The sequence below is a fragment of the Cajanus cajan genome, chromosome 10 (genome assembly GCF_000230855.2).
Source record: "Cajanus cajan strain Asha chromosome 10, NIPB_CcT2T_4, whole genome shotgun sequence".
Lineage (NCBI taxonomy): Eukaryota > Viridiplantae > Streptophyta > Magnoliopsida > Fabales > Fabaceae > Cajanus > Cajanus cajan.
In genome coordinates, this window is record NC_138526.1 from 47,559,868 (window position 1) to 47,704,046 (window position 144,179).

Consider the following 144,179-nt stretch of genomic DNA (forward strand, 5'->3'; position numbering starts at 1 on the left):
CTAACTTGGTAGCATTGAGCCCCAATTGGGTGGCTCCAAGCATGATCAAGGCAGATGCTCCCTACTTGGACGATGTTAGGCGTCACCGAGATGATGTTGGACATGAGTCAGGTAGAGGTTCTTTTCTTGATATGAGGTTGGGCAAGAGATCCTAGGGAGTCTCCACCTTGATTACATCAGGCACAATTTGGATGGCGTTGGGCATGAACGAGTCAGAGAATTCCCTGTCTCGATGGCTCCAAGTGTAAGGTGTGTTGCGCTAAACACGAAATGCTTGGATGATGGGTATGTTTCAGAATATTGTATGAAGAACATGAGTAGGTGTATGAGTTCTATTGAATGTTAGATGATGTATGAAGACTATAGTTCTATGTATGTTGATTGGATATGACATATGTAGATGTTTGTATGGTGTTGGATGATGATGAACATATATATGCTATGTATATGTATGATGTTGTTGATCTTTATATATATTGACTAGATGTGTGATGTATATAGATGATATATGGTGAGATGTGGATGTTGAGAATGCAGTATGATAAATAAGACATGTTGACTAACTTAGGACTTGAGGGGAGGAAATTATTTTTAAGAACTGAAGATCCCACATAGGAAATCTTAGAGTGGCACTTAGGTAGGCCACTATTGGGAAAATCCTCCTTGAGTAGGTGTGCCTCTTAAAGTGGATTTTGATGTGTGTTGATCTCTTCTTTAAGTCCTTAGTTAGTGATTGAGTAAGGTAGGAGGTTGAAGACTATAACCCTTAACCAAGTACCTAGAAAGGTTGTGTGGTTGAGGATAATTAGTGGGCGAATTCTATATGTGACTTGGTTATGCATACGAAGGTCATGGTAAACCTATACATAAAGCTGTCAAAGTGGATTTCAGTCCACCTTGAAAATGGGTCAGGCCAAGCCAAAAGGATGAAAAAATTCATAATGGATCAAAAAATGTAACCCAATCCACTTTCAACTCGGCCCACCCGGGCTGAACCCGTGGTGGATCGAGTGCCTACCTAACCTACTTATACCCCCATCAACCCAACTCACTAACAACTCACTTAACCATTTATTATTATATATGTATTATTTTAACAAGATGTCATTATTTTTTGTAGATAAAGATAAAGTCAATGTTAAACAACATAAAATTGCTATAAATTTATCTACTCAAGCCTATAATGAAATTTAATATTGATGAATAAATCCCTTTCATGAAAGGATTTTTATTTTTTATTTTTTGATTATTTAAAGTTGTACACCTTTTAATTTAAGTTTAATGTCGTATGCATGATACTTAGTTTGACAATTTTTACTTTAGATTAAAGATTATTTTAGATTGAGATTTATTTTAAATTCTTTTGAAAAAAAAATATTAAGTAGGTTGGTGGGTCTATTTAGCCCACCAACTCGTGGTGGGTCAGGCTAGGTAAGAAAATTTTGGACTTAAAGATTGGTGGGTCGAGTCGAGTCAACCAACTTAAAAAGTGGGTTGAGGTGGACCAGGCCAAATGGGTCGGACTAACTCGTTTTGACAGCTCTACCTATACATAGTTGTACTATTCTTAATAGTGAAACTGAACTTTCTTAGTATAAGTAACAAAACTCAAAAAATCAGAGAAGGGATTGATATCTCATTTTGTTGTGATTGAGCTGACACATTGAGTGTGAAAACGATTGGATTGGTTCAATAGGATGGAGTCACTTACACTACTCATGTTGTTAGGAGATTTCTGTAGGTGAATGGGCGACGACACATTATTTGAGGTGTATGCATATGATGTATGTTGTGGTGTGTTCATATGTATTGTTGGATGTCTTATTTGACATGGTTTGGTTGAGATATATGTTAGCTTTGGAATGTTTAGCTTTCATATATGTTTTTGGTATGATGTATGTTATTGAATTATTTTTTATACTTACATGTTTTTCAAACTCTAACTCACCATTTTGTTTCTATATTGGTTTGCACTATGATGATTACACTTTATATGAGAACATATCAGGACTAGACTTGAGGAGTTGTTACTGACAGATGGTGTGACCTTTTATTGGTGTCAATGCTACTTGATGTAATTGCTATAATTGTGCTCGATTGACACTAGGACATAAAATTATTTTGGGATTATTGTATATATGTATATAACTTATCTATATTAGTATGTGTTTTATTTTATATTCGCGTTCTATATATATATATATATATATATATATATATATATGACACATTCTCCCTTTAATCTTGTACGATTTAGTAATCTAGTTTCAACCACTAATAGTGATTTTACATAGTGTTTAATTGGAGGGGAAAGCAAAAAAAAAGGGGGAGGGAGAGAGATTTAAAAAAAAAAATCTTGTTTAGTTCGATTTTTAAGAGGAAAGCAGAGGGAAACAAAACCCCCTCCTAACCCAATTTTAACTCCTCTCCAAACAGATTTAAAGCACAAATACATCATATGTATGAGTACTAAACTACTTGTTTCATTTCATTAATAAACTATTTTTTTTTGGCAAATGAAGGGAAATAAAAGAAAAATTACACATGAAAAAATTGTACTACAATAATATTAGCCAAGAGAAGTGGTTCAAATCCAAGGGAGGGAAATTCAAGTCTAGATACATAGAACTAGAGTTCAAGTCCAACCTAACTAGAAAATTTGTACACTTATTACCTTCTCTCAATATATGCTAAAGTTGCACTTATCAATTCATAACTATCAATTCTTGAATATGTCGAATGATAGTGCGAAAGCGATATTATATATCATAATTATTTTTTACAAGCTTTTATACATACGATTACAATTAAAAATAAAAATAAACTAGGTCAAACTATATTATATTACAATTTAGTAGGTTTAAATCTAACTTTCTTTAAAAATACATATGTTAAGTATGACTTATTTATCTGTTACAAACATTTTTAAAATATTTTGTTAGAATTAAAATCTTAAATACCTACTTTATAATAATTTAATACTAATAAAAATATAAAAATAATATGTTAAATTTTATAAAAATCAAGTTTAATTTATTTATGATACAAACATGTTTTTAATATCTAATATAAAATTTTTAGATGATAATTTATTTCAAAATATATTTTATAATAAAAATTCTAAATAACATGTAAATCTTCTGATATTTTCTATTTTGAATTTTTTAATCAATATATACAATCTTATTATTTTAATTTTTTTAATCAACGTATATAAAAATAAAAAGTTCAAATAGTAAACATGCATCCTACAAATGTTATTTTATCAAAAATTAATTTTTTAATATATTATATTATATATGTGAACAGTAATATGTATATATATATATATATATTGTAATTAAACTTTTTAAAAATTAATTTATTATTAAAGAATATTCTTTATCGCATATAAAAATAATTTATTTCAAAAGTTTTATAGATATAAAATAAATGAATATCTCCACAAAGTTTATATTTTATATATAATAATATAAACATATATATCTATTTTATTATAATATAATTTTTATTTTTCAAGATATATATTTTTTTTTTGATAAAAAATATATGTATGTCTCAAATGGTAGTGGGGTACTATGATCCAAGTAGATCCGTCCATATATATATATATATATCAATTGATATATGTTAATTATAATCTTGTTTCATGTATTATTGAATTTGATAGTGAGTTCAAATTCATATAAATGACACCATGAAACTTGTCCTATCTTATTTCACACTCACTCCTAATGCATGGAAGAATCAAAGAATCAAAGGTGTTTTTATTTTTTTAATCCAAATTATCAGTCTCGCACCCCCTTTCACCCAACATAATATTTGAACGTGAGATGCACTAAAATAATCAATCTTTCGTCTTACTAGAGAACCAAATATGGGAAAGGTGCTTCTTGTGTCTTTTTTCTTTTCCTTTACATTTTTTCTATTTTCATTCATACCAATTACAATGTAATATGGTCCTGTATAGGCAGGCAAAATGCATTTTCTTGATTTAAATGCTGTATTCCATTAAAGATGAAACTCGTTTCCTCAATAATCATCCAACTATAGCAGCTGTCATTTTCCTTCTTTAATTTCGCCTTTCTAAATCTTATTTTAGTAATGTCAATGTTTCTTAAAGAATTGATAGTGAGCATCTTTAATTAGCTGGCTTTGTATTGCAACAGTGCCTTGGGTTGCGTTTGATGCACGTTCTATTTACGGTACAAAAGATCCAAATCTGAAACATTATTTTGTGTTTAATGGAGCACCCAAATCTTTGTTAGCAATAAAATGACCGCTGCAAACTCAATTGAGTTTCACTTGATTTTTTCTTTTTCTTGGAAATATCTCAGAATAATACAAGATATAATTAATAGATAACTTCTTAAACATTAGATCAACGTTTGAAAAATATATTTGTTACAAAAACATGATTCCTTAAATAAATTTTAGTATTTCAAGAGTTAATCTTAAGTTTGCCTTATGGTATAGTATTGAAAAAATTTCAGAACATTTCAATTTTCTTTTTTTGTCTGGGACCCATATTTTTGTCCTGCATTTGAAGTTGATGGCATGCTTTCTTTCTTTTATTTTTTTAAGTAATTCGTGGTGAGTAAGCATTAAGCAAGTGAACCAGGCATATCACATGACAAATCTGATTTATTTATTTTTTAAATTTTAGGTTCTTCGGTTTGTAAATATATATCCATATTGCTTGATTTAAAAAAATGTTGCTAGGAACTTACATTGCAATGGCCGCCGCATTCTTATTGCGGTAGCTGCAGCAACTGTATTGGTGATTATACATTGCATTTGATGCAGTTAGCCCCAAACGTGAACCACAATTTGAAACCTTGATTGCCCTTGTACATGCCTAGATCCTTAAGAAACCATATCCATGTACAAAACTGAAGGATTATATTGTTGGGAGCCACTATAATGCACATTCTAAAGAGCCATAAATGATTACCCATGTACACACAAGAAGAAGCTTGTGACACAATTTCATTTCTAATTAAAATGGAGTGCACGTGAAGTGTGAACCCTCTTTTTCATGACTAGAAAAGTGGGTTTGAGATCATTTCCTGTTCCTAAATAATGGGATATGATTCCTTTCCACAGAGATACATTTTTTTAACTAATATATCCAATAATGATGTGTGGTTAGATTACATGATATAATTTATCATTCTTCTCTACAATAGTCTCGTTTTACTATTTAAGAACAAAAGAAGATACCAATCGCTAAATTGTCAACTTAGATCTAGCATATTAATCAATAATTATAGCTCGTTAATATCTAACCAAGGTGAAAAACTTCTCTAGAGACCTTGGTCCTGTAAGCAAAATGTTAAATGTCAAAGTGATAGTAATCTCTATCCCTTCCTCATTCCCAAAGCAACCATAACTTGAGCTGAACCTTTCGGATGAATTATATATCCACGAATGAATTTCCATAATATATTGATTAGTCAAGATCAAGTCAAAATGAGTATTTGTTGTGTTAGTTTTAGGTATCAATGTAAATATCGACGTATAAGTTACGTTGTTCAACCTTTGGAACCATGTTAACCTCGGTCCCATTGGTTCATGGGCTGATTGCTCATAAATATCAAAGTATCTATACTTGATCACATGATGCAGTTAAAGAGGAACTTCGAGCGAACATGCAAAGAAAAAAGGTTAATTAAAGAGGCATTTGACAAATTAGACAGTACTTCCTTCTTTGTACATACAGCACAATGAGAAAATTTTCTCAACTAAAGCAAAAGACACAATCATATAAATGACCCACAGGCATTGAACACCGAGCAAGTAGCAATGCATCGTAGGTTAAAAGTTACCATCCAATATTCATGGGGGATTTGATCAAGGAACGTAACCCAACTCACCCAACTCAAATTAATTATCATAAAACTTGCTCAAACTGGCAAAGCAAAAATAAATAAAATAAGGGACTTGTTCCTTAAGATATCAGCAAGCACTTGATTCTCTTACCAATTTCAGAACAATTTCAACTTAGAAGCGAACGTTAAGCAATCATGCTCATCTTTTTTTGCCCCCACACCCCCACACTGTTGTTCCTGCCTTCCCAAGCAAAACCCAAGTGGCTACTAGCCTACTACAGTACTACTGCTACCTCTCCATTGACACACACACACCACCTTTCAATGTCCAATCCCATACACTAACAGCTAAGTGTTGTTTTTTATTTTATTTTCTTATATATATATATATATATATATATAATAAATCACAGTTATACTTCACAAAAAATAATCATATTTAAATCGGATACAATTGATATGAGCAAACTTTTCTTTCGAAATATTTAACATAAATATATATCCAAAATTCAAATTCGAGATAAAACTTTTCTTCTGAGATATTTAACCCAGATATATTCATAATTCAAATTAGAGACTACTAATAAAGGGAAAACAACCTCTTTCCCATTAATCCGCATGGTCATCAATTCCAAAAGCTAAGCTTTGCTAATTGCTAACTAAACATTCATTCCATTCCACCTAATTTCAACTTGATCGCTATGAATCCTCAATAAATTCCACTCCTTCCCTCACTCTCCCACACCAAGGACCACTCTTCCATTCACATTCTATACACTAATTCACAAAACACAGAAGATGGTAATGATGAAGAACCACCCTCTCTTCTCTCTCTCACTTCTAATGCTTTTTGTTCTTTTCTATTCCACCACCACTTCAGCTCAATCCCCAGCACCATCACCCTCCTCAGCCCCCACAGACATCATCAGAATCCTCAAAAAAGCAGGAGGATTCACCACCCTAATCCGTCTCCTCACCACAACACAAGTCTCAACCCAAATCAACGCCCAACTCCTCAACTCAAACAACGGGTTAACAGTGTTTGCACCAAACGACAACGCCTTCCAAAGCCTCAAATCCGGTTTCCTCAACTCCCTCAATGACCAACAAAAAAACGAGCTCATCCAATTCCACGTGCTTCCCACGTTTGTTTCCATTTCAAACTTCGACACTCTTAGCAACCCCGTGAGAACACAAGCTGGTGATGACCCTGATAGGTTGGCACTGAACATAACAAGTTCGGGAAACCAAGTGAACATGACAACGGGTGTTGTTAACGCCACTGTTGGTGGCAGTGTTTACTCTGATCACCAGCTTGCGATTTATCAAGTGGATAAGGTTCTTCTTCCAAGGGATTTCTTTGTTCCTAAGCCTCCACCACCTGCTCCTGCTCCTGCAAAGGCTAAGGCTTCTTCTGCCAAGAAATCTTCCGACGGTCCTGCTTCTGCTGCGGATAATGACTCTTCTGCTATCAGTTTGAACCTGAAGAATGCGATGTGGGTGTCAGTGTCACTTGCAGTGGCTATTGGGACAGTGTTTTCGTTGGGACAGTGACGGCTTCAACGACTTATTACGAACTTGATCAGTGCATGAAGTATGTATGATACGTACTTGGGGTCCAATGTTGTGTTGCTTTGTTAATTTCTACCTGGTTTGTTGGGATTGGTTGGATCAAAGGGGGATCGTGAACTTTTTGTAGCGCTTTTCAATGATTTTTTTTTCTCTCTCTTTCTTTTCATTAATTAATTCGGTCTGTGGTGAAACTGTATGTGATGTGTATTCGATTTTGAAGGATTCTCTCTTTCTTTACTCGTTGCATTGATCTTATGTTATATTGAGAATCTATCTATAGGGAACATTTATGCTCCAAGTGAATGGGGTTCAAGATCTCCAGAATTTAATTAATTAATCTTTCTCATAAGGCTGAGACAAAGTGAAAATGGATAAGTACTCGCACAACACACTTCGATGCTCAAGTTAATATAAAAATTTATTAGAATAATAATGCATATTAAATGCTTACTTGATATTCAATGACATTGATTTATTTATAGGGTCAGAAATGCGTTGGATTCTTTGATAAGAAGTTGAAGATCTCTACAGATAAAAAAATAAAATAAAATAAAATAAACTGAAGGCCTTTTGAGTGCAAAATAAAATAAACTGAAGGCCTTTTGAGTGCAATGATAGGCCTTGTTATGGTAATAAAATAAGTTTACTCCAAGTCAAAGGTGTGGTATACTATTAATAAGTATATATTGTGCATCAAGCATTAACTTCAATCAACACCTATAATTTGAAGCTAAGGAATTTTGGAGGGACATAACCTGTTATGTCAGTTGAATCGTAATTAGGCCCAATCAAGAACATATCTAATTAAGTTAACATCTACTAAAGTCAAAATTTAATCCAATCAAAATCTAATAATATATGAAATAAAATTGAAGTGATCTTATTATTAACATAAATAATATATAAATCAACTAAGCTTTTTTCTCAATAATTGTAAAACCTATCTTAGGACATAGGATTAAGACAGTATTTCTAGGATTGATTTTTGATGTGTTAAAATAATATTTGACTAACATAAGTCACACTTTATTAGAGTAAAAATGAGAATATAGATGAAGAAGATGGTCGATCGGACTACTCACCCTAAGATGAGAATAAAACTAGAGCACCAAGCTTGATTAGCCTTCAAGGAACATAACTAGTGACATAAGATAATAATATTTATGCTAACTAGGAGTGACAAAAGAATCTATTTATTCATCATTTATCATATCCATCCATAAGTAAATCTATGCGATCTATTTATTAAAATAAAAATAAAAATAGATTAGATTCAATCTATCTATTTAATTTTATGGATGGTTAACGATCCATTCACTAATTTTTTAAAGCTCATTGGATTATAATATAAAATATTACTGGATCGAGATTTTAAAAAATTATTTTGACATAAAAATAGTCTTTTAAATTTTAAAAGACTATATAATAATGTAATAATTTATGAAGAAAAAAAAGAAATAAAATATTTTAAGAATAATTTATTTGTTTTTTAAAACATTATTTTCATGAATGGATATATCCATTCATCAAAAAATTATTAATAAATAAATTAGATGATTTTTTTTACTTAATTTAAATGATTTAGGTGGGTTGAACTTTTATATAAAATTTTAATAAATTTAAATAAATTAATAAATTATTTTTATCTAATTTATTATGATTTATTTAAAAATTTATTTGATCATCCATTTCCCACTCTAATCTCAGCACAACACCCATAATCTCTTTCTTGGTTGAGTTGGACGTGGGAGTTTGGACATTTGGAAGGTTTCAAGCTTAGAGCGGCTGAAGTCCAATATAAGGCTCATGATATATACATCTTCTTTTTTTAAGTACATCTCTTTTATATTTTTTTAAAAATTATAAAATATTGTAATTTTTTTTTAAATCTTCTATTTTTACACTTTTAATTTTTAATTTGCTACTTTCTTTTTCTTTTCTATACATTTTTTTTTTAGTTTTTACATGCTACCAGAATAGGTAGAATGAAAGAAAGATAAAGGGGTGTATATAAAAATTGAAAAGAAGAGGGAAAATGTGTGGAAAAAAAATATTAAATTAAATATTGTGGATGTAAAATTAAAAAATTTAAAATTTAAAATTTAAAATTTAAAAATTAAAAATATTTTAAAATTTTAATTTTTTTTAAAAAAAAGGTGTATTTATAAAAAAAAAAAAAAGAAGTGTATATATCATGCACCCCAATATATAGTTCAAGAGACTATTGAAGTTGTGTGAAGCGAGTGAATTCCAATATAGAGGCCCACTTTTGTTGTTGGAATAATCATGCCTAATTTTAGTCTTATGACATATGCACCCCCTTTATTTATAAGCACCACTCTTTTTATTTTATTTTTTAAAATCTGAATTTTTTTAAATATTTTTAATTTTTTATTCTCTATATATATATATTTTTTTTTTTAATTTTACGTGTCTAATATTCAATTTAACTATCATGCCTAGTTTTAGTCTTATAATATATGCACCTCTTTTATTTATAAGCACCACTTTTTTTATTTTTTTAAAATAAATTTATAAAATATCTTTAATTTTTTAATTTTATATCCCTAATGTTGAATTTAACACTTTTTTTTTACACACCTCTTAATATCATTTTAGTTTTCAAATGCACTCTTTCCTTTCTCTACTCCTCACTTATTTCAATAGGTAACTTTAATTCTTTTGATTTTTATATAACTCTTTTTTTGTTCCTTCCCCTTTCAGTTTTTACACTATTATCTTCTTTCTCTTCTCTTTCAATTTTCACATGCATTCAGGACAAAGAACTGATGCGTTATAATATTGTAGGTGTGTATGAATTTCTCGATAGTGTTGAACTAAACATGCACCTTTTTCTTTGAGTATTTCCCCCTCACCTTTCACACTTCCAAAAATTACAATTATATTTAGTGGTCTAGAAAATACTTTTCAAAAACATTAGTTTTAATATTACAGAAAATACATTTAAGAATAGTGAAATTGATATTTTGAAAAATATTTTTTGTAATTACATTTTTTATATATTTCTAAAAAATACTTTTTAAAACACTAAAATTATTATTTCAAAATTATTTTTTAAAATTATATAGATAATACATTTTTATTAAGTATTTGTTAAAATATTAAAATTAGCATTTCACAAAATACTTTTTATAAATATTTATTTTATATAATTCCAACAAATTCTTTCCTGAATAATAAATTTAACATTCTGAAAAGTAGTTTTCCACTGTAACATTTCAGAAACGAGATAAATCTGCAAGGGTCAATAGAGTATCACATAAGTCAATTAAAAAAATCATGTGAAATGGGTTGAAAAGGACCTAATAATGGTCATCATGCTTTTTTCTTTTTTTTCCCCTTCAGAATATACCACAACTATGTTCAATTCTCTTACAAGATTTACAAGGTTATATAGTACGATTTTTTTTATATAGGAAAATTAGTAAAATCCATTTGTTTAAAAATCATTGGATAAATATGAAACTTTAAAAAATAAAAAACTGGAGTTTGGACAGATGTCCGGAGGATTTGTCTTTTGTTAAATCCCACTACCAAGCATTTTGTTAAATCAAAATAACTTAATAAATTCATGGATTTATTTTAATTAAAGAATTTAGAAAGGGTACAATTAGAATGCTTGATAACTAGAATGCAAAAAAAGTTCTAAGGTGAGTAATAATATAGACAAAAAAAAAAAATAGAAGCATGCATGATGCATCTAACTCATGCAATTATTCGCCAAGATCAAATTGAGCTCTCACTCGTTTTTCCCCTCCTCCCAAAGCAAAACTAAAGAAATAAAAAAATGGTTCATAGTTTCAATCTCAGTGACTTGTCACCTGAATCCCCTTCCCACATAAAGCACATGCACCTCACAACACAGTCACGTATCCAACTCTGCTCATATCTCATATATAAACCCAGCCTCTCACTCTCAATCACATTCACATATCCATCCCAAATGATACACCACCTCAATATCCCAAACCAAACAACACTACGCACACAATATATAAAACCCCTCCTTTCATCTCTCCAACACTCATTGCAACAAAAAACAACTCCTATCATTAATTAATTAACCCAAAATGACAACAAAACAATCTCTCTTAGTCCTACCCATCTCACTAACCCTACTACTTTCCCTCTTGCACTCCACCACAGTACTAGCAGCCCCATCTCCGGCCACCGCACCGGCTCACTCCGCCGCCCCAACAAAACCCTTGGTCCCCACACAACCCCATCCATCCCCCGACAACACTCCCGACATAGAGAGAATCCTTAAACAAGCGAACACGTTCGACATGTTCCTCCGCCTCATGAAAAGCACACAACTAATCAACCAACTAAACTCCCAACTCATAACCATCAAGTCTGGCGGCTTAACCCTCCTCGCACCCGACGACGGCGCCTTCTCGGAACTCCCACCGGGCTTCCTCAACACCCTCTCCGACGCCAAGAAACTCGAACTCCTTCAGTTCCACGTGCTCCCCGACTTCGTCTCCGCCTCCAACTTCGACACGCTCACCAACCCCGTCAGAACCCTCGCCGGGAACAAGCCCGGGAAAGTGGAACTCAACGTCGTCAGTTACGGGGGCGTCGTCAACGTCTCCACCGGACCAGTTAACACCAGCATCAATGGGGTCGTATACACGGATAAGCATCTTGCCATCTATAAGGTGGGAAAGGTGCTTCTTCCTCAACACTTTTTCCCTACCAAGAAGATGATACCTGCAACGCCGGCACCGGCGCCGTCGATCGAAGCGGCGAAGGCGCCTACGTCTGATAAGGAGAAGCCGTTGCAGTCGGAGGATTCCTCGGAGTCGTCGCAGGTTGTTCCTGTTCAGACCTCAGGCGCTGTGAGATTCAGCGTGTCGTCGCTTGTTCTTGGAGTTGTCTTTGTGGGAGTCATAAACTTAATTGTATAGGACGATTGATGTGTCTGAATATATATACCAATGAATTCAACGTTAACTAACTATTGTGCTATGTTGAAAGTCCGGTGTTGTGTTATCATGGGGTATGGATTGTTAGAGCATTCCGCATTAATTGTATCCGTTCTTTGGACCTCTTTATGATCAATTTATTATTATTGACATAAGCGAGTTTATGTTACGTTTTTACTTGCATGCTTGCGTAGTCTTATTCTTCTTATTTTAATGCATGGGAAAAAAGGGTTAACAACAAAAAAACTAATTACGTGGAATAAATCGAATCCCTTGAAGCTTGGATCTTTTGACTTTGAACAAGAAACAATTGTGTCCCTAACAATTAAAAACTTGAATTTGTTGGGTGTCATGCTTCGAAATTCATAATTATGAAGTTTGATGCGTGTTGATTAGTTATTGAATACGTTACTCCAAAATGTTTAGAAAACAGAAAAAAAAAGCATATTCATTAGTGTTCTTGATCCATGAGGCATATATCAGCATCGCGTGAGTTCACTGTATTCCAAGTTCATTCTTTTTGGACCTCATTTGTATAACTTTTCCCTTGGCCTAATATAAAATGATTGGGCAGTGTGAATTAAAGCCCATCTTCACACCACTTCTTTTAGTTGAAAGTCTGACATATATAGTTTTTCAACCGAAAAATGAATATAGCATATCAATGTCACTTTAAAGAAGTAATTTATGCTAAGAACGGTCCAAGCCAATAGCCAACTACGGGCATTTGACACGTAGGATGTGATGGAGGTACCGTATTGGTACATATTACGGATGGGATAGGGTTTGGTTCAAGAAATTAGTCTTTACATGACAAATCAATGTTTAAAATTTTACTTATAAAGATATTTAGGATTATTGTTCGAAAAAGTAAGCAGGATTATCTTCCAATGAGAATATTCTAAAAAGAAAAAGAATATATTATTGGTACATTTTACGGTAGATATGATAGAATTCTTGTCAAAGGTATTGTTAAATTTTATATATACTAGATCGACATGAAATAGGATATTTGCCATGTGGGATATATTATATCAAAGTTAATTTTCTTATGCATTAATTAATATTAAATATAATAATTGATTGGTTAGACGAGTTAGACTAATTCAACCAATTATAATCTTGTTTAACCTATATCGTAGATTACACGTGTGCTTCGAAATTAATTAACGACACAAGTTGACCTTTTTCTCTTCACCTCAGTTAAAAGTAACAAAAGATTGATGTCATTTACGGTGCTTGATGTGATTTTTGTAAAATACGCACGTAATATATGTAAGTCCAAACACGCACTAATTCAATATCATGTTATTTAAATTTGATTTTAATTAATTTTTTTAAGTTATTAAATTTCTTTTGCGTCTAAGTTCATGTTCGAATACATGGAATTGATTTGAGAAAAAAATATAGAACTAAATAAAATATAACTTGTCTTATTATCTCTTTTTGCGAATACCCTCATTTCATCGCATGCATCCAACCAATAAAAGGAGCTAGCCCGGGGAGGGTAAATCAATCTCTGTTGCTTTGACTTAACAAGAAATGAATGACATATAGCGATAAACAAAGTATTAATTGCTTATCGTCAAATAATAACAAAGAGAGAAAGAACATACCAATTTGAAGCCGTTTATTTTAGATATAACAGAAAATTAATAAACGACAAAATGTGAGCATATGTCGGGCATCACTGTCTCCAAGAGCTAGGAATAGGATTCAAATTAATGATTTCCTCAACCCAAACTAAACTTGTGTTACACAATTTGATAACATCATTTCCTCCTTATTGATGCAATTACTCAACCTATATACATACATACACCACCTTTCAAATTTCATTTCATATATACATGCATCTTACTGATGCCAACTCGCGATGTAACACTGCGAAAGCAAAATATATAGCTCCGTATCCTATGTCACTTCTCGGCTTCTCCATCTCCCCACCTTCAAATAATTTCTGTGACCTCTAAACCATCAATTATAATACACCACCTTCCTCTCTAACTGTAGCTGAACTGCCACCTATAATCATCAATTATGATTCCCTCCCAAGTAGGATATAAAAAGAAAACCCCTTAAACCATTTTCCTCACTCTCAAGTCTCAAGTAGGCGCGTATATATTTCTTTATCTCCATTCTCAACACTACAATGATGGCTAAAGAATCCATCTTATTACTAGTCATCACCTTGTTCTCTATCACAGCTTCAGCTCAAAAGGTGTCCCCCGTTCAGTCTCCACTATCACCACCGCAAGGAATGAACACGGCTCCCCTCGTACCCGCATCACCCGCGGGTGCTCCTATCGCCGCCACCACCACCATTGACATTCTCCAAATCCTCACCAAAGCAAAGAGATTCTCCATCCTCATCCGTTTGCTAAAGACCACACAACTCATCAACCAACTCAACTCACAACTCTTCACTTCATCTTCCTCAGGACTAACCCTTTTCGCTCCCGAAGACAACGCCTTCTCAAACCTAAAACCGGGATTCCTCAACTCTCTCGACGATAGACAAAAGGTGGAGCTTTTGCAGTTCCACACTCTCTCTTCATTCATCTCCATCTCCAACTTCGACACCCTCACCAACCCCGTTCAGACCCAAGCAGGCGATGACTCCCTAAGGCTTCAACTCAACGTCACCACTTACGGAGGCAACAGGGTCAGCATGGCCACCGGCGCCGTTAACGCCACCGTCACCGGAACCGTGTACACGGACAACAAACTTGCCGTTTATGAGGTGAGTAAAGTGCTTGTTCCGCTTGACTTTGTACTTCCCAAGGCTAAGGCTCCGTCGCCGGCCAAAGGAATCTCGCCGGGGTCTTCCGCCGGCGAGAGCGGGAAGAGCGGAAGCGGTGATGACGTGATTCCGGTGGACTCGGGTTGTGTGAGTTTGAAGGTGGAGAAAGTGATGTGGATGCCTATTGTTCTTGTTCTTGTTGTTGGAGTCATGATGTGAGGTTGAGTTTCTATATATATTCAACGGTCACGATGGAGTTTGTGATTGTTTTTTTGTGCATACTTTTGGGTTTTGACTTGTTTACTTGCAGCATTCGGTGTAATGCATGTGTGCTTTTCTTTTTTTATTAAACTGTAATGTAATTTTGTTTCTTAATTCAAAGACAGGAATAATTATCCTTGTTTTTTCGCTAAAATTTGTTGCTTGGATTCATTCGTCAAGTTTCGAGCAGGTTTATCAAAATTTATAAAAATGAATATTTCGCCCTATTTAGTAGGGGTGAGCAACGGGGGTGGGTTTGGTCGGGTTCAGGTGAAAAATATCCAACCCATTGTAAACCGACTTTGAAAAAATGTGACCCATATCCGACCGACTGAGCTTTCGATTTGAGGCGGTTCGGATTCGGATTTAAGCGGGTGGGTATAATCGGGTTTGAATTTTTTTGTAAACCAATTTATCTTAAGAAAGATGAAGCTTAAAACAATAAAAAATATTTTTAAAATAGTGTATAAAAATAGAATGAAGGTGACAATAGATGGTGTAAGTAGATTCGTAGTTGAAACATTTACAAACTAAAGAAGCAAAAATAAAAGATAACAAAATTCATAGTTGTTACATGGAAAAGAAATATAAAGTAAGATTACAAAATCATAAGAAATCACAGTCACACAAAATGTACTCAAAATGGAGATAAGAAGATGGAAAAGAAAGACAAAGAAAGAAGCAAAAAGATAACTCTAAAAATGGACTAGTGTGTTGAGAAGTTGAATGAAGAAGGAGAAGACAAAATAAATATCTAAGTTATGAGAAAAAGGAAAAAAATAAGTTACAAATTGATGGCTATATTATACTTGAAATAAAGACTTTTAAGTTTAGACCATTGTTGTTTAGTTATACAAAAGTAATAAAAATTTAAACTTATCTCATTTTCGGTTGGGTTCGGTTTTTGGCGGGTTTAAAAATTCAAAACCGAACCCGCCCAATATAACCCGTATAAAATCAAAATTTTAACCCGATTTACCCATAAGACCCGCCCGAACCCACCCAAAAACAATATTTTTTATCGGGTTTTTCGGGTTCGGTTTGGGTGTCGGTTTAATGCTCACCCCTACTATTTAGCAATAAAAAAAAACTTAAATATGTTTTTGTCCCTTAAATTTAATGTAAATTTAGTTTTGATCCCTCAAATTTAAAACTGTTATTTTTAGTCCTGTAATTTTCAAAAATATTATTTTAGTCCTTTAGATCACCAATAACATATTTGAAAGTAACTAATTACAACAGCTATGCGATATTAACCAGATTTAATGAGATATTTTTACTAATAAGAATATCGATAGATAGATTTTATGTAATAATGTTTGATAAATTTTTTAACAAAATTTGAATATAAGGACTAAAATAAGATTTTTTGAAACTATAAGGACTAAAAATAATAATTTTAAATTTGAGGGACCAAAAATAAATTTATCTTAAATTTGAAGGACTAAAAACATATTTAAGCTTAAAAAAAATTATATAGTTTTTATTTTTGAATTAATTTTAATGAATAAGAAAGTGTATCAAGGAAAATGCATAGAAGCGATTGCAGTACGGTTTTATTTTTTTGCCATAAAAATATCCTAATCAAATTATAAAAATAAAAATAAAAAGTACCGTACAATATGAATGAATTATAAAATTTGAACTAAATCAATCTTTTATGATTTGTTTATATATTTTTTAAAAATATATAATATTATATTATTTGTTTAAAATTATATTTATTAAAACAAAATTAAAAATATGTAAATATTAAAATATTTTAATCATTTAATATATTTAGTATTAATTTTTATTTTATTATTTTAATAAATATATTTTTTAATATAATTTTAATTATGATATTAAATATTTCTTTTTCTCAATTATCCCTTAAAAAAGTTATTTTTAAATATTATAAATAAATCATAATTTTTTATTTTAAAATTTAGTTTAATAGGTTACAATTTAACAAAATACATTTTAAATATTATAATATATATTTAAAGAGAATTTTTTTTTTAATAATTTAAAATTTTATAAAATACTATGTTAATTTTGTATTCATTTGATTTGGTTTGAAACGATTTCAAATTCTAATCCAAATATCAAACAAAACTATATGATTTTAAAATTTTAAAAATTAAACCAAATCGTGAGTTTCTGATTTTCTATCGATTTTAAATTTTTTTTAATCAGTTTATAATTTTTTTATTCGAATTGGTTAGATTTTAAACATTTCTAACTAACAATGTCTCAAGAATACTAGTAAAAGAATGAATACGTATAATATTTTTTATTAAACACTGCATTGAAATTACAGGTACACGGTTGTTAATTAGACTTTTCGACCGTAAGTTCTTAACACTAGCATTTTCGATTTTCCACAGCAGTACTACTACTAGACCTACACCAGAACCGTTTGGGTATTATTTTTTTAATGTTGTTAGAATAGTGGATTAAGCCTAACTCAACCCTACAAAACCGGCTTGTAAGGTAAGGGTTGCTTTCCACTTATATATTATTCAATTGCCTAATCTCTAGTCGATGTGGGACTTGGGTTTTTCCCAATACACCCCCTCACGTCCAGCACTATTGGGCTTGGTACGTGGATAAATGGTGGGTGGCCCTTTTTAATGATCTAGGATTGGCGGGACTTGGGTTTTTCCCAATACACCCCCTCATGCCTATGAGACATGCATCAATGGTGGGTGGCCCATTTTTAAAGTGGATCTAAACGGCTCTGATACCATGTTAGAATAGTGGATTAAGCCTAACTCAACCCTACAAAACCGGCTTGTAAGGTAAGGGTTGCTTTCCACTTATATATTATTCAATTGCCTAATCTCTAGTCGATGTGGGACTTGGGTTTTTCCCAATAAATGTGGTTTTAAAAAAGTTATCAAAATTTAATGGAATACTCAGAAATGTGGTTTTAAAATTTGACAAATAAAATTTCACTTCACAAATTTAACAATCGGTTGTCATTTATTAATATCTGTTTTATTATAAATATAATATATAATAATGTGATATATATTTCTTGAACTTTAATAAATATTGAAAAACACATGCAAAGTAGTGTTTTTAAGTACCGATGGCCGTCAATTTATCATCTTCCATGGGCTAGTAGCAAAGAATTTCTCCTCGCCAAGAATAAAGACAGCTGTATTAAAACTTAGAAAAAGACATCTCACAACTGGTAGCAACTTGTGAAAACCACTAACTATTTACAAAGATTATTATTTTTGGTTTAACTTTACATTTAGTTAACTAAGACTTCAATCTATGTGTGGTTTTAATCTTTTTATTCTAATTGTTCATATTTAGTTCTCTTAATTTCTCCTTATTAAATCAACCTCTTATTCCAAATTCATTTAAAATTATAGGGAACATAAAATGACATTGATTTATATAAATCGACAGTGGAATATATAAAATGATTAAATATAAATTATGAAAAAACGAAATGCTTGTTATATTTCATACGTTATATTTTTTTATTTATATTCACACATGCATTTTACCCATTTTTTCTTTCTTTTTACTAACCTATATGAAGCAATGTTTTGTCAGACTTTTGTTATATAAGGTTTTTTTTTTTTTTTCCTCAGAGAATGACCCTGAGGCCAAATTTTGTTACAAGTTTAATTAATGAGAGCATGTAAGTGTAAAAAAGTTTACGTGAACTAGCTCCTTGTGAATGTTATTTAGTTGGCCCTTTTTGTGAGCTATATATAAATTAATTAGAGCTATAGCAATGGTGTATATTTGAACATAACAACAAAAAAGAGACTTTAAATGTGTCTCCGCGAGATGATAAGGAAAAATCCTTGTTGGCAGGAACTTCTTGGGTTGATCCTATTTTACAGGTTCACGAGAGGAAAGTGTTCAATTATATTGTTGCTATTTATATTTTTTGTGGATAATAGGGATGACCGAATGATGATGCAAAATGTGGTATGTTTGATGGACTCTAATCCTTCAACCAGAAGATGATATCTCTGAGTGGATTGTAGGCAACTCAACATTTTAAATCCAAACTTAAGAGTTAAGTTTGTTAGTTTGTACTCCCTAACAAGGATGACTACATCTGAGGCTTTTAGTCCTCCACTAGTAAAATAAAATAAAATAAAAAGTTAATTTTTTTCACATGAGTTGTTTTCAACCCTCTAGATCAATTCTGCGTAGAACCAATTGATACAGAAAAATGATATACTTTCTAAATTGATTTTAGAGACTAATGTATAAAATGATATTCTATTCGGTTGTGAGACGATAACAAATATCATCAAAAGCCAACTTTCTACACATTGGTTGATGTGAGAATCGATATAGAATTTTTCTTTTTAAGAAAAACAATACAACTACATTGCATTTACAATATAAAATATTTCAATTCTAAAACTATAAATACAGAAGTAGAAACAAAATAAATATGAAAAATACTAGAATTATTATTGATGTTTTAGACTTTACTATTTGAGCTGACTTAGACAATTATTATTACATAAATAGTTAAGACTAGCTATCCAATTTAATTTTATGCTTTACTTTTCTTTTCTATTTATAAATTAAAACAGAAATTATAATAAAGAGAAATGTTGTGTGATTTTTAGTTGAAATATAGTGCTTGAAAGTGGACTGCGGGTTAAAAGTTGAAAATGAACAAAATTAACAAGTATCTATTTAGTCTACTCAATAAATATATATCAATATTAGGCGCATATTTAAATAATTATAAAAGAAGAAGAAAAATCCTGCCCCATTCTAATAGATTCTAGATTTGTCCCTGACTATACAATATTTAAAAAATAGATTTGATTAATTATTACTTTAAGTTTGTTCTTAAAATATTAAAGACAAAATTGGGAAGTAAAAATGAATTAATTAACAGACATATTAAAGTATGGATAAGCTGATGATTTCCAAGTATAAATTGGTTAGTATAAATAAGAAAACAGTTGTACACATTTCTTCGTTTAGTTTTTGAATCACTGGTGATGGTTTTATACATCCGATAATAATAATAATTAAGTGAGTGCGAAAAACAACAAAATTGAAATAGCTGGAAAGAAAGCATTTTGGCTCTCTATATAGTATTTTATTTTAGGGGGAAAGCAGTTCACGGCCTCCCAAAGGTTACTCAAAACAAATCATAATAGGTCATAGCCAAGGCGCTGTAGCTACCCAGTAAACTTGTATTTATCAACTTTAGAGCATCACCTAACTTAAAGAAAATAATTATTAGAATACTGCTCTTAAGTCTTAAACTTACTTTGGATTCACGTGTTCTTGATTTTTTACATTAAATGAAAAAAAAAAAAAAAAAAGTGTGCAAACTATTCTCTTATAGTAGCTTTTAAATAATTTGACGCGCATCCAATGCTTCAAAAATTGAACTAAACACGCACCCACACTAACACTATCCCTTAACCAAGCTGTACTCCAATCAATAGATTATGTAAGTAGAAGAAGAATACTACTTAGTTGGTCTTGGTTATATATTCTTTAAAAAAAATATTTTTAATAATAATTATATATTAATAATAAAAAATAATTTATTAAACAAAATAATATGAATAAATGTAACTATATATATATATATATATATATTATGATTATTCCCTTAATTAAAATGAATATATAGGTGAAGAAAGCGGGTGACTAATTAAGATAATCAAGTGAGGCACTGAATGAACGCAATCAACGGACGTAAGCGGTACTGTTTCTACAACATTCATGGAGAAAATTAAAGCACTTTGTTTACGTGTTTCTACTTCCTTGTTTGCCCTATAATACATTACATTATAATGAACTAGGAGAAGCTATAACTTAAAGAGAAAAGCAATGAGATTGTAACTTAACAATATACAATAGAACAAGCAAATATAGAATAAAATGCAGAGAATATATATTGTCTCTTCCAAAACGCAATGGCCCCCACGTCCCTCACGGGATGTCTTTATGATATCGATATTTTTGGTCACGTGATTTCTCCCTGTTCACTCTGCATGCCTCCCAATCCGAGTCCACTCGCTCTAACTCGGTATCATTTTAGCTACATATCTTCCACTTCTAAATGCTTCTATTACCTATGTATTGTAATGTATCGTACAATACAACTTAATCCACCCCATTTCATCAATAATGTCCACGGAACTTGCTTTGCAGGTTCACCATTGGTCCCATCATCGATCCATCTCCAACACCCATGAAGTCTTTGGTTAAGTGCTGATCTTCAGTATTGGAAGAACTTGAATAGGGTAGCTGCTTCTCCATTATTTCTTCAATCCGCGGCATCACCATGTTCATGTTGTTGCTTGCGAGGGAATTCACCATGTGGTTTAAGTTCACACCCTCGTGTGCTTGCTTGAACAACATTTTCTGAATGTCAACCACATTATTACCTCGGTTGTTGTTCGGGTCCAACAAGCCAAAAACAGTGTTGGAGTTGTCGAACGCTGAACTACCATTACCACTCATCCTTGTAGATTCCATGTGACTGAATGGGAACAAAGAGCTCACGCTATGCGACAATTCCCCCTTGTTTTCTTCTTGCTCGAGCTTCATTACTCCTTGAGGTTGAGCCACAGAAACATTATTCGCACCATTAAAGGATGCTTCTGGGTATCGGTAATTCAACCACTGTGGTGTACCAAACATGTTATTTGTTTCAGGGAAGGTTGTTGTTGTTCCCGGTGAGAACACAGTACTCGAGTTGCTTCCAACGCTAAGAGCGTGAGGGTTGGCCTGGTCTAGCCATAGTGGAAGCTTCAGCTTATGCTCATGATGATGGGCCGCATCCGCCAAATTCCCCATGAATGCTTCTGGGCCTGGCCCACCAAATTCAGAATACTGCAATCCCTGAGCGTTCATCAAAATCTCGTTTGATAAAACCGCCGGAAGTGATGTCACTCTCGCCGCTTGTTCCGCCATGGCGTCACAAAACGCTCTATGCGTTACGAAACTGTCCTTCCTGCTTCATTAATCAATTCCTCAACATTGATTGTGTTGTGTTTAATTAATTCATGTCCCCGCATGCATAATTAAGTTCATATTAATTAACACAAACAATTAATTAAAGCATGGAAGTAGTATATAGTATATAGTATATAGTATTGTTACCTGGAGAATATTGTGCCACAGTCACATTTGTACTGTCTAGTACCGCAAATCTTGTTATGTGCCTTCCAGTCAGATTGAACAGCGTATTTCTTGGAGCACTTTTCGCAGCGCCACTTCTTCTCACCGTGCTTTCTGCTGAAGTGCTTTTTTATACCAGTGAGGTCTCCGAGGGCTCTGCAAGGGTCGTGGTGCACGCAACTCTTCTCCGGACACACGTACACCTTCTTCCTCACCTCTTCCTCCTTCGCTCTCTGCCGCAGCTTCCACGGCAAGTTGTGCCCTCGCCGATGCAGCTGCAGGTTCTGGTCTCTCTGAAAACCCTTGTTGCACACTTCGCAGATGAATCTGTTCGTCGCCATCAGTGACTTTGGCGACAGAGCAATCACTTCTGCATTCGGATCTGCCAAATAATACCCTCATCCTCATCGTTTCTTAATTCATTCAAATCAATTATATGTATATTTTGCGAATTAATAACGATAATATGAAGAAGAAGCTAGTTTGACTTGCCTGGTGTTCCGGGAAGGCTTCTTTTTCTCTTAGCTGATGAAGCTGAACTAGGGTTAGGATTAGGGTTTGAGTTTGGTTGGTGAAGTTGAACCGAGGAGGGTCTAAGGTTGGAAGGAACCGAAGCTGCTTGTTGAGACATCATGTTTGGGAGATTAATGGAGTGTCCTAAGACCTAACTAAACAAACTAGGTACCTAGCGAATTCCGAAAGTACTAATAAGTATGGAAGAGTGAAGAGAGGCACTGCGAAAACAAATTAAGTATGGAAGAAATTATTAAATAAATTTAGCGAATTGAGAGAAGAAAAAGTACATGGTGCATATATAGTATATATTACAGGAGAATTGAGATTGAGAATGGTTTCACGTACATGTGAATCGCGGTGACAGGAGAAATGGTTGAGTTTGGGTTGAATTGATGAAAGAGAGGAGAGAATGGTGTTTGTGGATCTCCTTATCAAGACGGCTGCTGTGGGTGTCAGTCAGCCATAGACTAAGGTGGACCACTTTCTCTGTCTCTCGCTTTCTTCATTCATACATACCAATAGGCAATACCTAGCGACTAATCAAACGTAACACTTTAATTCTACCAACTCAAATTTAATCACCTTCCCAAGCACTTCCTAGTTACTACTTTGACCCACCACGTCTATTCATTTCCACTTAAATTCATACTTTGTTTTTATAGATTAAAGGAATAATCTCAAGCACTTTCCAGTTAATCATCTCGCTTAAAAAAATTATATAACGAAACATATATTATTTATCATTAAAAATTATTTTTATCTATATTTTAAAAATAAATTATATTAACATTTTTTATATGTTATTTTTATTTTTATCAACTGTGTTTACTCAAACACTGATACCAACACGCGGAGTTTTAATTAAGGTTTTTTTTACAGTTACATGCAATTAAATTAAAAAAAATACATATATAGATGTGATTATTTTTTCCAAAGTTTAGGTTTAGTTAATCTAATTAATATATTAATATATATTATTAAAGTGAAAGTCTTAATCTGAAGACTAAAGTATAGTTTAAGATTTGGGCATAAAAGGATAATTATGGCATAATTGCATTATATTATTATAATGATAGTAGTAAGTATATAGTAATATATGAAATGTGAGGAGAGAGAGAAAGAGGGTGGCGGTGGTGATGGTGTCCGTGAGGCATAACATATACAACTGGTTAGGATTAGGAGTAAGATGGGAGCCCACAAAACAAAAGGATTGGATTGTGAGAGAGAGAAAGTTTGATGCTACACTAGATGACGGGTATCGGTTCTAGTGTCCAATACAATCACGATTACACCAGATTCCACAATTAATATTCCTTTTTATATTTCTCTCTTTCAAAAATTACTATTTCTTTTTTCCTTTATATTTCTACCTTAGATATTTTTACTTTTTACTTTTCATTTTCTTTATTGTATTTGCATCTCAATATTCGTACCTGTTACTTGAAAGTTGAAACGAGGTGGCCTAGCAACAGACGACAGTAATTGGCATAGTAACAATGACGAGAATATTTTAATTTCATCACAATGATAAAGGATAAAAGACTTTCAATTTTAATTTAACATTAGAAGATTAATGTTGTGTTTAGTTGAATGGTAAGAAATGAAGAGAAAAACAATAAAAAAATTAAAATTTTACCTATTTAGTAAGAGAGAAGTAAGAGAAAATAACTTATAATTAATTTATATTAATTAAATAAAAAATTAAATTAATAAAATTTACATATTAAATATTTTTATCAGTATAATTACATTTTCCATTTTTATGTTCAAAATATTTATTTTAAAAGTTAATAAATATTATTTAAGTATATACAATTATGTTATATATATATATATATATATATATATATATATATATATATATATATATATATATATATATATATATATATATATATATATATATATAAAAGAATGAACTCACTTACTTTAGATTTGTCATGTGAAATATTTTTACTTTTCTAAAAATCTTAAATTTGAAATTAACCCTGATTTTTCATGTTTGGTAGCTATTTAAAAAATAGGAATATAATTTTCTAGAAACTATTTTTACCTCACTTTCCCACAAAAAAATCTTATGAGGAGTGAGAATCGAACTTTTTCAAGTTAGAAATAAAGTTTTATATACATAAACAGATTTTTAAAACAAAAAATATCTCTCTTTAAAAATAAAAAAAGGTCAAACCTTAAACAAAAATCTATAATAGTCTAATATGTTTAATATTTGACCTAGCGAATTTAATAAAAATATATTTATTTAAAAAAGATTGGGCTTAGGCTAATTTAAAAACTTGTTAGATCTAACAAGTTAGTCTATTTATTTAGCCTACACAAGAGAGTATGTGAATGTATATAAGTTGTTACTTTAATAGAAATTAACTTCATCTATTCTCTCTTTGTGACATTGTATATGTACGTGGTATCCTTAAGATCACTTCATGTACAATAAATATTTTTAGTTTGTAAATTATTATCATAATTATTTTGGTTTATTAAAACAAGAGTTGATTATTTAGAATATATCAAATTAGATTTATAAAATATTAAAATAAATTTTTATATGATATTCCTTTTTCATTATATATTTATAGGCTTACGACCTATATGTAAGTATATGTCGATATACATGATTGTGCATGAATTATCACTCTAACATAAAATGATTCATTTTTTCCTCTTTATGACACTGTATGTATTTCAAAATTTAAATTTAAATAATATTGAGTAAACTATATTTTATCATGCAAATTAAAAAATAACTCTCAGTGACGTATTTAAAACTAAATTTGATAATTTGAAAAAAAAATTAAGTTTATTATCCTAAATAACATTATTAATATAAAATAGAATTTTAAACAAGCTAATAGATTAAATCAGACTTTTAAAAGGTTGAGATAAACCTATAAAGAAATCTATGATAGGTAATATATCATATTTAAGCTTTAATTTTGTATAACAGGTCTAACCTAAATATTTAAAGTATAACCTAACTTATTCTCATCTTCATTTCTCTCTCTTTCTCTCCTTTTATTTTTCTTTCTCCATCTCTTTATGTCTCTCTCCCTCTCCCTCCCCCTTTCTCTCTCTCTCTCTCTCTCTCTCTCTCTCTTTGTCTCTTTCACTTTCACTCTCCCTCTCTTCCTTTCTCTCTCCCTCTCCCTCTTTCTATCCCCTTGTCTCTTTCCTTTTATCTTTCTCTCTCTCTCTCTGATCTTTGTCACTCTCACTCTCACTTTCATTCCCCTTCTCTTCCTCTCCCTCCTTCCCATATCTCTATTTCTCTCTCTTTTTTGTATCTCAGTATTTTTTGATCTTGTCAATTTTAATAATATTATTAAAGTACGTTTTGTTTCAATGATATTTGTTAACACTTATTTATTTATTTTTATTTGAATTAAATTAAACAATATATTTTGATCGTTCTTATTTATTATGTAACATTTTTATTTATTTATTTCTTTTGTTGAATGTTGTATTTAAATAATTTCAACTATAAGTTTTCAACTTTTTAAAATAGTTTAATGTCATACTTGTAATAAGATTTGAGTAAATAAATATATTTAATAAGATTATTTTACTAAAAAAAAAGTATTTATATACTAAAGAATATACTATTAAAACAAAACATGAAAATCTTTAATTCTCAAGAATCTCATATGAGTATTCAAAAGAAACTTTATGAATAATCAAACAAATTTTAGCTATTTACAGGAATTATGATTATAAAGATTTGTAAATTTCAAGAATCACGAGTTTTAAGTATAAAAAAACTTCTTTCCTACCAAATGTCCCCTAAAAACAAGTCTATTTATACTTACTCTACTTAATAAGTAATGTTTTATATTAAACTTTAACGATCTAACCATTAAAATAAAATTTTTTAATACATAAATCAAGTTTGCAAATTTTTACAAATATTTAAAAATTATTTGATACCTCGTTTTATTAATTTAAATTAACGAATAATCATAAAAATATTTTATATATTAATTTGAATTAATGAAATAAAGGATCAAATAATCTTAATTTTTTTAAATAAAATCCAGTTTGGATCTATATATTAAGAACTTTTGATCACTTACTTCAAGAGTAAGTATACTTAAACTTACTTCACTCAATAATTCATGTTTTATATAGAGTAAGTCTAAAAAATTTACAAATATTTGAAAACTATTTGATACTTTATTTTATTAATTCAAATTGACGGATAATCATAAAAATATTTTATACATCGATTTGAATTAATGAAACAAAATATCAAATAATTTTTAAAGTTTTTAAAACTTTATAAACTCAATATATGCATTAAGAACTTTTAATTTAACAATTAGATTATTAAAATTTAATATAAAATATGAGTTATTAGGTGAAGTAAGTCTAAGTAGACTTACTTTTAGAGTATATATATACATACACACACAAACATAATCAATTATATTTATATATCAATGTTTTTGAAAATTGAATTGGACTAAGTACTAATTCAAGATTCAATAATTCAATCATGATTAAATCATAATCAAATCAATATTAATAAAATAATAATAATTATTATAATCAATAAAAATTTAATATAATATTAGAATTTTATAACACTAAAAATTAATATAAGATATTATTTATAGATTTTTAACGTTTTATATATATGTACTAAACTATATATAATATAATATTTAATTATGAATTTTAATAAAATATAATAATATTTATTAATAAGAACAAATTTACATCTAAAATAATAAATATTAAATTAATATAATATACATTTTAAAAAATCGATTATGTCCCATGAATGCAAATGGAGTGCAGGAACAATTTTGTTATGGTCCACAATTTTCTTACTACCATTTTTTTATTACATCAAACACAACTCTTTTATCTTTCCTTTTATTCTTCCGCATATCCTTCCTGTTCTTTCTCTTTTCACCCAAAACAGTCCCACCAACCCGATCCTAAGAATTAGGGTGACAAATAAATCATATTTATGTGTAATACTTGAACTTATTTCGATTTAAATGAAAAATATTTAATTTAGTTGAATACAAACATATATATAAATAATATTTTTTATTAAATTAGGGACATAAATAAGAATTAATATACACTTATTTGTCATGTACCCGTATATTTATACTCGTTTTAAATTTTTAAAAACTTAATTGTTTTTTAAAAAAATTATTATTTTCAATTTTATTTTTTATTTAATTATTATTAAGGTGGAAAGTTCAAGATCTAAGGTCCATTTTGGAAATATTGATGTTTAGAATCTATCATTCTTATGTTACTCTTAATGAAACTTATCTTTACTTCCATATTCATTATTTTTAAAATCTTAATTACGAAATACTAAAACTTTTATGAAAGTCGTAAATGTATTTTTTTTTATGAAGTTTACATGATAATGAAAATTTTCATCTATGTTTAATTAGTTACTTACAAAGTACATTCAATATTTATATACTTTAAATTGTATTTCAAGGTATTTAACACTTTACCTTGCATCATATTTTAAATTATTTTCTACCGCTGAACCACACACTTGAGGTTAGAATCTTATGTTTTAAACATATATATATACTAGTGGTTATGAATATCAAAAATTACTTTTCGGAATGATATATAAATTATGGAAAGAACGTTTCCACAAGAAGGGTAGAATAGCAATCACAAAAAAAAAATGTCTAGAAGAAGAAAGAGAAATCGATTAACAGAAAGAAACGTTTTGAAATAACAGAAAAAAAAAATGGATCACCCAAAAAAAATAAACATTAGCAAAAGAGACATGATAACTTTTACACTCCCTGTAGAGGATTATTTGAAGAAAAAGAATGTTTCAGAAAATGTATTAAAAAACATAGGAATGACCTTAGTAAACCGGGGTGTAAATAGCAAAAGCCAATGTTTAGTATTTTTATTTATCTATGTTGTTATTTGACGTCATCATTCACCAAAACCATCTTTCCAGCAACACTGGCAATGGGGGCTCCCAAATAATGTTCAACCAGCTATCTCTGTGTTGCTAATTAATTAATTCTTAAAATGCTCCTTATGGTTTGTCACGAGTTTGAAATCCAAATTTTCAAATCTAGGGTGAATATTCACATGTATGCATTGTAAACCCTGTTCAAATTAAAATATTCAAATTCATATATACGTGTGTGTCAGAACAAAAGTTACAAAGATATATATCTTTTAAAAAATTGAAGCCAGTTAGATATAAGAAACTTAATAAGAAAAGTCCCACACATAATCAGTTATTTTATAAACTGTGCAACTAGCTGGATTTCATGGTGAGAGGTAGACAAAGTATTATGTCTAAATTCTGTTGTTTGTTTGAATGTAATTTTGATGAATAAAAGATAAATAAAGTTAAGCAACTAATTTCATGGGTTCACCGAATTAATTATTAGAAACAAATAGATTTTGAATTGCCCTTTTTATGCAATGGATGAGCCTGTTTTTATCTATGGTCTGGCCTCTACAACACGCAATAATACAGCAAAAATATCTTATCTCTTTCTTAGTTAATTATGATTATTGTCTAATAATGCAATAAATATTACTTTTTAAATTATTCATCTTCCTTGCTGGGTAATTAAACAACAGACGGCAAAACAATAGACAAATTATAATCCCAATTTCCAATCAATGTTTTTCTTTTATAACTTTCTTCGAAACAGACAAAAAAGTGTGTGAATATGAGAAAAAGAAAAAAAAAACAAAATATTTGTTGCAAATAAGTATCTCAAAAAGATATCTACGTAACATTGTCAATTTTTGGATAATCGAAAATATAAAAGACACGGATAATAACTTTTTTCTACAACAAATTAAAAGAGTGATAGAAACAAAAGGCGAAAGTGTGGAATAAGATAGATGATATATAAGCATAAAAAGAAGATAGATAATATTATAAAGAGAGATCAAGAAAAAGAAAAAAAGAAAAAATGTTGAATAAACTTTAAAAACAATATAACTCAAAAAAAAAAAAAACTTGTAACAATAGAAAAAACAATAAGGTATTTCCGTTCTCCGAATAAAATGTGTTCGCTCTCGAAGATTCAAACCCTAATTAAAAGTAGAAGAGTGGAGCACTAAAATAGTAGAACTCTTTTCTTAGTGCAGAAGTATACGACTAACAATAAAATAAAATAAAATAAAGTTGTTGATCCAGTGGGTCTAACAAAATTGGGCCTTCCGAGCCATCATTTATCTTGGATTCGGCAATTGAGTTAAGCAGAGGCCCAAAAAGATTAAGGACAAACACTAAAGTACATTTTGCTACATGATATTATGTATTATTTTGTTTGATGATGTTTAAAATCTAACGGTAATCATAACCTCGCGTAATTTGATGATTGCCATGAAAAATTATAACATAATGGAAGCACCAATAATATTACAAAATACTATACAAAAAAAGGATGCTAGATCTTATAAGCATAATACGAATAAAATGATTACATACATATACCATAAAGACTACACAACTTTAATAAAATAATTTAATATCATTATTGCTTACAGTGAGCACAAATCAATAGTGAGGCCGTGAGGGGCTTGAATAAATTTCGGAACAATACAAGTTCGTGTGTGTATGTGAGTAATTAAATTATGTAATGTGTAATCAATTATTATACTATTAATAAATTTATATAAAAGGTTAAATTTATGTAGTTTTTTCTATAAAAAAATAAAAAATAAAAGGTGGAGTTCATGGCTGTTGGATCGAGCGTTTACCACTAGGCCAAAAATGATAGTCAGGGCGCAACTCTTTTTATTTAAGAGCGAAACAGCCCAAGCGCCATGATTCGACAGTGACTTGGTCCACTCCGCCACGGGACAATTGATGCAACCCGCAACAATCAAAAATGATAGTCAGGGCGCAACTCTTTTTACTTAAGAGCGAAACAGCCCAAGCGCCATGATTCGACAGTGACTTGGCCCACTCCGCCACGGGACAATTGATGCAACCCGCAACAATCTCCTCCTAAGCAATTATCCCGCTGGGTATCGAACTCGTGACCTTGGCTCTAATACTAATTGTTGGATCGAGCGCTTACCACTAAGCCAAAAGTTATAGCTGATAGTCAGGGCACAACTCTTTTTACTTGAGAGCGCAACAGTCCAAGCGCCATGATTCGACAGTGACTTGACCCACCTAGCCTCCGCCACAGGACAATTAATTCAACCTGCAACAATGACCTAATCATTAAATTATAACTATATATTATCTTATAATTTGCATCAAAATTTAGCAAAATTGAATAACAATAACTCAGTTTTATTTATATTATTAATAAAAAAATATCACTTTTAAAATATACAAATTTTAGACTAATTTACTCCTATAACAATCTCTAAACCACTTTTAACTTTATTATCTTTTATTTATTTATTTATCTTTTTTTACCTTCAACTATATTCAATTTTTAAATATCTCTTTTTAAATAATCACTCGTCATTTTAATATTTTATTTTTAAATAGAAAGACACGAAATGTCCCCTTTTCTCCTAATATACATAATGTCAATTTCGATTTATATAAATAAAGTATTAAATGAATTTAGATTTCTATATATAAAAAAAGGTATAAACATTTATATCACATGATGACGGAAATTAAGTTGATTGAAAAAGCTAACGAATTTGTCCATCGCTTATGTACTAAAAAAAACCATTCTTGCCTCTTAGAAAAGAAAATATTAAGATTTGGACGCAAAGACATGGGTCCCGAGTAAAGGAAAAAAAGTGATAAAAAGTTGGGAATCTTTTTCCTTTGGCCATATATGATAAATAATGAATTGAGAGAAAAGTGTTGGAAATTGGAAATAGATAGATTCGGGTGCAACCTATAATTTCGTCCAATCATGACTTATGCTTTGGCACAAAGCTCAAACTAGATGTTTTCCAAATTAAAATTGCTAATAAAATTCATATTTGATCATTGTTAATATGTTTTGGATTACGCATCAAGGATCTAACCCAAACACAATCGGGTCTGAATTGATAAGTGCTCAACTGAAAATAAGTCACTCCATCGCAAACTTTTATTAACTTGTATGCAAGTGCATGTAACTTCCTCTATTGCTAAGATTTCCTTGTTGACCAACAAATTCCAGTTTTCTGCATAATATTGTGTCATGAGCTTTACTCGCATCTTCAACTTGAGGCCTGTAATGGACCCTACCATCAAAATACTATAAAATACATGCACAATATCATCTTTTTTACAAAACCTAGCTAGCTATATACAACATGTAATATTATTATAAACATTTTTAAGTTATAAAATATTTTAAAAGATCATTTCTTTGTTTTATAAATGAATTAATTAGCTCACAAAGCATAATTCCTATGCCATTAGAGTAGATACTTTTAATTGTCATAATTAAACTTATCAAACACCAAGTAATTAAACCCGAGTGCAGATTAAATGAATTATCCTCGTGATGGACGCATGATAAAAGGTCCTACGCTTCGGGTCTTAATTGGCGAAAGATGACAAACAAAAATCGATTGGAACTAAGTTTACTATTCTGTCAACGTGAACATTTTTGTATGGATTATTTACGAGTTTTGTCAGGTACGTTCCAAATCAAAAGCTGCTTTCACTCGTCACCAACAAACTCAAAACCTGGGTTTCATCACCAAATGAAAATGTAAGGCGTGGTGTAGTCCCCACGTAACTTGGTTTATAGTTTAGTACTATTTGGAAGGTGCACAGTGATGATATCTGAGGATAAAAAAAGGACAAGAAATGAAGACAAGGTCTAATGTTCAAATTCGAGGAAGTTTCAAGGCATGAGAACACTTAACATTTGAAGAAGCAGAAGAAGTTTTATTATGTCTTTGTAATAAGACAACTCGTCAAGTTCTCCAAGGCCACAAGCTTAGCGCAGAAACCTAGGCCATCAGAGTCACGAAGCTCTCAAGAGAATCTTTAATTCTTGTCAAACTATAGTGTTAAATAGAGGGAAAAAAATATTGAAAAAAAATTTAATTACTACTCTCTCTCAACTCTCAAGCCTCAACCTTTACATATATATAAAAAAATCAATTTCACATCTATTAAAAAAATTTAAATATATTTAATTTTTACTATTTTACATAAAATATATATTATATTTATTAAAATATCGTGAACTACATATCTATTACTGATTATTGTCTTAAGAGTATTTTTTTATTAGGAACATTAAATTATTAAAGTTGTTTTTGTTGAAATTTACTTATATATACATTAAAAAAATATAAGAATTTTTAGCATATATATATATATATATATATATTTAAAAAGAGTATTGAAAAGACAGTTTTTAATAAATTAAAAAATAAAAATAATATTGAGAATTGTAACATTTAGTGTGTGTTTAATAGCTTTTATAAGTCATAATTTTCAATAAAAACATTGTATTTATTAATTCTTTAATAACGTCAGTAAAAAAACATTTTAATAACAGGACTAGAAAAAAAATTAAAAGTACTCGACAAAAATATAATATTTATTATATTAAAAAATTAATTATTTTAATTTTTAAACAAGTATCATAAAGGTATTGTTAATATTTATTATTAAAAGAAATTATTGATGCTTTCCATTTATTAATTTAGGAATAATTACACTAAACTTTATAAGATAAATGGCAATTACATCTAAACTATGCTTGTTTGAAAATGACATGCGATTCTTTGCATGTCCATTATTTTTTTATTCTTATGTAATACACAAGAATAATATAAACAATAAAATAGTTAAATGCAATTTTTAATTTAAAATAAGAATTTAAATACCAATTAATGTTAAATAAACATTTTAATACTAGATAACAATATACAAATAGAAATATGTATCCAACATGTGAAGTATGAAATCCAATAAACAAATATTGCATAACATAGCTTAACTACTACGAAAAAGAAATTTTTATGTTCTTGACAAAAGTTCTACATTTTTAAAAAATGAATATATAAATAATAAAGACCAATAAAATTTCCATCATCAATTTAAAAAAAATAAAATTCACTAGTCATTCATGTTGAGTTTGTAAATTTTGGACTTGATTTATTTAAATAATTATATGTTAGCTCAATAGCTTGTTTATTTTATCAAACAAACAATATTAATAGAATATTTAACTAGTTAAACTCAAATAGTTTTTGAACAATTCAACTCATTTACACCCCCAACTTACAGGCCTTATGTTAAATGAAATTCTTTCCAATTCTATAAATACTTTTTTATAATTTTTATTTATAAAAAATTGCTTGTCAAAGGAAATCAGAAAATGTGGGAAAAATAAAGGAGTTCAAATTTAACTACTACTACTACCTACTTGATTTTTGAAAAATAAAAAATAAAATCTTAATACCAGTGAATTTGAAAGACTCTAGAGGGATTGAATATTGATAATACCAACAGTAATACAATATTAATTAGCATGAATGAACTTGTTGAGACTTGAGAAGAGGGTTGTGTAACTTAGCCAAACAAACAATAAGAAAAACAAAAGCACTAGGTACCCTTGCGAATTTTAATTTTTTATTCATTTATGGGGCGAGGGGGGTTATTAGCTATGATTAATAGAGAGTCAGTATCAGAGGCTATTTAAATTGCTCGTATGCATTGTGTAATCCAATCAAACAAGTAACTTATCTGCTTCATTTTGGATACATTTTTCCTTTTGCACAAGAGTACCATCTACAATACGGTTGAGAAAGTGACACTAACTTATTATGTCATAATATCAATTTTAAATCCTAATTTTAATTTTCTGCATAGCTCAATTTATAGCAGAAGTACTATGCATTGTGCCGATTAGGTGTTAAGCAGATAATAATAATAATATTATCAACGTCTCTCATGCGCAAGTTGCTATCTAGTACGTAGGTGAAGGTCAATTCAATGAGTAAAGCCAAATTGATGGGTTTCTCTGTATTCTTCTCTCAAACTTTACATGCAACTAATTGGTTCCTGTCCCTAATATCTTCTCCACAATGTTAGCATCTGCATGGGACTAGAGCCATATAAATGATATAAAATATATAATGTAGATAACACTTTACTCTCTTATTTAAAGCCACCCTAATTGGTATTATCGGCACTTATTGATTCCCTTTGTCAAGAGCAAAGTATTCATTGATGGAGGGAGATCAACAAGGCTCTCATTACTCTTTTCCACCTGGCTTCAGATTCCACCCTTCTGATGAAGAACTCATAGTTCATTACTTGCAAAACAAAATCAGTTCACGTCCACTTCCAGCATCTATCATAGCTGAAATAGATCTCTATAAGTATAACCCGTGGGAGCTACCTAGTTTGTCCCTTGCCATGCACTCCTTCTGTTTACTAAGGGCCTGTCTGGTTAAACTTTTCTAGAAGGTCTTCTATAAGAGAAAAAATGAAATAAAACTTTACTATAAGCTAAAATAAATTTGCTTATTTAAAAGCTAGTTTGGAGAAACTCTTTCATTAACTTCTCCAAAATCTTATTTTTAACTAATGCATAAGATTTTCTTTCCTATTTTTTTTCTCTCTATAAGTACTTCTGGAATTTATCCAAACAGATCTGAGTTATGTTTATGATTATAGTTGAGAAAAATGAAAATAGTTTTGTATTTGTTGTAAATGTGCAGATAAGTCTTTGTTTGGGGAGGAAGAGTGGTATTTCTTTAGCCCGAGAGACAGAAAGTACCCAAATGGGTTGAGGCCAAACAGGGCAGCAGCCTCAGGATACTGGAAAGCAACTGGAACTGACAAGCCAATTCTTTCTTCAAGTGGATCAAAGCGCATAGGAGTGAAGAAAGCTCTGGTGTTTTATTCAGGTCGACCTCCTAAGGGATCTAAGACGGATTGGATAATGAATGAATATAGATTGATTGACACAGCCACTTCATCCTCCAGGCTAAAAGGCTCCATGCGGGTAAGTGTGCTTGTAAATAAACATTTTGGTTCCTTGGGGGAGAAAATGACTAGTTTAAGAATTAAGATTGATAAGATAACATGATATTTATAGCAGAATTACTTTCATCAGTGACTAAAATCTCACCATTCTACCAAGTATAATATAGATTTCACTCATGAACAGCATGGACCAGGCAACTTCCATGAATTTAGAATTCAGGATTACGCACTTAAATGAGATTCGTGGTTATTAAAATCCTATATATTAATGGTAGACACACCAATCATTTTATACCAAGAAAAAAAAATTCTAGGATTATTTTTCTTTTTCTGTTTTTATTTTTTTGGTTCTAGGGAGGGAGGATTATTTTTCTACTTGGCAACGTGCGAGGTATATTCAATTATTCACACTATTTTTCTGAAACTGTGATCCCTTATTCATAGTACATAAACTCAATGCAATGGTAAGAATGTATTTTGCTGTCACAGTTGGATGACTGGGTATTATGCCGGGTTCGACATAAAGGCTACTCTTTGAAGAATTCATGTGAAAATCAAGAGAATCCTAGTGAACTAAACTTGCCGGCAAAACTAGCAAGCAGTGAAGAGTACCCAACAAACATGAACGGTCGGGTTGACATGATCACTGATTATCAATTCAAAGACTATCAGATCATAGCCTCTATTCTTGTTGGTGGACCAATACCTCCCACTGAAAACATGCCAAATCTGAGCCTTAAGGGCTGCAAAAGCAACAATCTATTTTCAGTTTATGAAGATGGTTCCTCTAAAGTGAATTCTCAAACGACAATTCCTTCTTTCGACAGTTATTTCAACCCTCTCACAAGAAAATCTAATGAAGATGAACAGTATGGAAATCTCATTTCTTTTAAGGACGCATCTCCTAGCAAGGTGTTGAACCGTAGAGAATTGAACTGCTACAACCAAAGCCAGTCTCAAGATGACATTTTCAATGGGAACGCACCAGATCCTAGCATCAATTTTCAAGAGCTAAACGAATTAGCCTTCACAGGCAGGTACCCTCAGTGATGAAGGTACTTATCATAAGGCAGTCAACGTTCCTTTACTTCACATGTAGATTTTCATGGATTAACAACTTGAGACGTAGAAGTAACCGGAAAGGTGATAGGCCCGCAATATTCAGGCAACTTATTGCTCTATTTCATTATGTATGGTTAACATGGGGGCAGTAACTAGACATAGCAGGTTCCATGTATTTATGAAATTCCTTTAAAACAATGTAAATAATGCCCCGGCCAGTGAAAACAATGTAAACCTCGAGCGTGCACTGTGTCAGTTCAACTAGAACTTTATCCTACCTAGTAATGATAAACTGTAGATACCATTTGTATATCTCCAACCTACAGGAGTTGTGTGTTATTTCAAAATAATATTGAGCCTATTTGCCATTGTTATTTACCCCTTCCAATGCAAACACTTCAGCGTTAAATCATCATGAACTTAGTCACATAAACGTATGGGCACATGCACATCAAACTTTTACATTGCACTTGCACCATGTGTTTCACTTTCAGCCATTGATTTAACAAAAATGGTAGATTGAGCTAATATTTAATAATAAAACGTTGTTTGTGAGAGGTTAGGGATCAATGGTGTTAAAGATGATAGATGTGCCCCAAATATCAATCTTCTAACTAGTATACGAAGACTCCATGCAAAGAGAAATAGTAGGCAAGAAAACGTATTTTATAGAAAAGAATGATACATATCCAATTGGCCATTAATACATGAAAGAGTTACAGAGTACAGTGGTATAAAATATTTTTCCATCCTCCAGCAGCTGAACCATGACGTGATATTGGAAAATTATACTGAAAGCCCTCGGATAGCCCAAGGATGTAATACCATATTACAACCGGACACCGGTACAACAAGGGAAAGAATTGAATATCAAGTCACTTCAGAGCACTGAAATAAAGAGAAGTGATGTTAGAAATCGAGTGAATCAATTAACTGTTAGCAGAGTTCAATAGTGAAAGCTAATTAACAATGGAGCAAGCAAACTTTTTGACAACAAAAACAATTTTTTCTTGTCACCCACCAATTGTCGAATTAGAAGGTTTGGACATTGGAGATAGGTCAAAGGACTTACTTGTATAAATACATAACGATTCCAAGAAGAACACATAGCAGAATGATGTCAATGCAGAAATTTCGACTAGACCTTATCTGGAGAGGAAACAAAAATTGCTAGTTTGTGATTCAATTGAAATTTCAAATTTCCACAAAATGGAGAGTGCAATTAAACATGTCAAATACCTCGGTGAGTGTTTTCTTCAGCCTTACGTTAGTGTTTCTTACATCGGCCGCTGCCCTATCCACCTGTTAAATTAAGCCACGTACGAGTCACCTTTATATGCATTCATGACAATCTTTTTTGTGAAAACTATCAATCTGAACATAGAAAAGAAAAATTGAATTAATAAATAACTCGTTTACCTTTGCATCAATTTCATCCATTAAAGGAACTTGCCGATCCAATTCCTGAACATAGTGAAGGAAAAAATGAGAAAATGGTTATCTCTTAAAATCCAACATCTTTCAATGGAATTCCCAAACAGAGCTAGATGCACGACACAACAAACCTCATTCATATCACTCGCCAAATTCTTCAAAGTATCCAATCCCTCTGATATGATATCAAGCCCTTCATCCTATTCAAATAAAAATTTAACAATTAATATATAAACCTTGGGTATTGCCTAATTTAGCAATCAAAATAGAAAAGGTAATTGAAATACAACAGGAATATTGCATACATACCTGTTTCATCCTGCGCATCTCATATTCTTGTCTAAACTGACTGGATTCTTCACTTTGTTGAAAATAGTCACTGTCAAGCTGTCCCTCTGAGATTGAGAATGAAAAAGACAATATTCTTAAAAAAATAATCCAAATGCTGCTATAAATGTATTTAATAATTAATATGAACAACACTGATCACCTGAATCAAACTTGATTTGCGGCTGAGACGAGTTAGAGCTCCATCCTGCAGTTTGAATACCAGTAATCCCATCCGGTATCGCTTCAATTCTCTCGGGCAATGCCAAAACAAGATCCTGACGAACGGCGATATCCTCTTTTGTGAGACCTTTAACCTGTTCATGATAGTATTAGATTTTATCATTTTGAAATGCCACCAAAATCTTGCTCCCGTTATTGCTAGTCAAAGATAACATAGAGCCAAGACACAAATCAAAGTGAAGCATACCAAAACCTTCCCTCTTATGAACATGTATATATAACAGAATGAGAGGACTAATCTCTCGATGTATGAGATCCATCTAAAGAGTTAACCTCTTTTAACAAATGTTTTTTTCATACACAGATCACAGATAGAATACCTTGACAAAGTTATCTACTAATCATGTGTTTCAATTTGCAGTCTTTTATGAAAATATATTTAAATAGCACTGATTTTCATTTACAACCTTGTATTAGCATTCTTAATATGATAAAAAGTAAAGAAACATGGCAGTCAAAGTGAAACGTTAGAGATGATGATTGTGAAAGAAGGTTGACCTTCTTATTGGCCAATTTGCGGAGTTTAGGAATTTCATCCATGAGTCTACCCTTGGTTCGACGAACCTCGGCATTCAAAGCCGCAGCAGCCGCTCTGTTATTCTCTGTTAAAGCCGCCTCCGATTTCTGCATTGAAATAAAGACGTGAATGTGAAGAAGAAGAAGAAGAAAAGCAACGGAAACTGAAGAGAAGAGGGGAAAGAAGGGAACATTGAGAGCGGTTTGAATGGCGTTTTCGACGGCGGCATAGAGGCGAGCGAAGATGTCGTCGCCATAGGCATTGAGCTCGCGCTGCTTGTCGATGTCGTACTTTTCATATTTGTGGCATATGGTGTCGACGCGGAAGAGAATATCGACGACGGACATTGTTTTTGATTCTCTTCAGGTTGTTGTTTTGAGGAGTGCAAAATAAGGAGTGAGTGGGGAGGGAGAAAGTTAAGGTGCTTCATTTTGTGTGTGTGGTTCTCTTTATGTTTCTGTTTCTGCACACTTCCTATGCACTCTTCCATCTCAAACGCAAACCACGCATTCAACGCACAAAACGCTACGCCACGCCCTTTGCACACGCTTTCGCATTTCCTTTCCCTTCTTTCAATTTCAAATATATAACCAATGCTCCTACGTTAATTCTACTAAATCAAATTTATATAAATCTCATCAAATAAAAATTAAATTCGTTGAATATAAACTGAAATTCACATTGTATTTCTTTAGGTTTCACATTGAATTCAGTTCAACATTTCTCAAACTAACTATAATTGGACGCGGGGATTGAAAAATAGTAAGTTACAAAGTCAGAAATGTCAACTTTTATTAGCCATTTTCTTCTTCTCGCAACCCAAAATAAAGCAGATCCTAGAATGAAGGTCGAAAACATGAAAGTGGAGCTTTTACTCTTTGATAAGTTTAATTAACCAAACGTAGCTGATTAATACACATGATTAAGGGCAAACCAAATCCAGAGTGAGAGAAGATAATTCCACACAGCAAGTGTTAACTAAAATTACGGAATTAAAAACTACAAATCCAAGAGGATCTTAAAATCAAACGCCGGATTTGGAGCGGTAGAGTTTTCCGAACACGTGGAGGGCGGTGACGAAGGCGATGAAGCAGAGGCTCATCACCAGCACCACCGTCGGCGAAATCTTCAGTCCCGGCGCGTCGTCCGTGTAGAACCTCAGCATGTTGCCGCCGCCCACGCTGGCGCTGCTGTTCCCTCCGCCCAGACGACGGCGGCGCATGCCGGCGGTGGCGGCGGCGGAACCGCGGGGAGCAGCCATGCCTCCTCCTCCTCCTCCCGGTCGCGCGGTTGCTGAAGTGGAGGACTGAGACTGAGAGGAACCTCGGGCCATGTCGCTGAGATGAAGAGGAGAAAAACGAAATTGAGCGAGAGAAGAGAGAAACAAGGGTTACAGAAATATATTGGTGTCACCAAAATTCTACTATTTATTATTTGGATTTAATAATATAAGTTTAGATTAATTTGGATTCTACTTCCTCAAATGTCAAATTGTTATTTTAAAATTTAAATAATTTTTTTCTTCTTCTTTGGTTTAATTCAAGTTGGGTGAGTCATAAATTGATCTGAATTTGTGTCCACATCTAATAAAAAGAGTTGTATTAGATTGGATATTTGGCAGCGGTTCTCACTGGAGTGTGCATATATAAACACAAAGAACAACTTGATATACAATCTAGAAACAACTCTTCACAATTCACACAGTTATTCCATTTTATAAATTTTAAAAATTAAATTATTGAATAATTTAATATTATTTATAAAATATTTAAATAAATTCAATATTTTTATATTTTATCTTTTATTTAAATAAAATATATAAAAATATAAAGTATCTCAACTTTACTAATAAGTATAATTATATTAGTTCTTAGAGAAAAAGCTTAATGTTCTATTGAAGTCTTGTCTAATTTAAATAAGAGTTATTAATCAAGATAACTCTATCAAATTTTTTATAATTAAGAAAATAAGTTTTATAAATGAGTCAAGATACATTAATACCAAGTATATCAATAATTGTTTGTATAATGTAAATTCTTATACTTTTAATAATTTTTTATACAATATATTATTTTAACATATACTTTTATATTGAAAGTTTGTAAATATTCATTTTGGATAATATATGTAAGAAAAGTTCAAATCATGTGAAATTTGATATACATGATTTTAAAAATATCATATGATTCTATAATTAGATCGATCAAATTTGTATTGTACAAAAAGTTATTAAAGATATAAGATTTGATGTCAGTTTTTATGTTTACACTTAATGTCAAGGAAACTTAACTGTTTATAAATTATATAAGATGATAAGAACATAGAGTGTGTTTGAAAAATTGTAAAAATTAGATTATGTATATAATTTGTAACATTATACATTTTGTTAATTATGGTTGATTTTATCAATAAGTATATAAATTTTATTTTAAGACTCGAGTTTCATAAGTTCATTTATTAATTTAAATTATATAATATTAAATTAAATAATTATTTTATAATTATTTTATTTAAAAATATGAATATTTTAAGGCTTAAATATGTTTTAAATCCATCAAATTTAGGATAAATCTGTTTTTGGTCCCTCAAATTTAAAATTGTTGTTTTTAGTTCTTGTAATTTCAAAAAATCTTATTTTAGTCCTTATATTCAAATTTTATTAAGAAATTTATTAAATATTATTGTATAAAATCTACATATTGATATTTTTATTAGTTAAAATATCACATTAAATTTGATTAATATTGTATAACTGTCTTAATTAATCACTTTCAAATATGTTATTAGTGATCTAAAAGACTAAAATAAAATTTTTAAAAATTATAAGACTAAAAATAATAATTTTAAATTTAAAAAATAAAAATAAATTTATTGTAAATTTAAAGAACTAAAAATATATTTAAACCATATTTTAAATATTCGATGGATGTTTCGGCAACTTTTTCGCACTGTATAGCAGCTCTCTATTAATTTTGACTTATCCTCCTACTCCTATATTTATCTTTCTAGGCGGAGATTTGAAATATAGCGTGGTTCAATGAATGATTGGGGTAGATCCAAACGATAATTTAGGGTTGATTTTTATTATTCTATATTAAACAAATACAACCTCTACCACAAATATCACCCAAAGGTAACGTCGGGAACATAAACACCAATAAAAAAATAAACTAGATTTAGGCTATGTTTAATAAAAGAGAAAGAATATAAAAGATAAAAGAGAAATGGGTACAAGTTTAAAAAATGAGTGTTTTTTTTACTATTATTGCGGGAAGTGTGAGGATTGGATTGTGGGCTTCATACATTTATTTTTAAAATTTTGAAATAAAGAAAGATAAGTTAAAATTGACTAACTTATCTACTACTAGATTCGTTTCACATGATATACGAGATCAAAATAATTCCCAATCAGTGAAATTAAAATATGTAATGCTCTACACCAGCCAAATATATGGGTGATATCAAGTGCAATCCTCTCTCAACAAGACACCAAAGTAGCCAAATTAGATTCCACCATAAAATTTCTAAATTGTTTGTTCTAAGCAATTGTTATATTAATATGAATTGCTCATGACTTAGTATGTAATCCTTTTGATAATATTCTGAAATGGAAGCAATGAAAAACGAAAGTGGATAATTAGAAATAAAGATTGAAAGATGTATAGAATATATGAATAGCTTGGTCTTGGTGTAGTTAGTTAGAACCTGCAAGGCACTTTTGTGTAGTGTGTAGGTGCCTTTTTAAAGGGAAAGAACCAACTAATAAACCCAATATGCACTTCTAATTTCTGTTACGACTTTCAAGACTCATATTTACTTGCCTAAAGAATGTGTCACAAAGTTCGGTCTTCTGTTTACGTCAAAGTCATAACTTTTTCTCGTATCTAAGTGAACAAAATTCCACCATACTTTATTCCTTTCTTGACATATTCAAATTACATCGTTATCCTACTACTATCTATACATAACACTTTTGCTTCCTATGTTACTACAATCATGTAATTTTCACATTTTATAAAATTAAATTTGTAATCTTTTATCAAATGAAAATTCCCTCTCGTGTTGAGTCGGGTCTGAGCCCTCAAGGGCAGAGCTGGGTTCTTTCACATTTTGTGGTGGATCATGGGCCAGGTGACCCATTTCAATTGAGATAGAAGCAGCATTAACCTTGGACCTGTGATGATGTGAGTTAAAGTATGAGAGTGAATCAATGTCGTTGGGCTGATGGGCCAAAGACTCGGATCTTATTGGAGATGAGAGGAAGGTGTCTATTTCACTGCGGTAGTGGCGAAGGGGATGGGCCGGGCTTGTGGGCCTGCTTGAGAAAGGGGTCTGTGACTGTGAGGCCAGCCCATGGTTATTTTTTATCTGCTTCTTCGCCGTGTGGTGCCACTTCCTTATAGCCTCCGCCACTCTTTCACTGAATATGGTTGCCTTCATACTCGATCCCATCTGTTCTCACCCATAATCAATCAAATTTTGTTCATTGTTAAATCTTCTTTCACAAGCTCTATATTAAAAAAAAAAACGTTTATTTTTAACAATTATTAGCTTGGATTTATTGAGAATCCTATAAAATTGTTAAGGTAGTCAATATATATGTTCACAAGCTACATTAAAAGAAAACAAGAAGATGAAAAATAAAATAAAATTAAAGAACATGAACTGTCATGCCATGCGTTGTCTTTATCAATACCTAGTACATGCGATCTGAATATAAAAAAATGTAGTTGTACCCCTCTCTACCTGCGATCGCTCGGCCGCAACCTAGACCGACCCCCTTAAGCCCTATCGCCTTAAAGGCTCAGGGCTGGAAGGCAAGTGTACCGTCACGGTCGGATTCCGACAGGACCTCTCTACCTGCGATAGCTCAGCCGCAACCTCGACCGACCCCCTGAGGGCCACTCGGTATATATCCGAATTGACATGTCTGTGTGCCCTTTATCGGTTTATTCCGACCCCTCCTACCTATAGGAGTCAGCTCGGTCGATATCCGATTGCATTTTCGGTATGGATCCAGTCGGTCAAAACCCGATTTAACCTCCCCACGTTCGCCGCGTATCTTCCGGATAAAAACGGTTAAGGAAATCTCCGCGTTTACGGGGCCCATGAGGCCCATGAATAAGAAAAGTATAAAACTTAAAACCCTATAGTTAAGACGGTAGATTACATTTTTGAATGCTCTGACTTTGAGGCTTGACCTAGGAAAAAACTCTAGTCCACCTTTGGCCGGAACAGTAATATATGTGATGATTTTATAATAAAAAAAAGGATACTTTATGAAAAAAAAAAACGAAAGAAAAAGTAAGTTATTTGTTGAAGAGTTGATATTAATTAAACTACCTGTGTCACGAGAGCATAGAGAGGAAGAGTCACGTAGCTGCAAAGGAATTGAACAAAGAGCCTGCCATATCATCCATGTTCATTATATTGTTAACTTGAGATGACTTAAATATAGGTATAGATCTAGAAAATGAAACTCACCCCATTGAGATTCTGATCAGCAAATCCTCTGTATGGGAGTGGAAACAAGATTTCACGCCAAATTGAAGCTAAACAAGGGAAGAAGAAAAAAGAAGCAAGTTCCATTATATATTCATATAAAAATTGCGAATAGAAATATAGCAATAGCATTTGTTCATATAAAATTGCATTCACAAGTCTTGATCATGTGGAAATGTAGCAATAGCATTAATGCATTTTACTGTGGAAAATTTCGTTTTATTGAAGATATTATTAGCATAACCAAAATTTATTTTGAATGACTTACCGCGGTCCATGAAAAGTAGGCAAGCTGAAAAGCATTCTGGTCCAATGAGATATGGATTAGTCGCTAACCGCGATGAGAGGAAATTAAAAATTTTCATTCTAACAAATAAATAAATATATTGATGTTATTGCTTTGAAAAAAATGGTATATACATGCATGCATACCTGAAAGAGCACAAAATTAATGAGGTAGAGAATAAGTCGAGGTTTTTTAAACCAAAATAGATCATCCCCTGGTTGCACTAGTGGCATGCCCTTTATGACCTCTCCTCTTTGTTCAATTCTTTGACCCATCTTTGTTATGATCACTTGTAATTTGGTTCCAACTAAAAGAATGATCTGAATTTCGAAACATTATAATTACACAAAATATCATCAACTATCACAGCAGAACAAACTAGTTCATTAAATTTAATACTTAATTAAGCCAAAGCCATTCCATGTGCTTACAATCAAAGGAGCAAATGGTAGCCATATATAAGAGTACCAACCTGTTCATATACAAATGATGTACAAAAAATGTAAGTATGCATACATATAATAATCAATAAAATGATTTAGCTTTGGGAGTTAATTATCAAAAGATGTATTCACTAACCATGAGTATTAAGCAGGAGAAAAAGCACTGCGATGAACCATATTGGAGGACTAAAATTTTAGAAAGAGAGCAGTTAATTTATATCGCTACATTGCAAATCAATTTATGACATAGGTTATTTTCATAAATATTTGCTATTTAGGGTAGTTTAAAATTCCAAGAACAAACAAAAACAAAATGACATAGAGAGCAGAAATTAAGGGGGAAAAAACCTGATTTCAACAACCACTTTAAAATCCTCTTCCAAAGATCTTTTGATATATTGCCGAAAGTCGAATTTCTGGTGACTTTGAGACCCCAAATGTGCCTAAATCAATTAGAGTTATACTTCAGTAAAAGAACATTTCAAAGAGTTTATACAAAACTTATTTGAATATGAATATGAATTAATAGAGAAACTAGGTGAAAATGGTAAGTTAGGTTGTAATGTATTCACCATCATAAACCGTGCCTTAAGGTCAAATAATCTACTTTAGGAACTGATCGTACAAACTGTCTGAAGAAACAAACCTGCATATATATTGCAATAAGGTTTAAAGCAAAAAGAAAACAGCTGAATAAGTGTAATAATTAAGAGGCTATTGAATAAACAAAAAAGTAAAAGTAAATATTGTTTAATACATGTACAAATTCTTAATCTTCTTATTGTAAAAATGGTGGCGGTGAGGATATCCCATTTGTAAAAACGTGACGTTTATTAGCGAAATCCGCTGCACGGCTGCAGTATAATGCTTTAGTTTAATATTAAGATTAAAATAAAAAGAAAAAAAATAAGAAAGATAGAAATATAAGAGAAATTAATAAAATAGAAAAATTGTGTTATTGTATAGATGAAAATAAGAAGAAAAATAATAGAAAATAATTATATCTTTTTCTTTGAATGAATGAGTGAAAAGAGAGTATATAAATAAATTATATAAATAATATTTTTATAGTAATTAAAAAAATATATATATATATATATATATATATATATATATATATATTACTTCATCTTTTATACTTTCATCTACTCCATTTTTATATGAGAGTAACTACGATTCGAGGGGTTTCAATACATTTTTATATGTAAATTTATAAAAGATTTTAAAAAAATTAATTTAATTATAAAATAAATAATCTAAATTATACTTATAAAATAAAAAATAAGATAAAATTATAGACTTTAAAATTATAAGATTTTAATAATATTATAAAATATTAAAAAAGAAAAAAATTAATAAATAGTATACATAAAAAATATTAAAATTACAATATAGAAATTCAAAAATTTAAGACAAAAAGACAAAAAATATACTTAAAAAATTATTAAAATTAAAATATAGAAATTCCAAAATTTTAAGTGAAAAGATAAAAATATACTTAAAAAATTATTAAAATTAAACTATTTAAATATATAATATATAATATTATTACAAATAAATTAGAATATATAAAATAAAAATAAAATAACTAAATAATTTAAAAATTAAAAGAATAAAATATCATAAATATTATTTAAATAAATTATTAAAAATATAAAATATAAAAAATTGTACCGGTACCCTCTCAAATAACATGAGTACCATATAATTTCTCTTTTTATATTTTAAATAAGAATGGTCCAGCCGAAATAAAATAGACTAGGAGCAGTCAGAGGCAACAACGTCACTATACTCAAAAAGCATACCGTTATTTCTTCCTCTCTTCTAGGAACTGCAATGCATTTCATTTTTTTCATTTTTCTCCTTTATTATGTTTTTTACTTACAAATAAAAGAGTCCCTCAATCATTTTTTATTTATTTTTTTAATAAGACCATTTTTTCTTTCTAATAAAAACTTCCATTCAATAACTATATATTACATTTCTATTACAAATGAAAATTTTCATTAAGTAACAATTACAATTGTTTTCAAAGTTATTATTTTTTAATGAAAAATAAATAGAGACATTCCTCACTCACCAGTTAGTATAACATGATATGATTAATTTATATGATTTTATGAGCACTTGAGCTATATAATGAGCTTCCAGCTAGGATTAATTAATATATATGCCCTAGCTAGCTACAGAGCTTTAATTATTTATTTATTTATTAAACTATACTATTCTTTGTAACTCTAGTCTACTGATTGATATATATATATATATATATATATATATATATATATATATATATATATATATATATTTATGGATATATGCTCTCTGAAAATAAGAAAGAAACATAGGAATAGGCATGGCTTACAATCCAAACAAGGACAGGATTTTGGGTCCAAAATTTCAAGTGTCTTCTCCCAAACGATGTCTCTCTTGCAAATCTGAACCGTTCAGGATCTGCATGTCATAAACAACACACATGAATATATATTGCACCTATAAATGTGAGTTTTCAAACATTATACGAGTACCCCTCTTCTTCCAAATTATTACAAATGAAAATATATTTAATTAATATAAAAATATTGTTGTACTTTAATTAAATTATCTTTATTAATAATTAATGATAGTTAAGTAGGGGAGAGAAAGAAAAGTATTACTAATAAACGAGGAATGATACGTGAAAAGAGTGGTGATAAGAGACATATAGTTATTAAGTGAGGAAATAATTCTTTTTATAAAAAAAGTCTTAATTAGGGAAGTCTGAGACATGAATAATTTTGAAATAGAAGGAGTATATTTATATTTATATATTGATATATGCATGACGACAAACCGTGTGAAAATTGGTACTCTGCTGTCTTGGTTTCCTCTTCCCATCGTTTCCACCTTCTCATCTATTGTTGCAATTAATTCAACAAAATAAGTAACTGGATCAGATGTATCCAAAGATGTATATATATATATATATATATATATATATATATATATTATATACACACACAACTTCTACTATATTAATATTATTATACCTTTGCTTTACCTAAAGCCAGAGTGAGTATGCAGTAAAGGACATGAAAAACAGCGAGCACGAAGATAAATATATGTAGTTGGTGAATACCCTCCGATGAGACAAACGGGACTTTACCCTATATATAGCATGCATTTTAACAATAAAAACTTAGTTAGGTTTCTAGACATAAATAAATAAAACTAAAGTAGTAATTAATGTGCATTTATCTTGCCCAGCTTTTGATAAATTTAATTAGCTAGCTAGATTTGAAAAAAAAATAAATTAAAATATTTAACACCGAATAAAAAAGGTTGTATATATAGTTAGAATAAAGTTAAAAATAACTACCTTTAAATGAAAGGAGTAAAAATTAAGTCACTCTCAAATACAGTACAATATTATTATTTTTTTCAACCTGTCGCGCTGTTTTTTTGATTAAGATAAGGTTATACAATGTTTACTGATTTCTAGAACACATTTCATTTTCATTTTTTTTTCTTCTTCTCATGGGTTCCTTACTGCTGGAAGTTTCTAACCTTGAATTCACGGCAAAGAAAAATGCTCATTGGTTTGTCTAGTTACTTGAAAAATGACCGTGAATGCATTTCTTATTACGAAATTAAATAAAAGAAATGAATTGTTTTTTTTTTATTAATGAAGCACATGAGCTGATATTGGTTTTGTAGCTGGAGAGCATGCAAATGCAAAAAGAAAGTGAAGAGAAGGTTGTGGAAGTGTCTGACGAAAGCAATCATATAAGCGACGTACGTGGGGACACTTGTCGGTTCCTCCGGCCGCCAAAATACGACGGTGATTTTGGTTATCGGAAAGTAATCTCCGGCGACTACTGGTTTGATGATGATCCTTTGGGCAGGGGTGAAATGTGTCGGCAACCTTTTCTGTTATACAAATCCTCGATATTACACCTTGTCCTACTGTTAGTAGCAACGATATGAACCCCAATAACATAAGCTCTGCAATTAATCCAACATATTCATCAAGTTATTTAATATTCGTACGTACCAAGGTATATATATTATAATATATGGTTCAGACTCGCACCTGATTTGATTTTTTCGAGTGACTCAAATAGAGCTTTTTTGTGCTTCTTTTGCAACCACTGATCTCTCATATATGCATGGTTAATTAGTATAATTAAAATTATATGTATAGTTAAAGTTACAGATGCAGTTAATTAATATTACCTTTGCAATGAGATGGAAGATGTGGTCGATGAAGATAGATATGGAGAGCAAAACGAAGCAAACAACGGCCACAGCCCAAGTGGGCGTTTCCTCTAGGCTTCTTCCTGCCATGCTTGATACTATTTAATTTTGTTATTCCTATGAATGAATTAATGTAAGACTAGATGTATAAATAGATAGAAAAGTGATGGGTATGTGGGGGGGACCAAGTTCTAGAAAGCTCATGCTAGCTCCCCCAAATTGAACGGAGAAATCTTTATCTTAGTTGGGGGGGACTCATGCCTCATGACTGGTGGGGTTGGGGTGAGGTTCGCAGCAACAACACCATTTACTTGTTTGCATTATATATATATATATATATATAAACACAACTCACTATTTTTGTGTATATAAAAATTTTAAGATATTTATTATTTTTTTATGATAACTATACACTTTTCTTATAATAATAAAGGATAATTTAATTATTATTACTTATTTAAATAACATATTAAATTATATTTTTAATCTTTTATTTTATTTTTTAGATTCATTTTAATTCTTTATCTTTTAAAATGATCATATTTTGGACTTTCTCCTATATTTAAGTCAATTTAATCATTTTAAAATAATTTTTTACATATTCAAGATTTGAAATTTGTCTCATAAGATTCATTTATATAAAAAAAACTATTAAATGTAATTGAAATTCAAACCAAATGTATTATAAACTACAAAAAATGTTACATATAGTGACATACAAAAAAGTGTCATTATAATTAAATACAATATATGCACGTATAAATTTATTTGACAAAAAAATTGTTGCATCAAAGGAAGTTTATGGATTAGGGATCTAACTGTTTTCAATTTGGCATTATTGGGAAAATGGAAATAGAGGATGTCAGTGGAGAATAATAGTTTGTGGGTAAAGGTAATTAATTCCTTGTATGGAGACCATTTGTTCATTTCAAGTGGGTTAAGGGTGAAGGATTTCTAGATGGTGGGTTGACCCGTGTAACATTGAAAATGATAATATGGTTACCATAAATTAGATGACAAATAGGTGTAGAAAGGTGGTTAGGAATGAGAAAACATATTTCTAGGAGGAAGATTGGTTGCAAGGAGGTATGTTGTCACAAAGGTATAATAGATTGTATCACATTAATGAAAATAAGAAAGCTGAAATCTCAGATTTGGTAGTTTGGAGGAATAGAGGCCCTGAGTGGTATTGGAGATGGCGTAGAGAGTTATTTCAGTGGGAAGAAGATCTATTGAATTCTGTTACAACAGAAATTAGTGAGTTAAATCTGAAGGTTGATGTATAAGACTGTTGGAGTTGGATTGCTGATTCCAGTGACATTTACTATATCAAGTTTGCATATAAGGAGATTAGAAATGATAGAATTTTTGCATCCAATAAATTTTTTTCAAAAGTATGGTCACAGGTAGTTCCAGCAAAGGTTACGACTTTCGCTTGGAAGGTAATTCTTAATCGAGTTGCTACTAAACACAATTTGTTTATTAGAGGTATTTTGGATAGTTCACAAGTTGAGTGCCCTCGCTACATGGGTCACACGGAGACTAGATCACATATGTTTTTTGAGTGTTATGTATCTTATCGAGTTTGGATGTAATGTTTTAATTGGTTAGGTGTTAGCACAATTATGCATAATAATTGTGCAATACACTTGGAACAATTTTCTGGTCTTTCTTTTTGTAACTCTCAGAAAAAGGATTGTTGGATATCTATTTGGTTAGTCATCATATGGACAGTGTGGTTGGCTAAGAATGAACTGATTTTTCTTTCACTCGAATATCTATATTGGAGATGGTAGATTTAGTTAAAATTAGAATCTAGAACTAAGGACAAGGCATAAAGATTTTAGGTATGACTTTGCTTCTTGGTCCATGAATATTCCAGCAGCTTGCCTAACTTAGATAAACGTATTCAGGTGGTAAATGAGATTATTGGAGAAATCTGATTCTGTAATTTCTATTTGAAAGTTGTGGGTTGGATGTGATGGACTAACTTAGGTTCCTAGTTTGGAACAATATTTTTAGTGGTGCATAGTACACATATCACATATGGTATTTTTGTAATGAGTTGGAGTACCCCTTGTACTTCCTTTAATTTTAATTATTTGGATTATAAAAAAAATTGACATATAATTACATACAATTTTACTGTTGATTTTGAATGAGATTAAATAATATATATTAATTGTCACTATAGTTATACCTACACCTTTAAGAATATATCAATATATTATATTTATAATGTAGGTAAGAGTAATTTTTAGTGATAAATATTGCGTTACTATAGAATGTTTCACTAAATGATAATTTTCTTGTAGTAACACGATAAAAATAAAAAATTTCAAAAATTAGAATTTCACATTATTTTTTAGCTAATTATTTATGAGATTTTTTTTTACATATTTTTCACTATGTTTATATCCTTTTGAATTTAAAAGTCAATTGCATTTTATATTTTTCATATAAATTAATCTAATGTTACAAATCTCATGTCTTAAATTAATTAAAAACTGATTCAAAATTATATTAAAAATATAAAAATTATTATTTTAAAATAATCAAATTGATTCAAATAAAAAGATAAAAGATTAAAATGATTAGTTTAATAGATAAATGATAAAAAAAGATTAAAAAAATATATAAGAAGAATCAAGTCTCTAATAAATTATTTTGTAAGTTGGAGCATTTTGCGCAACATTCACGATATTAACTGGTCCTCGTAAAAAGAATAAAGTCCTTCCTAGGACAATTTTTGCTTTTTGGCTATTTTATCAACCAAACATCAATATTGGTTGACTTGACGCGTATATGAACGGAAGAAAAAGATAACATGTTTTATGCAACGTAAGTTTTTGTTTGGCTTTGACGCATACATGATGATGAGAAAAGAAAGATAATGATGTATTCAAACATTCGTTGCCAACCCACTAAAATCAATTGCCCGCTGCATGCCAACAATTATGTCTGAATACCCATTTTCTCGGAAACAAATACAATATACATGTTCAAAATTCAGACTCATTCTTAAAGATAATACCAGCAGTAATCAAAATCACGTTAAATTAATACAAAGTATTTAAAATTTCTAATCAAAACCAAATTATTGAAACATATAGAAATAATGCCAGCAGGTACGTAAATCAATAATTACGTTAAATATTCGAATTATACAAGAATTTCATTGTATCCATAATTTTACCTGCCTCAAGAAGAATCCGAGCTAATAAAGAATACTTGTGGCTTCGTCTCTACAAAATACAAAAATAACATAAAATATATTTGTCATTCTAATAATGTTATCGTGTTTCTTTTGTTTAGTATCATCACCAAGTGTTTTTATGATCTCTATCAATTAACTAACTTTTTCATATGTATTTAAAATTTTTATTTTATGTGAAACATTATTAATAGTTAATTATATGTTATATAAAAATTAATTAAAAATTTAATGATTTCTTCTAAAAATTCATATACACAAATTTTCACTTCAATTGATATTATTCACTTTTGAGTGCAAGACTTTATGTTATAATCCAAAAAGTCTCTTATTAATAAAGGTTTTATATGTGTTTATAATTTTATGTTGATATTTTTGTTCTAATTGTAAGAAAATACATTGTTTATAACACATACACGTAGAATAATAGGATCTATTTTACATATAAATTATATTAAGTTTGTAATAAAAACTTTTAAACATACTTGTTACTGAATTGTTGAATCATAAAATTTCTCCTTATCAATGAGAATAACATTTTAAGTGTGTTCTCTATCAAACTATTAGTTTCTCTTCAAATCTTACATGAATCCACATTTTATTTTTCAAATTCTTTGAAAAGTGAAATCAAAATAAATTAATGCTTAAGAATTATATGTGAAAAAGGAGATAGAAGAGATAGTAATAGAAATCATTTTTTCCCTATGCAATAGAAAGTCATACTTACAGCACAATAAAGTTCTTCTTTCCTAAAATTAGGAAACTAGTAACATATTTTATTTTGTTTTTTCAAATAAAAACAATATCAAATATGTATTTTTAAGAGTTTGCATCCTTTTTATAAAGATTCATATTTTTATTTTATTTTTCGAATAAAAATAATATCAAATATGTATCTTTAAGAGATTACATCCATTTTATAAAGATTAATATTTTATTTTATTTTTCAAATAAAAATAATATCAAATATATATCTTTAAATATTTTCATCCCCTCTTATTTATCAGTATAAACAACACTGATCAAGTCTAATACTTTAATCATATATTCTGTATCAACTACTTTCTCCAATTTAAAATTCAAAAAATTTATATTATGTATACTCTAAGTGCTAGCAAAGAATATAATAATATTTCACTTTAAATTATTTAATTCGATCAAATTAAATACTTTTTTAATCATCAAAAGTTAAAATAATTCCTTTAACAGAGATTAAAACACTCGTTTGTGTGTGACCTTGTAAGTTCAATACTAAGCTAGTAATAAATTAATCAAATTAATATATTAATCAAGGTAGACATCATTCAATACTTTTTAACGTCAAGAGAGTATGAAGTAATATTTTATTTTCAAGAACTTAGAAGAACATAAAATATTTTGTCTATCATTACAGTTCTTAGTTAACTATAGAATATGGTATTATTGTCAAACTTCATTAAGTTAACCTATCACGATTGACTTAGAAAATTCATTTCTTCTTTCAATCAATTTTTTTGTCAAGATATTATTTTAATAATAGAGCTCAAACTCATTATCAAGAATTGATGGATTCTTTCTTGATTTATCATTAACTTTATAAGCATTTGATCATATCCAATAGAACAATGATATACGTTCCAAAATCGTACTTGGAATCACATTCCGAACATTAAAATATTAATATTTTTTAATAAATTTATTATAAAATAATTATTTAATTTAATATTTTATGAATTAAATTATTATTTTAATCATTCAGAATGATTTTCGACACATACATCCAGAGGTTCAATTATTTTTTTATTCAATATTCATTCAACTTGTATCCTAAGGCCTTAGGTGTTTGAAATTAAAATATAATAAATTACTTGTTAGTCACTTATAATCTCATGTAAATAAAAAAACATTTAGTTTTTTTTAGAAATTTTTATTGACAAATTAAGATAATTTAAATTATTAAAAATTCTCAGTTGAGTTAGTTTAAATAATCATACTCACATATGCATCATCTATATATATAATTAATAAATAAAATTATTAATATTTATCCTATAAAAACATTCATATATATATATATATATTAATCTATCCAAATTTATTGAAATCTCATATACAATAATCTTATGATAAAAAATAATTTAAATTAAAATAATAAAAGACTTTTATTTTTTATTATCATAATTTTTATTATGAAAACAAATTTAATTTTATTCAAGAATTTTATCTATTTAATAAAATTAAAAAAATAATACTTTATCAATTTAGATATAATTACATGATGAATTAGATCTTAAACATATTTAATTAATTATTCTCCAACAATAATAACATTAAATTTTGATTATTTCAAATAGCTTAAACACTTCATTAATTTCATCACTGCTAATGTTACAGGGCATTCAGGGCCCCAACCCATTTGTCCAATCACATTGTTACTCATGTGATAGAGTTCACTCAAGTTTCAGGTTAATTTAGCGTACAATTTTTTGCTCCTTTTTTTTTTTTTCTTCTTCTTCTGATAATTAAGAAACGTACGGTTTCTTCTTGAAGGCTTAGTTATTTTTTTGCCAAACTCTCACCGTACATTACGTGAAAAAACACTGTAATTTAAACATTTATATATTTATTAATTTTTTCCATAAATTAAAAATCATATCTGAATATCGAATAATTTAACGTGTAGGAGCTTTCATGCACGACATAAACTGTAGTTAATGATAGATAGTGCAATGAAGAAGGAGTGAGTGACAGAGTGACAGGCAGTGCAATTAAGATGATAACTGGTTGTACAAATAAAAAAGGGCATAGAGCTGATCAACACTCAATTCCAGGCGTAGGATAAGTAATTAGCTGCCACTGCCCTTAAACATTACTATTCAACTTTTGTTATTCCTCAAATTTTAGCTTTTGCTTTTCATACTTAAGATTTCGTTGCTTTTATCTTTACCATGATTTAACAATTATCATTCTTTTATTTTTTTCTTTTAAGTAGTTAGATATGTATATACTTTTTAATTATTTTATTTTTAGTTGGTATGAGATTTTAATTTTTTAATAAAATGAATTAAAATTTACCTTAATTTTTTCATCGGTCATTTTTAATAATTATTTTTATAAATATATTTTTATGATTATTATTTATTAATTATTAATATTTTTTAGATAATAAAATAAAAGTAATGAATTTATTATTATTATTAATAGTAAATTTCGGTGGAGTAGAAGTGCCTTAGAAATGTTTTTATAGGTTTTCTAATGAAAATAAAAAATATTTTTTAGTAAAAAAATTCTCAAAAATACTTTTAAGTTTGTATTCAATCGAGTTCTAAATATTGACTTATAAATTGAGATCCAAAGGTCATAAAATTAAAGGATTTATTCAAAAGGCATTTTTATTGGATCATATTTTTTTATGATTATTTTTTAAATTAAACATAAAATAGAAGGTTAAACATGTTTTAAATGTTTACAATATATACAAGTTTGATTTTAGTTTTACAATTATTTTTTTTCATCTTCTAAAATTTAGAATTATTGTACTTAGTGATCCCTTACTATTATGTGTTCTTTTTAACTAACATGTTTATTAATGTTAAGTGATTATCTTATATAATACTTATAATTGTCTTTGATAACATGTCAATGTGTGACACTTTTAATTTTTTTATAAATATTATTTATTTATATTAAAATAATTATTAAAGATAAAAAACAACGACATTAGATTAGAAAGATAATAAGAATCAAACAGAAACATTTTATTTTATCAAAACTAAAAAATGGTTCGTTTTTTATTGAGAAATTTAAGAAAATCAAATGAGAAATAGCTAGTATATAAATTGATTTTTAATTTATAGAATAATCTTGATCTATTTTACCTTATTTTTGTAATATAACTATTTATTGAGAAATTTATGGAAACAAACAATATAAATATATTGACCTCCTTTTTTCTCTTCCTCCGTAATTATCCAATACCTCGAAACCCTTTTATAAAATTTGTAGTCATCTTTTATAAAATGTAAATTATTTGGTATGTTCAATATGAATCTCGTGGTGACTCAGACCTAAACCCTCAAGGGTAGAGCTGGGCTCATTGTCCCTCTGTGGTTGATCATGGGCCAGGTGGCCCATTTCCATTTCATGGAGCTGAATTGAATTAGAATCAGCAACAGCCTTGGATTTGTGATGATGCTCGTCGGAGAATGAGGTTGAATCGATCTCGTAGTGGTATTGGGCCTCCGAATCGGATCTTGTCGGAGATGAGGGATAGGTGTCCATTTGACTGTGGCAGTGGCGAAGGAGTTGGGCCGGGGACGTAGGGGGCTTGGGGGTTGTGGGCTTGCATGGCAAAGAGTTATGTGATTGCAATCCACGGTTCTGCTTTACGTGCTCCTTCGCTGTGTGGTGCCACTTCCTTAAAGCCTTCGCTACTCTTCCGCTGAATATGGTTGGCTTCATCGTTGAACCCATCTGTTCTCACCCATAATCCATCAATTCTTATTCATTCTTGAATATAATCACTTTGCTTGTATTTAGGATAAAAATAATAATAATTTGTTGCTTATAATTAAGATCAAAGTAGAATATATGTTCTCTTTAAGTTAATTATTATTTTTTTTTTTTTTATAATTAAACTAGGTAGTTACCTGTGTGACGAGAGCATAGGAAGGAAGGGTCACATAGCTGCAAAGGAATTGAACGAAGACCCTGCCACATCATCCATGTTAATATAGTACTGTTAAGTTGAGACTAGTATAGTCCTACAAGTTAAATAAGCATGGATTTAGAAAATGGGACACACCCCATTGAGATTCTGATTGCCATATCCTTTGTTTCGGAATGAAAACAAGATGTCATCCTAAACTGAAGCTAAATAATAAATTAAAACAATAAGTTCCATAAGTAATTAATTAAACGCTATAAAAAAACAAATAGTATCATTCATCAAGGATAAATGTTGCGAGCATTTATTCAGGTAAAATTGCACTCATAGCAATAGCATTTATGTATTCTAATGTGGAAAGTTACATATTTTCATTTACCATAGTAGTAGCATTACGAAATTTATTTTGCACGACTTACCGCAGTCCATGAAAAGAAGGCCATTTGAAAAGCATTCTGTTACAATGAGAAGGAAATTAAGAAATTTCATTTTAATAAATAAATACAATTGATATTATTAATTGCTTTGGAAAAAAGTGTTATGCACGTACTTGAAAGAGCACAAAATTAATGAGGTAGAGAATAAGTCGAGGTTTTTTAAACCAGAATAGGTCATCTCCAGGTTGCACTAGTGGCACGCCCTTTACTACCTCTCCTCTTTGTTCAATTCTTTGACCCATCTTTGTTATGATCACTTGCAACTTGGTTCCAACTAATAGAATGATCTGAATTTTGAAACATTATAATCATAACACAAAATGTTATTAACAATCACAGCGAAAGAAACTAATTTAACTTATTAAATATCTATGTTACTTAATTAAGATGAGGCATTGCATGTGCTTACAATCAAAGGAACAAATGGCAGCCATAGATAAGAATACCAGCCTGTCCATATTCAAATGATGTAGGGAAAATGTAAGTATATAAATCCATAATATTCAATAAAATGATTCAGCTTAGTGAGTTATAATATAAGATGTATTCACCTACCATGAGTGTTAAACAGGAGAAAAAATACCGTGATGAACCATATTGGAGGACTAAAAACAATTAGAAAGAGAACAGTTAATTATTCTATAAATTTGTAAATCAAATTCTGCCACGTGTTATTTCAAAAAACGGTTGCTATTTATGGCAGTATAAAATTTCAAAGTGAAATAAAATGAAAATAAGAAATAGATGGCACAAATTAATTAAGCACAAAACCTGATTTCGACGACAACTTTGAAGTCCTCTTCCAAAGATCTTTTGATATATTGTCGAAAGTCGAATTTCATGTGACTTTGAGGCCCCAAATGAGCCTAATCCAATTAAAGTTGTATTTCATTAATTAAGAGGACACATCAAAGAGTTTATGCCAAATTCATTTAGCTTGTTGAAATTAATTTAATTATAACCTTTCTCATTTTGTTTTAATTTTATTTGAATAAATTTCATAAAAGAATTAAAATAAGTTTCATGTTAAGTTTATAATATAAATTTTTATGCAACAAATATATAAAATAAGGTATGTTTGGATAATTTTTTAAAAAAATCTTTATAGAAGAGAAAAATATGAAAGATTTTTTTTTATATTACAAAATTAGATTATGTATAAGTAAATTTGTAAAAGTTTTCGCACATCAACTTCTTTAAAAAAAAATATTAACTTATGGATATGTTAATTTTAATTTATGAAAAAAAATATTATTTTTTTCTCTAAGTATTTTTCAAAAAAAAAAATGTAAACAAACTCTAATAAAAACTTGATTGAAATATTTGCTCAAATGACAAACAGACATTAATCAAACACTAATTAATTTCTTATTATATTGAATGTATTGTGTTAAAGATCGAAATTGGTTGCTAAGCATTACTTTACAATATTAACAACTGATTTTTTGTTGTTAAATACAATGTATTGTTATCCACCATTGTAGATAGAATAGTTTATCGTTAAGTTACTTCTCAACAAAAAGTTCAAACAATTTCTAACTTAGTCGCATTTGACGATTAATGTTTTGTGACATATTTTGGTTGTTAAAAACCATGTTTCTTGTTGTGATATATATCTTTTCTTGTTTTGACAGTATAAAAACCCATCAACTAACAAATAAGGAGATTTATGTTACAAGTTAGAGAAGATAACTATTAAAAACGATGTACACTACATCTATTGTTACATAAATCAAACAAGGTCGTGTAAGGTGAAAGAAAAAAGTATCAAACATAATTCAACTTTTTTTTTTTTGTTGGGATAAAAATCATATTATCATTATCCGTAAAAGAGAATTTTGCAGAAATTGGATAGAGCTATTAAGAATTAAAAACTTTTTTTCAAAAACATTATTGGACTTAAATTCTAAAGCTGTAAATATAATTTTGAAATTTATTTGGGCATGAGGTGAAATAATTCTGTAAAAAATGAAGTTAAGTTATAGAGAGACGGTAGGTAAAAATGGCTAGGTAGGTTGTAATGTGATTACCATCATAAATCCATGCCTCAAGGTCAAATAATCTACTTTAGGGACTGAACGTACGAACTGCCTGAAGAAACAAACCTGTATATATATTTGTATATTACAATAAGTTAAAGCAATGAAAGCTATACTATACTTTCTAGTTATAGTTTTTTGAAATGGATATATTTTTTATGGATACACACTCAGAAAATAAAAAAACGAGCATGGCTTACAATCCAAACAAGGACAAGATTTTGGGTCCAGAATTTCAAGTGCCTTCTCCCAAACGAGGTCTCCCTCGCAAATCTGAACCGTTCAGGATCTGTCATAAACAACACGCAATGTTGCACCTATAAATGTGAGTTTCCAAATGTTATGTAAATAAATACCCACCCCTCTTTCAAATTATTACAAATGTCGAAGCTAGATTTAATTAATATAAAAATATTGTTGTACTTTAATTAAAAGATCTTTATTAAGTACTAATAAATGATAGTAGTTGATACGGGAAGAGAAAGAAAAAATATTACTGATAAAAGAGGAAGATTATACGTGAAAAGAGAGTTGACAAGAGACCCGTATATATTATTAAGTGAGGACATGAATAGTAACTTTTTGAAAACAACATATAATGAATGTTTTTGAAACAAAAAAGGTAGTCTAGGACATGAATATTTTTTAAATAGGAGTATATTGGCATATGCAGAGAGAGGACAAACCGTGTGAAAATTGGTACTCTGCTGTCTTGGTTTCCTCTTCCCATCGTTTCCACCTTCTCATCTATATATTGAGTTGCAATTAAATAAGTAATATATAGTATGAGTCGTACAAGTTCTTAAAACTTAAAAGAATTAATACATTCTTACCTTTGCCCTACCCAAAGCCAGAGTAAGTATGCAGTAAAGGACGTGAAAAACAGCGAGCACAAAGATAAATATATGGAGTTGATGAATGCCCTCCGATGACACAAACGGGACTTTACCCTACACATGCATTTTTACGATGAAATAAGAATTATGTACAATTTGATTGAAAGAATTCAAATTTAAAACAAAGTTAAAATCACTACCTTTAAATGAAACGAGTGAAAATTAAGTCCAGCATACATTTTAATTTTATTTTTTTTATTTCCCTCCCTCCCTCTCTCTCTCTCTCTTCATGAGTACCTTTAAGCTTTGATGAGGATTCACATGTGGATTCTCTTCAAACCAAAAATAAGCATATATAAAACTTAACCCTGTATTTACGGCAAAGAACAATGACCCTCACCTTTGTCTTGTTGAAAGTTTTTCATGAGTGCATTCCTACTTAATAAGAAATTAACTCATACATGTGGAGAAGTCAATATCGTAGTAAATTATGTTGGCTAATATATTTTTTCAATATATTTTTTTATTAATACATGCAAGGAGAAGTCAATATTCGGCCCCATTAACAAAGGATGGGATGGGGTTCATATTAAAAGTTACCTTAGAGTGCAAGAATATTTTATTTTATTGTACTTTATTTTAGAAAATAAAAGGCAATAATTACCACAAAAATATCTAAGAATGAGTCGGAAATCAACCAAATAAATAATCTTAATATCTCATATCTAACTTGAGCCTTGAATCACATGTATATGAATCATTTTCACTATTACTTAAAATTTTTATTTTTATCTAACTTGAAACTTTTTATCCCCACATACTCATCTCCAACTCTTAACAAAATTTATATAAAGATATTGTTTTTAATTAATGTTTATATTTCAATTTCTAAATTAGTATATATTACTCTTTAATTCCTCTCTAAAGTATCCTATAAAGTCAAGTTATTCTTTTATTTGTTTAGGATGAATTTGGTATTTAAAAATTACAATTTTAAACTCTCATTATTTTGAATCGAGTATAATATTTTAACAAATTTTTTTAACAATATTATTATTTGTGATATTAATATGAATTATTTATTAAGTTGATGACTAATCTACAATAAATCTGATTGATCATAGATCTCCTTTTTTAATCTCTCTCTCACACACACATATATATATATATATATATATATAATATATATATATATATATATATATATATATATATATATATATATAATTCAAAATTAAAACTTTACTTAAAAGGAATGAATATTAAAACCGACAACTTGTTACATGTCAAAAGCAATTGGAAAATAAAGCAATTGGATTATAGCGCACACACACATAATGAATAATTTTTGGAATATGCAATGATAAGCGACACACCAAATAATAAAACATACCGGAGGACACTTGTCACTTCCTCCGGCCGCCAAAATACGACGGTGATTTTGGTTATCGGAAAGTAATCTCCGGGCACTAGTGTTTTGATGATGATCCTTTGGGCAGGGGTGAAATGTGTCGGCAACCTTTTCTGTTATACAAATCCTCGATATTACACCTTGTCCTACTGTTAGTAGCAACGATATGAACCCCAATAACATAAGCTCTGCAATTAATCCAACATATTCATCAAGTTATTTCACTAAGCTTTAATATCGTCCCTTAAATGGTTCGGACGTACTCACCTGATTTGATCTTTTCAAGTGACTCGTATAGATCACTTTTCTGCTTTTGCTTCAACCACTGATCTCGCATGCATATACACACATATATGGTGTGTTAATAATTAAAAATTATAAATATATATGTTTGCATGCATATTTATATTTATATATACGTACCTTTCCTATGAGATGGAGGATGTGCTCAATGAAGATAGATATGGAGAGCAAAACAAAACAAACAACAGCCACAGCCCAAGTAGGTGTTTCCGCTAAGCTTCTTCCTTCCATGTTGCACCTTCTTAATTAAGTTGCTAGTTGCTACCAATATACGATACGTTTATTCTTCTTTTTTTTTTTTGTTCTTTTGAATTAAGGTGTATATATAAATAGATAACAGATGATGGTTGGGAGGTGCGAGGGACCATGTAGAAGCTTATAGCCATAGCTATTAGCTAGCTAGCTAGCTCCCCGATATTGAACGGAGAAAAATCTATGTTCTAATATATTAGGGGACTTCCAGTGAGGTTCAGACAAACTAGCTACCATTTCATTTTTATTCAACCAATGTATAAAGGAAGAAAGGCAACTTCTTCCACTTTATTAAACTAACATAAAACTATTGACTTTATATATATATAGAGAGAGAGATTAGGACTAATATCTCCAAAGGTCAATTTTTTAAAAGATATTCTTATTTATAGATAAATGGAGTAGATACGTTCATAGATCGATTTGATGAAACCAAAATCTTAATTACATGTTTAAATAATATGATTGTGTCAACCATATATCGATCACTGATCACTAATTTGTATTGATATAAAGCTATTGACTTGATGCATGATGAAAATGAGAAGATATATATTTTGTTTTGGAATAAAGATTGGTTGACAACGTAAAGAAAGAAAGAAAATGCTTCTTGTGTGTCTAGCTGCGTGCTTGATTTTGCAAATTGTATCATGCATCAAAAGATTTAGCCATGAGATATAAGTATACTTTTTTTAATAAGCAATGAGATATGAGTATTTATATGATAACCATGAGCTGCTGCATCCTCATCCACGGTGCATTCTCATCCACGGTGCATTCTCATCCACGGTGCATTCATGAGGTTGATTCTAAAAAAAAGAAAAAAGAAAAAAAAAAAAGTTAGTACCAATCTATGTCGAAGCTGTCTATGTATTAAATTAGCAGAATGACGTGGAGGACTTGGGTTAATGCTGCACAATCTTGAAATGAGAGGTATTGCCGTATACTGCGTGTACTTCCATAATTGGTTCAATGCAGCCTTGGAAATGCTTAAAAACGTGCTTATTTGATATAGCAAAGAGCAAAACCCTTCACATTATCAGGAATTAAAAGCCCTAGCTAGCTATTCCACATTAAGGATTGGAGGTCAGAAAACATCAAATGTAAGTGTTTAATTAATTTTGACCATCAAAATGTATGTTCTTGGCCATTAATTCTCGATCTGAAAAGAGCAAAATACGTAGATGGAAAAATTTAGAAGAAAACAAGGAGCTGACTCCACAATAGAGCCTTTGAAGTTTGAAGAGAACATCAAATTAATATATATAGTTTATTTATTTTTTATCTACCCAAGTCATTATACAGAACATCCAAAGTCCATTGACATGACTAAAGCCAGCCCACCTCGCAGGACCACTCTCAGCCGGAATATATATGAACGGTTGGAATTGAAAAAATGATGGTGCAATTTTAATCTCTTGTTTTTCTGCTAAAATAATTAACAAACTCTTCCTTGTTGAAGACTTTGAATCAGGTTGCCCATTCTGACTCTGAGTCTCTGACCATCCACTAATTAAGCCATTATCCACTCCGGTAAAAGTTATTAATTTCAAGTAATATAGTAAGAGCCTTCTTTTTTTATAAACAATAATGGTGATTATATACGACAAAATCATTCTTCTAAATATATTTAACAACACAATTGTATATCTAAAATTTAAATTTGAGATTATTGTTTAAACTAAAATATTCTTGTACCGATTAATTTATGTGTTTGTTGGTATATAGTAAGAGCTAGTGAGAGGTATACAATATATTTTTACCCTTAATTTGTAAAATGGTAGTTGATTAGATTATATTAATTACTTTTTTACTTTTCCAATTGTGATTGCATATTTTATCCTCATTATCATGTCATCCAGGAGCTTGCACGACACTATGATTTAGTCTAAAATTAGAGAAATAATTGTCGGATTTGGGTTCATTCATGATTTTGAATCAATCTTCATATAACATATAATTATTATTTTTTATTTTATACAAAAAATAAAAATAATACTTGGAGATTCATCCGAACCATGTGATTTCAGATTATACGATAATTTTTTCTGAAACTTATGGCAGTTAGGCTGTTGGGCAATTAACGACTTAAATTTGCCACAATGTCAAAAGTGACTAAGGTTGTAATAGGTATTCTACTTTTACCATAACTTGAATAGTTGAATTCTCAATTAATCCAAGTATATTTCTTACCTTATCCGATCTCCAACATTATTAGGATAAATTTTTAACTTGGATTCTTTTAATTTAGTGAACAATTTAACCCTCCATAACAATTTCCCAGATACTTCACTTGCTAAACACGTATATGAACTTTATAAGTCCTATCGCAAGCTTTACTAGTGAACTAAAAGGGAAACAGATAAGAAATTCCATTTTTTGTTTAATATAATTAAATATAGTAGTGGTTATATGTTTTAAAGCATTTTGATTAATTAGGAATTAACAAGGAAACTTGGAATATAGGCTTTCTCCATTTTTAGTTTTTCTTCCCATTAAAGTAGGGTGTTATTTATTTATTTGTTTTTATCAATAGAATGTTAGGTTTTAACTTTTCAATTTTACTTTTTCCCTAAAAAATAGTTTTACTTTTACCGCGTAAAAGGGATATACATGACAAATTAATAAGATGTGAAATATGAGTAATAGCCTTGCGATGATATAATTGATTAAATATCTTTACTCTTATTATTAAGGATTTGAGATTAAATTTAATTTAATTTTATATTATATATATTTTTATGTAAATTTGTATTAAGACTTGCTTCATATTTTATATCCTTAAATATTGGAGATGAAATAGATGATTTGTAATTCCACTGAAAATCTTGCATACATTATTATAATCTAAATATTTTGTATAAAAATAAAAATAAAAAAAAGACATGATGCATACATAGTCTTGTGATTCATAAATGGATCTAAAATCTTTAAAATCTCTTACCCTTACTATGTTTCTCATACTAAGCATAATATTTTTATGGGTTCACAGTATGAAAAAATTTACACAAATCATTTATTCATTTATACCTTTAAACTCATAATATTAAGCATATATATAGTCGACGAAAATGAGTTTGGCTTCCAAAAACAAACACAAATGATAAATAGTATTATTATCATTTATCAGAGAGCCCATCCATAAGATAATTAATTGATGGGGTGTAGTGGGATCGACCAAATTGTGGAGTCAACATTTGGGGACCATCATAATTCATAGCAAAAACTTGGGGCATTCCGAGAATTGAACTCGGGACCTCTCGCACCCTAAGCGAGAATCATACCACTAGACCAAATGCCCACTTGTTTGAAGTGGCCATACATTAAATTTAAATACCATTTAATAACAAACAAATTATAAAGAAAAAATAAATAAATATTTTAGGCTTAAATATGTTTTTAGTCCCTCAAATTTAAGATAAATTTATTTTTGGTCCCTTAAATTTAAAATTGTTTTTAGTCTCTGTAATTTTTAAAAATTTTATTTTAGTCTCTTAGGTCACCAATAACATATTTGAAAGTGATAATTAAGACAATTATACAATATCAACCAGATTTAACGTAATATTTTCACTAATAAGGACACCAATAGGCAGATTTTATGTAATAATGTTTGATAAATTTCTTAACAAAATTTGAATATAAAGATTAAAATAAGATTTTTTGAAATTATAGGGACTAAAAACAACAATTTTAAATTTGAGGGGCCAAAAACAGATTTACCTTAAATTTGAGGGACTAAAAACATATTTAAGCCATTTTTTCTTTATTTTTCATCTCCTAAATTTTATAAATATAATTTTTATTCTTTTGTAAAATATTTTTGTCCTTATCGAAATCAAAACTTGTTTATTTTGAAAAGACTAAAAATATATTTAAGTTTAAAATATTTTTTAAATTTTTTCTTAATTTTCAATATACATTATATTTAAATAAAATTTATTTATTTTATGTTTTGAAATATCTAAAACATAAAAATTGAAAAGACTAAAAATATATTTAAGTTTAAAATATTTTTTAAATTTTTTCTTAATTTTCAATAAACATTATATTTAAATAAAATTTATTTATTTTATGTTTTGAAATATCTAAAACATAAAAATTTTAAATATGTAAAAACTTATATTGATACTGAACTTATTTTTAATGTTCAATTTTTAATAATTATTAAATAATTTAATGATGATAAACATGTAAAATAATTAAGAATCAAATCCACATAGGAATATTTACCGTAAAAAGCAGTTCATATAAGAATATAATTAAAAATAAAAATCAATATTCCTTTAAACTATAAAACTACAAATAAATAAAATGAAGAAAAAAAAAAGTTATTACTTATATCACACCATTGAAATTGGACTCATATCAATCAATTTTTTATTATATTAATTATGTACAAAATTAATATTTTACCCTTACAATAAGAATAGAATGACTAAAATAATACAAAACATAATTCGTTAAATTATATTAAGAGTATTTCTAATGGGGTTGTTTACTGTACCACATCACTGTCAAATTAGTTCTAGCTTACTTTATAATTTGCTTAAATTTTAGCAGAGTTACTTATAAAGTGAGCCAGAACTGATGTAGTAATGATGTGGCATAGGAGATTGCTTATAAACAATCTTCATTGCAAATACTCTAATTGAGTAATAATAGAGACTTGAATGCTTAAAGTCAATGCAAGAATCTGGAACTGAAAAGTAGTGATGTTCCTACAACCACGTTGGAATTTTAAATGTGGTTCTTCGTCTTCCATTCGTTATGCGGACCATATACTAGTGATCCTAAAACCATATTATATGTAAGAATTTAACTCAGATTCTTAATCTTTTAATAGCATGTTTCTTTGCAAAATTTATTGACTATATGTGTCATATGTGTATTTTTTATTAGAGAGACCGAGTCCTACAAGATATTTATTAATTTTTATTTTAATAATAAAACCTAGTTTAAGTTATTAAATCATTTTATAATATATCTTATATTATATCTCTACTCACTGAATAATTTTTATTTTAACTGGGAAAAATGTTATTTGAAGAATAAAGTAAATATTTCTTCCGCAAAAATGAAAGTACTGCATTATCTTTCTCCCCTTCGTTAAAATGTACATTTTTCTCTTCTAACAATTTCTAGTATATAACGCTTTAATCCAGGTATAGTGGTTCTGTTAAGTTTTGTTAACAATATTATTACCAAAATATATTTTACATTATCATTATCTAAAAGATACAAATATTATAACATCATCCTTGTATTAAGATACACTTCTCTGCTTTTAACAAATATAAATATGTTATACTTAAATTTAATTTTTGTAATTAAAAATAATTTTATGACTAAAAGATACTTTACATTCCCTTATCACACATATTTAAATAATTTAATATTTTAATAGATGAAAATACATCACTCTTTTTTCTTCTTTTTTTATTTATTTACCATTTTCATATTTTATATAAAAATATAATACTTTTTCATTAAAAATTTGATCACAAAATCATTTGCTAATATATTTAACATTTGATTTATATATATATATATATATATATATATATATATATATGTTACTAAATTATTTTATTTTTATAACATGTGTTTAGTCAAAAAAATTTATTAAGCATCCTTTTTAGCCTTTTAGATATTACTAATTAAAAAACAAATTTATTTTAATTTTTAAAGATTATTAAAGTTGTTAAGTACAGAAAATAAACTATATATATATATATCAACTAAACTAAATATTTTAATATAAGAGATAATGATGGTATAATACTCACTTCCCTGAGAAGAAGATAATGAATTTTATTTTGTTAGTGTTAAATTAAATTGACCAAACTATATATACTTTAACAAAAAATATAATACTTGTATTTCTCATTGAAGAACTATAATATACTCTTACTTTAATAGTTAACCAATCCTACTATAGTTACTTATGTAAACAAATTTTTTAAAAATTCCTTTACCCTAATAATATTTTTAAATATATTGTTTAATATTAAGAACGACATAAATAATGTCGGAGAGTTAACAATGGGAACCGGAGAAGAAATCACATATTTTCTGCAACCCAACCCATTGGGTTGTGGCCACTGTTTGTTTCCTTATTAACATTTTTTAAAATTACATTTCAAGTAATTATCTATAATTAATTTTGAATAGTTGTTTTTTTTTACTGATTGAATGGTTTTTCTTATTATCTATTAATCCATATTTACAAAAAAAAATCATAAATTTAATAGCATCCGTACAATTCTTTGATAATTATGTACAAGTAAACGATGAGTCAACAATATGTGATCTTACTACTTTCTTGCTTATTATGCCATAATTGCTTGATTTGATTTTATTGGGAAACCTGTGTGTTCTTAGTGAGCTTGGTTTTACAAAAAAATATAAATAAATAAATAAATAAAATCCATCAATGGTGGCGAATGGCAGACTATGATTAATATTTGGTAATTGCCATTAGACATAAATCCTATTGTGTTGATGAGATGTATAAAGTTGATGTTCCAACAACCATCCAACTATTGCACAGAATTATTTTCAAGAGAACTGTATCACATTTCACTGTCTTTCATTATGAAAGGGTCATCCTTCCATGTTCTCGATTCAAGGAAATTCATGGTAGAATCTTGTTCTGGAGGAAAAACAGTTGATGTTAAAAGTCTCAAATAAATTAAAATTTTCAACATCTTATTTAAGTTATATAACTCTCTCATATATAATGAACTAGTCTTTAGAACTAATATTTAATTTTATATTCAAATATTAGCTATTAGCATTTTTCTAAAGTTGAATTAAAAAAAACTCTTTTATGTTAAATTAAGTTTTAATAATTCTGTAAAATGAGTAAAGTTGTTAAACAAAAAAAAAATCAGTGATATTGATAAACTTTTAAAAGGAAATTTTTTTGTTTTATTTTAAAGCACATCTCATATATTAATAAAACTAAAGAAATAGATTATACAAAAGTTTTACACAAAGTAGAATAGGGATCTCCCATAAGCAAAACTGCTTAAACTTAAAAAATATATACTAGTAACCCACTAATTAACTCCTCAAAATACAAAGTCATGAGTCAATACACCAAGATGCAAAAGAAAGTTACAATATTAAAAATTTTATATTGGATAAAATAAGAAAGTTGATGTAATATTTAATTGGTCAAACTCTCTATCTAATAGACTAGTAATTTTTTTAGGTTAAACTTTTTTTCCTTTTGCAAGTCCTAAACGATGCTATGATCAACTATCAGCCATATTTTCTTATTTTTACAAATTTTTAACTATATTGAGTATAACATCGTCAACAAAATAATATTTCCTATAAATAAAATCTTGAATTGGATTTATTCCTCACTTTTTTTCTTATATATTTTGGTCCAAAAAATATTGTTCAGAATATTGTAGTTGTCCTTCCCACGGATATTTTTTGAGAGGGAACTGAAATTAACCTATGATTAGTTGACACTTGATAGGGTTCTTATGGGTCCCCATGATTTGTGCTTTTTAGTGGACTTTTCAGAATGCTCTTGAAGATGCAGCCCGAAATTGTGCTAGCATGCACAAGTTGGGCCGGGAGCACTTAGTGCCAATAAAATCATGTAATTTCATAGAAATTTTACTTTCATGTGCTTCTGGGGTTTCTATTCTAAAGATCTCACTTTAGTCTTTAATTTTAAAATATGTTTAACATTTATATAAAAATAAATAAAAATCAAACGCCTTCACAGTTTACTTCTACACTATGACCAACCATTGTTGTTACATAAATCTTAGCAACTATTATTTTAACATGTGTAATATACAAGTTAAATGCTTTTCATGTGTAATTTAAATTTATAATAAATTATATATATAAATAATTATTAAGCTTGTATATATAAATTATAATTAAAATTTATATAAATATATATTTTTAAACATAAATTATATTTTATATTTATAATAAATAATTTATATTGTAACACAAATTACTTTTATTTATTTAGAATTTATTTTAAAAATACTAAAAGTTAGTTTATAAATAATTTATAATAAATAAAAATTAAATTAAATACGAAAAATTTAAAAAACCTTTCGTTCAATAAAATTTTCTAAAAATGCTCTCAAAATATAAAATATATAGAAGTTGATTTATTATTTTCTCAAAATGTGTTGTTTTCAATCTCTATCAGTAAAATAGGAATGGGCAACAGGCTATCACATCTTTTGAAGCCCCAGAAGGAACTGTTCATGTTAGGAAAATGATTATGATAATCTCATAGATTATACACAATAATATATATATATATATATATATATATATATATAATAAATATAAATTTATTTATTTTGAGTAAATTTTAATACATTTATCCAATTTAATAATATTTAATTTAATATATAAGTTTTTTTTATAATTATTTATCAATTTAAATTAATGAAATAAAATATCAAATAATTTTAAATTTTTTTAAAAATTATAATCTTAATCTATATATTAAAATTTTTAAAATTAATAACTAAATAATTAAAATTTAATATAAAATATAAGTTATTAAGTAAATTAAATCTATCAAAACTTATTGTGAGAGTAAATAAACTCTTCTCTTTCTCTCTCATATAACTTAAATTTCTCTGAAATTATTGATCTAGGTAGATAGCTACCTAATTGACTCAAACTAATATAAGGATTTATAGTCTTTTAAGTGAAAAGAAGGAGATGAGTAGGTCCGGTTTGATTAAGATAAGCTTATCACGATTTAGTGGCAATGAAAGCTCTTGAAACATATCTAAACCTGAATCCAATTAAATCTTTGATCTATAATTATGCTTGGTGAAAAATAGTATAATATCCAAAAGAGAGATAATGACTATAAGCACCTCTTTTCTTTTTCTTTCTTGATGTTTCGTCCAAACTCAACTTTGATAAAAGCAGGTGTGCTATGGGTGTGATACCCCAATTGCAGGTCAGTAATCATGGGGATACCCTTTGTCTCCTGTGATGGACCCACCAGCTCTTTGTTTTTTGGAACTAAGCTAAGCATGGGATGGGACACCTTTACACTCATTATATATTAATCTAGGGTTTATACGGAATTAATACAGGACGACATACATAATTAATTAGCCAACCTTGAAGTTTTACAAAAACAAAAGTATAATTGATTAATAAGAGCTAGCTAGCTATAAATATAAGATATTCCGCCTTAATAAAATATTACTGGATTCGTATGCCTTCAACCATATGTGGTTTTTCAATATGTTTAAATTCTATTTTTATAATAATTAGCATAGAAAAGTACTCTATGAATGTATATTTTGTTAAAAAAAATTAAAATTTAAAAATATATATTTAAAATTGAGTAATAGTGAACATATAATAAATGAAGGGTTTGAGTGATTTTTATAAGAATATTTATCTGTTTGTGTAATCAAATAAATTCAACCATTTAAATCAAATTAATTAATTTGATCCAAACTAAAGAAATCTGACTTTCATTTATTCGGATAATGGATTTGTGCTTTGTAAATTTGTTAATCCAATAATCGAATTAAGCATCTATTAAATTATAACATAAATATAAGAGGCAGCAATATCTTTCTGTATTTTTTCAGTTATCCTCCCAAATACTTATAAAAGAAAGGTGAAATGAATTTAAAAACACATAGGACGTAGTTTGATTTGATAACGAAGAGAAATAGTAAAAGAAAATATTAGAAGGAAATATAGTATTAAAATGAAACATAGAGCAAGAGTATTGGAAAGGAGACAAAGACGTATGATGAAGGGTACGATGAATGCGGGCGATTAATAAGACTGAAAAAACGAAACAGGGGAAAGCTGCTTATTGCCAGACAAAGACACATCGATTAAAGTAGAGAGAGAGAGAGAGAAACAAGGGTTTTAATTTGATGCACTATCCATTGATTTGGTATGTAAATTTTGGGTGAAAAGATTGTCCCTTGTTTGATTGGATGGAAATTGAGAATTCATACGTGAAAGAATTTCTCATTTCTCCCTTTTGGGAAAGATTGAGATGGTCAGAGTTGACATGTGTTTTACCCATTTAATTATAGTAAATAGTAAATAGTAAATAGTAATTAGTAATTAGTAATTAGTAATTAGTAATTAGTAATGAATGTCCATTGATCGAAGATGAGAATCCATAATTAAGTAGGGAGTAGAAGAGAAAGAGAAAAGGTTCAGTGTCTTTGTGTGATGAGGACTGCAAATGCAGTGGCTTTAATAAAGTGTATGTGTGCAGTGTGACAATGTTATGTTACCTTACCTTAGCTTTCTATCCACAAAAAGAGTTCAGAGAAAACCACGGGAGAAACACAACCCATGCCACGTCGAACAAACATCCTTAGTTTTCGTGAAGGAACCAAATCAAAACACAAAATACACTAACCAAACATCATCCATCCACTTTCTAATTATACTTCTTTTATGCCAATGCAGCCCTTCAAATAATTCAGAACATGTGTTTTATAAGAGACTTTCTTTTGTTTAATTCGGATACTATAACAGAAAATGGGTTGCATTACTATAAATGCTATTTTTTCTTTTAGTTTTTAATGTAGCTGTATATTTTAAATTTAAATTTGAAAATTATTTATTAAATTAAAATAGTTTAATTTGAATCGATAGAGTAGTCTAAGTAGTTGAAAAATCGATAAGATTAGATAGCTATATGAGAATTTAGATTTGATTCTAGTTACTACTTACTACCATTATATATAAAAAATAAAATAAATTTGCGACAAGATGATTATTGGATTTGGTGGTTTAATGTTTAATTTTTTTGTCGCTTAATTTGTTCCAATCAATTATGTGATTCAAGTTTTAGTTTAAAAAATAATGCTAAAATTAACAAATTTTACATTATGAATAATTCGTGGTAAAAATCAATGGAGAGCCTATTTTATTTTATCTTACGTTTAATGGTCATATACTCTCAGTTTTCTCTTTCAAAAATATTTGTTAGCATATTAAATTATTAAAGATGCTAGAATTAATATAGATAACAATTTTTTTTATCGGCTATAAGCAGCTAACAATAATAGTTTTATCATCCTAAAAAATAATTATTTATTAGCAGTTTTAAAAACCTTCTAATAAAATTAGCTCAATTTTTTTAATATTTTTTTTAAAACACACACACACATGAACTTAATCATGCATGACATGAAAGAATCTAACCTTTTTCTTTATATTTTTGAAAAAAATATGTTTAAATTACCATCACTTTAGGTATGAAAAGATTCCTTAAATTGCAAAACTCATCATTAATTAACAGTGAGTTTAACTTGAAATATAATCAATCCTTCATTGATCCCTGTCAACTAAGTAATTAATAACATGAGAAAAGGGTCAGTATATATTTAACGATTTTTTTAAAAAAAATATAAACTATAAAGGGCGCATGCACTTAAAAAAGGATGGAATCTATCCAACAAGACTGTAAGACTGTTATTGTCAGTACCCTAATTCATGATAAAGGGAAAGGCCACAGAAAGAGAAAAGAAAACATGCCCTGTATATCAACCATTTGATGACAGAAAATTATTGTTGAATTTCACTCCCCAAAAATGGGGTATAAGAAATACTGGAAATAAAAATAAATAAAAGTAAGAGAGAGAAAATAAGAAAATGTTATGCGATAAAAAAAAATATATAATATAATATAAATAGAGGTACCGATAGATGTATGAAAATTATTCTCATTTGATGGCAGACATCCAGACTAACTAACTTTAGTCATTGTTTAGCTTAATATGGAGCATATTTGCATCCTTTTTAAATTTATACTTTATACCCACATTTCAGAAACCATTTATTCGTTAGTAATGTAAATAATCTTACCTAATATATATTATTTTTATTCCGGCATAATTAATGAAAGCTAAACTACAAGAAATATAGCATAATAAAATGATTGACAACAATGTATATTTTTAGTTTAATTTTCACATACAGCAAATGTAAATATTTTTATATTATTTAATAAAATTATCATAATCATAGCTTTCGAAATAGTTATTATATATAAAACTGATAAATTTAACATATATAACGATATGTAATTGGATGACAACAGATTTGTATAGATAATAAAAACATCATCATAATTATAACTTTTAAAATAATTATTAAACTTTATAAATTTATCATTTTAGTTAAACTTATATAATTTTTAAATTAGTTCGGTATTTATTTATGCTAAAAAATTAATAGTGTATAATTTGATTTAATGTAAACATATAATAAAATACTTCTTGTCGGTGACACATTATAAAGCAAGATATATTTGATATTTTAACTTTCCCTTCGTGTTCGCATACCAAAAGAGAAATATCAATCCAACACTAATTTTGAGTCAATATAACCCCACTTTTGATGTGGACTAAACCAACTTTTTTGCTGAAACTTGCATGACTTTAGCACGAGGACAGACAAACCTTTAAGTCACGTCCATATCTAATTGTCTACTATCCCTTTGTAGGCATGTGAAGAAGTGTGTATATTCTTTGAGCATCTTTTAAAACTAAGTTAATGCACTACCCAAGAAAAAACAAAGTGATAAATTCTTTGCAAAATCTACTGCTTAAAAGTTAAAATGGTATAGACAACTCATGTATTCTACACGAGAGTATAGTATAATTATTATAAACACAAAACTCTCTAAAATTTACCACAATTACGTATTCAAATTTAAATACTCAAAACTATTAATTAAATTGAAACAATTTCATATTAGTTTATTATGTTCTTATTTTTTTTATTTGTTTTTATATATAGTTTATCATGTTCTTAAAATATTACTAATATTATAGAATGTAATTAATACTTATAATCTCTTCACTAACAAATACGATGAAGTTAGAACTGCATCCTTCAATAGATATAAGGTTTTGTCTAAGAAATTTTAGACCTAAAACAAAAATCTTATTTAAATTTTACTCTCAAATAATTGATAATTTTTTATTTTAATTTTTCACAATAAATTATTAATTAAATCTAATAGATTAAAAACTTCAACGTCTCACTTAATAATAATTCTTTCAATAACTATTTTGCAATATAATCTCAAATTAATCTAAAAAAATTTATTTTGAAAAATAATTATAAAAATAATTACAAATATTATTTACAATATTCTACAAATTAACTTATATTTAACATATTTAAAAAATAAATTTTTAATATAGTTTAATATTTAGTAATTTCAATTTAGAGAATAAAAAAGTCATTATCTCTAATAATAAAATATTATTTTTTCAAAATCTTATTTATTGATATTTATTTTTAAATAAGTTGTGAAAATATAAAATAAAATAAAATTATATTCTTTATTTTTTATCATGAAATTTAACCTTTATATTTATTTCAATAACATTTTTTATTCAATTCGAACAAATATAATATAACTTTTTAATCATAATAAAATTTTTCAAACTAATAATTCTACAATAATATTTATGTATAGACACATTTTTTTTTAAATAATTGTATAATCTTATATTAAAAAATTAATTATAAATAATATAATTAAATATATTCCTTAATTACATGTATATATATATATTAAAAAGAACCTAGTTGGGATCTAAAGTAAATACCTTATTAACCTTGTCTTAGCCACGGCTCTGGGTGGACACTTGCAGCTTTTATAGTAACTAGCTAGGAAGGGTATATAACTCTTCAATGCAAACACATTTCGAAAAGAACCCTAGTGTATGTGCATTGTATCATTACCACTAAAGGAAGAACACTAATTTAGATTTTATTCCATTGAATGAAATTTTTTCATGTAAGTATAGAAAATATGTTAACATCTTAACGTTTAGTTACTTCACACCACCAACTTTCGTAACTTATACTATCAGTATATATTCTGCATGTTCTTTCTTATGCAAATAAGTTACATACTCTTTATATTTTTTTAAAACTTCATCGATAATGACATATTATTGAGTTAACAACTTTTATAAATAATTATTTAAGAAAAGTAAAAAGTAAAAAGGGGGAATTAACCCGTGCATGTCAATATTTTAATTAATATTACTTTGTAAAAGATATTGCTCAAATCATTATTATGAATCACTAATTATAACCAACAAGGTTGACACATTTGGTCGACTTTGTTATTCACACTAATTATGAATTGAATATGTTTCTCATATTTTATTTATTTATTAATAAGCTTTATGTAAATCTCATTATAATTTTTTTGCTGAATTGGTACTCTTTTCTAATCTTACAAGGAGCATATCTTCTCTTAATTTATTTATTTTTAAAGCAAGAAATCACTTATTATAGGCGTGTTTTGATTATCTGTGCACTGACAAGGCTTCTCTAAAGACCTAGCAAAGACACAGAAAAGTGATACACTTGAAAGTGAAAAAATGATATAGTTTTTCAAAAGCTCCTGAAAAGATTTGTCTTATTTTATGTTCATCCAAACACTTTGACCCAAAAAAAAGACTTGAAAAAACAAAAGCTAAACAACCTCTTCTTGACCAGAAAAATACTTCCAAATTCATGCTCGAACAGTTGGTAATTAGTGCAAGTGATTTTTATATCTATTTGACGTTTTACCAACTGGAATGAAGGCTGTTGAATTCAAAGCCTACAAATTACTCAAACCTTTCATTATTATTTTACACTAGTTAAGCAACCGTTAGTCAACCAAATCCCAGTTGACCCTTTTAATTGCTTGCTATAGAAGAACGTGCAGTAGTTATGTAACATACTTTAGCATCAGAAAATTAATCAGTAACATTTAAAGATCCTGTCCCATTGGATTTATTTCAATCTGCAAGTTTTGCAAATTGTTGTGTCAATTCTATAGGTGTCAAACTGTCAATGCTTTAGTTATTAATCATCAATATCAATATATAAAATGAAAATTACTTTGTTTTTTTTATTCATAATAATAACAAAATTTGAAATAGAGTTCGAATTTTATGAGCATATTATGGTTACTATGCCGAAGTTAACTCGACCCTATTGGAAGTTGGGAACTTAGATTTTACCCCCCGGAGTACATGCGACATAAACTGGTGGGGATGAAGGGTCTATTTTGGCATAGAAAAGAAGACATAAAAGAAGGACAAAGTGAGTAAGAAAGTTGCAGGCGCGTGAGATGCAAAACAGAAAAATATGAAAAAGGAAAGAGTGATGAGACGTGAGATATGTATAGGTTCAGACTTCAGAGAGGGCTCCTCTTTCTGCAACTGATTAGGCTAAGACTTAGGACTCCTAACAACTAACAACACGCCCACCATACTTCCTGCCACACCAAACACACTACAGTATCCAGGACACACTCACTCACTTCAAATATTTATAATTGCATTAAAGCATATGCAATTTACATATCTATAACTATAATCTTAAGAGAACAGGCTTCATTAAACATGATTAATTAATTTTTCGGACAGATATTAATTATTGGAAAATTTAAAAATTTGTATTAATAATATAGTTAAAAAAATGTTCAATAGTTATAAGGTTGGGACATGGATCGATCTAATATTTTTTTATTTGATTCTTATCTGCATTAAAAAAATATTTTATCAGTAAAAATTGAACATAAATTACCTCTTAATTGTTAGCTTTAAAATAATGTATGGACTAAATTTATAGAGAAAAAAAATGTTTATAGATATGACGGTTTGAAATAATATCTAATAGATAACTAAACTCTGTTAAAAACTTTTTTGAAAAAAATAATAATAATAATGATATTATAGAGATATTAGAAGCATGTTTGACTAGTATGAGTGTCATGTGTTCAAAACGTGTTAGATATTAGACACATCAAAATAATGCTATGTAAATATATACAATGTTATGTAGATATGAAGCACAGTATTTTTATTTTTATTTTTTTTTATGTATCCTTGATTACAAACTGTTATAGATATGGACTTGTAACGCGAGTTTAGCAACAAAGTCAAGATTTTTTTGACTCACTGCAACAACAACTGCAGTTGTATCAGCCACAATTTCCTGCAATGTCAAATATTACAACAAAACCGCAACTATGATCATAACTTTTACAACCTTAATATCCATAATTTAAAACCTTAATAATTATTCTAATTGTCATATTAAGAATAATTTCTGGCAACTGAGTAAAAAACTTCTATAATGACAATACATGTCAGTTAATCTCGTAATTTTATTTGTTGTCAGTTAAAATCAGTTTTTGACATTAATAAAATTTAAAGAAGTTAATGATTTTAACTGGTGTGTCTCTGTAATCTATGTGCCGGATATGACACGCCTACAAACGAAATCAGGTGAAAAAAAGGTAACATTTTTGTTTCTACTTATGGCTGGCTGGCGAATTAACCTATTAACTTTCATTTGAGTTGAACCCAACGATGGTATTCATTACCATAATATTTACGTACCTAATAGAATGTGTGGTGGGTCGAATTTTCCTAGAGGGAGGGCAGAAGATGTTTAATCAATTGAATCCTTTTTGGTTGTGTTGGTGGAGGGCCTCACCCACAACACAAGTGAAGGAAATTATTAATAAAGAAGAAAAGATAAAGTTAAGTACAAAGGAAATGACAAACTTTTTTTTTTGTCTTAATAGTTGTAAGATTTGCTTAAAGATATGAGGTTAATTATGTACTTATAAAATCGATTTTTAAATTGTTAAAATAATATTATTTAATAAAAATTACATTATATAAATATAATTAAGAATTTTGACACACACTCATATATATATCATGAGCATGAAAAGAAAAAAAGAAAAAAAAAAAAAAAAAAAGTGAAGGAGAAGAGGGTAGGGAAGTGTGGGTTGTGTACTGTCTTAGCCTGTCCCCCCCACCCAACACATACACACTCTCTCTCTAACACTTCAAGTCCAAAAGCCACTACCACATTGGCTTTTGTTGCCTTTTGTTTCTGTGCTTCCTATGCAATTGTCTATGTCTGCTCCCTCTTCCAAGTACCTTCAAATGGGGGTGGAAATGGAATCATACTTTGAATTTCTTGTTATTATTTGATTCAAAATTCCTTTTTTTTCTTCCCACCATGTCCTCTGTTCCACTCCTCCCCTGTTTTTCTTTTCTCTCCCTTGTGGTGTCCCTCCAAACAAGAACTCCTTTTTCATGATTTGACCTCATTTCCATTTTGTTACAGTTCTCACTTTCTGCCTTTCCCTTTTTTAAACCCACTTGATTGCACTCTTTTCTTGTTTTTTATTATTCTCGTTGGTTTCCCATTCCACAAGAACCATCAACGACCAACACACTGGGGTGTTCATGGAAATTGATCTGAACGATGCAGTGTCTGAGGCTGATGAGAAGAGTGCGTCTTGCAATGGGGAGTGTGAGAAAGGTGCTGCTTGTGTCTGCTCTTTGTCCTCTCCAACTTGTTCATCCTCTGGCTCCTCCTCCGCACGTGTGTCTTCTTCTTATCTTGAGCTCTGGCACGCTTGTGCTGGCCCCCTCACTTCCCTCCCAAAGAAAGGGAATGTGGTGGTGTATTTCCCTCAAGGGCACTTAGAACAAGCTGCATCCTTCTCTCCCTTTTCACCAATGGAGATGCCTACCTATGAGCTTCAGCCACAGACCTTTTGTAGAGTTGTCAATATTCAGCTACTTGTGAGTACTCAATTTGAGGGTGGACTTGTGTTGGACCTGCTTAATTCATCTAAAGTTGTCGCACCCTTGTATTGGTTCGGTTAATTGTGTTTATTTTTCTCTATGAATAGGCCAATAAGGAGAATGATGAGGTTTATACACAGGTTACTTTGCTTCCCCAGGCTGAGGTTGGTTTTTGTAGTTATTCTGTTTTGGTGCATCTTTGGTTAAGGCATGTTTGGATGAAATTTTGTCAAAACATTTATAGGAGAAAAAAAAATGGAAAAGAAAATTGAAATAAGTTTTTTTATAAGTTAAAATTGATGCATAAACTAAAAATAAGATTTTGGAGAAGTTTAGAGTAGAATACTTTTACAAATTAGTTTGTGCATAAACTATTTTTAGTTTAAAGAAAAACCTATTTCATTTTTTCTTCTTATTTTTCTTTCTTAAAAGAGCTTTGGAGAAATTTATCCAATCAAACCTTATTTTGCTTCTGTAAAAGCAGAGAAATTCTTATTATTTTGAGCATTGTTTGTAGTACAAGGGGAGTGCTTGAAATCTTGGGTTGTTTTCAGTTGGCAGGATTGTATTTGGAGGGGAAAGATCGTGAGGAATTGAGAGCAGATGAAGAGGGAAATGAAACAACACCTGCCAAGTCAACACCTCACATGTTTTGCAAAACGCTTACAGCCTCAGACACCAGCACTCATGGGGGGTTCTCAGTCCCTCGCAGAGCTGCTGAAGACTGTTTTCCTCCTTTGGTGTGACACCATGCTCTAGTTTGCACTCATAAGTTCTACAATGAAATTGTTCAAGAGTTTTGAATTCTTTGTCTCCCTGAGAATGATGAATTGCTTTTGTGCTCACTACAGGATTATAAGCAGCAGAGACCCTCTCAAGAGCTTGTTGCCAAAGACCTGCATGGTGTGGAATGGAAATTTAGACATATTTACAGAGGTAATTGAAAAAATAAATGAAAAAGTTGGTGTTGCTGGCTTCATAATCACATATTGATTGATCTAAATGATACAAAAAGTCCATGTGGTAACTTTTTGTCAGGTCAGCCAAGGCGGCATCTGCTCACTACTGGCTGGAGTATCTTTGTTAACCAAAAGAATCTCGTTTCTGGAGATGCAGTTCTCTTTCTAAGGTGTGTATACATGTTCAAATAGGATATTGTTTTCATTGGTATTGATATGTTTGTTTTTCCTATACTGTTCTAGCAATCACTGTTAGTTTGTTCTTTTATTGGAATGATTAGTAAACATTCATTGTTGATGTTAATATTAAGGAAGCTTCTTGTCATAGTGACAGTGAAGTACCAAATTAGCATAGTGACATTTTTGGTTCACGGGGATCTAGAATTTGTCTTGCCAAAATTTGGAAGCATGGAAAATGACTGATAATAAAATCATTATAATGTTTGTTTCTTATTGGTCATTAATTTGTTTGTAGGGGTGAAAATGGAGAATTGAGATTGGGAATCCGAAGAGCTGCTCGACCAAGAAATGGTCTTCCTGAATCAATTGTTGGTAGCCAGAGTTATTATCCCAATTTCCTTTCTTCTGTGGCCAATGCTATATCCGCGAAAAGCATGTTTCATGTTTTCTACAGTCCAAGGTACTATATTAATGGATCCGATTTTTTGTTTTGCAAAATGTTTGAACTTCATACTCTAATTATTGGACTTTTGATTTCCATTTTGTCGTGGAAACTATAGATCATTCATTAATTTGATGTTTGTCATGAGAACTTATCTGTCAGTTATTGGTAGTCAACACTTGGTCACAATGAAAGTGAAGTGGTAGACTGATATAATAGTTCACATGGGAAGCTATGGAGAAAAGAGAGAGCGCCCATAACAGCATTTGTTCTTACTTATAGGAGCTTATTCAGGCTTACGTTTTCTTTTTTTACTCCTAGTTGTCTGCTATTCTTCCAATTTGATACAGTGACTATAACAAGCAAAATAGGTTAAGGGCTTTGCACCCTTGTCAATGAATGAATTTAATGTTCAGAAATAGACAAGTAGGCTTTATCAGCCAATATATCCGTATCTATCACGATTCATCTCGGTGTTATCCAAATAATTCCCAAACCACACATGGAGTGAATAGTCATTAGTCAGCCAATAGATAGAACTAGAAGTGTGAAAAAATTCAAATCCAACCGATCCCCATAATAAAACTGATTCTTTTTGAGAAAAAGAACAAAATCGGTCCATTTTGTGCAAATTATTCAGTTAACCGATATATTTTGTGAAAAACAGTCCAGTAAACCAATCTATTTAATAAAGAGAATTGATTCCATTTTATGAAAAAAACCAAATCATATCCAAGTATAAAGTAAGGACTAAGGAGGCTATGCCTTTCAATGTTGGGATTAATGAACTTTATTTAACTGTTCATTTGCCGATTGGATGTTTACAACTTGGGGAGAGTTAATTGTATGTAAAGCTTTATCTGTTTCTTGCTTGATGAAGGATTTCAGCGTGCTCGTTATTGGCATTTAAATCTAGCAATAAATTTGTAACGTTTTGAATTTGATATATGACATTTACAGAGCAAGTCATGCAGATTTTGTTGTGCCTTACCAAAAATATGTCAAAAGCATCAAGAATCCAGTGACCATCGGGACAAGATTCAAAATGAAATTTGAAATGGACGAATCCCCAGAAAGAAGGTCAACTACAACATTGTCATAAAATTTTAACCATTATCTTCCATGAACCAATAAAAAAAAATCTTTTTTGGAATATGACATTTTTTTTCCTGTGTTGCAGGTGTACCAGTGGTTTAGTGACTGGAATGAGTGATTTAGATCCCTACAAATGGCCTAAGTCAAAATGGAGGTGCTTGATGGTACATTTGCTATTTTTTTCTTTACAAACAACGCAGTATATTTTGACCTTATATTATACATTTAGCATTTGCCCTGGATTTTTATCTTCACCAACTTTGCCATTGAAGTATATGCGTCATCAACCGAATGTTATTAATAATGCATTTTCCTGACTTTTTTATTTAAATGTTTATTACTTTTTTCTGTAGTTGCAGTTCGTTGAAAATGTCAGTGTAAAGAATTAATAACTCTGGTTTTTGGTTAATGTATCAAACTGAAATTTTGTGAAGCCACTTTATTTGGAACCACAGAGAAATCGTACCCTCGTTCCCCATAACTTCTATGCATAACACATGCTTGATAATATATTGTCTTCTTCATGTATAAGGCTATTTGAATGGATTTCACTCTAAATTGTTTTACACTTTACATGCAATCGTCATATCCAGAGAAGATCTTTCATTTAAACATGCAAATTTACTTTCCCTACAAAGCTAGTTGGTGCTTTTAAATTCTAACAGAGTCTGTCTAGATAGAAGTTTAAAAGAACTTTTGAAAACATCTCTGCCAAAAATAAAGAGCATTTTCCAATAGAAAAACTCTCAAAGTTTTTCTAAACTTTATCCAAATAGACTCATTAATATAGACCAAATGGTGATAGCTTGTTACTGTGATATGCAACAGGTCAGATGGGATGAGGATATTGAGATTAATCATCAAGATCGAGTATCTCCATGGGAGATTGATCCTTCTGCGTCTCTCCCTCCCTTGAGCATTCAATCCTCCAGAAGGCTGAAGAAACTGAGGCCAGGTCTGCAGGCTGCCTCACCGAGTCACCTCATCACTGGTATGAATTACAAATCCTAATGCTGAGATAGACTAAGAGTCTGTTTGGATATAATTTAGAAAGAATTTTTAGAACTTTTCTATTGAAAATAAAGAGTATTTTTCAGTAGAGAAGTTCTTAAAAAAATTTCTAGACTTAGATCCAAAGTCCATGCTCTAAGTAACAAATAAGCAAACATAGTTCATCCTAATCTTCCTCTATTCTTTGTTGGCTTCTGCATGGGAGGTGTGGCAGTAGGAGGCAGTGGATTTATGGACTCTGAGGAGTCTGTAAGATCATCCAAGGTCTTGCAAGGTCAAGAAAATACGAGTTTTATGTCATTATATTATGGATGTGACACGGGAACTAAGCAGCCAGAATTTGATATCAGATCTCCAACTCATTCTAATCTTGCATCAACTGGAGTGAGAAAGATTGCTGCTGCTGAGTTTATGAGGGTTCACCCTTCGACTTGTGCCAGCTTCAATGAAACTAACAGGTTTCCAAGGGTCTTGCAAGGTCAAGAAATATGTCCATTTAGATCCCTGACAGAAAAGGTTGATTTGAACTTTGGTGCTTGGGGCAAACCCAATGTCAATTGCACAAATTACAACCTGCATCAGGCAACCAAACCAAATTTTCACTCTTTAGGGCCAGAAGTTATTCAAACTGCGTATTACCCTTATGGTGATATTCACAAAGCTGGCCAAGGTAGCAACATGTTGTACTCTAAACCCACCAATGTCCCATTTAACATTCCTTCCACTCAGCCAGGGATGATGAGAAATGAAGTTGGACGGTCAGATGTCACAATCCCAAATGAGCAAAAGCTGCAGGACAATATTCCTGGTGCTGCTAACATGAGGATTCCAAATGATGACAATTTGAAAGGGAAGGTAAATGCTTGTAAACTATTTGGATTTCCCTTGTCAGGGGAAACTACCACCCAAACTTTACAGAACTCTGCTAAAAGAAGTTGCACAAAGGTGAGCGATGATAGCAACAGAGTTATATTGTGATATGCCTTTTTCTCTCTTCCTTTGACAATTTGCCCACCCATGTACATAACACTGAATGAAGGTTCACAAGCAAGGTAGCTTAGTTGGAAGAGCCATTGATCTCTCAAGATTGAGCAGCTACAATGACCTGCTGATTGAACTAGAGAGACTATTTGGCATGGAAGGACTTCTAAGAGATCCTAATAAGGGATGGAGAATTCTCTACACTGACAGTGAAAATGACATTATGGTTGTGGGGGATGACCCTTGGCAGTAAGTAATCATCTTCCTTAACTCTTGTTAGTTCAAATGCGGCTTTGCCACCTTTTAGTAGGTTATAATTGGCCATCATCACCTTACTATACACAATTAACTGATGGCACCGAAAGAACCTGTTCCATCCTATTATCCTGTGTAACATTCTAGGTAAAATACACTGAAAAAAAAATGCATTTTCCCTTTTGTCTGCAGTGAGTTCTGCGATGTGGTATCCAAGATTCATATACATACACAAGAAGAAGTGGAGAAGATGACAATTGGGATGATGAATGATGATACACAGAGTTGTTTGGAACAGGCACCAATGGTAATGGAAGCTTCAAAGTCTTCCTCCGTGGGTCAGCCAGATTCTTCTCCAACAGTGATTAGGATGTAGTTTCAGGGTTGTCTTGATATTGTGTGGTTGGCCCTATTTCTGTTATATATGATCAAATACTATTTTGCACATCTATTGATCCCACGATCGATTACTATCTTTGAGCTAGTAAGCCCAATGAGGTAGGATATGAAAAAATAGATTGATGATTTTCGATTGTTCCCTCTAAACTTGACTAATAAGGGCATCATATTGTCCTGCCACTATGTAACAAACCACTACCAAGTAACGTACTCTGGAGTAATAATGATGGTGTCCTAGATTACCCTACCATGTTGAATTGGTGATATATATAACTTGGAAAACAACTTGGGACCAACATTGGGAGATACCCACATCTGGTTTTAAAAAACACAAGTCAGTCCTGTTCGCTTCATATAATAATTGAGTTGTACGGTCAAAAACCAATATTTCAAGCCAAAAGAAAAATATCACATATTTGTGCTTTCCTCAACAGAAGCATAGTTGATTTATAGCTTACCCTTAAAAAGTAAAGGTGGATACTTCAAAAAACCCACGCCAACAACTTCAGGAAAATCCAATTACTTGTAGCCTGTTTGCATCCATTTGGAAACTGAAGTTTCCTCCCCACACAAAAAACAAAGAAAAAATTGATAAAATGTGCCGCGAAGCAATTTTTCTTCTGAAAGCCGTGTTTCTAATTTAATTCTAATACTTAGAGGCTTTGTATTCGGTAAACGGCTATGTTTAAAAAAAAAAAAAACAAATATACAAGTTGTCCAAAGCTAAATTGTAAAATTAACTTTCTCTAGACATCAAATGTGCTTGCTCATGCAACAATCCCTTCAAAACCTGGAGAACATACAAACTTACAACGTTTATTTAGAATAAAAATAGCAAGAATTATACTTTAAATCACTCGAGTATAACAATTTCATTCTATATTAAAAAGTTTTAAACAAATAAATAAAAGAATAGTGATTTTACATTATCATACACCATGCAATTAATTTCATTTCAAGTGGCCTAGATGTGAGCGTCTTTAAGACGGAGAAACGTGTGAAGTATCTCTTGAATGTTAAGTAATACCAAAAAACATGTAAAAATTATCAACCTTTAAAAATGAAAATCAGCAAGATAACATTGTATAAATACTAAGATAAAAATAATATAAAAAAATAAATATTTCCTTGAAAGGCCAACCGGTAGAGTTTTCTTCCAAAAATCAACCACCCCGGAAGTGGAACGGCAAAAGTCGGAAGGAATAATGAATTTTTTATGTACTATTATCGAAGAGAAAGTATAAATTTCACAAAAAAAAAATAATGAAAAATACAAAAACTTAATTATTTTCAAATAAACACGTATTATAAACATTGTTAAAAAAATCATGTCAGTTGTTTTAACTAAAGTAATTCAACATTTTGATTGAAAAATCAAGAGTAATATGATAGCAAAATTGAAATGGCGAAAGAAATCAATATAGAACTCTACGAAAGAACACGATATCATAGTTTGTCTAACATCATCTATCCAGGGCCACATTTTTTTTTTTTTTTACTATAAGGTCATATTTCAACTATTTCACTCCGGCTGTGCGCGGACTAAATACACAGGCAGACAGGAAAGATGTTTATCCTCCCCAGAATATACAATCTAGGAGGCAACTTTAATGCCTACATATATTACAAACATTGGCAACCATATGTTACAAAATTGGGCGTCTACCTGAGTGAGAATAAGAATAAACTATTTCTGATTCTACTATTAAATCTGCTGGCTTAACATTTACAGGTTAATTACTCTCAGCAGAACAAAATTGCAGATATAATATTCTTTACAGCACTATACCAGTACCATCAGTTCCTCGCTAAAAACTGGGGAATAATAGCATGCCCCTGATCTTTCAGTATGTCATATGGACAAGTTGAATATCAAGCATAAAGAATTGGGAATCATTGCGACCAACACCCTCACCACCAACAGGGGAATAACACCAAAGGTGTCTCATACCACATCATCTTCCATTTCCTGAGGACCAAAAAGGCTGCTCAACTTTCTTCAATTTCTACGCACAAAATGTGGCATTAAGGGCATCTGAAGTTAATAGAGATACAGTGTATAATACCTCTACTCTGAATCTGAATCAATGGAAAGATATGGGCGCGGCCTTACTGAACGTTTTTGGCGGGGAATTGAGAGAGGGCTATCTGATCTTTGCCTTCTAGCATTGTCAGATCTAACATCATTCATACCAAGAAGCAAAGGAGCTGCATAAGGAGGAATGATGAGTCAATAAAGTTGGAGGAGAAAAAAAATGCCAACATTCAATATAAGAATTGTTGGGTTAGAACATGAATATAGTCGAAACAACCTAAGCATATTGTTCATAGGCTTAAATATGTTTAGTCTTTCAAATTAAGGATAACTTTGTTTTTATCCCTCAAATTTAAAATTGTTTTTAACTCTAATTTTTAAAAATCTTATTTTAGTCTCTCAAGTCAGCAATAATATATTTAAAAGTGATAGACCGAGACAATTATGTAAGTATCAATTGAGTTTAATATGATGTTTTCACTAACATGGTCACCAGTAGGTAAATTTAGGATTTAGGGTTTATACGACAGTATTTGACAGATTCTCTAACAAAAATTAAGTATAAAGACCAAAACAAGATATTTTGAAATTACATAGATTAAAAAAACCAAAAACATATCTAAGCCTTGTCCATAATTACAAGCAAAATAAACTAACAAAACACGCGGAGGAAGGAGACAAAGCAGGGAGAATGAGAAATCACAGCTAACACTTTGTGTTAAGCGGTTATCTTCTCCACATTTTCAAAGTTCACTAAGCAACCATTAAAATTTCATCCGTATGGATAGAAATTATAGCAATATGGGTCAATTTTATGAAGAGATCTCTATAAAATTTAATTATATCCTCCTTCCTTGTTCCCTCCTCTCTCTCTCTTTACAAATTAATTCATGTAAACAAGTTAAATAATTAACCCAAGCAAGCAATAAAGAGCATGCCTTTACTTATAACACACAATATTAGCCAATGATGGTTTTTATTTGTAAAACTTGCACAGGATAGGAATGTAATTCATATTAATACAGTCATTCCATTCAACCAATTAGTTAATAGAACTGCTTCAATCATCAGGAATTATCTCTCTAGTTAACCACTATGTCCATTTATGCAATTGCTTTCAACTTATAAGTTGGATTAGACAAAGATACGGCGCAGAAGACTAGTAGAATTATGCAAGTCTACATCCCCATCTGGCATCCAGAACAACCAACACAACAGCATCTATGTGAAGTTTCAACAAACTAATTCAAAGTCTCTAAACATTTAATGCCAGAAATAACGACAATGCTTCATGAAATGAAAATTAAATATCCAAATTTCCAATTGCCCCTCTTAGCTTAAAGAATAACTTGATATTGAGCTCAGAAATATCTTAGCAATCATACATGAAAAAGAATCAAGTCTTTCCTTCTCAAAAACCTACCAAAAGCATGTTCATTAACAGAAAGAGTGAAAAGCTGTGTAACAGAAGGTCAGAGCAAAAAAATTGTGTTTGAGAAGAGAAAATATATTATATTTTAAGAATTTCTACATTCCAACAATCACCTGCATTTGCTTTTATAGAATAAGTAAATGGTGGTCTGCACAGTTAAAAATGCGGAGGACGTTAACCTTCACATGTGTCAAAGTGTATCTAAAACATTTTGAATCCTAACATATTATAAGGGTTAAGTTGAACCAAATGCTTTCCCCAGCAACAACAGTACTCAAGGAGACAATTAACTTAACCCCACCCAAAAAAAAAAAATAGGACCGATGTAAGCTTTAGGTTGAGTAAGTAACAAACCAGTATCTGTCAAAGAATCTGTGGCATCTCCTCTGGATGTAATTTGCGGTCTGGAATTCAACCCATTTGCAGCGGAAGTGTCACCATTACTGCCACTGGCACCACCTCCAAGAGTAAGAGAGATCCAATCCTCAGTGAAGACACCATTTGATTCATCTGCATGATCTCTCAATTCATGGTGCATAGATGATTCTGCTGGTTTTGTAGGGAGAAAAATCTGAAGGGAAGGATCCTCTCCAGGAAATGCCAGTGGATTGTCAACCAAGCCACCATTTAAATCATCATCAGGTCGACCTGTTGAGGAACCTGGAACAAGAGTGCTAGATCCCAAAGCAGTATCAGGAGCCAACGAATAACCATTCAGTGATGAGGAGCAATTAATATCACCTCGTAAATCATCCAATGCATCTGATACATCCACATCAGAACTGAATAATTGGAATCCTGAGACTGGCTGAGTTCCCGATTGCAATGGCCAAAGGGAGGGCATCCCAAAATCATCTGCCCTGGGGTTATTAAAAACTCCCAAGCCTGGATTTCCACCAGGATTGTGATCTTCTGTATATGGATCAATAATTCCAGGCTGTGGCACTGAGTAACCATCAACTGCAGCACTAGTTTGATCGTTTGTGTACCCAACTATAGGAGACATCAATAGATCATTGTCTTCTTCTGAATCACTAAGAATAATAACTTCTGCATCACCCATCGGAGCAGCAGCATTATGAACAGAATATCCATAAGCTGAATCAATATTATTGTTAAACACAGAATCCATCTCAATCCCATTGGTTGTAGAATAATCAATATGCCCACCACCACCTTGATTTATGCTAGGATCATCTTCATCCCGGCCACTTCCAGTGGAACTGCTGCTCATTGGAATAACAACATGTTCAGGATTTTCAAAATCCTCATTCAATCTATTACCAGAAGAGGTGTACGTGTTCTCAGGTTTGCTGACTTCCCAATTACCATTACTATTCTTCTTGATGCCAAGTTTTAAACCTATAGGACTTTCTGAAACACATTCCTGTTTGAGCTTTAAATTTTCCATTCTCTTGACTTCATCAGTAGAAACAGAGAGAGATCCATCAGGACGGTGCCATTGAGCAAGATCCCCCAACTCCCGGCGTTCACTTTCATTCTTAACCTTGACACGCCAATAACCATCAGGTTTCACCTCAATCTCTGCAATCTCTTCTCCACAATTTTTCATCTGTGCCAACAAACCAATCTAAGTAATAACTACCAATTCAACAAACTCAAGTTTGAGCTTTATGAAGAGAGAAATACAGATGAAAGGGGGAAAAGACATACCATAGTAGTGATACAATTGAAGTAAGGGTCAATAATGATATTCTCCAAAGCATAATTTTTAAGGCATATGGGGCACTGCCACTGCAGAAAATATTAATGCATCATCCAACATTTCTTTTAAACTAAAGGAAGGAATATGACATATCATGCTCAAAATTCGTGAATATCATACCTTCCTTGATCGTTCATTCAATTCCACAAAAACTTCAAGATCAAAACAGCCCATGTGAACACAAGGCTTGAATCTTCCTGCAATCTTCATTCTTGAACCACTCATCTATAAATTTTATAAGTGTATTCAGGAACTGATTTATAAAACTCTATTATTACTAAAATAATCCAATACATGAAAACATTACCGGGCAACGAAGATTGATGCTAAAAGTATCTGAAACAACTTCTAAATCACTATCACTATCAGCATTATCATTTGCATTTCCACCCCCAACACAACAACAGACACGTGCAAGAGCATCCTCAAAACGCTCACCATCAGACTCCTTTGGAATCCTGCTTAGGATCTAGGTACCAGAGAACAAATCTTTAATTTAACAGCACTATTGGACAATAAGCATGTGTAATAACATTATCAAAAGATAAAGGCTTTAAAAACTCAACATACATGCCAAAGACTTCAACAAAACAGATATAAATATCAATTCCTTCTTCGTGAATTAAATCTGATCTTCTTAAGGGATAAGATTTCATATTTTGCGTCGAGTAATGCTGCATGTACAACAAAAATTGTACAACACCACTTTTGTGTCTATCTCTTCATCATTAATAAATATCTCTCTCCATAATAAATGAAGTGATGGAGAGATAGACACAAAAGTGTTGTCGTACAAGTTGTACAATTTCTGTTGTACATATATCATTACTCTTGCTTCTAAGGCTTAGCATTTTTGTCCATAGTTGTTTCATTAGTGTAACCAACTATAACAGTGTTCAAAACCCACTATGGAAATAGAGAAAAGAAAAAAGTGATATCATTGGTTGACTGAAAAATAAGCAGAACAAGTAGATAGATATCTCCTCCCAGGGTTTCCCCTTACAAATATGCTATGACACTGCTCTTTAACCTAGTGCTAATAAACCTAAATGCCACATGGCCACACCTTTCTATCATAATTAAACCAAAGCTGTCCTTCCAACTTCTCTAACTAACTCTTGATGATCTACTTTAAGCAACTGTTGAGGTTTGGGAATATCTAATGCAGAGATTTGGCAGCCTTGTAGGTTGCTGCATTTAAGGGCCTGCTTGATTTAGTAAAATGTGTTTTGTTCCCATTTTTGGTTTTCACTATAATTTAAAAAAAAATTATTTTATTTTCACCATTTCCTGAACAAATCTCGGTAAAATTAACAATATTAACAACATTTCTGCTTTGTTTGGAAACACCAAAACTTCATCAACACAAATTTGGTTTGAGTTAAGACCGAAATGCAGCTTGAAGAAAAACAGCCATAACAAAACAAAGAGAGAAACATAGATCAGGAGGTTCAAAACTCAAAAAGAAGTTAATGCAAAACAAGTGTTTACAATCTGTCTTCACCTTAATTACTAAGCAGGGATTCACGTATAGAAACCAAAATTAACAAGATTCAAATTTACTTTAAGAGTTCAGAACACCCATATCTTTGTTATATATGTGAAAGGATAATAATATACATAACAAAAAATTGAAGAAACAAACCCATAAAAGACAGATTCTTTTCGCAATTAAAATGAGTGCATCATCAAGAGCTACAATAACAAGACATGACACTAGCACTAGCACTACACAGAAAACTTTGGCTCTTCCATACATGCCTCAATCAACATCATCTTACTTGAAATTGACAAAGAACGAGAATCACATAAGAATTCAAAGTTTTGTCATATTTCATTATTTTCAGAAATCAACCAAAAGGGACCAGCCTAAGAAACTTTGGACTAACATCATATATGGATATTCTTAACATGAAACTTGACTATTTCAATAAGCCAGGAGTGAAGGAACAAAAGTCATCCAGAATACTTGGAAATTAAGCAAGTTTAGAATGCAACCTACCTCTGGCATGCTGAGCTTTTTAACAATACGGACCCCAAAACAGAATATGCGAGCATCACACCCATTTAAGGAAACCTTATTAATTCCATCCTTTGTAAATGGTGTGATCTGACAAGGGAGAAATATAATAAGAAATTGAATAAAACCAGTAAAAAAATGAAATTTAATTAACATTGAGCAACTAAAACTAGCACTCGGACATAAATATCTACACTCAAAATACAAGCACAGAAAATAAGATAACAGAAATTCTAAATTGCTATACAAGCCAATAAACTCACAGTTGAACCAGCATCGCGGCCATTAGCCCCAAGCAACTGTGAAGCAGGTCTGTTAATTGCACGAACTGCAAGACCTACAAGAACATGGCCAAATCAATGAAAAAAATTTTGATTCAACCACAAAATTCATGAAATTCCATAAAGACATGTCTGGCATTTTACTTTCAAAATATATACTTCTAATTACACATAATAATATAATATGCAGACTAAAATAAGACCCATAACATTATAGAAAATTCTCAAAAGGAAACTAAAAAACAACAGTGAGGAGCTCACAAATTGTAATAACATACCATTGATCTTTAGATCTGCATATTTTGGCCAATGCATCCTGAATGAAACCTTGTCGTTCAAAAGCATGCACCAAGCCTAGATATGAAGCAATTGGCATACATTAACAAACTACCTAGATAGAACTTACGCATTAAATTACTAGCACTAAACCAAGCCACAACCTGAACTTCATATTCTGATTTTGATACCAATTCCTTGTTTGCTCTCGAAAGTTGAAATGTTTTTTCCACACTCTGTATATTGCCTCTGAACAGTTCAAACATAAATATGGTTAAATAGTCACTCAAATAAAGAGGGAAAAATTTTAGTTACAAAAGATTAATGTCCAGAGAGAATTTTCATCTCAGAAAAACAAATTCAACACCCAAATAGTTTTACTTCACAAAATGTAAATAAGAAATAGCTGATAGCACTAATACTAATATCCCTTTGAATAGCACAAAATAAAATAATGCACATGAACTGGCATCAGAAGAATGAAGAATGGAATTAGATATCACACAAACTCCCACCTACATCTCCCAAATAAGACAGGTGATAGTCAAGCCTGAATAAATGATATCAGACTCTTACGTGCAAGTTGTAATAGTAACAACTTAAGCAACAAAATCTCTTACTGACATATAACAAATAAAGACATCGTTTTGCTCAAACACCAATGAACCCAGTTACACAATAAAAAATTGTGCCTAACATAAACAAATCCACACAATGTAATCTTACTCATCAGTGGGGCCATAGGTTGTGGTCAACTTCACCGGAAACAGAAGGTGCATCACTGAAACCCAAAACCTGTAATATAAAGAGAAAAATATACAAATTTGAGTGATGGGCTAAAGAAAATGGTAAATAGTATATGCATAGGAAGCTTTCAATTAAAAGAGAATATGACCAATAGAAGAGGAAAAAATCGTTCAAGACAATAAACATAGCATTAATCAGATAATTATAATCATATCGTTGAAATGAAAATGTTTTACAAAAAAGAAAGCCTCACAAAGCACCATACTGATAATTAGAATCACTATTCATAACTAGAATACTAAGACAACAATGTTATCATAGAAGAATAAAAAAACATAAATTGACCACCTCGACAACTATAAACATGCCACTAAAAGAACCATCAACAATGAAGTTACCACAATGCAACATGTTATCATCTCATAAGTTCAGTTAATTACACCAATACAGGATATCATAGATAACAATTTGAAAAGAAAAATAAATCTACCAACACAAGCCCTTGACAATTAAAAAAAAAAAATCAAAAATAGCACTTGAAGTAAAACTTCTGAACACTTTATTACACCACAGTCGCTAAAATAAGGGAATGCAACATACGGGTCTGCCCGATCAAGTCGACATATTTCACAATAGAATTTATCAGGAACTGGTGGGATTCCATCTATAGGTTTCTCTGGAATAATAACACAGTTGATGTGCTGCGACACATGGCATCTTGTATCTTCACACTGCAATTAGACAGGAAAAAGAATCTCTTCATTAACTAACATAAGTTGTCACCAGAGATCTTAATTGAAAAAGCATGTTATCAGGTGGGGGAATGGAAATGACCACTAAAATTATGAGGATAGAAGACATGTACTGAATAATTCACCTTGACCAATGGCTCTGTATCCAATAAACTTCCACAGAGACAGCGAATCTTTGTATCCGATTGAAAGGAATCATCAATTTCACCTTTAATTTTCACATTACTGCTATCCGAGGCACCCTGTCCCTTTGATGCTAGATCAATGGCCCCAGATACTTGCAATTTTCTGGGCATAACGAAAACACAGGTCATACAAGAAAAATAATAAACTTAGGAGATTATAGCATATACCACTATAATCAACTTAAAGCAAAACAAATTGTCAAATCATGTGTGAACAACAAAGCAATCTACAAATTTGCAGCCTTTACATTTATCTGAAGCATATCAAAGCTAGATAAAGAAAATATCATCAACGTTTTTGTCTCTAATACTCACCTATATGTGTCATCCACTAATTTTGCCACCTGCTCTTTTCCAACAGCATTCTTCTTGGCCCATGATTTGTAAACTGGGAAAAAGTAAAAAGTTATGCTTAGTTTACACTTCACAGGAGAAAAGATGGAGGAACATTAGAAAGGCAACTTCACATATTAAAATCACAAAATTAAACAACGGAAGTAGGAGAACTAATCCTCCTCCAAGGTTTCACCCTAACAACGGGTTTCTCCTTTTTTTACTAACTAACTATCTCTCGGAATGACTCCTCTCCTTATTCCCCTCATTTATCTAATTGATACCCTCTAACTAACTTCTCCAACTGTCATAACTAACTTTTTCTTCCCTTCTATTCTAATAATACCACCCCGTTGAAATTCAACCATTCTCAAGTTGATCTACACCGCATTAAGTAATCGCATCAGTGGCTAGATAACCACTTGGTATGACATATGAGCCTAATCAATGTAGTTTCCCCTTTTATTACAAACTTTCTATTTCTCTGAACATATTCTTCTCGCTATGTATCTAATTGATTACCTCGAATTAACAAACTACTCTAACTGTCCCTAACTAGTTTTTCCTTCCCTTCTACCCTAATAGCAATCTGAGTGTTGGGCATCTGCAAACTGTCACTGCACTAGGATTGATGCTTGATGATGATGACACACAAAAGGAAACAGTGGCACAATTGCACTATGGAAGAAAACTTGGGTTAGCTTCTTCATGACTAGTCCTCGTTGCGTTCAGGCAGCAGATTGCAAAGCATACAGAAAAAACATGAGTTTATAGCAGCCCAAAAGATGGGACTCGTTAAAATGTGAAACCTTATTTCTTCTTCTATTTTTAATACAATTTTTCTAACTTTTAATTTTAGAATCTAAAGCTTTATTTTTAAATTTGGCCGCTTCAATCAGAATCAGAATTAAACAAAAAAATCCATTGTAACAAGCCAAAAATAGGAAATTTTGGAAATTTCATTGCCTCCAGTTCATTTTATTTATAACCATATGTTTATTTTTATTTTATGTGGTTTAACCAGTGTGACCCATTCCTAGTGGGATAAGGCTTTTGCTGTTGTGACCACATAGCAGCACAGAACAGCCAACCCTAAAAATGCTATCGTAAGTGGCAAGATGGCCACTATGCAAAACAATTAGAATAAAAAAATATGGAGACAGCCCAAGCAGTGAGATGAAAGACCTATTTAGAGGGATTATAATAACAGGAAAACGCAGGGGCATAACAAAGCACAGGAGAAAAAGTTACAATCTGCTGGAAACAGTGACAGCTTTGCCAGAAAATGGCTGCAGAGGCCTCAGGGATAATCAGAAACTATGTAGAGCTCATATCAGAGGTTGCATAGGATGGGAAGGGCCACCTGCCACAGTTGGCCAGAAAATACTGGGTGATGCTGGAAATGTTGCCAAAAAATGGTGGGTGTTTGTCATAAAGAACAGTGGTAGCTACTTCATAACAGAATGCACAAAGGCGACTTACAAAGTAAACTTTTGATTAAAAAGAGGGGGCAAAATCCTAAATTGACCCCCACACCCCCCCCCCCCCAACTAAAACAGCCCTAAATGATAATTTTCATGGTTAAAATAGTTTTTAGCGTCACACTCCAATAGTGCCCACTCCAGTCCCATTTTCCACAATTTTGTCCATTATTGCAGGTGCAATGCAGCTACTTTAAACTGCAACACTGTTCATTTTTCTTAGCATGCTCCAGCAATCCAGCCACTCCACGTTCACGATAGCACTGCTTATTGGCACTTTTGACAATTATGGCGGACTGGTGTGACCCTTGAGCTAGAACTTCAGCTAAGTAGATGACTGATCTGTTTCATCTGAATTTTAAAAATGAAAGGAAATTTGTTCTAAACACACATAATATGACAAGTCATAAAAGGAAACTTGTCGTACGAACACAGCCCAAGTGAAAAGAAACAGCCCAAACTCATCAGATTAACAAGGAAACTTTACTATGGGGCGCAAATAAAATCACTGCATTTTCCAAGGATTTCCATCTAACTTGAATTAAAGAAAATTAATACATCAAAGCATACAACAATTAACAGCTGCAATGAGATATTGTTGGAGAAATATAATATTTGAGACATTAGTATGTTCAAGAATTTAGTTAATGATTCTATTATGTAGATATACTTGAGTAAATAAGCTTTGTCAAAACGCAAAAAGAAACATTCTGGACATAAGGCAGAATTAGAACAAAAGATTCAGTCTGGGTGTGTGTATGTCATAGAGAGAGTATAATCTTACCTTGTTCATCTGAGAGAATAGACAATATCCTATCAACAAGATCCTACATAAAATAGAATATCCATATAATTATATTGTCCTAACTCCTAAAACTCCAAAAACGAAAGTATGAAGTCAAGCATTAAAAAAATATTATTGCACAAGTTAAAATTTAAAAACCTAAGTTGCAACAATCATGAAAGTCTATGCCACTGTGACAATATCCATATTTTCCAAGAGTTTCAACTCATGTTCTTGATTACTGAGAGACATATAAGCCTGAGCCATGCAACCTAAATACAGCAATTCAAATTGCGTGTAATCTAATGGGAAAGGGGGTTAATAAAGGATCATATAAAAAACAAGTAATCAGCCAATGAACACCATTCACTAATGCTAATTACACTTGCATTCAGATTTCAAAGAAAAATCCTAAAACTAACGATACAAAATCAGTAATTTTTCTCGCCTCACCAGCTTCTTTCCCTGTTTTGAAAGTCCCAACTGAGTGAGCACTTCTTTGAGCTCTTTTATACGAAAATATTGCAATTTTTCCTGCAAGAAAAGTCACTAGATCAGAATTGTATAACAGCATAACCCATGGTAAATATTTTGTAGCATAAACTCGAGACAAATGAATAAAACCTTTCCCTGCACGACTGGACCCCTGCTAACAATGATCATGATAAATAAATCAAACTAAACAAAAACTGCAAGTCCAATCAATGAATGAGGCACAAACTAAGCTTGCCAGATAAATTTCTAACATCTATCCATGTAAAACAAATATAAAAAATTAAAAACAAGAAATTTCCATGCTCCTCTTAGTGCATGTTTGGATTGCGGGTCTACAAGGCACCAAACGGCTTTCACACGTCCAAAGCTCAAAATAGAGAAGCAAGTATATCAATGGATTGGAGAAAAACGTGGGTTACGATCAACCCAACGTTTTTTCCAAACACACCCTAAGTCGCTACTCCTAACCTTGTACTGCCAATTACCAGGAAAATCAAAACTGATTCTGCATTAACTATTTAACGCAGAGAAACCAACCTAACACAATTAAAAATGAAAGGCAGACAAATAATCCACCGAGTTAGGCACCACTCAAACAAATAAAAAAAAAATTTAAAAAAACTTGAATATACCTTGCAACTGGCTACCAAATCCATTTTGCACAGAATCTTCAGCAAAATCGAAAAGCAATCCGCAAGCAAAGCCCTGGAAGCTAGCGCATGCTGCTCCCAGCCGTGATCAATCTACCCAAATCAAGTAAACCAACCAAAACAAAAGCAACCAGTAGAATTTAGATGATGAATTGTAAAAAAAATAAAAACAGGAGTAAGACTCATAACTGCGGACGAGGAAAGCAAATTAAGAACGAATAAAAAATGCTAATTATAAAAAGAATCCAAGTCGTGGCACACAGTTAGTAAAAAGGGGCAAAGCCAGTGACAATTAGGGTTTTGGGAGCTTACTTTTAGACACACAGCGAAATCTACAGTTGAAAGTTGGAAGCAATCGCCAATACCCAATCTGGTTCAGTTGACACTTGACAGGAACACGTCCTTTCGTCTAAGTTCAATGCACACAATCCCCTTTCTCCTTTTCTGCAGCTTCTTCTTCTTGCTACAATTTATATAGGGTTTCACCAGTTAACATTCAACTCCCTTTATACCCACATTTTAAGAATATCATTTTACCCAAATTACACATTTTAATATTTGTATTTTTATTCATTAGGTTTCTCAATACATGTATTTCTATTTCTTACTCGCATTTTGATTCACCGTAAAAAAAAAAAAATTTAAAATACTGTAAAACTTAATTAAAATATTTTAAAAATTATAAATAATAGAAATACAATTATTAAATATCATGAATATTACCATAAAACATAGCAGCCAGTAGTATTAAAAGTTATGAAAAATTTTCGATTTTGTTTCTTACGTTAACATTTTATGAAATTTTTTATTATATGTATTATTAAGTAAATTTTCAATTTTTATTAGTCAATTCTACTGATACACTTATATAAGTGTATATATGTTTAGACACTTTTTATATATTTATGAATTTTTTATTCAATTTTTAAAATTATATATATTATTACTTAATTTTTAAAACACTCTCTTGATTCTCTAACACCATTAATCAATCATAATATGATACGTGTCATAACATTTTGACATTATGTTATATCATCTTATATTTGTCATGTTAGTGATTGATATATCACATCAACAAATGAACTAATTTCATCCAACAATCAACTAATAAAATGTTAAAATGTGTGAATTTTTTATAGTTTGGTGGTAAAATTGCACATTTGCAAAGTTAAGTGACAAATTTTACAAAAATATAAAATATGAGTGGCAAAAAAGTGTAATTAAACCTATATTTTGTTCTTAAAGTTATCACCTATATAGTAACATGTATGTGAAATAATTGGTATAAAGTTAATCTAGTTCAGTCAATGCAAGTGGTCTCAAGATTAAGTACTAGATATATATTTGTATTAAATACTTATGGTGTGTTTAGAGGAGTGATTTAAGTGAAAGTGTGAGTGAATTATGGTAAGACTTATGTGAATTTAATTTCACTCTCTTATGGATGGATTTGTAGATAATTTAAAAAAAAATGATTGGACAATACAAACCCTGCATTATTATCTGCATAGTTAGTTAGTAAAGGATAAAAATGTAACTGTTTGAATAGTATAATTTTACAAAAAAATCTAACTATATAGAATACAATTTAAAATAATAATTTATTTTCATTTCTCACCTCATTTCACTCTATCAAATAATTGTAAATTCCACACTATTTTCTATCAAATCAATTCTCATATATTATCTTCCATTTCCTTCAATTCTTCTTCCTCTCTCAAACAAAGCATTAAAGTGAGAGTTCTGTCACTCATAATAATCCTACCTAACTTAAATAAAATTGTTTCTAGTAGATCATGCATGTGGTCTACGAAAAAAGGGTTATTACCTACACAAGTATGAGTTTAGATACAATTCATTTCTATATATTAAACATGAATGATTATCTTATGCAATAATGTTTTTAGAGTTTTTTTAAACAATATTTAAAAAAAAACTTCTTATATAATTTAATTTTTATCTATTATATTAATTTATAAAATAAAATCTAATACTTTAAAATAATTATCCCGGTTTAAAAATAATATTGTGTCATAATGTAAAATAGTTATCATAAGTCTAAAATATATTTCATATGTTTGAAAATATCCATGTATATAAATTTTAAATACAATGTATATAAAATCTATTATTATTTTTCTTTACAGAGAAAAACTCATCATTGCATTCATAATAAGTAACTCAATACAAGTAGGAACTAAACCAAAATTTGTAGGACTAGTATGGGAACATGACACTCTAGCAAAAAAGTGAGCAACCCAATTTGTTTGCCTCCTAATAAAATTGACAACACAATTTTGTAAAGAATAAATGATTTCACAATAATGAGCAAGGATGATGCCAAATTCAATTTGGAGTAAAGGTGCTCTACTCAAAACTGTAGACGATGGATTTATAATCCAAGTTTATAGTGATGTTTTGAAAATCGAGTTCCTAGGTCAAAAGTAAGGCTTGAAGCAAGTTGTTCCCCATTGCTTCGTGAGAGGGAGGAAGGCCAAGATGGAGAATAGTCTTGGCTTCACAAAACCACCATACTCATCTCTGATGCAGATGTCGATATCGAAGCAATGTAGGTCATGGAAAAGGAAAGCATCAACATTGCACTTGAGGTGCTATCCTCGAGGTCGCAACCTAGTTGTGTAAATTTGTTTGTGATTTTGAGTGGTTGTATTTCTAGTACGAGTTTGTGTCTAGTTCTATGGAGATAGGGAGGGGTTTCTCAATTCCATCCTAGACTTTCTCGTTTCTTATAGATCAAAGACACTAAAGGATAAAAGCTAGATTAGATATAAGGTCGCGTGGGAGAGAGGGGATGAGGCAGAAGAAGGCTTGAAGGGTGTCATGTGAAGAGATTAATGTGGACTGAATGAGGTGCCACATACCCGTTGATCTCCAGACCTAGTTAACATTTCACAACCAAAGAAAATATGTAAGTATTTCTCTAAGTTTGTATCACAAAATGGATAAATAGCATTACAATTGACCCATCTAGTTTGGAGATGAGTTATAAAGGGGATGCATCCTTTGCCCAAGTGTCATAAGAAAACTTTTATTTTGGGAGGCAATTATAGCTTCCAAAGGTCCATCCAATTACCGGGTGTTTTATGGTGATTGGTTTCCATGAGATTTTCCATAATGTAGTGGTAAGTAGTTTTGACTATATAGGTTTCACTCTTGCTCAAGTTCCAAATTAAGGCGACATCCCATTTGAGTTGGTATATAGGACTATTGAGGATTCCATTAAAATATTTAGGGTTGAAAAATAGATCGTATGATCTAAGTGTTCCATTGGTGCCTTTGTCAATTGATTAACATGTAAATAGAAAGGTCTTCAAAACCTATAACTAGGAGGTTGAGATAAAAGGGTTGTCGGTTGCTCTCGACCAAGGTTGCCTCCAAACATTTACTTGGGAATCATTGCCAAGTCTCCATCTCAAGCCTCCATTGACAACTACCTATGAAACGTGGATGCTATGCAAAGTGAAACTAAGGTTGTGGCCCAACTGAGCCCCTAAAAAATATCTTTAGGAAACTATTTTGCTTTGAAGACATGGGTAACTACAACATTCGGGTTGGTAGGGAATTTCCAAATTTGCTCCTCTATCATGGACAAGTTGAAAATTGTAAAGATGGTGAAAATTCATATCTCCGAATTCTTTCCTCATGAAATTTTTTTCTCAACTTAAACAATTAATGTCTCCTCCTAAATTTGATGATAACTTATTTGTCTATCTTAAAAAGGTGTTTTGATGTGCAGTTATGCAATTTATCCCAAATTTTGTCCTTCACATGGCTGAAAAAAAAGCCTTTTTACTCCTACCCACCATGGAGGGAAGATTGAGATATTTTTTATTTTTCAGTCTATACATTCAGTCAAACCAAGTGTAGTAGAGGCAAAATCCTGAGAGTCCTGAATGGTGTTGGTGAAAAATATACTTGACTTTTGATATTTTATGACTTGACCAAAGACTCTATCATAAAGACTAAGAATGTCTTGGAGAGTATTTGTTTCATTAGGTGTGGCTCTACAAAAAAAAGGGAAGCAATCGACAACAAACAAAAGATGGGTGAGAATAGGGGCACCTTAACAAACTTGAATGCCATGTAGATCTTCTTTAACTTCAACTCTTTTAAGAAAAGTAGAAAGACCTTCAATATATTATCAAAATCAATGGACCAAATCTTTCTTACTAATAATAATAATGTATTGAACAGTTTTCAAATACATGCTCATCTACTTAATTCACCTTAAATGGAATATATAATAAATTTAGTTATATATAATAAACCCTAAACCCCAAAACTTTAATATTATAAACTTAGTTATATATAATAAATATTTAACAAACTAAAATACTAACTATTTTATAAAAAGAATGTAATCATAAAAACACTACCTTTATAACATGATTTTATCAAGGTTCGTATATCTAGTGAAATGAATTTCAACATTTAATAATTGATTGTGTTTCCAACAAAATTCACTTGAAATAAGAATATTCATGGAGAACTTAAAAAATATTATTTTACTTATATTGTACTTGCTATTGTTCATGATAATAAGTTATAACAAATAAAATTATTACAATTATACATATGAAAAAGATTATAATAACAACAAAGAACAAGTGAAAAGTGAAACACAAAATCAAGTAATGGGCATTTATTTAAAAATAATAATATAAAATATGGTTTTATTTCTTAAAAATATCTCAAAATTAGGTTTATATGTAAAACATTTTAATAAAAAAATGTTTTTAAATTGTTGAAGTTGAACTAAAACTATATCACTTCTAACGAATATAAAAATTAAGTCATATTAAAATTTTATAAAAATTATTACTAAATTTCAAGATATTTTGAGGGAAAAAATATATTTGATCCCACACCAATTATTTAGTTAGTTAATGAATCGTATGAAAGATAACCCCCTCCATCAAAAGGATTGAAATAAGAAAAAATTAAACTTGAATTATTTTTTTTTTGCTAGCTTGAATATCATCTATAAACATGGATCTTAAGGCATCTTCAACGCAAGTTCTTTTTCGTTTTTTTTTTTCTATTAAGCATCATTTCTTAATAAGATCTTTCCATTGGAGTATGTGTTTATTAAGTATCCTTCAAACAAAAAATGCTTATATAAACACCTCTCAAAAAGCAAGTTCTTAAAAATTATAGGTCCATTTATGTGCATTTCTAGTGAAATATAAGGTTATTTATGTGATCCATTTAGTAAAAATTTAGAGTTACTGGATTGGAAAGTGAGTTACTTGAATTATAAAAAAAAATAATGACGTGTAACTGTGAGACTCATTATTATTTACGAACTTAAAAAGAAAAAAAAAAGTAATAAAAAATGGGGTGTTGGAGTGTAAATGACCTAACAAATAAATTGGTTTGTTTCGTTTTGTTGTGCATTGGGGGTTACCACACATGAAATATTGTCCATTTTGGGCTCAAGCCCTCACAGTTTTGCTTTTAGACATCACCCAAATGGTCTCTCTACCAATAGAGACAATTGTGTGTATATAAACTCATGTGCAACCTCTTGTTTGAACGATGTGGGACTTTGCTTGCATCCTAACAATCCTCCCTTCAAACAAAGGACCACAGTTTTAACCCATTCCCTGCAGCAGAAACTACGAGTATTATCCGATGGTGGCCCCACAGAGCTCACTCGTGCTCAGAGTGCTTGTACCGTCGCTCCATCATGACCTCATGACAGTGGGACACGCCTCCTAACCTTCCACCGTTTAAGAAGACTTTTGACACAAAGGATCCCAAACTTGGATCCACTTGTCAACCATCATACTTGTTGAGATGTCTTGAATTTATATCTTGTCCGTTATTATTTCTATCTTTATTTGGGTTGTAATGCGACTGCTATATTTTATCCTTGTTATAAAGCTAAAAGTCATCTGTATCATTATCTCTATTCATTCAGAAATAAGAAACTCTTGAACTGTGCATGGACATAGGTCTAGGGATGGCAACGGGGCGGGGCGGGTACGGGTTTCATGATACCCGTCCCGTCCCCGCAAGTTAAACTCATCTCCATCACCGTCCCCATACCCGTCGGGTATAGATTTTCATTCTCATCCCCGTCCCCGTCGGGTATCGGGTATACCCGTACCCGTCAATTTTTTTATTTTTTATTTTTTGTAAAAAAAATGATATTTTTAAATTATTATTTTTTATTATATTATAATTATAATTAGGTTATTTCTTTATCTCATATTATAATAAATAATCATACATAAAAAAATATTAATTTTTTTTAATATAATTAAATTGAAAATGAATATTAAATTAAAAATGAGAACGGGTACGGGTACGGGTACGGGGCGGGTAAGTACATACTCGTACCCGTACCCGTACCCGATTTAATATATCGGGTTTTACCCGTACCCGTACCCGTACCCGTACCCGGTCAAATCGGGTATTCCCCGTCAAAGTCGGGACGGGTTCGAGTATTACCCGCGGGTATGGGTATATTTGTCATCCCTACATAGATCACACTGACTGAACCACGTAATTTGTGTGTCGTCTTCTTTCTCTTGATCTCTTTCTTTTACATATTGTCATACCACGTTTTTTGAAATTAATTTGATCCATTGCCTTTTATTTACATATACAATTTTCTTATTACATCCCACTATTTAATTACAATAAATGAAATATTCTGATTTTTTTTATTATTATTAAAGAGTAACACTAGAAGTTTTAAATAGAACTCCAAAATCAACTAAAAGTGCTAAAACCAAATTGCGATGCAATGTTTGACAATGCCAAAAGGTGTGGTAATTAAAGAAAAAATTCATGGAATAAACATGTAAACGTAAGAATTTAATATTTTTATTACCTTTTTTTCTTCTATTACTCATATATCTTTTTATTTATATTTTTCTATATCTCTTTTCTCCTATCATATTTTCTCTCATTTTCCCCTTTCTTGATTCTCTCTCTTTTAATATTTTTTTATATTATTTTTTCCTTTTTCATTTTCGCTTTTTTTTTTTTATATATCTCCTCGTTCTCCTTTCTCTCTTATATATATATATATATATATATATATATATATTTTTTTTTTTTTCTCTATCTCTCTCTTTTTATTTTCTTTTTTCCGTCCTTTTTTTACACCTTTATCTCTCTTGTCACCTTTTTGCCTCATTTCTCTTTTTTTTTTTTCTACCTTTTCTCTTATTTTTCTAAAATTGACATAAAAAATATTAATAATTTATTTTTAGTTATTGAGTATTTATTTATTTATCAAATTATTAAATATTGTCAGATATTATTTTTAAAATTATTAAATATCTAAAAATGAATTAGTATTGATTTTTAAAGTTTAATATTAAGTTTTTAATATATATATATATATATATTAAAATCAATTTTATCTATAATAAAACATAAATTTTTCTATCAAAAGTAAAAACTTGAATTTAAAAATTGATATTTATTTATCTAAATAAAACATTGAATGAATGATAGAAATTAAAATAAAAATAATTTAAGTATTAAGCGTTTCAAATTTCTTAAATTTGTGTTTGCATGAAGTATTCTAAAAATTCGTAAAATTTGAAATTCTTAAAATTTAAATTACTTGAATTTCAATAAATAATATTTATTCAATGTTTTAAAGTATTCATTCAATGTTTTATTTAATAAGTCAATTCAATTTTTTTTTAAATTTCAAACTCTTAATTCGAAAAAAGGTAATTTAATTTACAGATAGAAAGAACTGATTTTATATAAATATTCAAAATTTAAGATTAAATTTTGTAAAATAAATTGTAGTTAATTTTTAAATATTTAATACTTTTTTTAAAAAAAGAAGATAATATTTAAATAATTAAAAATTAAATATTTAATAATTTGAAATTTTATTAATATTTTTTTAATGTGAGAGAGGAGATAAATGGAAAAGAGAGAGAAAAAAAAAGGAAAAAAAGGAGAGAAAGGGAGGATAGAAAGATAAAAATTTTAAGAAAATTAAAAGATTTATCATTTAAAAAATTGAATTTTAAATTTTTTAATTTTAAAAATACATTTCATCATGAAGTATTTAATTTTTAAAAAAATATTTGAATTACTCTCTTATTTTTTTAATATTTAAAATTACTCGTCTGAACACAAGCTTAAGTAAATAAAATATTGTTATTATTATGCAAAAGGGCCTCTCGAATGGAAGCAACTCATTTGAGTTGCTTCATGCATTGAAAAATTAAATAAGTGATCCCAGCGTGTCATGAGCATTAAACAACTTAAACATAAATTTACTCTAATGGTAAGAAACTTTAAGAAATTCAACTTTTAAAATTTTTTTTCTAATCATTTATGAATCAAATTTAAATTTTTATTAAAAAGGATAATTGCGCTACAATGCAAGAAAATAAATTATGAGAAAAAATAAATAATAAGTAGATATTAAAAATAAAATAAAGCAATAGTAAATACATAAACATTATACGAAATTAATTTTCATCATTATTATTTCTGAAACGTTCCCAAATATGTTCAATAAAATCTGTTTGAAATCTGATAAGAACGGTTGCTTGAGGAAATAACTTTCTCTCTTCTTCAAGCAACTCATGTTACCATGTTAGAATCCTCTAATAACAAAAAAACTGAGACTTAAATTATTTCATGAAATAAGCAACTCCTATTGAAATTGCTCTAATAGAACTCCCATCTTTCACTGGTAAGTCATAACTAATTGTTTCTTTCTCCAATTTCCGGTACGAGTACGAGGTTTCCTTCATGCATATCGCAATTTATTAATTTCTAACAAATATTATTGAAGCCTAGACTGTAGCCATAAATTAATCATGTCATGTTTAACTGTAAATTATTTAATTTTTTTAAAAGTTATATGGATTATTATTAAATTATTAGTTATATATATATTTTAAATAATATGGTTCAATTTCAAATTTAATTTTTTAAAAGTTATATGGATTATTATTAAATTATTAGTTATATATATATTTTAAATAATATGGTTGAATTTCAAATTTAAAGTAATTCATTTGATTTTTTTTCACACTCCTAAGTTCAATTCAACTAGTTCCTAAACACACATTTCATCATCCAAGTTGGAATCGGGCGGCTAGACACGTGAACATACTCGCTCTTCGTGCTTTCACTCTTGGTGTTGAGCAAATTATATGTTAATTGTTGCAAGAAGGTACTGTTTTGTTTATAATATGTTTAACTAATTATAAATTGTCTTTTTGGTATATATGTATAATATACGGGGTGTATTGGATTAGGATTTTAAAGGACTTTTTTAGTTAAAAAAAATCCTGCGGATTTTAAAAGACTTTACAAGATTTTCATGACTTTTAAGATTTTGTAGGATTCTACAAGACTTAAAATCAGGATTTTAATGGATTCTGTAAGACTTTTAAATCAGGATTTTAATGGATTTTGTGGGATTTTGTAGAATTTTCGTGGATTTTTGACATTTGATAAGATTTCAAATATAATTTCATACATTCAAATTTAAAAAGAGTCAAAGACAAAAATAATAAAAAATAATAATGTATAGATAAATAATAATAATAATAATTCTTCATAATATCTTATCCTCTTAAATAACATTCACCCACATATCCATAGTTATACTAGTCCTCCAAACATTAGCGTCTTTTCGTTCTTGCTCCTGAGTTTGAATAATAGGTTCAAAAGTATGATCTTCATTAACTGGTAACGTTGAAGATGAAGGTTCATCCACCACTTCAATTGAAAATTCATCAGAACGACATTCTTTATGTAAAAAGTTATGTAGTGTTGCACATACTAACACAAGTTCTACTTATGTCTTAAATAAAAATGGAAGTGCTGACTTAAAAATTGTGAACCTTGATTTAAAAATATCAAATATTTTCTCGATCACATTCCTTAAAGACGCATGACGAAGATTGAACAATTCTTTCTCATTTTCAGGATCATTACCCTGACCTACAAAATTTTGTAGATGATATCTTACACCTCGAAATGGAGCTAAAAATTGGCGTCGATTAGGAAATCTACAATCCACCAAAAAAATATTTACCTAATTACATATGCAATATATATAATATTAGTATAATAATAATAATTATTATATATAATTATTATTATTATTTAAAGAATAAACATTTAGATATATAGAATATATATATATATATATATGTATATATATATATATATATATATTATTTTAGTTATATATTATATGATAATTTTTAACGATATTTATAAATGTAAATTATTCTAACAAATATTTTAACAATATTTCCTCTTTTAAAAAATAAGTTAATGAAGACATAGATCCTAAACCCTAAAAAATTAGATATTGCAATGTCATATGTTAATTTTCTTTTTTTAAAATATAAAAAAGTCCTAATTTCACAATATAAAAATAAAAAGAAAAATTCATAGTAAAAAAAAAATAATAATTGTTGAGTCGTAAAAGGAGGGGGATAAGAGTAACAAACTTAAGGAAGGAGAGAAATCGCAGTTTTTATGATGAGAGGGTTCTTTCCCCAACTAAAATCCATTTTCATCTCATTCTACTCACAGAAACCCTAACAAATTCATCTTTTATATATATATATATATATATATATATATATATATATATATATATATATATATATATATCGCAGAGATTATGATATCAATTTCATTTTTCACCTTTTTCTTTTCTTGACGTGTGTTATAAAAAAAATTATCACTTAAAAGTTGAAAATTTAAGCATTTTTTTTGTGTTATATAAAGGAACAAATCCAACTATATAGAATAAAATAAAACAAGTCAATTAAAGAGAACGAACAGAAAAATAGAGCTAATCAATGACACTATCATTTACATATCGGAGTTTCACAAAATAGGGGAATGGGATGAGAACAGTACTACAATATTATATATGAGCAATGAACAATAGTACAATATTATTAGTAGAGAAAAAATGGAGAAGACAGAAACATATAAAAAAAAGATGAAAAATTCACTTGAAAATTCTTGAAAAGTCACTTCAAACAGTCCTTCAAAATCCGATGGGTTTGGATGGAATTGTTTTATGAATTTGATATTTATAGATAACACTAGAAAGTCCTTCAAAATCCCTCTCACACAACAATCCTATAAAATCCTTATATTTTTGAATACCAATGGATTGTTTTTAAGTTGTAAAAAATCTCAAATGAATACCAATGAATTTTAATAGACTCTTTAAAAAATATTGAAAATCCAGATTGAATACCACTGAATTATTTTTAAGTGACATAAAATCCTGATTGAATACCAATGAATTTTTTACTCAAAAAAAGTCTTTTAAAATCCTACGAAATCCTAAACCAATACACCCCCCTACATATCAATTATCAATGTTTATTTGTATAACAATGACAAAAGTTGGTGACTCATATTCTACGAGAACATGACTTCAAATTTCACTCGTATATATAAAGCCAGTCCCAAGAACATGTATTATTTGTTTGCCTTTTGTTTCGAAATTTTCTGTGTTTGGTACTCATGTATTAAGCAGATGGATGAAAGGACCCCAAATTAGTAGTGTAAAGCATGGTACGATGAAATTGTGAAGGAGGTTTCATGGTATTTGTAGAAGGTGGATTACAATTTACAACCCTGGCAAGATTCCTTTTGTTCCAATTTATGGGTTAACATGATTGAGATATCAACCGACCTTGACTGGTACAAGGGTCCCACCCTGCTCCAGGCCTTTGGACCAGATCAATGAGCCCACGAGGCCCTTCTCATAAGCCTCTCAGGTTAGCACTTCAAGATGTGTATAAGATTCACTGCTTCATTGCCACACTTCACACATTGCTGTCAAGTTTGCTCAGCTTGAGAAAGAACTAAGTTCTTGAAGAATAAGCACATTTGAATAAACTTTTTTTAAAGTATTTATGGGAGAAACAATATAAAATAATAAAATTATCTTTTTCATAAACCAAAACAACTTACACACAAGTTAATTTGTAATTTTTTTAAGAAATTATATGAGAAAATTTCTACAAATAAATTCATGTATAAGTTAATTTTAATTTATAGAGAAACTTATTTTATTTTTCTAATTATTTCTTCTTCTTATAAGTATTACTGTAGGAGTTTATCCAAACAATTTTAATGATGAAGAAGGTTTGGCATCCCGTGCACCAAATCTATAGTTGTTGATATATAGTTTCTCTCATTACTCTTCACTTCATTAAATGGTGATTTCAGAAAGAGAAGTATTGCTAATTAACGTTCTCTCAAACATTTCTTTAACACCCACTTAAGAAGATTAGTTAAAAATTATAAATAAGTTTTATAGATGTCACAATTCACTTAACGGATCTCTTCTTATTCATTAGCAAAACTTTGTGATTTTCAATGAATATGGCTATATTTTTGTTTTTAGAAATGGCAAGCACGCAATTAGGGCGAATTTTGACATTTTATGCACCTTAGTCAAAATAATAAATTAGTTTTTTTTTATTTTTATTTTTATTTTTATACACGAAAGCCCTTTAGACTCTAGTATTAAAATATAAAAATATATTTTAGTAAAAAAATGACAGGTAATTTTATTAAAAAAACTGTACACCTTATTTTATTAAGTGTATAATATAATTTTAGAGATGACGGGTATAATCATATAGTATGCAGTACAATTTTTATTTTTAAAACAATTTCTTCAAACTTAGAAAATAAATGAAATGTGTTTTTTTTTTCATAAATCAAAATATACATAAATTGAATGGTTGTTTATACAAGTAAATTGAATGAAGGTTAAAACACCAACGTGCAATACTATTTTTTAAAATACTTTTAAAAACATAAAAAATAGGATATTAATATACGTACGAAAAAAATAGTAAGTATTTATTATTTTTTTAATAGGAGATATTAAAAAAATTGAGCTTCTTCCAATTAGGATTGAGAAGCAACTGCACTTCCAGATTACACTCAGCCTCAGGATTGGGTCTGCATGCAACCTAATTTGATGGTTCATGGAAGACACATATTTGATTTTCATAAATTAATTAACATATTCCCTCATTGGATAACAGTACTTTGGCTCATAAATGACAATGCAGAAAGAGTAGGTATCGTTTGGTTGTTTTCTAAATTCACACGGCACGACTTTGCTTGCATGTCTGTCTGTCTGTCACAAACTAATGTTTTTCTTTATACCCTCTCAGGTCCTGAATAATTTATTCATTGCCTAAAAGTTCAATTTACGTTTATTTCTTCCCAAATAGAAAACACATTCTTTTACAGATCGATTTCTACCTCAAGGGAAATATATGTCGAATAGCGTGAAAAAATAAATAACAAATTTAGCATAAGAAATATGGTGTCAACACTAGTGATGGTTAGATGTCTTAATCTTTATATTAAGTTGTCAACATTAGTGTTTACGGTAGTTTTATATAATAGTTTCTGAGTTTAATTTTTTTAATGATTTTTGTTGTTGTTATTATTTTTCTTTATTTGTTACGTGGCAAAAGGTTTAGTTATTTTAAGAAAAAATATATTAATCTTTGAATCTTATGTATTAATAGAGAAAGTTTAAAGTAGTTTTTGCTTGTTCCATTGAATATAATTTGACTTAAGTTTCGTGGATAGAAAAATTAGTGTTGAAAAAACTTTGTCCTTTAAGTCAATTGATACTCTTGAATCTCAAAAGCTAACACTAACAAGTGAGAATTGTCCAAGTTTTTATAACTTGTACTTTAATCATATTGGTAGTGGGGTTAGAATGTTTGCTAGATTTTCTGGTAGATGAAAATTGTTTGATACTACCTCAAAAGTCAAAACTTTATAAAATATAAATTATACCTTAATCATATTCATAGTGATGTGAGATTTCTACAATATGATTTGACATGAATTTTGGGAATGCAAAATAATATCTAAACACCGAATATCTCAAGAACATGTAACAAATTTGCCCACGATTTATAGTTGTAAACCCATATAAAATCAAAAATTGCGACTTTAATGTCCATTAATCCGCATTTCTTTTGTTGTTCGCATTCATGAACTTGCACATATAAGTAGAAATAGAAAGAACTCACCCATTGTTCTTATAACATGACCAACATTTACTTATTTGTTTGAATAGAATGGAAAGGAAAATTAAAATAAGAAATAGAAATTATTATCTTTCGTTGTCCGTATTCGAGTAAAATGAAAAAGAAAATGATAAATTTATAACGGAACCAGCATAAAAATAACTTCTACACAAATCAAATTTGAAATTTATTTTTACATGATATTTAGTTAGAAGGAAATTCATAAAAGAGGAGGAAAACAAAATATTTTCTCGTTTAAATTTAGTTTTTCTTTAATATCGGAAGGATTTGAATGGAGAAGAAAGAGATCGAAAATTTGAGCATAATGTCTAATATAACTTTATTTATGTCTTTTACTTTTAAAATTATAAAGATAAATCAATTTTAAAATATTTCCCTTCTTCTTATGAATCAAATACAAAAAAATTACTTTTCATCTTCTTTATTGACATCTCTTTCACCTCTTTTTAACCAAATATAATTTCTAAATATTTCCTTCCCTTCTCCTCTCCTCTATTTAAATCATTCTTCTTAACTCCTTTTAATTAAATCAACATATCTTTAGAAGGCAAAAACTCAAATTCAAAATCATTTGTTAATTTTGAGCAATCATATGCTAATTGATTCACGTATTCACCAATACTCTCTAGTGTGTAAATTGCAAATGTTTTTGTTTTAATATTTTAAAAAAAATATTTTTTATAATATAAAAATAATAAATAATTTTATGAAATAAAAATAATGTAGTAAAACTTGAATTAAAATAAAAATATTTCTATATAATTATTTATTTCTTTTTACTCTCTGTTCCACTCGTCCAATCAATTTAAGGTTTTTCTAAACTTATTTTCTTCTTATTTCTATCCACTCAAAACTTTTTTTTTTTCACTCATCCAAATAGTTGAAGATATTTTTTTTCGCTATCTGTCTTCTTATTTCTATCAATTCAAACAACACATTATTTCTATCTTCTTTTTGTTCCTTCTTAATTCACCTCTTGTCCAAGCAACATAAGTCATTTTTTTTACTATATAAGTCAAGACATTTTAAAATAACATATAGTTAAAAGGGAAAAGATTTGTTAGATCGTGCGTGTAAATTTTGTTAAACTTGTTTTATATTTTTTTCTATGATAAAAAAAAATAGTGAAAAGGTCAAAGCTTAGGTTAATCAAAAACCTTTTAAAACTTATCAGACTGAATATTTTAATCAAATTAAAACATGTAGGCATATAATAATGATATTACTACTGTTATATTAAAATTTACTATAATGTTTTGAAATTATATATTGTTAGTGTATTTAAACACTTAAATTTATTGGCTTATTTATAAGTTTACAACCATTGATTTATTCAGAGGTGGTTTTCTATTACTTACTTAAAAAATAATTTTTTAAATCACAATAGACTTCTAAATAGATAAAGTTATGCTATTAAAAAATATTTATATGAAATAAATGAGCGAGGTTTAAGTATTAAAATTTGAAAAACAGATAAATATTAGAGATCATACAAGGAAATTTAATACACAAAATCTTATATTTAAACCCAATTATTGTTGTACTCGCATAAAAAAAATAGTCCTTTAGTTTCTGTTTTAGTGTATGTATTATATAGGACAAATAATTGTTTTATGTAATTAAAAAATTTATAATAAATGAATATTTTTAATATGTAAATTATATTATAACTATTTTTAATAATAAAATATTAAATTATATAAATTATGTTTTAGACTTATAATAAATAACTTCAATTACAATATAAGATTATTTTTAATTATTGATAATTTAAAAAAATATTAAAATCTAATTTAAAAATAAACATAAAAGGACAATAGTTTGACATAATTTAGATAATGTTTTTTAATCTACTTAAGAAAGTAATGTGTAAAACAAACATTTAAACAAGAGAAAATGAAATATATATATATATGATAAGAATGAAAGTCTCTCTCCAAAATATTGAGAATTGCTATCCTTTTGTGTATTTATTTTCCCTTTCTTTTTCTGCCCCTTGCCACCCAATAACCCTATGAAGTTTCAGGTATAGAATGATTTCTTTGTATCTATCTTAATTACATAAATCAATACAAGACACTAAAAACTACTTCCTGGAAATAAAATTAATGGAATCAAAAGAGGAACGATACACATTAACATTTTGTTTTTCTTTTGATCATATATATCTACATTTCCACCTTGCTATCTCAATTTCTCTGGCACATAGGTGTTTATTCAATTATTTTCCAATCAAAATGACCATTTTTTGTTTCTTTTTTCAATTGTAATAGTCTTCTTCACATATCTCTTTCATACATTCTCTCTCCAATCAGTCATGTTTGAGCAGGAAAAATGGGTTTCCAGAAGTGTAAAATCAGATCCACACCTCTCTTCCCAAGTTCTAAATGTGTGGCTCAGATCAGAATTACCCACCTTAATCAATGTCATACAATTTTTTTTAGGGCAGACAGAACCCAGAGTGTAAGGTACGTAGTACGTTGTGAGTAGCCATCGTACTCAAAATTTTAATAACATATGTTTTGGAAAAAAAATTGAGGCATAATCGAAGTGCCCACATGAGAATGGACGACGGTCCATATATGCAAGATCAGAAGAAGTACTAATTAAGCATATGAAAGCACTATACTAGAAGAAAAAAAGATCCACATACGGAAGAAAGAAGGGCATAATAATGAAATTAAATAAAGTGAAGAACGTACAAAGTGGTAGTGATAATTAATTAATTAATTAAGCAGCTCTTGCTATCAAACCGAGATGAGGATCATGCAAATCGGTCTCACCTTTGGCCTCCACAAAGTTGATCTGAGCACCCATTTCTTGATTTGCATGCATCCCCTCTCTTTGCTTCCTCATGGCCTTTCTTCTACGGTCGTGATCTGCGATCCTACATAGACCACCACCACAGTTAATTAGAAAAAAAAAGAGTGTGATATGAGAGAAGATAATGGAGTGTGGTGTGTTAAATTATTAATAGATGAAGAAGGGTTACTCATGAGAGAGATGAAGAGGATGGATTATCCCTGAGAGACACAGAGGAAGCCCATGACTGCTTAACATACGCTGCATTATTTGCTTTCTTTCAATTGCAAGGACAACTCTTCTTCTCTTTTATCATCATCTCGAACATTTTTTTTTTATTTTCTTTTTCTATACTAAAAAATAGTGTTAACATGATTTATTTTATATTTAAATCTTAATCATTTTAATTAAGAAACAAACAATTATTTGATTAAATGTTAGCATGTATATTATATTTTTGGTCATTTATGAGTACTCCTAACTGGGTGACGTCTCTGCTGTCCTATCCACGAACCCTTTATGGCCCATACATGACAACAATGAATGCTTTCATAACTCTGTAATTATGCATTGTGTTTTTGCATTCCTTTTTTACTTGTTTGTCGTTTTGAAGGGGCGTCTCTATCATTTTCTTCGAACTTATCTCTTCATCTAATCCCATCAACATTAAATAACTTATAACTTCATGATCGAATGAAATCTCTACTATACGTTACTTATTAAGTTAAAAAAAATTGATGGTCCGGAATTTTAAATATTATCGTTAAGAAATTAATGAAAGTAATATGCAGTTTTTTTTAAAAAAATTAAATTAACTGTGTTCAGGTTAGTATCCACCTGATCAAACTTAAGAGTCCTAAAAAAAATTGAGTTTATGACGCCAATTTAGAATATTGAATAATGAATCGATGTAGAAAACCTATTTGAATACTTGTAAAATAGTGCATACCCCTAACATACTCTTACTCTACCATTGTCCGTATACTTCCTTGAGGAAATTTAACTCATTTTTACTTTTGAATAAGAACTTGTTAAAGATGCAAGAAAAAAAAAAGAAAAAAAAATTAATTTTATGTGCTTAAACTTTTAAACTTTTTAGATAAATAGACGGTGGTGGTTATTAAATTCCAACTGAAGAAGCATTAAAGACACAAGTGTGAGAAACCTGAAAAAGCATTTGCAGAGTGGTGCTTCATCTTAAATCCATACCAAACGTAGTTGGAAACTATTTAATCCTCAATACCTTCTGTTGCCTTTAATTTGCTTCGGTATTCCGCTCTAGTCCTTTTTAACTAATTACCGTAAGTTATTCTAAAAATTATTCCCTTTAACTAATTTAAATTCTAAAAATTTCAAAATTTTAAAATTTCTCATCTAAACACACCAAAATAAAATAAAATATTATTTTCCCTTTAACTAATTACCGTAAGTTATTGTACTCAATTTCGTTTACTTTTTTTTTTGGGTGAATCTTAATTGCGTTTAATTGAGCATACTATGTTAGATAACTAGTTAGGAAAATACTGCATCCTCCGAAAGATGAAACCGAAATTTCTTTCGAATTATTAAAAAATTAATTTAAATAATAAAATATTAAATTAAACAATTATTTTACAATAAATTTATTAAAAAATGATAATATTTTAATATTTCAGACACTGATTCGGAATGTCTTTCGGCTTCTACAGCAGTGCTCAACTAGTTATGTTATTCGGCTAATTGATGTACCATACTAACCAGTAACCATCAACGTATGACCGACCTATCAATCTATCATTACTTGAAATTTGATCATGATTATCCGATCATTTGAAGCAAAAATATTAATTAAATATTTAATATATCATCTGTCTCTGAATTTTTTTAAACTTTTAATTAGGTTCTCAAATTATAAAAATTTGTAATTATGTTTTTGATCTTTTATAATTTTTTGTGGTTTTTTTTTTTTTGACAAATTGAATCTTTAGAGTTAGTAAAATACTCACAAATTATAACTTTTGTGACAGTTTGCAACTAGCATAATTTAATTACATGAACTCGATTATAAATAAGTATATTAAGGACTTAATTACATGTTTTTAAAGTTTAAAGACCTAATTAAAATTTTTAATGTAGGATTAGAAAAAAGTATAATTTCCAATTAATTAATTAATAAAAATTGATAGACAGAATGCTTATTAAAGTCATTAATTTCTAAAAGAATTTCAATACGAAAACTGTTGATTGATTGCTTTGATGTAGATTTTGGGTGACCATTGGCATTGGCAATATTCATTGTCACTAAACATCCGAAAGTCAAAAATGCAGACCAAGGCTTAGCCTTAGTAATTGATTTGGAAGCTGAACTTCAATTAGACACAAATGGGGTTATTGGTTCTTTGATTGTGAAGTAATAGGATGAAGCCACTTTCAAATCATATAAGAGAATGGTAAAGCAAAATAACACTAGCTATGTCTACTTCATCAGTATAATGTTGCTTTCATTTTCACTCTGTTTTAGTTCTTATCAATTCAAAGTAGCAGCCTCGGTGTTAGTGGATTGTTAATGGATTCTAAAGCAGTAGGTGGGTACTTAAGATGAGCTTAATTGGGTTTTTAATTCATAATTATCACAATTACTTCTTAAATTCTAATAGCGTTAATCGAATCTCGTACACTGTCTTTGATTGATGAAAGAAAGATATATAGATGAAAGAAAGAAAACTGAAAAGAAGAGAAAAAAATAAATAAAAATAAGATAACTATTTAGTTATTTAGTAGAAAAGAAAAGAAAAGAGTTAGTGGAAAAAATAAATATATATAACATAAATATTGTTAAGTAGAAAAGAGATAAATTAAAGAAAATTAAAATATATAAAAAGTATTATATCAAAATTTAAGATAGATTAAAAACATTTATTTTATCTATTAAGTAAAATGAAAATAAATCCTGTGAAAAAAATATTTATTTATTTATTTATTTATAGTGAATATCTATACTGCATAATAAAAAGATAAAAAAGTTGTTAATAGAAAAAAATAAAAACTCAAGAGAAAATTTAAAAATATTAATACATTTTAAAATTATTTATTTTATTCTTTAAAATAAAATAATATTTTTTTATTTGTTGTAAACATAAATGACACAAAAGTATTTTATACCTTTTACTCTTTCTATTGTTATTTTTTCCCAAATTGGAAACATTTTTTTATATGAGACCCACCTTACTTTTTCATGTGCACTAAACAAAGGAAAGATTTTCAATAAACATTTTTTTTTTCATGCCTTATTCTTTTCACCAACTTCCACTCATACCAAACAAAAAGTTAAGTTTTCTCTCATTTACATTTAAGTTTGTTCATCCTAATTTTATCTAACATTTAAATTATAAATCTGCTTTAAAAGAAAAGTCATTCCTTTAATTGTGTTCATTATAGTTATGAAAATAATAATTTTTTATATATAATCATATTATTAATATGAAGTATATCTTAAAAATAATATTTTTATCCAAAATTTAAACTATAAACAATTTAATTAAAAATAGCACTTGTGTGAACCAATAATTCATTAATCAGTATTACTAACACGACAATTAAATCAATACAACCAAAACACTTGTTTAGGTCACGTAGTTTAAATATTTTGTACTTTTTAGCTGGTACTATATTATATGTACTCATTGCAATGTTATTTAATTTCAATCTGTGTCATTTAATTCTGTTAGGTGGTAAATATAATCGTGATGGAAGGACCTAAATGTAAATAAGAGAAAAATTAAGAGATTTAATTTGCGCAATCAAAACCTCCTAAACTAAAAGCACACGTAATCGCATTATCTTAGGGAGTAAAAATACAAGCTTTTAAAATGATCATGTGCACACGAACTTGAATTACACTTGTTTATATTTGTGTGTGGTCTCATAAATCTCCGATGCTTCCTTCTTGAACAAACCAGTTCTGCTTTCCCAGTAATTTCAATGTTTATAAACAGAATCCGAATGTCGTTGCAAGTTTGGCAAGTGTACTAATCGTTATTGTAGTAATAATATTATCGTCTTCAGGGATTAAATTTGTTGAATACTAGATTACTAATTTACGTTAATTTTGAGCAATTGAAAAATAGATGGAACAACGAACGTAAAAAATTAATAAAAAAATTCACTCAATATTAAAATTGTTAGAGAATTGATTTCATATTCTTTCCTATAGATTCTTATCCTTTTCAATTGATGCAAGAATTGTAATTACCCACTTGAGTTTATTAAGAGTTATTTACCCCTAATCTCTTAGGCAAGTAAATTTATTCATTTAATCATAATCCCCAATTCCTTAGGAGAATTATGAAATTCAATAGAATCATGAAGAACAATTATCATCTCAAACACAAACTAATTAGATATGTCCAATTTCCCAATTGTGACAAAACCTAATCTGTTCTATCTATAATCATAAACAATCCCCAATCTCTCAATTGTAAAATTGTTCATAGAATAAACATTAGAGACATGGATAGAACACTGAGATAATTAAAATTAACCAAACATCAATTGAAAAGGTTCAGAAACTATGATCCAGAATATTACATCAATACTATAACAAAAAGAAAATTAGTTCTGCATAATGAAAAAGGAAAAACCAAAAGAGATTGATGAGCCGTTCATCTTCCGATGGTGAGTTGATCTCCTCTTGATGAGTCGTTCCTCTCTCTGACTATCAGTTCTCCTCCTCCTTTTTTTCTTTTCTTCTAATTATTCCTCTTTTATTTTCAGACTTTTTTTTTAATTCCTAAGAGTTGTCTTTTGTTCTTCTTTTCATTTGGCCCAAGCCCACAACCTGTTTGTAGAATTTTCTAACTTCAACTCTTCCATCTTAATATTTGCTCTCTTTAAACAATGATTTAAGCACCTAAAACACTTATTTACAAAGAAAAACAAGAAAACCAAAAGTGTAATATAAAACAAAAATAATGCATGATAAAATCATTCAAACAATGCAATAATATATGCAAATGGCCTAAACTAAAGTATGAATGCAAAGATAATTTATACACACATCAAAATCTCCCAAGCTTAGACTTGTGCTTGTCCTTAAGCAAAGAAAACTAAATGAAAACAAGATAATTAGTACATTTAAATGGAAACATATCATCTCAACTCAAGACCAAATTCAAACAATGATATCCAAGAGCACATTTTTCACAATTTTTAGAACAATGACTAACTTGTTAGGTCCCTAGTGCAATTGGAGATTAATTGAAACAAGGCACTAGACACTAAGTGATGGAATAACACTAAGGCCAAGAAGACCAAGAGGTGATATATTGAAGGAAGCAAGAGGAATGAGTTAGTGTTGAAAAACCATAGGAGGAGTAAGCCTACTTTTGGGCCTTAGCTCCTAAGTTTTTATAGCATTTATTTTTATTCCTATTTTTGCCCTTATCTTTAATTTCCTATTTTACCCTTGTATTTTGGGGTGCTTAGGACTTAGAATTTATTTTCCTTATATTTCCCATTTTGCCTTTGTATTATGGGGTGCTCTAGATAATTAGGTTTTTAATTTTGGGCTAGGGTGTTAATTAGAAGGTGATGCATGTTTTTTGGTGTCATTGGGTCTATTTTTGGTGTTAGAAAGGCTTAGGCCCAAGTGGAGGGCAAAGGTTGCATGGTCTTATCATGCACATAGATATAGCCAATCTAAACCCAAAGATTCCATCCTTGGCCACCAAGTTGCATCTAGGGTTCATTTGCATTTCATTTGGAATGCATTTGCCTACTCCAAATGCAACCCTAGATGCCTCCCCTCCTATAAATACCCAACACCCCACACCTTGTAAATACTTTGGAATTTATGATATTAAGAGAGCCTTTGTGCCTTAATATTCTTCCTTAGTCCCCTTGGTCATTTCGGCCACCTATCCTTCTCATCTTCACCGTGAGTGTTCTCACCTTTAGGAGTGGCCTTCATCCATCAATGAAGTGAGCCAAAACCCTAGAGTACCACCTTAGCATTTCATCAAACACCTAGCCTCCATAAACACCATTTGCCCATCTCCATCTCCAAGGCTAGAAACCTTGAGTTCCATGATCCAAGGAGTCCGGTCATCCCTCTTTCACGCTCTTAACTCAATCCATGCAAGGAGGGTTGCCATCATGTGGTATCTAGAGCCAATGGTTCTTCAAGGGTAATCTCTAGTCTATTTTGAGTCTTTTAAAAATCCGGTCATGTCATGGTGTCTTCTTGCTTGTCTTGAAGTTGTGCTTGATAGATCATATTCATGCTATATTCTCATGGTCTATGTGTCTTGTTTTGTTCATTGATTCATGCCATAAATTTCCTTATGAATCATCTTGGTGCCTAGGTTTCTTTGTAGGATCCGTCCATTTTTGTTTAAGTTTGGGTGGCTGGAAAATTTTGTGCATGATAAGAAAAATGATGATCATGTGTTTTTATTTTATAATCTATTAAGTTTTGTCATAAGAGTATGATTCTCCCTAATTTTTCTTGAAAGAAAAATCCAAATACACATGCCTAAAGACTTTCATGATCAAAATATGATATGCATGCTATATGTTTGTTGAAATGGCCGTGGGATTTAGAGTGCTTTAGAGAGTCAATCATGCATGCTAATTAATCCTAGCATGTTCCTTGATATTTAACCATTCATGTGTGATTTGTATCTTTGCACACATTGCAAAAATCGGCCATCTTTCTTTCCTTTTTCATTTGCACTTAATATGAACATGTTTTGCTTGATAATTTGAGGTTGAAAAGTGATTATATGTGCTTATTTTACTGCTGGACTTTATTACACAAAAAGCTCAAAGAAACTAAAATTATTGACTCATTAAGCCATCACTAATTGCTAAAAGGATACTCCAAATTTTTTGCTAATCAAAATCAACAAACACAAGTGTAAAACCCAAGCAAAGGAGGAATATTAATATAAAAAAAAGCAAGAAAGTGGCTGGACATTATCATTAAAAAAAAAAAAAGTGCCAAAACAAGTGAAAAAAAAATGCAAACAAAAGGGATCCTTTGCTAGACTTGTGGACTTTTGGACAATTTTTCCTACCTTAGAAATTGGAGTTATTCTTTGGACCTTTGGACTATGTTTTAGTGGCTGAATGAGACTTTAAAATTTAACATGTTAAGTGCAACATTTTATCAAACACTTGCTACTCAATTCTAGTGCCATTCTAGGAATTAATCTTTTGAGTACTTGCCTTTCATAATGTGCCTTAATTTTAGTTTTTGTGTCTTCTTTCTACTCTTAAGTTTTGTCACATATATCTCTACTTGAGTTTAGCCTTTTTAATTGTGCCTTTTTAGTTTTATTTCTTTGGACTCTAGTACTCTTGGGTGGTTTCTTCTTCATCTAGGTGTGGAAAGCTCCTAAAACTCATCACATACACTTTTGGTGAATTGATTGGAGGAGCTGTCCGATTTGATTCCAAGACCTTTGGAAGGATTTCTACTATCAAAAAGAGTGCATACACATTGAGAGGCTAACTTTTGGTTGTTCCTTGTGAAGGGGTGACAAGTGGGAGACTTGAAGACTCAATTTCTTGAATTGTTTTATCTTTTGCACCATTTCTTTTAGGCCACTTGTATTTGGCCTTTGTTTATTCATTTTTGGTTTGTAATTGGCCATTTCTAAACCTCTTCACTTTGGTTTTAGTTCGTGTAGTTGAAGGTGATTTGAAAACCTTCACCTAGGACTTCGACTAGAGTATGTTTTAAGTGCTTTCCTTGTTGCATGTTTTAAAGCTTTTAGTAGTATAATTGTTTAGGTCCTTACTTTGCTTCCAATTACGTTTAGAAGGCTTGCTTTTGCCTACTAGGGGTAACGTGCACACACATACTTCATTGTTGTGCCAAATTGTTTTGTAAGAAAAGTTGAAAAGGCTTAGTGATTTTTACTTGATAAGACTTGGTTATTAAGTGATTCTTTGTAGTCCACCTCCCTTTGAAAGTTCACTTTGTACACTTAGGCCTTTCCTACCTATCTTGCACTTTGAAAACCTTTTGTGAAAACCCTTTTATCACTCACTCTTTGTGAAAAACTTTTTCAACCTTTTTGAAAACAAATTTGTGAAAACCTTTTCTTGATCAAAGATGAGTGATCATTCTAGTGTTCATGGTCATAATTCTTGTAGTACTAGGTCTAGTGTTAGGGATGAACTTAGGCAACTAAAAGAGTACCTAAGAAAAAAAGAAGAGGAAAATATAAAAAGAGAGGAAGAGTTGAGAAGAAAAGAAAAAGAGTTTGAAAAAAATAATGCGAAAATAAAAAGGTTACTTGCAAAATTAGTTGAGAGGAGAGAAACTAGTGGATCCAAACCTAGGGTTGTCTCAACTAGGTATCAAAATTCCAAAGAGGTTAGAATGCCTAAGAGTATGCATGAGGAAGAAAATACAAAAAGAGAGGATGAACTTAGAAGAAAAGAAAAAGAAAAGAAAATAGAAAAGAAAGAAAAAATGAAGAAAAGTATAGAGAAAGTTCAAGAGTGGTTAGAAAATGAAACACAACCAACACTCTTAGAGAAGAGTAAGGAGGATAATATTTCCTCCAAAGGGCTTATGCTTGAAGAGAGTCACTTTCCCATTGAAAATGATTTAAAAGAAACTCTCTTTATTCATCAAGACCTTAACTTTTTCTCTCACATTGCCACTAGTCATGAAGTGGAGATTCAAAAACAAGTCCTTTTTAAAGAAAAAGAATCTCAACTTCAAGATTTAGTGAAGAAGAAGTGGACTTCACTTAGTCCCACTTCTTGTGCTACTTCCTTGGTGGTGCCCAAGGAAGATAAGTCTTCCTTCTTTAAGACTTTCTCCACTTTAGTTCCCTTTATAAAGCACCCAACTTTAGATTTGTATGATTTGTTGGATACATCTCATGGTGTCCTATTTTCTATTTTTGATCTTGAGGGAAGTTCAAACTTATTTGAACTTAACTTGGATACTTCCCTACAAGACAAACTTAGATTATATGAGTTTTCTAAACTCCTCTTAGCACCTTTTTCTCATATGTATCTAACAAATTATGCAATACAAAGTTGTTTAGGTGATTTTTTAGTTAAGTTTTCTTTATTTTCCAATACATACCTAGGTCATTACATTGGGCACTTCCAACAAGATATTTTAGTTTTTAGGACTAATACATTAGTGTGCTATAGTTTTAGTCTTTTTACCTTTTTAGGTTTTAGTTATACACCTAGACTTCACCATGGGGAGGATCATATCCTTAACATTAGAGAGTCTAGTCCTTTTAATTTAGACAATCTTTTTAGCATTTTTAGTAGAACTCCTCTTAGGATACACTTTCCATTTCTATCATATACTATTACCTCTAATGCTTATTTTTATGTTTTTGTTGGTCATGATGCCCACCATGAGGAACCTCTTGATTTGAGGTCAAATCTTTTCAAGAGGGAGGGAATGATGGAATAACACTAAGGCCAAGAAGACCAAGAGGTGATATATTGAAGGAAGCAAGAGGAATGGGTTAGTGTTGAAAAACCATAGGAGAAGTAAGCCTACTTTTGGGCCTTAGCTCCTAAGTTTTTATAGCATTTATTTTTATTCCTATTTTTGCCCTTATCTTTAATTTCCTATTTTACCCTTGTATTTTGGGGTGCTTAGGACTTAGAATTTATTTTCCTTGTATTTCCCATTTTGCCTTTGTATTATGGGGTGCTCTAGATAATTAGGTTTTTAATTTTGGGCTAGGGTGTTAATTAGAAGGTGATGCATGTTTTTTGGTGTCATTGGGTCTATTTTTGGTGTTAGAAAGGCTTAGGCCCAAGTGGAGGGCAAAGGTTGCATGGTCTTATCATGCACCTAGATATAGCCAATCTAAACCCAAAGATTTCATCCTTGGCCACCAAGTTGCATCTAGGGTTCATTTGCATTTCATTTGGAATGCATTTGCCTACTCCAAATGCAACCTTAGATGCCTCCCCTCCTATAAATACCCAACACCCCACACCTTGTAAATACTTTGGAATTTATGATATTAAGAGAGCCTTTGTGCCTTAATATTCTTCCTTAGTCCCCTTGGTCATTTCGGCACCTATCCTTCTCATCTTCACCGTGAGTGTTCTCACCTTTAGGAGTGGCCTTCATCCATCAATGAAGTGAGCCAAAACCCTAGAGTACCACCTTAGCATTTCATCAAACGCCTAGCCTCCATAAACACCATTCGCCCATCTCCATCTCCAAGGCTAGAAACCTTGAGTTCCATGATCCAAGGAGTCCGGTCATCCCTCTTTCACGCTCTTAACTCAATCCATGCAAGGAGGGTTGCCATCACTAAGTCAGACAATACTTGCAAACCTTTTTTTTTTTATATTTTTTTTCTTAGGTTTCTAGCATAAAAGACACTTACCTGCCAACTATGCATGGATCTTCCACTCAATTGCTATGCACTTGCCATACTTGGTCTCACAGGAGTGTCTTTCTTAGGAAATTCTTATTTTTAGAATTTTTTAAACTAAACATTAACATTTCCCCAGTAGTCAATCAGTATCAAAGGGGTACTTATAGTATTTCCCCAGTAACCTATGACCTCAAAGGGGTGTCTAGTTAACTCAAGAACCATTTTTCTTTCAACTTTCCCTTTTTTTTAAGGCAGACAATTCTCCAGTAACCAAGTGCAATGAGTGTCACCATAGAAACCTGAAACTTTTTATATTTTATTTAAGTAGATTAAAAGTCTTTCTTAAGTGCCATAGTGCCAAGATTTATTGTGTAGTGTGTGAAGTTTTCCAACAAGTAATCATGAATCAGATATCAACAATGTGCTTGGAAAATATCATTGAGTAAACTTAGAACTTATGGTTAAGAAAATAAATTTCCATTCCCACACAAGATGCAATGTATATACTATGCAAATGCAGAATGATGCAAGATGACATGCATAATAAAAGAAAAAAAAAGTGTAAAACTCCCCCAAACATAAATATTTACATTGTCCCCAATGGAAACAAAATAGACAAAAGCAAAAGGGAGAAAACTCACAAAATCAATACTATTGAGAGTGGAGCAAGGCAAGAGTTTCCTGAAGTAGTTGTTCCATGTGTTGCTGGTGGATTTGGAGGAATGATGCAACTTGGATGAATGTGGAAGAAGGTGAGGAAGGATTATGGTTAAGGTAATATATATATATATATATATATATATATATATATATATATATAATAATGTTTTTTTTTCAAAAACATTTTGTTAAACCTGTTGACCACCAGTTGGTGGTGCTAGATTAACAATGGTCCTATTTCTTTCAAAATCACCCCCTAGGTACAATTTCAATCTTTGACCATTAACTTTAAAACTTCTTTCTAAATTGAGATAAAAAATTTCAATTGTACCAAAGGGGAATACTTGTTTAACAACAAAAGGACCTGACCACCGGGATCTTAATTTACCTGGAAATAATTTGAGCCTAGAATTGTATAGCAACACTTGTTGTCCCGGTGCAAACTCTTTAACCACAATTCTCTTATCATGCCATTTTTTTGTTCTCTCTTTATAGATTTTAGCATTTTCATATGCCTGCAATCTAAACTCTTCTAGCTCATCCAATTGTAACAACCATCTCTCACCTGCATTCTTTAAATCAAAATTTAACAATTTAGTAGCCCAGAATGCTTTATGCTCTAATTCCACAGGTAAATGACATGATTTCCCATACACCAATTGATATGGTGACATTCCAATAGGAGTTTTAAAAGCTGTACGGTAAGCCCAAAGTACATCATCTAGTTTTCTAGACCAATCTTTTCTAGTAGAGCTCACCACTTTCTCTAGAATTCTCTTCAACTCCCTATTGGAAATTTTCACTTGTCCACTTGTCTATGGATGGTAAGGGGTAGCTATCTTGTGCTTTACACCATATTTTCCTAAGAGTGACTCAAACTGCTTGTTGCAAAAGTGCGAACCTCCATCACTAATTATTGCTCTAGGCACACCAAATCTAGTAAAAATGTGTTTCTTGATGAAAGAAACCACAATTTTAGCATCATTTGTTGGCAATGCACTAGCCTCTACCCATTTAGACACATAGTCTACAGCAACCAAAATGTATTGGTTTGAGAAGGAAGAAGGAAATGGCCCCATAAAATCTATACCCCAAACATAAAAAATTTCCACTTCAAGTATATTATTTAAGGGCATCTCATTCCTCCTTGAAATATTCCCCACTCTTTGACATTTATCACACCTCTCAATAAAACTACGAGCATCCTTAAAGAGGGTAGGCCAATAAAATCCACTCTGTAACACCTTAGAAGCTGTCCTTTCCCCACTAAAATGCCCTCCATAATCTGATCCATGACAGTGCCAAAGAATACTCTCAAACTCACTCTCAAGCACACATCTCCTAATTATACCATCTGCACACCTTTTAAACAACAAAGGATCATCCCAAAAATAGAATTTAGCATCATGCAAAAATTTCTTTCTTTGCTGAAAAGTAAATTCATGAGGAATTACACCAGCTGCCTTAAAGTTGGCAAAATCAGCAAACCATGGTAGAGAAGTAATGACCAATAGCTTCTTGTCTGGAAACTCCTCTAAAATAGGCTTGACCTCCTTGTTTGCCTCATCAAGCTTCAATCTTGAAAGATGGTCAGCCACCAAATTTTGCTTCCCTTGCTTATCTTGGATTTCCAAATCAAACTCTTGTAATAAGAGAATCCAACGAATCAATCGTGGCTTGGCATCCTGTTTTGCAAACAAATATCTCAAAGTAGCATGATCAACATAAACAATGACCTTAGAGCCAACAAGATAAGGTTTGAATTTATCAAAAGCAAACACCACAACAAGCAATTCTTTTTCAGTCGTGGTATAATTCCTTTGAGCCTGATTCAACACACGACTAGCATAATATATAACATGAAATAAATTTTCTTTTCTTTGTCCTAACACAACACCTACAACATAGTCACTAGCATCACACATAATTTCAAATGGTAAAGACCAATTAGGTGCTGTAATTATGGGAGCAGAAATAAGTTGTTTCTTAATGGTGTTGAATGCTTGTAAACATGCATCATCAAACACAAAAAGGGCTTCTTTTTCAAGCAGATTAGTCATAAGCTTAGCTATTTTAGAAAAATCTTTGATAAACCGCCTATAAAAACCTGCATGACCTAGAAAGCTTCTAACCCCTTTCACATTCACAGGAGGAGGTAATTGTTCAATTACTTCTACCTTTGCTCTATCTACCTCAATACCTTTAGCAGAAATTTGATGACCAAGGACAATACCTTCTTTTATCATAAAGTGGCACTTCTCCCAGTTAAGCACCAAATTAGATTCCTGGCATCTTTTTAATACTAAAGTCAGGTTAGTGAGGCAAGAATCAAATGAAGAGCCAAATACAGAAAAATTATCCATGAAAATCTCAATGCAATTTTCAATTAAATCGGAAAAAATGGAAAACATACACCTTTGAAATGTAGCAGGTGCATTGCAGAGACCAAATGACATCCTTCTGTAAGCAAACACTCCATAAGGGCATGTAAAGGCTGCCTTTTCTTAATCTTCAGGGGCCACTGCTATCTGGTTGTAACCAGAATAGCCATCTAGAAAACAATAATACTCATGCCCAGCCAATTTCTCTAGCATTTGATCTACAAAAGGTAGTGGAAAATGGTCCTTCCTTGTGGCTTGATTCAATCTTCTATAGTCAATACACATACGCCAACCTGTAACTTTTCTGGTGGGAATGAGTTCATTGTTCTCATTTGTCACTACCGTCATCCCACCTTTCTTGGGTACAACTTGAACAGGACTCACTCACTCACTATCAGAAATTGGATAAATAATACCTGCATCCAATAGCTTAATGACTTTTTTTCTCACCACTTCCTTCATAGTGGGGTTGAGCCTCCGTTGTGGTTGACACACAGGTTTAAAGTCCTCCTCCAAACAATTTTTATGCATACAAATAGTAGGACTAATACCTTTCAAATCATCAATAATCCAACCTAAAGTAGATTTATGCTCTCTCAACACCCTCAAAAGCTTTTCTTCCTCAACACTAGTCAACTCATTGTTCACAATTACAGGGTTAAGCTTATGCTCATCTAAGAACCTAAATTTAAGGTGGGAAGGGAGTTGTTTTAATTCTAATTTTGTTGTCTCTTCCACTCCTCTCTCACTTCTATTTAGTTCTTCCACCCCTCTTTTGGAACTAAGTAATGGCTTAAGGGCTTCTAATTGATAAACACAATCCACCACCTCTTCATCATTCACCTTCTTACTCAACTCCTTTGCTCCCATTTCTGTTAACAAGGCTCCCTCTAATGGACTCTTTCTCACATATTTTCTTATCTCCTCTAACACAAGAGCATCAATTATTTCTACCCGGAAACAATCCTCCTTGTCCACCTTATGCTTCAAAGCTTAGTTTATAGAAAAAGTAACTTTTTCATTAGCCACTCTCAACATCAACTCACCTTGTTGGACATCTATCAATGCTCTCCTTGTGGCTAAAAATGGTCTTCCCAATATAATTGGGACTTTAGCATCCTCCTTCATGTCAAGCACTACAAAGTTAGCTGGGAAAATAAATTTATCCACCTTTACTAAGACATCCTCCACTACACCATAAGGATAAGTTACTGAACGGTCGGCTAGTTGTAGAGTTATCATAGTAGGCTTCACTTCACCAATGCCCAACCTTTTAAAAATGGACAAGGGCATCAAATTGATGCTTGCTCCAAGGTCACACAATGCCTTGCTTACCATTAAATTTCCAATCTCACATGAGATTACAAAGCTTCCTGGATCCTTCAACTTGGGAGGTAATTTTTGTTGAATTATTGCACTACACTCCTCTGTGAGCATTATTGTTTCATCTTCTTGAAGCTTTCTTTTTCTAGACAACAAGTCCTTCATGAATTTAGCATAGCTTGGCATTTGCTCCAATGCTTCAGCAAACGGAATATTGATGTGGAGCTTTTTAAAGACATCAAGAAATCTTGCAAATTGCTTTTCTTGCTCTTTTTTCTTCAACCTTTGAGGGAATGGAACAATAGGAACAAATTCTCTCATTTTATCACTCTCACTCACTTGCCTTTTATCTCCCTCATTCTTTTTCTCACAATTTATCTCATTTTCATTTTTTTCACTCTTTTTCTCTTCTATGTTTTTTTCTACTCTTTCTATATCATTTCTTCCTTGCCTTTTCTCTCCTTCCACCTCACTCTTTTTCTTATTCATTAACACCTTTCCACTCCTCAATTGAATTTCCTTACATTGTTCCCTTGGATTGGTAATGGTGTCACTAGGAAATGTACTAGGAGGTCTCTCTGAAAGTTGTCTTGAAATTTGGCCAATCTGATTCTCCAAATTTCTGATTGAAGCTTCCTGGTTCTTGAAATTTGTCCTAGTCTTGGAAGTTTGCTCCACAAAGGTAGAGGTTTGCAAAGATAATTTCTCTAAAGCACTCTCCAAAGTAGACATCTTGCTTCCTTGATTGCTAGATTGTGTTTGATATTGGTAAGGAGGCATTGGTTGGCTAGATTGTGTTGGTCCACCCCAAGGTCTATTTGGTGGATTTCTTCAACCTGCATTATAGTTATTAGAATACTGATTCTGTTGTTGCCCCAATGCATTAACCTGTGCTTCTTGTTGAGTGGCTTGACATTCACCATTTTGATGCGTTCCTCTACAAAAATCACACACCAAAGGAGGATGTATTAATAACTTTAGCTTGCATACTACCCAACTGTTGAGTCAGATCAGTAATTTGTTGGGTTAACAACTTGTTCTAAGCTAAGATAGCATCCAAAGTATTAACCTCCAATACTCCACCTCTCCTATTTTGGCGATCAACCTGCATATTCACTGTATTATTTGCCATCAATTCAAGAGTTTCCAAAGCTTCCTCTGGTGTTTTCAAATTAAATGACCCTCCACTTGCTGCATCCAAAATTGCCTTAAAAGAGGGTGAAAGGCCATTCTAGAAAATTTGCACCTGCAACCAATCTGGTAAAGCATGACGAGGACACTTCCTGATTAGCTCTTTGTACCTTTCCCATGCCTCATATAAGGATTCAGATTCTTGTTGCACAAAAGTAGTGATCTCATTTCTCATTCTTGTTGATTTGGATGGAGGAAAATATTTGTTCACAGATTTTGTAGCCAAATCATCCCATGTAGAAATACTCCCTTGAGGTTGTGACTGAAGCCAACTCTTAGCTTTATCGCGTAATCAAAAAGGAAAAAGCCTCAAGCGGATTGCATCATCAGTAGCTCCGTTGATCTTCAAGGTATCACAAATAGCCAAAAAATTCTCCAAGTGAGAATTTGGATCCTCAGAAGCTGCACCTCCAAACTGATTTTGTTGGATGACTTGTAACAGTGTAGGCTTAATTTCAAAATTATTGGCCTAAATAGGAGGCCTCACAATGCTCCCTCTGTAACTATTAGGATCTGGCGTAGAATAGTCCCGAAGGGTCCTCCTCACAGGCTGTTCTGCCATTGTTGATGCTTGCTCTGTTTGATTAGGTAGTGCTTGTGCTTGTACTTGTCTTGCTTTGTCTCTCCTTCTTTTCTTTGCACTACTTCTATTCCTTCTAGCAGTACGTTCAATTTCTGGATCAAAAAGCAAATCCTCCGGGGCAACAGTACCTCACATAAAAAGCTTAGAGACACAAAATACTAAAATAACAAAAATTCAAAAATAACAAAAATAATAACAACAATAAAAAACAAAAATAAAAAAAAATAAAAACAAAAATAAAATAGAACAGGATGAACTATCTAAAATTTACAACTCAAATCTCAAGTCTATTAGCTCACTAATATCAACAGAAAATTCAATCCCCGGCAACGGTGCCAAAAACTTGTTGCACATTTGGCAAGTGTACCAATCGTTATTGTAGTAATAATATTATCGTCCTCAGGGATTAAATTTGTTGAATACTAGATTACTAATTTACGTTAATTTTGAGCAATTGAAAAATAGATGGAACAACGAATGTAGAAAATTAACAAAAAAATTCACTCAATATTAAAGTTGTTAGAGAATTGATTTCATATTCTTTCCTATAGATTCTTATCCTTTTCAATTGATGCAAGAATTGTAATTACTCACTTGAGTTTATTAAGAGTTATTTACCCCTAATCCCTTAGGCAAGTAAATTTATTCATTGAACCCTAATCCCCAATTCCTTAGGACAATTATGAAATTTAATAGAATCATGAAGAACAATTATCATCTTAAACACAAACTAATTAGATATGCCCAATTTCCCAATTGTGACAAAACCTAATCTGTTCTATCTATAATCATAAACAATCCTCAATCTCTCAATTGTAAAATTGTTCATAGAATAAACATTAGAGACATGGATAGAATACTGAGATAATTAAAATTAACCAAACATCAATTGAAAAGGTTCAGAAATTATGATCCAGAATATTACATCAATACTCTAACAAAAAGAAAATTAGTTTTGCATAATGAAAAAGGAAAAACTAAAAGAGACTGACGTTCATCTTCCGATGGTGAGTTGATCTTCTCTTGATGAGTCGTTCCTCTCTCTGACTATCAGTTCTCCTCCTCCTCTTTTTCTTTTCTTCTAATTATTCCTCTTTTATTTTCATACTTTTTTTTTTAATTCCTAAGAGTTGTCTTTTCCTCTTCTTTTCATTTGGCCCAAGCCCACAACTTGTTTGTGGAATTTTCTAACTTCAACTCTTCCATCTTGATATTTGCTCTCTTTAAACAATGATTTAAGCACCTAAAACACTTATTTACAAAGAAAAACAAGAAAACCAAAAGTGTAATATAAAACAAAAATAATACATGATAAAATCATTCAAACAATGCAATAATATATGCAAATGGCCTAAACTAAAGTATGAATGCAAAGATAATTTATACACACATCAAATGTCATTGCATGAATCCATTCACTATACAGGGCAACATGAAAATGAAAGACTTGGTGAACATTACAGCACGCCAACAAGGCCATAATGTCATTATTGCAGCAGTTTTTTGTGGACGTTGATGTGTCTGCAGGTGACGCTAGTGCCATGACCTCATCATAAATGGCACTTTTAAGGTATTGGAATCCAGACCACATGCTACAATAACAACAAAGCATGCCACTCTTCTTTTGTTACCAATTAAACATCGCTGTTATATTTCTGTACAAGACCAGTCCTGTACGTGAATCCGAACCACACAATCAAGAAAACACATGCAAACAATAATGATTTAGAAAATGGCTATGCACCTTTGTGGTTAGAATTTACTCAGTTTAGCACCATGTACTGAGGTGAGAGAGTCCAAGTTGGGATAAGCAAATTAATAATTGTGAAAATTCTGGTCTATATATTATTGGTTGGTCCTTTGGCCTAGAATACATGATATATAGTGATAGTGAAGATTGAAGCTGTAGTTATGGTTATGGCATTGAAAAGGTTTGCCACGCAGGAGAGATGACGCTGTCACTTGCATCCATCCTAGCTACCTTCCTTGAGCAGGACTTGCTGGTGCTAGCATCATATCTCCTGCATGGTAAACCTTTGCATATGCAAAATCAAGAAAAAATGACTAAGAGAAGCAATATGGAAAACAAGGTGAGTACTCTTCTTGGCTTTGGTTGTGAAAAAGATATTACTAACACACTCTTTTGAATATTTACTAATTGACAACACTACATGGTACTAATTCTTCTGCAGGCATCTCATATTCATGCAGGAAATAATATAATTGTAGTATGTGCTACCTTTGGGATTGTATGTATGCAATTATACTTAGCCCTTCATGATTCTGGTTTGAGAAAGTACCTAAACTGATTTAAACTCTACCTTTTGCTCTCATGGCTTCCTTTATTTTTCACTGTCCTGTCTAGTACTCTAAAAAGCTCAAGAATGAATCTATTTTAGTTTTCTCATGGAAACAGTTTTAAGATTTTGAATTGATCAGGCTAACGGGTTCTTCTGATGGGGGTGATGCTAAACATGGTATGATAATTCTTAAGTTGGAAGGGTCCTGATGTCTCTGTGGTAATGCTAAGATCTCAAGCCCATGAATCAGAGTTTGCATCCACAATCCTCCTAGTGGAAATAAGCTCCAATTAACTTGGAAATAGTGGAAAACTGATACCATATTATCGGAGATAACTTGTAAAACTGAAATACATCTATACTATTGAATGACAATTCTGTATCTGAATTACAAGATAGATGGTCTTTATAAAGCAATAGATAAAGGCCAGAAACAAACTAAACAGAAAAACTAACCAACAGTGGTTTGTTGCTCTAATATAGATTTTGGAATTGCACAAAAGCGATAAACGAAGATAAACCAAAAAGGTTTAAGTTTGACTTGTTTTAATCTTATGTTGCATTCGATTTTTCTTGTACGAGACAACTTGACACATTATTGTGTCAAAATCAAAATACAAATCATCTGATATGAGTGAGATTTCCTAATAGCTTCTCATCTAAAGCATGATGATCAACTTCCAACTAATTGATAATTTTCACATCAAGAAGAATGAACTATTATTAGAAAGTGACTGACCAAAAGAATAGTTGCTAAATGTCTAAAACTAATTTCTTTAGCTTCTTGATATTTGGTGCATGAAGTGTTTGTTTCAAATAATGTGCGGATGATGATATGATAATGCTTGGTATTTAAACCACAGACATCAAAATCTTGGAAATACAATCCTCCAAAGATAACCATTCCAAACAGTATCTTAACGCCTATGAGACCGTCTTCAATGGCAGTAAGTTGACAGTGACTTGTGAGCTAATGCATGAAAGCAGTTTGAAAAGTCTAACCTGAAAAGGATAAATATTTGACCTTTTGAATAAAGACAACAACTAGGACAAGTGTTCTCAAAAGCACAAAAAGTTTGGAGTTGATAGATGAGTATGCCCAGAGGCACGAGAATAAATATAATACAAAGTAAAGTCCTAGGATACGTACATGTAGATAGATGAGTAATGTTGTATGACAATTATATTTTTGAAGCAAACTCGGCGCACCAAATAGGGTATCATCTTCAAGGATTTGTTAATGAAGCTTCTATATTATACATTTATCACTATTTGAATTCAAATTTTAAAATAAGGTAGTTTGATTAAGTGCGTGTTTGATTTTGAGTTACAAACGTAAGTTTTTTTTCTCTCTCCACGTTTAAGCTTGAATTTACGTGGAAGTTTAAATTTTTTACTTCATGTAAACGTGAATTTTCACGTCGAGAATCCGAAGCAAACACACGCTAAATTTATTAGAAGTTAACTCAGTTAAACAAAGTTGCAGAAAGTTACCGAAGATGGTCAAGCAATTTATGCAAATATTTGGATGTAGGCCAGTCATGACATCATGTGTTCTTATTACCTAATTTATCTATTTCAATTTGACCTATACCAAAACAATGGCAGCACATGTCATTGTTTAGAACATTCTCATTACTGTTCAAAACCATCTATATAAACTTGGTAGTGTTTTGATTTCAGTTTGAAATGGTTATCAATGCAAGAAGTCCCCTCTCATATTCTTATCTCTTTTGCGCGAGAATGTGTGCCAACAACAAAACAAACATCGTGTAGCTTAGCGTAAAATTATTTGTGGGATATTTGAAGATAAAATCTGCTACAGGTTAGATTTGAAAACCAAATGGGTATCATATATAACAAGTTACTTGTCCTAATGGGTATCTAAAATTTTAAATGTCTTTAATTATATATAAAATAAGTTATCCTAAATTCCTAATTATTTTTTAATATAAATATATGTTTCAAAATTGTTCATTTGAATATAAATATAAGTTTTAATTTTTTTTTAACTTTTTAACTTTCTTTTAAAATTTTGTAGTTAGAAATGTCTATAGATACACATGTTAATAGAAAATATTCATAAATATATAAATATCTACTTATCATATATATCCAAATGAGATAGTTCATAAGTATGTATTATTAGGTGTATCATGTCTGAAATATTATCAACTTTAATGCTTGTTAGACTGTTATGATTTTATCTTTAAATAGGTGATTTGATGAGTTAAGAAAAAAATAATATTTATAAACGATAATTGATCTTGTTTTTTAAATAATATGAAACTTTTTGACATGTCAATAATATACACGAATATTACCTTTGTTTCTATTTATAAAATATAATTTAGTACAATTATTTGTTTCTTTATAAAATATCTAATTCATATTATCTCATATTAATTATTCTTATACTAAAATACCCTTAATTAATGTGTGTTATCTTAATTTGGTAAAATACATTGACCAATTTTTTATTTAAAAAAAAGTACTTTGATTGATTATGAGAAATATGAGTATTAATTAAGAGATAAATAATAAAAATATACATTCTAATTAGTTAAAAAATATATAAATATTAATTAAAAAAATAATATAAAGATAGTTTTAAAAAAATTATAAATAAGATAAATTTATTATTATTAACTAAATTAACTACTTTTCTTAATTTTAGTGAATCAAGTAATTAAATCTTATGTAAAAGAAAAATATAACGATAATTTCTATAAAAAAATATAAATAAGATAAATCTATTATTATTAACTAAATTAATTAATCTTGATGAATCAAGTAATCGAATTTTATATATAAGAAAAAAGGTATGTGTCATAAGACGGGGGAGTTGAATTATTGTGTTTAAAGCACGCGTTTTCTAAAAGTAATCTTTATGTATTTATTTTTACTAGAGAGAGAAATTTCAGGTTCGCGCTTGTGGTACAGCAGTTGTACGGGAAAATCTTGAATTATTAATTTATTAGACTAAGGCCATGGAATGAATACTATATGAAGGGATTTTGAAAGCTCAAATACACAACTATTCGGCCAACAGTAGGTATAAGAACTTGCAGAAACCATACTAATTATCGAAAGTTCAACCTATTAAGTAATTAGCTTGTCATCAACATAGTCAGTCAGGAATTCCTTATCCTTCCTCAGCTAACAGTGACACTACACTTTCTATGATTTTCGCTTGCTGTCCACATATAGATGCATGTCTACATATTTTCCAACATCAAGGACCTCAAAAATTTTCGGCATCCTTTTTGTTTTTTGCTTAAACTAGTATTGGTAAATCCAAAATAGCACCCAGATTGTCTTTGCTCCATCCTAAAGAATTTTTCCTCTGCTCGCAAAAGAAGGTTATTGAACATTCAAGTCGACCAAATGGAGGATACATTCCTTGTTCTAAAAGGAGATGATAACAACCTACTTTTAAAGTTTCTAGTGCAAAATCCATTGAAATATTCTATACCAGCGATACAACTGCATGCACTGTCTACCAACACATCTTTTCAACAAGATTTGTTGGCACATAAGAAGGCCATTCAAGGATATTAGGAAGGTATAATCCCATTTAAAAATGAGCACTCAAAAGACCAAATGATATATAAACAAATCCTAAAGTATGATTTCGATTAAAGATCATTGATCATTGTATTGAAACTATTAAGAATTTAAGATTGACAACCCACTATCAATTTTATAGAGTATAAGTAAACCTAAGAAAGAAAATTGTGGAGTATAAAAGAAATTGTGGTAGTGTACGAGATTAGTTCTTAATCCACAACTGCTAGGTCAAACAAACAAATGCTGATCAGAACAGAGAAGAATGATGTCTCAGTCTGAACCCAAAGGTGATTACTAATCTGGGACGTGCACCACCTGTAGTAAAGAGCTAGTCGCAAACCAGATAATGACTGCACCTGAAGAAACTATAACTAATCAATGGGCACACCATATAAAAGTAACTTCATCATATGGAAAATTAAAGGGAGAATTATAATTTAGAATATGGAGGCAAATATGTTTCAAATTTAAAAATATTACCAAAAGAATGGAGAAATAGTTTTTATGTTGACTAAATTAACCATTCTTCCAGTTAATTCATCCTAAACCGATAATTAGTCACTAAAATATCCTATATTGCAGTTCTCCCAAAAATAAGTATCAGAGGTTAAACACAGAGAAAGATGGCTACCAAACACATTGATTTGGCTTCGTCATCCAAGATTTTAAGTCCCCCCTTGGGCACTACTATTACAAGACTCCATAATAGAGAGAAACCAAGTATAATGGCGTAGGGGGTGGGTGTCTGGCAGCGTACCTCAAAAGTTGTTATAATTCTTTATCACTTTCAAGTGCTTTTGCTGCTGCCTTTTCAGATTCTCCCAAAACAAAGGTTTTCATTGATTCAACATCCCTTGAACCTGACCAATTGCACCACAAGCAAAAAATAAGATTAGATTTATGATCTACCACTTATCGCCCTATCCTTGGTTGAGATAAGAGGATTCCTTATATTTCAAGTGTCCTCTAAATAAATCATATAAAACTCAAAAGAATAAGTAATTCAATAGTCTATAATAAAAAAACCATTATTTGCTTATTAAAGAAAATATTTCTTCCTTCAGGGATGATTAAATAAATCACAAAAAGATTAAATCTACTGCTATCAGGTAGTTCACACAGTGAAGATGCCTGTCCCTTCAAGTACCCATGAGGGCGTGACTTGAGTAACTTCTAAATGTAATGGGAAAATTTTACTAAAAGGCTTTGAATAACTGAACTTAGTTGTGGGAAATACACACTTTATGAGGATACATGATACCCATGTTATTACCATAGAGGCATAAACCATAATCTCTTGTAACTAACAAACTCTTTTGACAATCATCATTGTTTAACACAAGTGAAAGGTGGCAGTGCATCCTTGCACCATCATTCATCAGCAGAATGTTTGCATGGGGGTTAGGTTAGAGGTTAGAGCCATCGTGATGAGCTAACTTTTTATTTAACTTTCCACAATCATGATGTGCATATAAAGATCATATAGATGCAATGATTGAGTTTATCCCTTGTTTGGTTTTTCCAAACTTGACAAGATCCCCAAAAGAGCTCTAATATTTTTATTCCAATCCAAGGCAAGTTAAACACCAGAAATCAAGGGATATAAACAAACATGAAACATCAACAAATCATAATTGGTTGTGGATGGTCATTAAAAGTGAAAGATTAAGCTTGCACATGTGAATTAAGTTGAAACATACAGGGAATTGAGCAGAATTCATATTTTGGCAAACAAAAAGAAAATTGAAATTACCTTGGTATCTGGCTACTTCTTCACCATCATAGAAAACCTTAAAGGTGGGATATGAATGAATATCAACTTTGGTACAGACTGCTTTGTCCAAGCCGCAATCGACTTCTCCAACCTCTATTTCATCTTCTCCCTCCATTGCCTTCCCCAAATCATCCCACAACGAACCCAGGTTCTTACTGGCAACCATTATCATTATCTCACAAGTCAGAAAACAACAAGAAGAATAACAGTATGTTCAGCATCAAATGTAGACAAAAAGAAGTAACCACCAATGCTTGCACCAGGGGACGCAGAATTTCACAAACCATGCAGTGTCCTTCTCCTTGATCTAAACACACACAAATGAAAAGTAATTGAGAAAGGAAATCATATGTATACACATAAGTTTATTTCTCTATGAGATTTTTTTTTTTTTGTCGCATACCAACCCCTAACTAAACAACTTGTACATCATCCGCATCTTGGGTAGAATATCATTCTGATTTTAAAAAGATTAAAAACAGAAAATAAAAAATAAAAACCCTCGAGAGGGGGAAATCCGATACCGCCTAATTTGGAATTGGATAAAAAACTACAGAAGTGGGGTTTACAAATTGGGGCAGAAAAAGCGGTTATTGAATTGATTGAGCGAAGTAGTAACCTAATTGACGAAACATAAGAATAGAAGCGATGGGTGTACCTTATCAGTAAATGTATCAGAGGTTAACGTTATCACCTCAGATTGGGTGCGAGGAAATAAGGAGAGAAAAATGAGAGAGGTTATTGTGATAGTTAGAAGAGAAAGAGTGTGAGTTCTTCTCATGCTCGTGCTCGTGCTCATGGCTGATCTACGACTACGCTACCCTTTCTTCTCTGCCGCTACAAAATGTTGTGTGCAGATCTTTCAGGCACGTGCTATGCGCGTGAGGATTTATGTATCTTCCACTATTATTTCTATATTACCCTCTATTTAATCACTTTCTCTCTTCACTCTCAACTTTGTACTCTCAAAGATCATCGAAGAGTTTCAATACATTCTTTTATGTAAACTTATTAAAATTAAAAAAAATTAATTTAATTATAAAATGAGTAATCTAAATTATAAAATTTCAATAATGTTATAAAACATTAAAAAAAAGAATTAATAAATAATAAAAATAAAAAATTATTAAAATTACAATATTAAAATTCAAAAATTTAAGACAAAAGACAAAAATATACTTAAAAAATTATTTAAATTAAAATATAAAAATTTAAAAATTTTAAGTGAAAAGACAAAAAATATACTTAAAAATTATTAAAATTAAACTATTTAAATATATAATAATATTATTACAAATAAAATTAAAATATATAAAATAAAAATAAAATGACTAAATAATTTAAAAATTTAAAGAATAAATTATCATAAATATTGTTTAACAAAATTATTAAAAATATAAAATATAAAATAAAATTATAATTATAACTGTACCGGTACCGGTACCTCCCAAATAATATGGGTACCATATAATTTCTCTAATTTTTAATCAATAAGAAAGTGAGTTAACAATGCGGAGTAATAATTTTTAGGTAAAATTAAGAAGAAAAAAAAGTTTATAATTATTTTTTTTGGTTGAAATATATTTTTAGTTTGTGTAATTTTACTTATCTTATTTTTTAGTTTTATAATTTAAAATAGATATTTTAATTTATATATATATATTTTTTATAATTTAAGATAAATTTTTTTAATCTTTATATTTGTAATTTGTAATTTTTAATTTTAATTTTTTTTTGTATTGCTATCTAATTCGTATTGACTATTGACGTAATGTGAGATATATTAATTTAATTTTTTATGTATAATGTTAGATTTATTTATTGAAGTTAATTTAAATTAAATTTCTCAATACTTCGTATTTCTTTTGAATCTTTTGATATTTAGTGTTATTTTTATATTCTAATATATGACACTTATCATTGAGGCATTATGATGAAGATTAAAAAAACTTAGCTTAAATTCTAGAGACTAAAAAGAATTAAAAAGGTAAATATCGAAAGTAAAAAAAATCTTATTTTTAATTATAAAAACTAAAAATAAAAGTAAGTAAAATTATATAAATTAAAAAAATTATTTTAATCTTTTTTTTTAAACAATGATGAACATATAATCAATGGAGACATGTAAACTTTTTAAAAATTAAAGAATCAAAGTGCCAAAAATTTAAATGAAAGGTCAAACTTCTATTTTCACCTTTTATTTTTGTTTAATAGGAATTCATTTCCTTCCTTTAATCTAAATTCTTTTCTCTCTTTTTTGTTCTATATTTTTTTATTATAAACCCTCACCCACGTTATATTTGGCGAGCTCCGACAAAGCTACTACCACTAGCTACTTTGTTCAATTCAACACTCATTTTCTAGCAATTTCTAGGTTTGATTTGGCAGAAAATGAGTGTTGTGTATAAAACTGGCGTAGAAGATTTTATCAAAGATGAATAAATATAACTTGTGTGTGAGATTTATGATAACAAAATGGGAAATAAAACGAGAGAACGATAGCTAACTTGGAGGAAGGAATTGAATTCCTATCGGATCAAATGAACAAAAAAAAGAAACTCAAATTTATTGCATGTGACCCATGTATCCATAAAAAATAAGTTCATGATTTTCTATTGTAATTTATAGAAAGTAGAAGGAAACTAAGGTTAGAATTTGAAATGAAGGAGGAAACTAAGGTTTGAAAATGAAGTCACAATCAAAGAGAAAGAGCATTACCTCATGAACGAGCAAAATATGTATATCTATAAAGAACACCTAATGGAACTAGGGTTTGAAAGATGAATACACTAATATTCAGAAAAATAAAAATAAGCAGGTGTATAAAGAAAAAAGAAAAAGAGAGAGAGACCGAAGCTATACATCAGGGATACATTCAATTGCAAATATATTCCTTGAAATCATGCAGCTAGAAATTTGGCTTGACGGGTTCAATTTTTTTAACACTCATATATAAATATTTTAACATCTTGAATAATTTATTATTATTTATATATATATATTTTTATTTTTCTTTATGTACCAACCTCGGTCAAATAGCGAACGAGTTCAAACCAACTTGGTCTGCCAACTCGGCCCGTCTAAGCTTGAATCATAATATCAAGTAGTTAATTTAACGGTAATAATGACGGTTACACAGAGAAGGAAAACGGACAATAGCAGGTAAAAATATATACATTTCATTGGATAATCCCAGATAACTAACTTGATCGTCGGAGTCTTTTTTGTAGGTACATCCGAGACGCTTAGAGAAGGGCGACCAATCTTGAAGACCAACCTCAAAGACCAATCTTGAAGACCAACCTCAAAGACCAATCTCTCATAATTTCTTGTGAGACCAAGATAGAGAAGATGATCAATCTAACTTGAAGGACCGACCTGATTCTGGTAAGAACACTTTCTATCACATTATATATTAATCTTACATATATTTATCTATTTTTTTCTAAGTGTAAACTAATATTATAGTTTTTATCTATCAATTTATACTATTTTATTTTATAAATTTGAGGGAGACCAAAAAATTATTTTTAAAATAATTTAGGTACATTTTAAAGAAATAGGAGAAACCATGGCCCTCCAAATTCCTCGCTCCCTTCGCCCTGATTGAAACGTCTTGAAAATTAGAAAACAAAACTTTAAAAGTTGGAGCAAGTAAAAAAATATGAGCACATTATTTAAAGCATAAAGCTTATAATGTGTTTTTTTAGATTGGTTATAAATCTTAATACAACTAATTTGGTGTAAAAAAAATACAGCTAATTTATAAATTCTTATTAAGAATTTCGGCGTCAACATTATAGTTTATTTTGCGCAAATAATTGATTTATTTTAGATTGACGATTTGCCCAACTAATCTAAAATGTCTTGTGTAACAAATTTCAAAAGTTGCAAG

The 144,179-nt window shown here is 30.3% G+C and overlaps 12 protein-coding genes and 2 non-coding genes across 21 annotated transcripts; 6 read left to right on the top strand and 8 right to left on the bottom strand.

Moving 5' to 3' along the window:
- The first annotated feature begins 6,504 nt into the window (after nucleotides 1-6,504).
- Nucleotides 6,505-7,640, top strand: LOC109819037 (fasciclin-like arabinogalactan protein 11). Its single transcript, XM_020384618.3, has one exon. The coding sequence runs from the start codon at nucleotides 6,630-6,632 to the stop codon at nucleotides 7,383-7,385; it is 756 nt and encodes a 251-aa protein (XP_020240207.1). The 5' UTR covers nucleotides 6,505-6,629; the 3' UTR covers nucleotides 7,386-7,640.
- Nucleotides 7,641-11,432: 3,792 nt separating this feature from the next.
- On the top strand, nucleotides 11,433-12,518 carry LOC109819044 (fasciclin-like arabinogalactan protein 11). Its single transcript, XM_020384626.3, has one exon. It carries the CDS (start codon nucleotides 11,495-11,497, stop codon nucleotides 12,332-12,334), a length of 840 nt encoding a protein of 279 aa, XP_020240215.1. The 5' UTR covers nucleotides 11,433-11,494; the 3' UTR covers nucleotides 12,335-12,518.
- A 1,831-nt stretch (nucleotides 12,519-14,349) lies between these two features.
- LOC109819043 (fasciclin-like arabinogalactan protein 11) lies at nucleotides 14,350-15,510 on the top strand. The gene has a single exon (XM_029268980.2). It carries the CDS (start codon nucleotides 14,505-14,507, stop codon nucleotides 15,312-15,314), a length of 810 nt encoding a protein of 269 aa, XP_029124813.1. The 5' UTR covers nucleotides 14,350-14,504; the 3' UTR covers nucleotides 15,315-15,510.
- Nucleotides 15,511-21,032: 5,522 nt separating this feature from the next.
- LOC109819050 (uncharacterized) lies at nucleotides 21,033-23,534 on the bottom strand. 3 transcript variants are annotated; one of them, XM_020384634.3, is made up of 4 exons: nucleotides 23,343-23,533; nucleotides 22,974-23,215; nucleotides 22,464-22,863; nucleotides 21,033-22,317 (listed from the first exon to the last, which is right to left on the bottom strand). In XM_020384634.3, the coding sequence occupies exons 2-4, from the start codon at nucleotides 23,113-23,115 to the stop codon at nucleotides 21,480-21,482; spliced, it is 1,380 nt and encodes a 459-aa protein (XP_020240223.1). In that variant the 5' UTR covers nucleotides 23,116-23,215; nucleotides 23,343-23,533; the 3' UTR covers nucleotides 21,033-21,479. The 3 variants fall into 3 exon arrangements, with proteins under 3 accessions (XP_020240223.1, XP_020240224.1, XP_029124811.1); XM_020384635.3 differs by having other exon boundaries at nucleotides 21,033-22,314; nucleotides 23,343-23,532; XM_029268978.2 differs by having other exon boundaries at nucleotides 22,974-23,534.
- Nucleotides 23,535-34,713: 11,179 nt separating this feature from the next.
- LOC109819036 (NAC transcription factor 32) lies at nucleotides 34,714-37,361 on the top strand. Its single transcript, XM_020384617.3, has 3 exons — nucleotides 34,714-35,314; nucleotides 35,634-35,920; nucleotides 36,391-37,361. Exons 1-3 carry the CDS (start codon nucleotides 35,140-35,142, stop codon nucleotides 36,949-36,951), a joined length of 1,023 nt encoding a protein of 340 aa, XP_020240206.1. The 5' UTR covers nucleotides 34,714-35,139; the 3' UTR covers nucleotides 36,952-37,361.
- A 247-nt stretch (nucleotides 37,362-37,608) lies between these two features.
- LOC109819048 (syntaxin-71) lies at nucleotides 37,609-40,174 on the bottom strand. Its single transcript, XM_083065819.1, has 9 exons — nucleotides 39,676-40,174; nucleotides 39,466-39,591; nucleotides 38,888-39,041; nucleotides 38,707-38,792; nucleotides 38,529-38,597; nucleotides 38,383-38,427; nucleotides 38,203-38,265; nucleotides 38,036-38,112; nucleotides 37,609-37,851 (listed from the first exon to the last, which is right to left on the bottom strand). The coding sequence occupies exons 1-9, from the start codon at nucleotides 39,829-39,831 to the stop codon at nucleotides 37,839-37,841; spliced, it is 789 nt and encodes a 262-aa protein (XP_082921945.1). The 5' UTR covers nucleotides 39,832-40,174; the 3' UTR covers nucleotides 37,609-37,838.
- A 152-nt stretch (nucleotides 40,175-40,326) lies between these two features.
- LOC109819049 (uncharacterized) lies at nucleotides 40,327-40,897 on the bottom strand. Its single transcript, XM_020384633.3, has one exon. The coding sequence runs from the start codon at nucleotides 40,815-40,817 to the stop codon at nucleotides 40,509-40,511; it is 309 nt and encodes a 102-aa protein (XP_020240222.1). The 5' UTR covers nucleotides 40,818-40,897; the 3' UTR covers nucleotides 40,327-40,508.
- A 2,476-nt stretch (nucleotides 40,898-43,373) lies between these two features.
- LOC109819046 (MLO-like protein 6) lies at nucleotides 43,374-50,209 on the bottom strand. The gene is given in 15 exon segments (XM_083065820.1): nucleotides 43,374-43,936; nucleotides 44,828-44,888; nucleotides 44,969-45,036; nucleotides 45,255-45,290; nucleotides 45,419-45,592; nucleotides 45,704-45,744; nucleotides 45,852-45,901; nucleotides 46,064-46,158; nucleotides 46,251-46,361; nucleotides 48,081-48,169; nucleotides 48,549-48,609; nucleotides 48,745-48,861; nucleotides 49,494-49,699; nucleotides 49,788-49,845; nucleotides 49,931-50,209. Coding segments are annotated over 15 exon segments (1,710 nt in total). The 5' UTR covers nucleotides 50,042-50,209; the 3' UTR covers nucleotides 43,374-43,504.
- Nucleotides 50,210-57,092: 6,883 nt separating this feature from the next.
- LOC109819042 (MLO-like protein 6) lies at nucleotides 57,093-65,545 on the bottom strand. The gene is made up of 15 exons (XM_020384624.3): nucleotides 62,957-65,545; nucleotides 62,801-62,858; nucleotides 62,516-62,721; nucleotides 61,120-61,236; nucleotides 60,973-61,033; nucleotides 60,487-60,575; nucleotides 60,278-60,352; nucleotides 59,019-59,113; nucleotides 58,803-58,852; nucleotides 58,657-58,697; nucleotides 58,361-58,534; nucleotides 58,230-58,265; nucleotides 57,949-58,016; nucleotides 57,794-57,854; nucleotides 57,093-57,617 (listed from the first exon to the last, which is right to left on the bottom strand). The coding sequence occupies exons 1-15, from the start codon at nucleotides 63,065-63,067 to the stop codon at nucleotides 57,171-57,173; spliced, it is 1,689 nt and encodes a 562-aa protein (XP_020240213.1). The 5' UTR covers nucleotides 63,068-65,545; the 3' UTR covers nucleotides 57,093-57,170.
- A 772-nt stretch (nucleotides 65,546-66,317) lies between these two features.
- Nucleotides 66,318-66,389, bottom strand: TRNAP-AGG (transfer RNA proline (anticodon AGG)). The gene has a single exon. It is a non-coding gene; the product is annotated as a tRNA-Pro (tRNA).
- Nucleotides 66,390-79,924: 13,535 nt separating this feature from the next.
- LOC109819041 (auxin response factor 4) lies at nucleotides 79,925-86,193 on the top strand. Of its 3 annotated transcripts, none has more exons than XM_083065621.1 (12): nucleotides 79,925-80,721; nucleotides 80,832-80,888; nucleotides 81,279-81,464; nucleotides 81,576-81,660; nucleotides 81,763-81,853; nucleotides 82,159-82,323; nucleotides 83,266-83,385; nucleotides 83,486-83,564; nucleotides 84,229-84,391; nucleotides 84,617-85,356; nucleotides 85,451-85,641; nucleotides 85,840-86,193. In XM_083065621.1, the coding sequence occupies exons 1-12, from the start codon at nucleotides 80,380-80,382 to the stop codon at nucleotides 86,021-86,023; spliced, it is 2,403 nt and encodes an 800-aa protein (XP_082921747.1). In that variant the 5' UTR covers nucleotides 79,925-80,379; the 3' UTR covers nucleotides 86,024-86,193. The 3 variants fall into 3 exon arrangements, with proteins under 3 accessions (XP_082921747.1, XP_082921748.1, XP_082921749.1); XM_083065622.1 differs by having other exon boundaries at nucleotides 84,626-85,356; XM_083065623.1 differs by having other exon boundaries at nucleotides 84,629-85,356.
- A 1,441-nt stretch (nucleotides 86,194-87,634) lies between these two features.
- Nucleotides 87,635-99,727, bottom strand: LOC109819033 (E3 SUMO-protein ligase SIZ1). Of its 3 annotated transcripts, none has more exons than XM_020384608.3 (18): nucleotides 99,556-99,727; nucleotides 99,226-99,336; nucleotides 98,552-98,632; nucleotides 98,099-98,141; nucleotides 95,816-95,888; nucleotides 95,441-95,603; nucleotides 95,164-95,294; nucleotides 94,543-94,611; nucleotides 93,981-94,065; nucleotides 93,819-93,894; nucleotides 93,523-93,596; nucleotides 93,242-93,349; nucleotides 91,547-91,708; nucleotides 91,360-91,464; nucleotides 91,188-91,268; nucleotides 89,868-91,086; nucleotides 88,160-88,254; nucleotides 87,635-88,052 (listed from the first exon to the last, which is right to left on the bottom strand). In XM_020384608.3, exons 2-18 carry the CDS (start codon nucleotides 99,247-99,249, stop codon nucleotides 88,002-88,004), a joined length of 2,640 nt encoding a protein of 879 aa, XP_020240197.2. In that variant the 5' UTR covers nucleotides 99,250-99,336; nucleotides 99,556-99,727; the 3' UTR covers nucleotides 87,635-88,001. The 3 variants fall into 3 exon arrangements, with proteins under 3 accessions (XP_020240197.2, XP_020240199.2, XP_020240198.2); XM_020384610.3 differs by having other exon boundaries at nucleotides 87,635-88,081; XM_020384609.3 differs by having other exon boundaries at nucleotides 87,635-88,015; nucleotides 88,113-88,254.
- Nucleotides 99,728-132,128: 32,401 nt separating this feature from the next.
- On the top strand, nucleotides 132,129-132,235 carry LOC145952930 (small nucleolar RNA R71). The gene has a single exon (XR_014430437.1). It is a non-coding gene; the product is annotated as a small nucleolar RNA R71 (small nucleolar RNA).
- Nucleotides 132,236-138,549: 6,314 nt separating this feature from the next.
- On the bottom strand, nucleotides 138,550-141,163 carry PDIL5-1 (PDI-like 5-1). 2 transcript variants are annotated; one of them, XM_083065757.1, is made up of 5 exons: nucleotides 140,943-141,163; nucleotides 140,533-140,591; nucleotides 140,264-140,439; nucleotides 139,268-139,370; nucleotides 138,550-138,860 (listed from the first exon to the last, which is right to left on the bottom strand). In XM_083065757.1, the coding sequence occupies exons 1-4, from the start codon at nucleotides 141,081-141,083 to the stop codon at nucleotides 139,279-139,281; spliced, it is 468 nt and encodes a 155-aa protein (XP_082921883.1). In that variant the 5' UTR covers nucleotides 141,084-141,163; the 3' UTR covers nucleotides 138,550-138,860; nucleotides 139,268-139,278. The 2 variants fall into 2 exon arrangements, with proteins under 2 accessions (XP_082921883.1, XP_020224110.2); XM_020368521.3 differs by having other exon boundaries at nucleotides 138,550-138,866; nucleotides 140,943-141,160.
- Between the last annotated feature and the right edge of the window lie 3,016 nt (nucleotides 141,164-144,179).

Excerpts from the sequence above, each read along its gene's own strand:
- LOC109819041 (XM_083065621.1), top strand. The coding sequence starts at position 80,380 with ATGGAAATTGATCTGAACGATGCAGTGTCTGAGGCTGATGAGAAGAGT. Across the intron at positions 81,854-82,158 it reads GATGCAGTTCTCTTTCTAAG|GGGTGAAAATGGAGAATTGA; the intron begins GTGTGTATACAT and ends ATTTGTTTGTAG. Across the intron at positions 83,565-84,228 it reads CAAAATGGAGGTGCTTGATG|GTCAGATGGGATGAGGATAT; the intron begins GTACATTTGCTA and ends GATATGCAACAG.
- PDIL5-1 (XM_083065757.1), bottom strand. The coding sequence starts at position 141,083 with ATGAGCACGAGCACGAGCATGAGAAGAACTCACACTCTTTCTCTTCTA. Across the intron at positions 140,592-140,942 it reads CTGATACATTTACTGATAAG|ATCAAGGAGAAGGACACTGC; the intron begins GTACACCCATCG and ends GTGTGTGTTTAG. Across the intron at positions 139,371-140,263 it reads AGAAGTAGCCAGATACCAAG|GTTCAAGGGATGTTGAATCA; the intron begins GTAATTTCAATT and ends GCAATTGGTCAG.
- LOC109819049 (XM_020384633.3), bottom strand. The coding sequence starts at position 40,817 with ATGGCCCGAGGTTCCTCTCAGTCTCAGTCCTCCACTTCAGCAACCGCG.
- LOC109819048 (XM_083065819.1), bottom strand. The coding sequence starts at position 39,831 with ATGTCCGTCGTCGATATTCTCTTCCGCGTCGACACCATATGCCACAAA. Across the intron at positions 38,598-38,706 it reads AGATGCGCAGGATGAAACAG|GATGAAGGGCTTGATATCAT; the intron begins GTATGTATGCAA and ends TTATTTGAATAG. Across the intron at positions 38,113-38,202 it reads TGAAGAAAACACTCACCGAG|ATAAGGTCTAGTCGAAATTT; the intron begins GTATTTGACATG and ends TTTCCTCTCCAG.
- LOC109819037 (XM_020384618.3), top strand. The coding sequence starts at position 6,630 with ATGGTAATGATGAAGAACCACCCTCTCTTCTCTCTCTCACTTCTAATG.
- LOC109819050 (XM_029268978.2), bottom strand. The coding sequence starts at position 23,115 with ATGATGTCTCAACAAGCAGCTTCGGTTCCTTCCAACCTTAGACCCTCC. Across the intron at positions 22,864-22,973 it reads AAGCCTTCCCGGAACACCAG|ATCCGAATGCAGAAGTGATT; the intron begins GCAAGTCAAACT and ends ATTATTTGGCAG. Across the intron at positions 22,318-22,463 it reads TGTGGCACAATATTCTCCAG|CAGGAAGGACAGTTTCGTAA; the intron begins GTAACAATACTA and ends TGATTAATGAAG.
- LOC109819044 (XM_020384626.3), top strand. The coding sequence starts at position 11,495 with ATGACAACAAAACAATCTCTCTTAGTCCTACCCATCTCACTAACCCTA.
- LOC109819043 (XM_029268980.2), top strand. The coding sequence starts at position 14,505 with ATGATGGCTAAAGAATCCATCTTATTACTAGTCATCACCTTGTTCTCT.
- LOC109819042 (XM_020384624.3), bottom strand. The coding sequence starts at position 63,067 with ATGGAAGGAAGAAGCTTAGCGGAAACACCTACTTGGGCTGTGGCTGTT. Across the intron at positions 62,722-62,800 it reads ACTTGAAAAGATCAAATCAG|AGCTTATGTTATTGGGGTTC; the intron begins GTGAGTACGTCC and ends GATTAATTGCAG. Across the intron at positions 61,034-61,119 it reads TGGCTTTGGGTAGGGCAAAG|ATGAGAAGGTGGAAACGATG; the intron begins GTAAGAATGTAT and ends CTCAATATATAG.
- LOC109819033 (XM_020384608.3), bottom strand. The coding sequence starts at position 99,249 with ATGGATTTGGTAGCCAGTTGCAAG. Across the intron at positions 98,142-98,551 it reads CAAAACAGGGAAAGAAGCTG|GATCTTGTTGATAGGATATT; the intron begins GTGAGGCGAGAA and ends TATTTTATGTAG. Across the intron at positions 91,087-91,187 it reads TCAATTGTATCACTACTATG|ATGAAAAATTGTGGAGAAGA; the intron begins GTATGTCTTTTC and ends TTGTTGGCACAG.
- LOC109819036 (XM_020384617.3), top strand. The coding sequence starts at position 35,140 with ATGGAGGGAGATCAACAAGGCTCTCATTACTCTTTTCCACCTGGCTTC. Across the intron at positions 35,315-35,633 it reads TAACCCGTGGGAGCTACCTA|ATAAGTCTTTGTTTGGGGAG; the intron begins GTTTGTCCCTTG and ends GTAAATGTGCAG. Across the intron at positions 35,921-36,390 it reads GGCTAAAAGGCTCCATGCGG|TTGGATGACTGGGTATTATG; the intron begins GTAAGTGTGCTT and ends TTGCTGTCACAG.